Genomic DNA, 144,179 nt, shown 5'->3' with positions numbered 1-144,179 from the left:
CAGTTTATAAAGAATACATAAAGTCATCATGGCTGAACAACTAAGGAAACAGTTGCTATTGGTGATAGATAAATGTGTCACTTTGTTTGGAATTCTGGGTTTATTAAAGTCAAACTGAATTTATACAACAGGTAGTTCAGACCAAGCAATCTGATTTGGTCATATCAGCATGACAGCACACCTAGCCATGCTCAAATGAAAAAATCCTCATTATTATAAATATTACTCTGCTATTGATTAGAACTGAATCACTGTGATGTTGCATCAACAACAATAGTCACTTCTAGGTAGACAATTGGCAGTTGATTTGAATTGTGGAGATATTTGAAATCAGCAAACTTGTTTATTTCTGTTGTCATTTTCAGCCGTAACTGTAACATTAAAAGATATATAGTTAAACATGGCGGCATGACCTATCTGACGTTTCTGCTGTGCTTATTTTATGTACTGTGATACTTTTCTAGAGTCTTTGGTTTGTTCTGTTTCCTGGGGATCAGCAGTAAAACCTGGAACTGACTTTTGAGTTGTCTTTCTTCTGTGTTTGTGAAACTGAATTGAACTGAACTGATTTGGGGTTGTGGGGAAAACAAAACCTTTACTGAGTGGATTGAACTTTGAGACTATGGGACAAGTTACACACGCACACACTCACATACACTGAAAAACCAGAACCCTTCTCCACTCTCTCTAATTACCCGGCACCCCCATACACAACAAGATTTAACCATTTTCTCTTCAGTTGAGGGTATTTCTCAGTTGTTCCTTGCCCCTGTTTTCTCTGTGCCATTAAATTGTATGTACATGACACAGGGGTTTTCCACCTGGAAGTTATTGTAAACTGTGATTGGTTCTGTACATATTTCCATGGCAACATTGTAACTACCACTTTAGGAGAACAGCTGGAGCAAAAACCAGTAGCCTACAATATTGATACAAAATGGATCATTTTGTTGTTAAAGGGGACCTATTAAGCTTTTCCTTATTTTCAGTCATATATATAATGTTACAATGTTTGATGTCCATATTAAACATGGCCAAAGTGTCAAATAATGAGGTAAACATATGTAGAAGTAATCCCTATGAGCAAAAAGCACTGGCTTCATAATGCTCTGAATGCTTGATTTCCAATGGTTTTCTTTACTTTCAGCCCAAGCTAATGTCAGCTCGTGACAGATTTCTTTATATGGTCATCTGCTCCACTCCACTAACATTATGGCATTTTTCCATTTTTTGGGGAGTAATCACACCGAGCCATGACTCAAGTCAAGCTGGCATGCTGTGAATGTTTTTCCATTAATACAGGGTCTGGCAAGGCAAAAAGTCCTAAAGAGGCTAAAGCTATTTACCTCTATCCATAGAAAGGAGAAAAGTTGGGGAGGGTGTGGTACTCTTGTGGCTACTGCCACCATGCAAAGGCTACTGCCACCACCTTGTAGCCTTTTCCAGTCAGTGATGACTGAAAACACTCGGCTTTTGAAGGTATGGCGGGGCCCGCCAAAGTCATGGTGGATTTCTGAGTGGGGTGGAGGTGTAATGCCAGCAGTGGTTTGACCAGAAGCAGGTGGGAGAAAACTTTTTCCTCCATGCTCACCCAGTCCAGCACCAACCCTCCTTGGATGAGGTTTTTGGTGGAGAGCAGATTGCTCCATGAGTGGGTTGCTTCCTCCAGGCACTCAGGAAAAACTGGCAGAAGTTGTCTAGTAGAAAATTAGACTTTAGGTAGCCTTTTTCCCTCATAAGGGGATGTGGTGGTCTCGGTGAAGGCTTCCGGCCACACAATGCCAAGCTTTGCAGCCGCTCTCTTACAGACATCGTGCAGGTCCATGCTCATGGGTGGGTCTGTGCTGTACACAATCCCTCCAGACATGGGTTTTGCAGCCGGTTAGGGGATAAAAGGCTTGTCCATCGCCTTTGTCAAAACCAAGGCTAATTGACTTGTCCCCTGGATTGGAGTCATTTCCCGCGAAGTCACAGTGCTCCACCATCAGGCTGGCTTCGGGCTTGTTGGGGTCGGTTAGCGGGGCAACGGCATCAAGCTGTTCACTCCAGCTGGCTCCCGTGGGGGTGGTGTGCCTCTGGGTGCTCTCCGCTAACTCCTGTGGCGGGGGGTTGGCTTCCCCCATCATAGGATCTGCTGTCGACAGACTAGCTTGGCATGCTAGCCTGCGTCGGTGGGTCTCGACGGAAAGACATGCACAATGCTCATAGGTAGCTGGAGATGCTAGCGTTGCTCAGGTGTGTTGCAGCCATAGACATGCAGCACATGCAGAATGGGTGTCCACTCCAGCAATATTGTTACCGCATTCACACGCCCTCGCAGGTGGCTTGACCTTGTCCATGGTGAGGGAAGGTTCAGGTTCCATCATTTGGCTAGCTACTGTTTGGTAATAGTCTAGCTTTTAAGCTCAGATAGCTTTGCAGCTTCAGGTAACATAGCGTCCGGGGACCGAGTGGTTAGTTCACTCTGTGAACTGTATTGCTAGTCTGTTAGCTACACCTGCTATCTGAGAGTTTGCTTCTGTGAGCAAGAGGAGATTTTGGGCTGAAAGGACTTGACGTCAGGCTTTTATAGCAGGAGGAAGTTCCTCCTCTGGGGAGAAGACATCACGTCTGTCTGCCAGTCAGGACTGGCGTAGTGTAAAATAGCTTCTGGGGAAAGGCGCTGGGAGCGTGTCCCTTAGTGAGACAACAACAACAACAAATGTTGAAAGACAACCAGAGTTTCTGGTGAGTTCTGAGTTCAGTTAGAAGCTGAGCTGAACACAAACACACAGAGACTCACAGAAACTATCCCACAGACATGGTCAGTGCATCCGCTGCTACTGTAGCTAGCTTACAGCTAACATACTGTTAGTACCATATACAGCCTATGGGTGGTACATTGGCTGTTTGGGACAAATAAACACAAATGGTCCAGTGGTCAAACTTACGCATAACATTACCACCACTAATCTCAGGTGTTGCCAAATCAACCAAAACTGAAATTTTTATGATTATAATTTTAATAGTCACATAAAATAAACTAACAGAGACCATGTAGATTCACTAAATGACATGTTTGGGATGCCTTTCCTCTCCTCCCTGGAGGTGACTCAGAGGAGACAAAGGAGGGATGCAGAGGAGGAGAAAAGGAGTGAGAAGAAATAAAAGCCACTTAAAATTGTTTATTGTCCAGCTTAAATAATGGATGTCTGCTATTGAGAAAGTGGCAGTATCATTACCAATAGAACAAAACCCATTAAGTGCTTCATATACTTTCATTAAACCAAGGCTGCAAATGTTAAATAATGAGTAAAACATAGCATTAATGGATTTGACAAAATAAACTAAACTCAAGGTTTATGTACATGCTTTCTCTGCAGCTTTCAAACACATCTCCCCAGTACTCATGTGACTGAAGTTCCATACTTTGGTCATGTGATGACAACTAAGCCATTGCTGTGCCAACCAAGAAAAGTCTATCCACTGAGAGAGACTATGAGATGTAATTAAAAGTTCCAGACAAAAAGCAAACCTTGAATCAAGAATATTTTGTCAAACTACTATTCAAAGTCAAGTTTTCCCTGTCACTTTGGAGTGACCCATTTTGCTAAAATTGTGGAAGATAGTAGCAAAATATAAATCATCACCTTTAGATTGTTTAATATAAAAATTGGACATTTTCTTCTTCAGTTTAACTGTAGAGGTGAAAAAAAACAAACCAATGAATATTGCACCTTCTGCTTTTCACATGCAGTTTATCAGAGAGATCTATGTGAGATCTAAAGAGATCCTATGATGTAAACTGTATTTTACTATTCTACTTTCCAAAATGCTATCAAGATGTACAGGGTCCAGGTTTTGTGGATAGTGAACATAGTGTGAGTATGGTAAAACACTGCTTTAAAAGTTTAACAGTAGTGCATAGGATTATTCAGTGGTGGAAGAAGTACTCAGTTCCTTTGCTTCAGTACAGCAATGTAAAACACTCCATTACAAGTAAAAGTCCTGCATGAAAAATCCTACTTAAGTAAAAGTACACAAGTATTATCAATTTAATTCAATTCAGTTCAATTCAATTCAATTCAATTTAATTTATATTGTGCAAAATCATAACATAAAGTTATCTCAGGACACTTTTCACATAGAGCAGGTCTAGACTGCACTCTTTAATTTACAGAGACCCAACATTCCCCCTATGAGCAGCACTTGGTGACAGTGGCTAGGAAAAACTCCTGTTTAGAAAGGGGGGAAGAAACCTTGAGCAGAACCGGGCTCTAAATGGGCGGCCATCTGCCTTGACCGGTTGGGTTGAGAGAGAAAGAAGAAGGGAGACGGAGAGAGGAGAGAGACACAGAGAAGCATAATAACAACAATAATAACAATAATAACCATAATAATAATAGAGATATGACTAGTAATAATATTAGCAGGTGTGGGAGTCGAGGCAGGACACAAATAGGACCATGCAATCCATAACCTGGATTCTGGATTTTACAATGCAGGGGGTTGAAGTCCCTCATCTTGTGGGATGAGAAAGCACAAAAACTCTGGAGAAGAAGCATTATGCATTAATGATACATGAATGCATACAGATGGAGAGGAAGATTAGGAGAGAAGAGCTCAGTGCATCATGGGAAGTCCCCTGGCAGTCTAGGCCTATAGCAGCATAACTAGGGACTGGTCAAAGGCAAGCCAAGCCTGGCCGGCACTAACTATTATCAGCTTGATGGATGGAAGTATAAAAGTACAGTACTGGTTTGGTCCCTCTGACTGATATATTATTATATATGACATCATTAGATTATTAATACTGAAGCATCAGTGTTAGAGCAGCATGTTATTGTTGTAGCTGCTGGAGGTGGAGCTAATTTCAACTACTTTATATACAGTTAGCTAGTTTAGTCCAGTGGTTCCCAACCTAGGGGTCAGGCCCCTCCAAAGGGTCACCAGATAAATCTGAGGGGTCGTGAGATGATTAACGCTTAGATTAATGATTAGTTGTGATGCATAAATCTGTTTTCAGTTTTTAAACTTTTTCTCTAATCTTTGATTTTTGGTGAAATATTAGGTCATTTGAACATTTATTGAAATGAAAGCATGTGAGAAGTTTAGAGGGAAAAATCACAATTTGGTAGAGCTGTTAACAACTCATAGACATCTGAAATGTGACCCCGACTACACACTGCTTTTTGTAAGACACCAAAAGCCAAAAAGGTTGGAAACCACTGGTTTCATCTTTAACAATGTGTTGTATTTTAAAAGCTTGTTATATTATCCACTGTGTCAAATCTTCATCTGAAAAGTAACTAAAGCTGTCAAATAAATGTAGCGGAGTAGAAAGTACAATATTTCCCTCTGAAATGTAGTGGAGTGGAAGTATAAAGTAGCATCAAATGGAAATACTCAAGTCAAGTACAAGTATCTCAAAATTGTACTTAAAGACAATACTTGAGTAAATGTATTTTGTTACTTTCCACCACTTAAATTCTTACTGCAAAACAATATCACCTTGCTCTTGTTCACTGTCCAGAATGACAGTGGTTTATCTTGACACACTGATATGTGTCAACCCGTGATGGAATGTGTCAAGACACCACCAGTGCACAGGCTGACACAGATAACAAAATTAGGTCAAAATCTAGTATATGGCTGGACTGTGTATGGTCACTGTATGAAACTGGGGCCATTTTGTTACAGGGATAGTCAGTGGTAGTGTCTATAATGTGAATACCTGGATATTAAATGTTGATCTGCAACTTTCTGTAGAGATCCCAATAATATTTGCTGGTAAAGTGCACTGAAGTAGCATATCACATGACGAGGTGAAGCTATGTTTGAGTGAAAAAAAAGGGTATAAATGCAGTTGCAAAAACAATACTCTCCACTCCTATCTTGGGATGTTTGATTTGAAAGAGAACTAATTATCTGTTAACTCTTCCTGCTCTTTCATCTATTTCACTTGATTGTCTCTCGTTTTTCACTCTGTATTGAGTGTTTTGTCAGAGTGATTGTTATTTGGGGTGCTTTAACTGTGTGCTCTCCCTCATGCCTCTATGTGCCTTTTTTCTGCCTCTTTCCCAGTCGATGATCATGGAGGCTTCAGTGGAAATTATAAATGAAAGTTTTGACAGCATTTTAGGTGCAAATTCAGGAGGCTTATCTCCGCCCAGTTACCGCAGTGACAGTCAAATCAAGCGCACCTGCAGAGCAGTCGCCCCACACTAAACTGATATAACAGCTACATGAGTCGCATGTTTTACCTGCAAGACTCTCGTGTTTTAATGCTGTTGTTCATCATTTGTGATGTTAAAATACAAAGCTTGCGTCCTGGTATCAGTTCAGTTATGAAATCCAAACGCAACACGGAGCATCTCTCCTGCTGGCTTTTGACAGTGTTGTCAGCCAGAGAGTCGATCACACTGGACGGTAGAGGAGGAGACGGTAGAGATGCTGGTACGCATCTGTTTAAACAGTTTAGCCGACTATGATGCATTTAACACTGGAGCTGAGAGCGTCAGAGCTCGGAGCAGAAACACAGTCACTCTGGGTCATACTGCTGTCCTCCGCTTCCATCGTCTCGCGCCAATTCATTTTGAAAGAGGAACGGCCAATGGGGAAACTCCAACACTGAGCTGGCCAACCAATGGTGTAACTTCATCACTCACTCACTCAAAAGCCTGTGGCTCTGTGAGGCTGAACTTACGCTCAGTGGTGCTTTGAGCTAAATGAATGTTAGCATACTAACATGATTACAGTGACAATCCTATCATGTTCAAGGTCAAGTAAAATAATTGCCTTTTGCACTGGTACAGTATTGATGTTCATGTTTAGCATGTTCACCATCTTAGTAAAGCTGGGATTTATGTCATTAGTTTTGCAGTATGTGGCCAAAGTATTGGACTAATTAAAAATTTCATGTGATTATTGCACCAGATGAAAAGTTATTATAATTCATCTGTAATTGTCAAGACATTTCAGTCTGAACCAAAAATGACAACCTGCTGGTGGCACGAGGGGAAAAATCAGTGGACCACTAAAGTCATTAGAGATTATCATCTAGGAATCATGAATGACTGTTAGGGTATTTTGGTCTGGACCAATGTCCTGCAACTAGTGAGGTTAAAAATGAAAAGCTTTGATGTATTTTTCCCATGAGGAGGAGGGCAGTGTTATAAAATCCAGCATATGATAGCAGTGCCAGCAATATTCCACTCAAGAAAAAATGAAGACATCAATAAAACAATCACAGGGGAACACATAAGAAGAAGTTTAACAAAGAGAACATCAAACCATCAAAGCTGTCAAAACTCCTACTATTTTCAAATAAAAAAACTGACATTTCTCACTGTCTGAAGAGTCTCTATTGGATCATTTATGCAACTGTGCATTTTTAAGAGAAAAAAAGAGTTAGACTTGAGGTGAGGTGAGAATTAACAGCCAGTGTTATCTCTGAGAACAGGCATTAGACTGAAAAAGGTATTTTTAAAAGATTAAAAGGACACACAAAAGAAACTACCCTTTAATTAAATGTTCACATTGTGACATATTATCATCAGTGCCTGAAATAAACAGACTGGGTTGGCAAACCAGAGTGACTCACACCACTAATTACACCACAGTCTGTGTCAACCTGGTCACATAGTACCTCTGTGGTCAGTCTTAATAACTTTTATAAGATTAAAATCAAATGGTTCCTTTTAGATGTCAGAAGTCACTATCAGAATCTAGAGGTTCTTATTAAATCTTCCTTTTACACAGGTCCCTGTTGTGTTTGCAAAATCTAGATTGAGAAGTTGAGTTATATAACTAGTTGAATTTATCATTTTTCATTTGTTTATTTATCATAACTCAGATTCTGGATGAAGTCTTGATTATGGTTGCGCAGCTAGCTAATGTGTTGATAAAGAGCACACTGATTAGTAATTGGTTCCTGTGTGTGTACAAGGACTGACTTTGCTTGATTGGATGGTGTGAAGCAGGCGGAAGCCATCCCTTCCATTTTATACTGACAGAGGTTAGTTGGGAAATACATTAATGGATAAAAACCAAGAGGTGTGGCGTGGAAGAGTGCTAAATAATTAAGTGAAAAAAGAAATGAGTAATGCAAGAGTGGCGAAATAATAATAATAATAAAATTAATAATAATAACAACAACAACTTTTGTAACTGAGGCAAAGTAATGAGGCTAGTGGACCTCAACCACCTGGATTTAGAATCCCCAGGAAAACTGACTAAAGCTTGAGCTGGGTTCCCCACAGATAGTGGTAACAAAATAAAACAGAGATGTGGATTTTGACTCTGGATTGGCAATTTATTGAACACAAATTATATTAAAAAAATCAGGTTTAGGGCAATTTATTCATTACAACACGATAAAAGCACAAACAGTCCCTAAAAAAGAGACAAAATGTTAAAGCTAGGGGAAAAGATGAAATCAGTCAGTTGTAAAACACCTCAGAATCCATAGGAACCAGACATGTTGTTGGTTACCTAAGTGCTACCAGGATGCCCAGACACTATTACACACACACACTCGTGCGCCATCACCTAAACAAAACAAAACCACACAATAGTGATCGAGTTGACAATGCACACAGTTACCACATCACACCACTACATGTAGTGAAGGGGAGGAACACTAGGAGGAAGAAGGGGAAAAAGGTAAATAGGCTGAGGTCAGATCACACAATAGAAAAAAACCCCACAAAAACATTAGCAAACCCTAGCAGTTGGTACCAACATTTCCATAGCCCATTCACTTATTAGCTGTGTCTAGTGCGAATCCATGTAAGAAATCAAGGCACAGATAGCAGCACAGTACCATACAGGCAAAACGGCAGTGGAGATGGCTCCACTGATAACAGACTAATAACAGAGATGACATTTTCAGTCTCTGGATGCCACTGAGCATGTGTGGGAACCCAGTTCCATTTACAATGCTCTGCTAGCTTGTTGTACTACATATCACAACCTCTTGACTTTGTCTTACACCCTTAATTTTTCAAAGAACTCAAGTACAGAGTCTAAGACCAAGCTTCATTGCTAACTCCCTTGTTAACTATTTGCCTTTAAGAACATTGCGATCATCTGCTGCTGGTTTATTTGAGATTACTAGCAACAGCCAAAAGAATATCAGAGGCATCCGAAGCAGCCTCAATTACACTCCAAAACTATAGAACACACTACTGATAGATATCAGTGAAGCACAGATTCATTTATTAAAAATAATTAAATTAATATTCTCAAATTGCAGCCACTTTCATAAAAACATAAAAATAAAGATCAAATGAGTTTTATTTTCCATCTTATGTCACATAGATTATGGCACTCTATCCTTGTTCTTACTATTTTCTTGACTTTATTTTTTATTATTTTTATTTTTTATTATTACTATATACTATTATTACTCTTCTAGAATATCCTCTATACAAGATTGTACCATTCCATACACTGCATTTGGGCAGTCAGCTTTCTCTGTGAAAGCCACAACTCAGTGGAATGTCCTACCTGATGATATGATATGAAGATGATATGCACTTCCATCAGTACGTTTAAAACCAAATTAAAAAGGCTGCTAAAAGCTACTCAACTCTGTAACCACTGACTCTAAATTTTATCTCATGGTCTTCTCATGAATAACATTAGTTATTTCTAGTTGACATTGTGGGTGTATGTGATGTGCCACTGTGTGTAACTTTGTATTTGTATCATGCGTCTTGTGTGTTTTTTGGTTTGTGCTGTTTGTTATTGTTCTGTTATATGTTTTACTGTGACTTGCTGAAGGCACTGCAGATGAAAATTAGCTATAAGCTAACTCTAGTGCACTACATTAAATGGTAACATTTATTTATGGTCCCAGTAAATAAATAAGACACAAGACTATTATTATTATGCATTCTACTCTCTATTTACATTATATTTGTATTCTCTATTTTACTTTTATTTTATTTTATTATTATTATCAGGTGGGTTTTATTTTCCACCTTATGTCACATTAATTATGGCATTCTATCCCTGTCTTTATGTTCATTTTAAGTGTATTTTCATGAATGTAAATTCTTTATTGTAAAGCACTTTGAGCTATATCTGACGTATGAGAGGTGCTATATAAAAACGTTTATTATTATTATTATTATTAGTAGTAGTAGTAGTAGTAGTAGTAGCAGCAGTAGTAGTAGTAGTAGTAGTAGTAGTAGTAGTAGTAGTATATCAAAGAACAAATGACTACTGTACACTGAAGGCTTACTGGATTGTGTTTTACGGCTTTCAACTAACTCAGCTGTGGTATTGAAAAGCTAGCAGCCAGGGTGCAGAGCTCAGCATGCATTGCTGTCTCTCTGTTGAATGCCCTTGTGAGAGCAAGATCTGCAAATGTGCTACCGGTTTAAAAAAAGAAGTTAACATCAATTTATCAATTTATTTCAGTTTTGAGGAATATCTGGTGAAACACACAGTTTTTATCAAGGCAGTCTCATTGTAATCACTCCAAATAAAGTCATCATCACATAAATATTATTCTCATGTGCTAAACCCTAACTGTCTACCAGGCTCATAAATTTTGTGACATATGAGCCTAACATATGCATATATATTTACATATTGACACACACTACATGCTTTCACACAGAGTAAACCATTAAGCGATGAATAAGTCATGACACAATAAACGTCAGAGCAGCTCTGTGCCCCAATGAGCCGACAGACAGCCGCAGGCTTGCTAGCTGCAGCTATATCAAGTTACAGATGGTCACATGTCAAAATGGTATCTCTCATATGGATTAATCATTGCATTAAGATGTGTATAAACTGTATATCTCTCTATATATGTTCTCTTTGCACATTGTATTTACATTGTCAACCACTTGCTGATAATCTGTCTTAAGTAAATTGTGCATTTAAATTGTGCAAAGTTTCAGGGTTGGAATATTAAGTCATCTCAAATAGATTCACTAGATTTGATGTATATACTGTAAGTTAACCCTTTTTCCCTTCATTTATAGGCTTATGACATTGTCACTATGTGTCACCCAGGCATACCATATATTCAAAAGTGCCATCATTTTGCATTTGAGTAGTACTGTACATGCTCTAGGAGACTTTTCATTAAAACAGAAAATAAAATTGTAAATTTAAATGTAGATTTTTTTGTTTGTATGTCAAGAGGTTTTTCAGGAAAATAAGAACCATGTTGTCAAAAAATGTGCCAAATGAACAAAATACTGTACAGAAACCCCCATTTTCATTGATTTGGTCACCCTGATTGTTTTACTGCCAGCAAGGCATCAATACATTTTGTGACATTCTGACTGATATCAAGTTGGGATGTTTTTTGGTTTTTTTGGTTTATTTCTTGTTTACATTATGGTGAATCTGCTCTACGGCATTACATGCTGTGTTTACTTCTCAATCCTTCCAGTTTACACAAAGGCAGGGATGTAGCTGTAAAAAGATCGACAGCTTCTGCTGATTTTTGCAGTGTGTATGATGTCTGTTTGAGTTATGATGTTATGAGATTAATGGGTACAAACTGTTATGGAAACTGCATCCCCTGGACACAAAGGGTTAATAATCATTGCAGTACTTTGAAAAAAAGCTGGAAGTCAAAGTTTGAACTTTTGTTGGTTTCCCCTCCTCCCCCCTCAATTCTTCTTCATTTTCCTCTGCCACCTCATTTGGTTTCTGTTTATCTCATTTATTCCCACCCAGCTCAGAGAAGAAGTGTTTGTGGAAGCAGACTGTCCCTCTTTGGAAGAAGACACTTGGCTGTCAACAGGATTTAGTTAGTGTGAATTATTAATGACAGAGGAGCAGGAAGACGGATGTTTAATGTCCTGAGCACCTACATCCGCCGAAAGGCCACTGCACATAACGTTCTGTTTCTGTCAGCAGACACACTGACTGTGATAACACAATATGCTTTTAAAGAATACAAAACCTGTTTTATTTGTAAGGAGGATTCAAGAGAATGGAAAGAGCAATTATAGAAAATAGAAAACAAATCAGCCACAAAAATATAGAAATGATGGGAGATAAAACAACTCAGACAAAGCAAAGTAGTAACAGCCTGTGTTGAAGTCCCAAACTCATTTTTTCAGACCGCAAATTTGAGGTCTGTTGACAAGCATAATTTAGGAGTTTGAGTCAGAGATGAAAAATCTGTCAATAATAAATCTGTATAAAAGACTGTTTGACTGCTACATTTGCAAAAATTACGAATGTAAACAAACCTTTGAAGGGGATCTATTATGCTCATTTCCACCTCCATATTTTTATTCTGTGATTCCATTACAGTAGCTTTGCATGATTTACAGCTCAAAAAAATCCTTATTTATCATATACTGGCCCTTTATGCAGCCCCTCAGTTCAGCCTCTGTCTGAAACAGGCTGTTTTGGCTCCTGTCTCTTTACAGCCCACCCTCCCCCCGAAGAGCCCAATCTGTTCTGCACCCACATCACAGTTGATTTCTGGTCACTCAGGAGGCTACATAAACAAACCATGAAACAAACTATAGTAGTAGAATATCACTTCTTTTTCTTGTTCTTTACTTGAAATGTCAACTTCTCAAATACATCCGTACAGGTTTGAGCTGTAATCCGATCCAAAATTTGCAAGTGAACAATGTAAACAACACATGTACAAACCTTAGCAACCAAGGCTACAGAATGGATGGCTGTTTATGGGCATGCATGATGATGTGACATCAGCTCGTTGGCAAGGTAGAAAAAAATGACGAAGCACGTAAACGAAGCATTCAGAGCATATTGAGGCCCTGGCTTCTGACTTGTAGGTAACATTTCTACTAGGGATGTGCAGAGAGCCCAGTATTAGAATTTGTATCTGTATTTGTTGAGGCTACAGAGGTCTGGTAACCTCACTTCATTCAGATTTTTTTCTTTTTCAAACTTGCCACTAGCCACTACTAGCATAATACACCCAAATCTGTACAGTCAAGTGAATTGGGTTAATGGGTAATGTAGGAGCCAGGTTATGACAAGGAAGAAGAAGCCACTGGATTTCTGGTTATGCTTCACTGATTTGAATCCTTTTTTTTTTAAAAAAACAAAAAGCTAGTTCAGGCAGCTGCACAATCATGGCGGTGTACTTTAGTCGTCAGTGCTATGCTCACACTTTGCTGCATGCCTGCTGCCACACTGCTCACATGAGCTATGTTTGCTTGCTGCTATTGCTGCTGCTGCCTTATAGTGTTTCCAACGCCCCACCTCCACCCAGCATCCACCTGATGCTCTGAGTCTATCTTCTCCTAAGGGGGAAGTTAGTATTATTGCTCCACACTCCCTGCTGTGCTGAGCTCAATGTTTCCATGTGTGGAATGATGAGGTCTGAGCCTAGATGCCAAGCCTGCAGACTGACAGCTTGCCCGCCCTATCAGATTCATGAAAACTCAGTCACTCAGTCACATAAATGGAAGTTTTCATGAATCTGATAGGGTGGGCAAGCTCTCAGTCTGTCAGTCAGCAGATTGACAGCTTGCCCACCCTATCAGATTCGTGAAAACTTCCTCTCTTACTGTACGTGACTGAAGTTAGGCTACATCATGCACACGCTGTCACAACGTGGTTGCGTGTAGCTAGCAGCTAGATGAAAGTTGGAAACTCCGGCTAAACAGCTATCTTTGAGCCGCTTTTCAAAAAAACACATCCAGAGGATGAAGCATGTTTGGACCAGGCCATGCCTTAAAGTGAAGTCACAGCAGGATGGTTGTGAGACGTTTGTTGGCTTTATAGGATCCATTCAGTCACCAAATACGGTGTAACAACAGATCCAGATGCGCCTCAGATCATCCATGTTGACTGGACACCTGAGCAACTTAAGGTTTTTGTCTTTTGAAAGAGAACTAACTGACACTTTGGATTACAATGACATAATCAACCTTTAAAACTCAAAGCCCAGAAGACTCCGCCCTCTGTGGGAATAGTAGCCGCAGGTAAGCCAGTGTAATGTATTCTGGCCCGCCGTGGCATGTTAGGATTTCAGTTTCTGTGAGGAAGATCTGAACTGTAACATGTTCATTGTTCAATTTGTGTTTGTAGCTGCTCTCGTAACAAGGGTTATGCAGTGTTGGATTTGTTATTACAGTGGAAACCACATATAGTTATCAACCACTTATATGGATCAAAAAGCTCAGGGCAGAATCATTCCTATACAAATGCTGATTAAATAATTTACTTACAGTGATCATTTTGGGTCTTTTCATACATGAAAACGTATGAAAAAAATTTAAGACTACAGTAATTCTAATTTTTTTTTTTTTTACTTTACTCCCATAATAAACGTTTGATATGTACCTAGTGGCTGAGGAACCATTATAGCCTCGCAGTAACCTGTCTGCTTCAGACTGGTTACCTGCTGTGCACATTGAAATCATGACGGGAAAAAGAAAGTAATTTTCTCTCAATGAAAAATGTAGTATCCTTAAAGCTCATGACAAACTGCCAAAAAGGAGCCAACGAGATGCAGCACCGAAACAACAATCAGCCTTTAAACAGCTGTACTTTATTTTGAAAGTCAGTAAAATTAAGTAAATGGCAAAGCTGCCCGTTTCATTACTTTATATTCATGTAATAAATAAACAAATGTCAGTTAGATGGTAATTGCATGAGAAATTAAGAAAAAATAAAAAAATTCAGTTGTAATAATCATCTGCTTATAGTGATCAATTTTACCCAGACAGACGTGATCACTATAAGTGGTTTCCTCTTTATTGTGTTATTTCTTCTTTTATGTATAGATAGCCATTCATCTGGCTCATTTACATTGCATTACCAAAACAAAAAACAAAAAAAAAACTCCAATCTATGACCATGTTAAAAGAAGTGCCCACCCGTGACAGATGTCCAGATAACAGTCTTTGTTGACCTTTTGTTTTTTTGTTTTATTAAGACCTTTAAGATGTTAATAGGTCTTATTAGGCATTTGACCCCATGGCAAATGCTGTTATTTTTCTTGTGAGGACTGTCTTTTGTATTGGAACATCCCTAAAGGATTAGTGAAGTAAAACAGCTTGTAAGTAGAACCGTCTTTAACCATCGCTGCAGTAGCTGAGCTGCTTTTGCTTCATGTAACATGCAATAAATAACCATCGCTGCATTAGCTGAGCTGCTTTTGCTTCGTGTTTGAAGCAATGTTTTCGCATTCAGCTTATTGGGCCCTATCTTACGGTCTTGGTGAAAGTAAGGAGTTTATCTGGCTGTCAACATACCTCACTCATGTATGGAGGACAGCACACGCAGTAATGATGGATAAAATTGTCTAATTATTTGACCAAAAAGTGGCAATACATGTAGGTTTTTAAACAGACGGACAACCACAGATCGACTTTCCTGCTGCATCAACACATGATGACATGAGGAACACATGAGGAAATAAATGAGGTGAAAACAATGATCAAACTAATGAAGGAAATAAATCTGCACAGCTTCTAGCTGCTGCCAACAGCAGGATCAGAACCTTGGAGAGCTGATCAAGTCCTAATAACTGTGTTGATGATTCTTTACATGATTAAAATTCATGATTTAATTTTTGAACAATACTTAACAAATATTCTTTAACATTTTTGAGAGCACAGTGATCAGGTTTCCATACTTTCAGCAATTAAAACCCTGCTGATTTGACCTGTTACTCAATGACTGAACAAAACGATTTTAAAGAAACCAAAGCTGTAATTAAAAAAATAAACCTTTTCAAAAACCAAACGAAGATAAATTTGCAACAAATGAATGAACAGGAGGGTCCAGGAGCAGCAGGGGTCAGTGTGCTTGTTATCGATTGTGCACTTTCACTTTGCGCACTAGCAGATCCGTTTCCTCTGCAGAGAAGTGTCCCTTCTTAGTACTTGGCAAATGCTCCATCATAATAGCAATCCACCAAGGTGCAAGCACACCATGCTTTTAAAGGGAATGGGAGATGACACTTTGATTGGTTTATTGCATGTTACACGAAAACACACCCATGATTAATTAGGAGACTATGAACAACCTCTTTGAACCATGCGCCTGGCGCTCTGACCATTTTTTCCACTGTTAAAATAGCAAAAGTGGATTTGGACACACCCTAAATGCACTTGCGCCATGCACTTCAGACCGTGCACTTTAGATAGGGCCCAATGAGTCATATTTCTGTGACATTCAATTGGAACATTATCATGATGCATATCAAAAAAAAAAAAAACTCTGGAAATGGAACATGCAGAAATATAAAGTCCTTTTGAAACACTTCCTATGCCGCCTAGATATTTGCTGATGCAAAACTTTGCCCTCATCTTCCTTGATCTAAACCGGAAGGTTTTATTGATTTGTGCTGAAAATAAAACACTTATGTCCTTGGCAGTAAGACTTCCCCTCTCTCCCACTCATTGGTAAAATGCCTAGCACAAGTAAACCCATTTACCTGCCAAATCTATTTGCACCAGAAATCCATTTTGCCATCTGGCTTCAAAGAGACCTCTTACTCTGGAGAGACTTTCATGTCTTCCTAAATGTACAATCTCAAAAGGAAGCTTTGTTCGACCTGCTTAGATAATGTCAAAAATAAAAGCAGGGAACGGGTCTTGTGGGAGATTGGAAATAATATCTAATGCTATCAGGGATTAGTTGATATATGAAATAATAATTTTATGGAACAATGCTGGAGTCAATAAGTCATACTGGGCCCCTCATAGACCTGACTGAAAGTTTCCAGTGTGTTTAATAACACACACAAATCAAAGATTGAGGACAAAGGCAGTGGTTTTTGCCTTCCTCGTAAATCAGCCCCATGCTGACTAGCTACTCTCCAGCATGGACCACAGGGGTGGAGTAAATCAAATGAACTGGTCCCGCATCAATTCACCACCATCTGACAGCCCGAAACAATCAATTTTTCATTTCTCCACTTGCCATCACTTCCATCAGCTCTTATTAGGGTCACATGGGAATGTCAATTTGATGGAGTCTTGAGTATAGAAATGGGGGTACATAAAGAGTTTATATATGTATATATTACTGTATACTGCATATATACAGTATATATATATATATATATATATATATATATATATATATATATATACACTCACTTCTATTACAAAGAACATGATTTAGCAAAATGCATATTACTATAAAGAAAATAAATGGAAATAAGAGACACACAAAATGAACAGAAGACTTCAGTCACAGCTAACAATAAAAATATAAAAAAGAAAGAAAAGTTAGACATCAAGAATGAATTAGATATCACGAATAAAAGTAATGACAATTAATTAATGAATCAGTTTTATAATCGATAGCAAGCTCTTAAAAATGTGCTAGTTTGCCTTCAACATATGTGCACCTCGATTTCTGAGGTAATACTGTCCGGTTTTATAAAAAAGAAGGTGAAGATGGTCAACCTGTGTAGCAGAGTAGAATCTGCACACGTCTTGGTTGTGCTTTGTAGTAAGTTAATTATGCGCTATAACACATCCTTTGAAGACTGAATTCAAATCAAGAGGTCTTTATTGTATTCTCCTCATGGCTAATAACAATATTAGTTGCAAGTTTACAGAGGCAGTGATAGTGGGAACAATAGTGTATTATGTTCAGGATTAATGGATCATAGTGTTACACTAACATTATCTGATTGAAAACACCTGTTTCATTCATGATCCACCATCACTGGCTGATCAATCAGCTGACTGGAAGTGTCTGATCACATCCATGCAGGTGTACAGCACAGCTCTCCAGTCCAATCTTTTCCTTCTGTTTTTTTGTGTTTGGTAAATCAGATCTTATGCTCATGTGTGTGTCTGTTGGTTTTCAAGGCAGACTTCTTGTTGTTGCTTGGATTCTTTGAGATCTCCCATAAAGAGCAGAGGCTCATTCCATCAAGACTCTTACACAGTTATATAGTTAAATCTAACTGTATAACCATGTGTAAGAGTCTCTGACCAAACTGTAACTGATGATGTACTTTAAACTCATTGCAGCCATAGCCTGTATATAAAGATGGACATAGTGAGGTGTGATGTCACCTGCTGGTTTGCATTGGAGCCAGTTTGAAGCCCAGAGTTGCAGCTTATGGTCGGCACCATCTTTTCTTTTTGGAGCCAGGATCTTCCAAATAAGGTGTGCGGGGTGTTGGATTTCATACCCTGGAATCACGGCCCACCACCTTGGACCCAAGCTAATGCTAGCTTACTGTTAGTTACTTTAGCCAAACTGTGCTAACAGGGCAGGTAATCATAATCAAGTAACATTAAACTTAGTGAAATATTGTGACAATGGTTCTGACTCAGTGTGAGTCCCGGAGTCTGGGAGAGCAGCAGGTGAGACACTTTAAAGTACTTCCAGATTGGCTTCAGCCTCAAGCTGTGGTAGTTGCCAGGTGATTGCAGCACATACTGTCCCTTAAATCCTACCCTGGCATCATTTCCTGACCTTCAAATAGTTGATAATGTCTGTGTGTGTGTATGTGTGTGTGTGTGTGTGTGTCTCATTTTCTCGTTACATGCCCACATTGCCTAGATATTTAAGAGGTGCATTCACCCAAGGAAATCACTCAGCACCAACAGACTGTACCAGACCTTTGTTGCATTGTGTTGTAATGCTAAAGAGGTCAAAACTCCAGTAACACTTGTAATATACAGAACAACGTTATTGTTAGACCAACACGGTTCAGCTTGTGGCCTTCATCACAGAACACAACTTTAAAAAGCTGTAATTAAAAATCATAATAATAATAATAGCATAAATAAATAACTTTATTAAGTGCTATGTATAAAAAGAGTAGGAAGAGCAAAAAGATACATCATAAATCAATATAAAATAATATGTCATAAAAACCACTACAAAACTACATACATGAGAGACATTTAAGAACCACTATAGAAACTCATTCATAGAGAAATCCTCATTCATGCCCCCTGGAGATAAACTTTTGAAATAGAAAATCCAAAATTCTCTCTTTTTCCTGAGAAAACTGACATTACTACCTCTTGGGTTGGACTTAATCATTTCTATGCCTATAAAAAATAGAGATGAAATGTGATGTTGCTTTTCAATGTCTTGCAACAGGACTGGTTACATTGTGTTGTGATGCTGACAGTAAGCCAAGCTAAGACCTGTAACAAGGAAAAAGACAATGCTGGTTAATGTGTCGTTGTTAGCGGCGCTGTGAAATCCATGACGTTCACTTTTTCGGAAACCCTGTTGCTTAGCAGCAGTCGCCCACTGGTTACAATAGTTACAGCAGGACATTCAATTTACATGCTTTGGCTGAAATCAAACTAGAAAATGCAATTTCTGAAGAAATTGTGTGTGATTGCTGAAAGCTGATTTAGATTACATTGCTGGAAGCTGAATAGTATTGAAAATCTTCCGAGGCTAATGTAAGCAAAGCTATGCACTGAGCCAACATGTGACAGAGCAAACAGTAAGCAAGATAGATTTTTATATTTAGACTTTTAATTGCATAAAGAAATAAGATTTGCACCTCTGACATTTTTATAATATAAAAGGAAGCTGGAATAGACAAGTTGAGAAGGAGGCATGTTTGTGTTTGTGCAAGTGCATGCCTGTATGTTATGTTGTATTTGTATGTTTTGTTTGTTTGTGTTTGTGACATGAAGGCAGTTTTGAATTATGAATGAAACCTGAAGGTTTGAGGTAACTAACAGTTAACAAGACTAGGTCACAACCTAGTATATAGCTGGACTGTGTATGAAACGCTAGGGGCTTTTAATTTGAAAGACCATAAAGAGTGTGGTCTTGGCCTGCACTGTGTGAAAAGTGCCCTGAGATAACTTCTGTTGTGATTTGGTGCTATATAAATAAAATTGAATTGGATATTGGATTTAACAATGGATACACTCCTTCAATTCTGATGAAGTTACGCTGAAAAGTGGTGTAACTTCATCACTCAGTCAATCAGTCGGTCACAGTCTTTGGGCCCCGCTGTTCTGGTCCAGCCAAAAACAGAGAAGGAGAGAGGGAGAGGGGTCTTATCAGAAGGACTGTGTTTTGCAGTCTCAATCAGTAGATGGGAGCACCTGTGTGCTTTTTTTTTTTACCTTCAACTCTACTGAGTGCTGCCCTGAGCAGGATTTAAACTTTTTGATCTAAAAGGGACACACACAAAAGTGGCAAGATCTTAAAACCTTGGACTGATCATATATACTGTTACTTGAAGAAAAAATCACTGTTTTTTTAACTTGCATATCAACCTAAATATTAAATAATAATATTAAAGAGTGCAGGAGTCACATTGAATGATGGTACATGATAAATATATAAAGCAACTTTGTTCATAATAGCAATGTTATGAGGGGCACTGTCATGAGCCAGTATCAAATCCAGAACCATGTAATCTAACAGGGAAAGCTGACCCTTACCAGGGATTAACCACAGAACCATCAGAGGATTCCTAAAACACACTGCACAAATTCACATTTTGTTGAGGAAACATTGATTTGCCTAAAACAAAACTTCTAGGTCAGAAATTTGTACATCATTAGTGGCAGGAGAACTAGCAGAGCATGAGGATGTATAACATGTATACAAAGTGTTTGAAGAAAGAGAGAATCTGTAAATTTATGAAACGGGAGTGAGAAGAGATTGACAGCCCGCAGACAGAAATACCTGGAATACACTAGAAAACAGAAAAATAATCTGCTGAATGAGCTGCACAGTTTGACATTTGAATGGTTTTGTTCAGCACAACCTATGCAGCAGTGGAAAAGGTCCAGAAAATGTCTGGAATGTAGAATAAGACATAGCATAATAATAAAGAGTGAGAAAAACAAAGTGTGATTGCTTTCAGCAATCATAATCATTCAACATGTAGCAGCCATCTGGCTGATGGAGGTAATTGACTATCGACGAGTTTTAGGTAGCAGCAAGTACACAGATTCATGAAACCATGATTTGATATGCCATTTGTTCTCTATCAAATGTGAGTCTTCTGTCTGATGAGATACACATTCTGTGTCTATGTGTATATGTGTACTACAGTGTGTTGAGAGCCATAATCTCAGCATAAACAGATTCCACTTCACTGTCGGTCAGGAAGGCAGAGGAGACCTTGAGCATCTTTTTGTTCCTCTGACTCATTGTTTATTATTATTACCACGGCCAACAGCTTTATCTTTCTAACCATGTCCTCTTCACTGAATGCAGGGGGGAGTAGCAGTGGCTTCTCTGCAATTTCCATGTCAATACACACGCTGGGGATGTCAAATAAGTGTTGAGATGAGATGAAAACAGGAGAGGCTCAAGTACGCCAGAGAGCTTTGGGGTGCATTGTGCTTCGCCCCCTGGCTCCACTTTGGCAGTCATCATCCTCAACAGGGTCTTTTCATCCACATTATGAGCCCTTGTCTGTACCAAGTCCACGTTACAGGCTTCAAGGGAAACTTCGATATTTTTCAACCTGGACCCTATTTTCTGATCTTTTTGTGTCCAAGTGACTAATGGGGACAACAATTTTTGAAATTGGTCCAGTATTGAGTGAAAGTGCCTCAGCCGGAAGCTGCGAAATGCAATGTCATCCAACGGAGAATAGTGCAGTGTCGATGTATGTCCTATAAAAGTGCTTGTTTTTGCCACTGACAGGCTCAGATTGTTATTATAAGTGTCTGACAACTTTATGGAGGGAAACATACAGAGAAATAAAACATTTTTCTTTACCATTTGCTTGATCTGGACTGTTTGTTATTTTGTTTGAAAAAGTCTCACTCAAGGAAAAGTCTTGTTCTGAAATCACGTGCGTTGAGTTGTTGTTGAAATCAGTAAAATATTCAGCCATGACTTTGAAAATCTTTTAGATAACACAAAGCTACGCTCTTTCCATACTCCAACACAACAAACTCCTCTCATCACTCCTCTCTCCAACTCTGTCATGGCTGAATATTTAGTTGATTTCGACAAAAACTCAACTCTTGCAAGATTTCAGAACGAGACTTCTCCTTGAGCAAGACTTAGTTAGACACAATAACAAACAGATTGAACCAAGCGAAAAGTAAAGAAAAACGTTTTATTTCTCTGTATGGTTCTTTCCATAATGTTGTAAGACACTTAAAAGATTTCAGTTTTTGGTCACCCCTGTAGTTACTAATAGTGACAGCAAGCGCATTTTATCGGTAAAGGTCCCAGCTCAGTTGAAAATGACCTACCCACTGGGGGCAGCAAACATACCCTGAGCAGCTGCTCAGTCAGAAATGCAACAGAAAAGGACCTCATATATAGTGTATCTCTTCTCATTTCAGACACATAAATCATAGTATACAGTAGTAGTATACCTTTCCCATCATCCCTGAGCAATGACAGTAAAACAAGGTGTCTACCTTGATGACATGTAAGAGCCCATCATCTCCAGCTCTTCATCTAGAAGCTGCCAAATATAGAAACACGCTGCATTTACAGAAAATGCAACCAAATGCAGACAATACAAACCAAAACAGAAATGCGCTGCAAAAGCAGAAAACACAAGACAATACAGAAATGCTGCAAATAGCACAGAACACAATTGAAATGAATTACAAAACAACAAGTTTAATTTGAATGGAGCACCCTGTGGCTTAGGTGTTAAGACTATTTAGGTCAATGTACCTAGTTTGAATCTGGTAGGGAACTTTTGTTGCATCTCTCTCTCTCTTGTTTACTGTCATCCATCCATTATTGCTGTCTAATAAAGGCATAAAATGCCCCCCATAATAATAATAATAATAATAATAAAAAGAAGAAGAAGAAGAAAAACGTTTTAAAAAAAAGTATTTGTTTTTGCAGTGTGTTCTGTATTTGGTCAGGTTTTCTCAATTCACAGCCTTTTTGTTTGTTTTTTTGATTTTTAAGGATTTCTTAGATTTCTCAAAGGAGGTCTTCACCTGAATTTGCATCACCTACAAATTGGAGCCTGTTTATTGCACACACTGTAAAGGTTTTTTTCAATTCAACATTAATCAATATTGAACCAAAGTGGTGAACTGACCGACCAACTGACATCCTCTAAGACCTCGGGTGATTGGTTATTCTAAAGGTGGATGCTGCACTGCTGTTAGAACAAAAGATTATGACTGCCTTTGTTTTTCCTACTTTCCTACTTTTCATGCCAAGGATGACAAAACTTGGGCTCCACTTTTTAAAAATGGTCAGCGTATGTCACAAGCTGTGAACTATTGGAGCTATCAGAAAATTTCTGGATTCAAAAACAGGATATACAGGGCTGCTTGAAAGTTTGTGAACCCTTTAGAATTTGCTCTGTTTCTGCATAAATATGATGGAAAATGTGATCAGATTTTTACAAAAGTCCTAAAATTAGGTAAAGGGAACCTAATTAAACAAATGAGACAAAAATATTAAACTGTTTCATTCATTTATGTGGAAATGTATCCAATCTTACATATTTGTGGGAGGCTAAAGTATGTGAACCCTTGCTTTCAGTAACTGGTGCGATCCCCTTTTGCAGCAATAATTTCAACACATTTATGCTTAGAACATAGTGTGTATTAATCATCCCTGAAAGGTAGGTGCTATTGCAGCATGAAATTGCATTTTTATTGTGGGGAAGACAAATTTTCAGGGTGTGCATCAGACACATTTTACTGTCAGGTGTAAGTGTAATCCAGCTAAATCATATCTAGACACAAATGAGAAACAAGCTGTGTATTAATGTCATGTGGAGAGATTTACAAAAGAGTTACAGTGTAATATTATCAAGAAAGACTCACAAACACGCGTTCACATTGACACAGACAAACTCCCTCGGCCTGTAACTGCGATTAGTCTGGATTCATGACAGAAGTAAGTAGCTGTGTCACTTAAGCCCTGTGGAGACTGTAAATACCAAACTAAGCATGGCATTTAGATCACTGTCAGTCATTCTCTCCGTGTCTTTCCCAGCCACTCTCCAGCTCTGTGTCTAACTGCTGTTCAGACATTCTCCCACACACTTTGTCCACCTTGCTGCAATTTTCTATCACATTTCCCTTCAATTACCTATTTTGTTTGCCTCACAGTCATACACACACACACACACACACACACACACACACACACACACACACACACACACATATATACAAGCATGCCAGTGATCGCAGACCAGAAGAGCCTATGTTTATATTACATGTAGCATTGTAACATGAGGGAGTATAAAGATGTCTCATGGATGGAGGAAAGACATCAAATTTTACATGCCAAGTTTCGTTCACAGTACACAGTTCAGTGGTAGAGTTTGAGTCTCTTAAACTTTTTGAAGTCATTAAAACTGTGGATGTAATTCCACCTCTGACCACAATATGGGTTGCAATGGTACAGAAGCGCTGTCCGTATTTCCGCTCGTTGACTCCATGGGCAAAAGAAGAAGCAAATCAACGTTGTAGAAGCAACGATGTTTATGAGGTATTTTTATACAGTGCTGCTTGAAAGTTTGTGAACCCTTTAGAATTTTCTGTATTTTTGCATAAATATGACCTAAAACGTCATCAGATATTTACACAAGTCCTAAAACTAAATAAAGGGAACCCAAGTAAACAAATATATACATATGGCTTGTGAGTGTTGTATTAAAGATCTCCTTCAGACATGTATTAAGACCTATAAAAATACTCTACATGGAACAGTAATGTGTGTCTGATATAGTTTTTTCACACAAAAAAAAGTATAATTACCTTATTAAAATCTTTAAAACAGCCCCTCCTTCAAGAATCTATGAATATACAAATATTTTTAATTTGAGAAGTGTAACTGCTGGACACAAGATGTCTCCTACTTCACTGTGAAGTCCATTCTCAGTGTATATACACTGGAGGCTTCACATCCACATCACACTTGAATAAGATGAATACTGAATCATGATTGGCTATCCAAAAATAGTTGTGATGTCACAAATCATGATCATAGGCCCGCCCCTTAAAATCAGATTTTCGATGAACACAGAGAAACTTTCCTCCCTCAGCAGATGAATGTGAAAACAGCCTTTTAGTGTCAAATTCTGCATATACATCATTCTGTACAGTGAAGCTCAAACATCCAACTGTAGGAACAAGAAGAAAAACATATTTTTGATTAGCGGAGGACTTTAAGATATATTTTATAGCTCATTGTTTTTGTTTTTTGCCGTTTTTCACAAAAAAAACCTCAACTTTCGAAGAAGAAGACTGGTTTAAACTGATCTTGACACAGAATAAGTATATATGAAGTTTTCATGCTGCAAACACAGCTCAGAAAATGCCTCCACTAATGGAAAGTGATGAGAAGACTGTAAAGAAACCTTAACAATCTTCTGATTATGCCTCGGTGTCCCTTAAAATAAAATAAAAAGGTTCCTGCGGTTTAACTTGTGTTTAACTCTTAAAGTATTGGCCTGGTATTACACCCTGAAGGTCTACAGTGCCATGGTCAACACATTTGTATTTGCACTGCACCCTCTTAACTGAAGATATGCTATGCTAATCCATAGTATTAACTAAAGGGTGTAACACAAAGCTACTATCTGTATCTGACAGCTGCTAGAAATAGCCTAGTCTGCTTAATTTGCTGGATTAAATTGTTTCCTACTGCCATTTATACTCCTCATACACATATCCATTAGTTTGTCTGCCAACAAAATTATATAATATTCTAGCCATGTACCTGACTTAATCAAATAATAAAACTTGATTTGTATTTGAAACTCACATTCAAAAAAGAAAAAAGGTAAAGTCAAATTAAAAAGTGTTAGTCAGTGGAAAAATACAGGTCAGAAAACTGGAGTTTGTATACAGAATATAATGGGGGGAAACCTAGATGGAAGTAAATTTGGTATGAAATGTCGGGAAAATAATAGCTCATCAGGCCATATTGCATATATTCATTGCATTTCAAAGGAAGGTTGTGCAAGCAGTGGGAGGAGTTCCAAATGAAAGAAAAGTTAGTTTGAAGTGTCTTTGGAAAAATATTAGACAGATACTGACAAAAATCAAAGTTCAGTGTCTAATGTCACCTCATCAGTTTTCTGTCCGCTGTCATTTTGCTGAAAGTGCCAGGCTTCAGTATCTGATCATTAAGTTGAAATAACACCAATGGAAAATCTTTCAAGCTTCTGAAAAGTTGTTGAGATTGAACCTCAATTAATGTCTGAGTATTAAATTTGAACCTACCTACCTACACCTCTGTGTTTTTTACACCCATAGCCTATTTGTTCATTCTGGAACATCTGGATCATGCTGCTTTTGCTTCTAGCAGTTCATGTTTGAATTGTGTAACCACCTGGATTACTTTAATTCTGAAGTCTGCATCTGATGATTATGAGCTACAAGGAGTACCTATTTTTATGATTTATAAACACATTTATGGACATCTAACCTTGATGGATCCTGATGCCACTGTTCAGGCTTGGTGCAGAAATTCTGATATTTTGCTTATCTGTTCAGAGCGCATTATCTGTGCATATCTGAATAATGTATTCATGTTTGTTTACACTTGTAATATTAACTGTATGATTTACTATCTTTTACCTTGCTGTAGGAGTCAAGTCACGTCAAATCAAGTCAATTTATTTATAGAGCACATTCAAAAACAACAGATGTTGACCAAAGAGCTTTACTGAGAGAATTTGATTGATGGTTACAATCAAACAAAAACACAAGATCAAAAAAGGAGCTGTGATGGCATCTGCTGTAATAAAACGCTGTTAGAAATTCATGTTGTTGTTTTGGATTGAAAGTCTCCCCACTGTTCATCATTTGGATTCTTTTATTGTGAAACAGCTGCAGAACATGTGCCCTGACCATCTGGATTTGTACATTTCTCTGTCATTTTTAGCTGTTTATTTTTAGTTTTCCATTTTAGAGATAAAATCCTCCTAAAGACATTTACTCCTCCTCAATTATGTGACCACAGTATGATTCATATGTAGATAAGGTCCTCTGAAAATCATTCACTGAGCTTTTATTGTGAAATATCATAATGATGACTTGCTGGTCCATTACTGTAACCAAAATAACCATCTTTTCTCCTATGTGAGCAGCAGAAAGGCCATCTAACTTCAGTGCTACAATAGCATCAATATTTATCTCTGCTGCTCTATGGCTTTATCCCCTAAACCCTGTCTGCAAGCCAGTGATAGCACAGGGAGAGCAGAAATCAGGGACACTTCTCATTCTCCCCCCTTTTTTCTCTGCTTCCCCTGTTACTGCTCCTGATGTTAAGATTGCTACTCTCCTGATGTTAAGATTGCTACTCTCCTGATGTTAAGATTGGACGCCTCTCATCTGCTCAGTAGTTGGCTGGCTGCTTGCTTGGTAATCTACAGGAGGGGATTGCTGGGCTGGCTTTGTCTGAAGATTTGTGTAAGCCCAGGAAGTGAGGACTTTACTGAGAATGACCTCTGACTATCACCACTATCACTGTTTTCTGATGGGAACAGAGAAAGAGGGTGAGAGAGCAATGATTTGTCTTTTCTTTGGGTTTGATCCTGGTGAAAGGGTATTTTAAGACCAATGAAAAATGCCCCCACTGTGATCAGTTGCTCCACCTTAATAGCACCCAGCATTCATAAAGGACTAGACCCTGCTGAGAATTCAACTATTGTAAGTGTGTTTCAAAGAATTACTGCATTTAGGTTGAGGTTAGGCATTGTGCCTGGCACGGTGATGAATGGCTTTATGACTTTGAAAATACTAAGCATCCATCAAAACATTAAGAATTTTATCTGTGGACCAAGATGTTGAAATGTTTACATTAAAAGTGCTACATGTAGCATTTTTGTTGTTCTACTTTTGTTATTGATGTGAGTGGAATAGCTAAGGTTGTGTTTGTGCAGAGCAGACAGCAGTGCAGTTTCTGACGCTCATTATGAAACTGGGCCTCTTGTTCCTGCCTGCTTAGACCATCTCTTGCTGAAAGTGCAAGTGCAAAGAGTAATTTATGTGGCTATAGTAGGAGAGGCACAGACACAGGTAAAATCACAAAAACAATTTGATGTTCTGAGCTTTCCTTTTGATAAACAGTTTTCATCTAGAAGACATTTAAATGCACATCACAGTAAGAGTTGCCAAGTTATTTTGGTCTTCCAGGATTCTGGACACATACACAATATTGTACAATATGAGGTGACTGACAGTTGTATCATGTCGAAGGATAGTCTTGCCAAGGTGTTCCCAGGCCAGAAGAGATATGTAATCCCTCCAGTATGTTCTGGGTTTGCCCCAGGGTCTCCTACCAGTTGGATGTGCCTGGAACACCTTCAGAGGGAGGTGTCCAGGAGGCATCCTAACCAGAGGTCTAAACTACCTCGGCTGGTTCCTTTTGATGCGAAGAAGCAGCAACTCTACTCCGAGCTCCCCCCAGATCTCCAAGCTCCTCACTATCGCTAAGGCTGAGCACAGGCACCATCCAGAGAAAACTCATTTCGACCACTTGTATCTGAGACCTCATTCTTTCATTCACTACCCAAAGCTTGTGACCATAGGTGAGGGTTGGAACGTAGACCAACTGGTAAACTGGGTGTGGTCTAGTACTATGCCAGCATTACTGATGCTGCACTGATGTGACAATACTATAGTTAAAGGTTGGTTAGGTTTAATAAAAGGTGTAGGCTAAAATAAGTACTATGTTAAGGTTAGGACATGTCATCGTCATGGTTACAATAATAACCATGTGGTTAAGGTTAAAGGGCAATCATGGTCATGGCTTTTAAAAAGCAATGTTGACACGAGGATGGAAACAGGAAATGAACAGCAGTCGCCCTTGTTAAAGTCCGATTTTTGGTTGAGCCATGCATCCAACTTGAACTCCTCCCTGTAGACTTTGTTGTTCTATAACAACGTCACCTAGGCACTGTCACTGTTAAATGTAGATATGTGTCATTTTGGGGCACTTGCATAAATGACTGGTCATGTTGTTTTTCTAGGGAGGACAGTTTTGATTTGAGACTACACTGTCTTTCACACATAGTTCAAGGTAAATTACTGGGATAACCTTTCAGGCACCACTAGTGATTTTGACTATTCACACATGCAGCTACATTCAGGAACATTTCCATCTTGCACCTTTTCACAAATACCATGGCAATGCTGGAATAGATGGGGCAAGGGACAGTCCAGCAGATGATGGTAATGCAACACTTAGGGATGCCAACTGCCATAAAACTCAACAGAAGAAGAACATGGGGCAAGGCAAGATGTATGTCAAAGATAAGGCTGCTGCAGTGGCTCACTGCAAGCTAGCTAACTCGTACAAGCCACGTAAATGCATGTTCAGAACAAGAGTTCATAATTATTGTACTGATGGCAAAAGGCCATAACAAACGCATATTTACTTCAGTTTTGTGCATAAGCACAAGTCACTTTACACACCTTCACACCTCATTACTTTCCAAAGGCATTAGCATCCTTTGATTTTCCATTCTTGAATACTTCCACAACACAAGAATGCTTTCCTTAACTGAATGCACTGATAAATCATATATGCTTCCTTGAACAACATGTATTCTACATATAATTTGGGGAATAGTGTTAAGTGTGTTTGTACTGTAGTTGTTGTAGTTGTTCTATTCTTAGCTATGTTCATTTTTTTTTCTTGGCTCTGTCCATTGTTTGTTCCAGCAGCCGTCCAGTTTTCCCTGGAGGATCAACAAAGTTTCACCTAATCTTATCAAACCAAGGACTGTGGCCATCACTTTCAATTCACTGACAGTACCGAATCACAAATAGAGAAGGACACAACAAGGGATTTTTCTTCTTTACTTATTCGTTTTGTTCGGTTCATGGAGCACTTCCAGTTCCTTAGCCCTCCAGGTTTGTGACAGGTTTTATTTGCCAGCCGTACTCCAGTTATATCACTGTCAGAGAAACACTGTCAGAGAAACAGCTCATTACCATCAGGGTCTTGATGTTGCCACCTGCGGCTCAGGAAGGGAGCAGTGTATGGGCTCAGTAGGACAGGAAATCCTAATCTAAAGTAATCAAGTCCTAATCCTAAATGAACTATCCATTTAACCTATATCAAAATATATAACTTCAACCCTGAACCCAAGTGAAAATCCAGAATCAAAGACATCAGTGGCTTGTGTAACTGAGAATAGGGATAAAAATGTCAAATTACAGAAAAAAAAATCACAAGGTGCACCATTTCCTGAAATAAAAAACAAAAGTTTTCACCTTGTTCCGATTTGCAAATGTACATTAACAGCTGTTCATTGTATAAAAACCCAGCTGTAAGGGTCATATGTGCAGCTGATGTGCAAGGTGATAATTTGCAAAGTCTGTGTAGAAGTGATCTTTGTAGTTAGTGAGTATAGCAAGTCTTAGGCTCTTTCCTCTTCTCAGGCCATGGCCCCTTTCATCTCAGATTTGTGTAGGCAACAGCAGAGTGAAAATATGCTCAGAGAAGCGAGATGAAACCTTCCTCCTGCTTTGACTCCGGAGACTTTCACAGTGGGGGTGAGTGACAGGTGGCTGACACAGTGAGAAATGCTCCTTAATGGAGAATCCTAATGGAACTGACACACTGTGGAGCAGCAGGTTTGTCAGGTAATTGCACTGCACAGAGAAGCCTGGTGTGCCTCCACACAGAGATGGAGCCATCAGTGCAGAGCAGCGGTGGATCTAGAAAACTTTACATGGGGTGTCAACAGGACGGCAACCGATTTTGGCAGGGTGGCATAGGAAGACGGGGGTTCCACTGAAAATATATACTACTTCTGCAGGTAAATGGCAACAGGAAATAGCCAATAACTATTTTACTGTGTGTGTTATTGTACTGGATTTTTTTTAAACAGCGAGAAAAAATACCACAGTTGAGTTGAATACCACAGTCACACCAGCTGAGACTGTCATAGAAACAGGGTCATGTGTCTCTCAGTCTTTATCTCTCTACATCAGTTTCTGTTTCTGTCCCTCTCTCATTCTTCTTTTGTCTCATCTGTCTCACTCGGTTCTCCATCCCCCACAGTCAGTTGTTCTCCAAATTACTTCTTCTTTTTCTCTCATTTCCTGATCTCTTCCCTCTATGAGTTTGTCAACCTCTGTCTCCCCCTCCACTCTCTCCTGCCTCTCACTCTGCTCTCCTTTTCCATCTCACCATCTCTTCCTCCTGACCATCTGGCTGCACAGACCTACAGTAGTCAAGAGTATGTGGTTCATACAGTGAGCTACAAACAAACAAAACAAAATAATCATAAACACTAAGTGATATTTGGATCGTGGCTAAAATATATCTTCAGTCTGACAGTGAAGGATGCAGTCTGTTTATGTGCTCACATTAACAGATGGGTGTTAGAGGAAGGGCAGTTTTAAATATATTTATATATTTAATATGTAATCAAATAATACTTGATCCACAGGCACTGCAGTTTGAAGGCCTTTTGAGGCCTCACCAGATACATTAAATCCCATGAATGAACTGAAAGCACCACATTCCCTAAACCTTGGAATATAACTAACACCTGTCCACTCGGGAAAGCAGAGACGTGATTGGCACACTGTCTGGGAGGCGTGGGTTCTTTTCCGGGGATAGTTTCTTTAAGATAGGTGTGTAGGGCTGGGCACGGTGAGAGAAGTCGGCAAGCAGCCAGTCGGGACGTGAGGAGCATTGAGACAGAGACGGGCGTAACTGAGTCAAATAGCACACTGTGGCCATGAACAGCAGCAGAGCGCTTCAGGGGCACACACAACCAAGAGAGACAGCGTGACTGAGCGACGCCAACCGGGAGCGGAGGCTGGGCAGCAGATAGTCATGGGCACGTCAAATGGAGAGGGAGACGGGAGATGAGGCGTTGTGGGATCTGTGGAGGGGTGAAGCACGTTTCACCTCTCCTCTCAGCTAAGTACCTCTCCTGAATTTTGCATGATTCCAGTAGCAGTTGTGCTAGTCTTCTTTAATACAGGCCCAAGGGGATACACACAGCCGCTCAATTTCAACCAATGCTAGGGCCAATTGTTTATTTCCTTTTTTTCTTTATCAGTTTGGCTTGCTGTGGCCACATGATTTATTTGATTCACACGTTTGGAGTATTTGTTTTTGTTGGATTTAGATTATAATTACTGCATCTTTCTACTCTGGCTGTGCCCTTAGACTGTTTATTCAAAGCACATATAAGAAGTATCAGGAGCCACCTTTTCAGACTGTGACCTGTCACTCAAAGCGGCCATGTCCTTAATTATGCATAACTTTACAGCTTCATAAAATTGAAACAAGTGAGAAAATTCACCCCCCCCCCGTACAGTTGTCATGAAAGGGGAAATTAGCTATAGAGACCAAAAACATTTTTTGTACCAGGCTGTAAACATGTTTATTCCTGCTGTAAAGTTGGGCATTTTAACATGGAGGTCTATGGTGATTGACTCGCTTTTGGAGACAGCCTCAAATTGCCATTCGAGGAACTGCAGTTTTTGGCACCTCTGCATTGGCTTAATTTTTCAGTCCCAGAGGTTGCTGCTTGGGTTAAGGTTAGGTTTCACCCCATTACACCTGCAGGTCTGTGTTATTACTTTAGATCAGAACTCAGTTAACTGCATATGCTGTTTCAATTCAAACAACAAGTGATGAACAGAATTGCTCAGGGGAAAAAAGTGGGGAAATTGCACACCATTTCCCTTGTAGCAGGCGACTTAGCTTTTGGCTAACATAAGAACATGATCTAATTACTGAATCTAGTTTTTTATACAGGAGTTACATTCATTACTGACTTTGTATGAGCAAAGAGAGAGAAGATCTAAATTCACCTCCAGATGCAGCAGCAGCAGCCTCAAGTCACTCTGTGTATTGTATGCAGGGGTCAAAGTGGGCATTATGGATTTTCTTTCTATTTCTTGCTTATTTCACTGCTTTGGACAGCTTAGGAACATAGTGGTGGCCAAAAATGATAAATTATTTTACAATTACTGTTGTAGGAGCTTAAGAACTTGGGGAAACCCTACAGTAGAAGGGGCAGCTGCCTGTATTTGCCACCCTGTAGATTCACCCCGATGCAGAGGTGAGTGGGATAGCAAGTGCAGATTTATGGAATTCTCTTCTCACATTAGATTTTGTATTATCATTATTGATGTAAATAAACAAGATCATTCATGTAGTCATCACAACATAGTGTAGACTAAATGGACTGTACTTGTATAGTGCCTTTCTTGTCTTCCGACCACTCAAAGTGCTTTTATACTACAAATCACATTCACAGACTGAATGGGTACAGGGACTACCAGCCCATCAGAGGAAATCTAATCACTCACACACTGATGGCACAACCATCAGGAGCAATTTAGGGTTAAGTATATTTTTTTGACACATTTTTGACATACATTTACTTTGACACATCGACATGCGGACTGGAGGAGCTGGGAATCGACCTGCCGATCTTCTGATTAGTGGACAACCTGCTCTACCGCCTGAGCCACAGCCACCCACTACTGTCCACCCTGATTCCTGGTTTACCCAAATGAACAACAGGAGGGTTCTGGCTCATGTCTTCAGGTGGGTGGGTGTTTTTACATGCATTTTAATACAAAGCACATTTGGCTTCATTCACAAACAGTGCGTAAGCACAAATCTGTGCTTAAACCATGCGTACAGATGTTTTAAGCACAAATCTGGGATTCATCCATATGTTCTTACCTGAATATTATGTGAAACAAATTTAGAACTGTAAGCATATGCACAAATCATAAACGTCCTATGGTCTTAAAAAATGATGTGGTCAATATTTATTCAATGAAAACAATATATTAGAACCACAATTATTTAAAAAATGATTGGGCCTAAATATGCAACATTTAAAAGTGTGAAATTGCTAATAATGCACAATTTATTTACTAATTATAAAATTAATAGCTAAGATGTTATAATCCATAAATCATTATAAATGTAATGAAATTAATAATATATTAAAATTGTCCTGTTCCCATTTTTAGATGACAATAGCTTATATATCATAATTTCCATATTGGAATGTGACAGCGATTAATTTCCCCCATCAGATTTAGCTGTGATATATGCAGCTGGTTAACCAGCAGCCTGTTGTAGACAGAGATGAAACACGATGTGCACCTGGTGCAGCAGTAGAGATTTACTTATATCAGTTCCACAGATATACACATTTATCAACTATACATTCTGCAAGCTATACATTCTGTGTGGTAGTGGGGCAACAGGTATGCATGCCATATACAGGATTCACAATCGGGCTCCAAATCTCCAAATGGTTGTGCCAATGACATGTTTATCAGCTAAATCTTCCTTTTAGTAGAGCAGCTTCAGTCGTTAAATAGACTTGAAGCGTAAAAATGTGCTTTGGGTCGCAGTTATGCACATGAAGTGAAATGTGTGCTGAAACAGATAAACTCTTTTTTCAATACAGCAATCTACAGAGGTTGGTATAGGTGATTGGAATGCATTAGGGTGCACCTACTAGTTCCCTGCAAAGTGGACTGAACAGGGTATTCAATTGTCAAACTGTAGGGAGCAAAAAATGCCCAGTTTAAGGGAACTGTGAACTGTGTAGGGAAGAACCATAGACTGTATAAAAAACATGGACATGACATAGCCACTGTGACATCACCCATTGGTTTGTGGACTCCCATTCTGAATCCTCAGGTTTGACGTTTTGACTATCGCCTTCTTGGATTGTTGGAGCCAGAAGTGATGAGAAGTGGTCATATTTGGACGAGAGGGTAGAGTTGACCCTAACACTAGCTGCTGGCTACTACTTTGGTTAGCACAGTGCATTTACAGTCTATGGGTAACTGTGATAAGGCTAATGCTAATGTTAATTTTTTCTAGCGAAAAACAGGCTTAAACCACTAAAACAAAATGTATGTATGGAAAAACTCAACATCCAACTCCTTAGAGGGTCTTTTAGTACAACCAAATGCTGAATAAGACTTTTTAGGCCACTAAAATGCCACAATTAACTTTCAGGAACTGAAAACACACTGAAATAGTGATGGCTAAGCTATGCCTGTACTCTGTGAATCTGGGGTTACACCATGGTTACGTTACCTAACCAAAGTTCTCACATTGGTGGTGACTTGTCAATCACAACGTAGCCACACCCTAAAGCATACCGTGCTATATCATCATATTTAAATTAAATGGGACTATAACTTACAAAATGAACATCATGCTGTATTGAAGAAGACTTGAAACTAACGTTTGAGACCATAAACTCATTAGGGAATGTTTGCAGTTGAACCTTTTGCAATAGCAGTACGATTACACCCACAAATTTATGGACTAACAGCTGGATAGATTGAACACAGGTTAGCGTTGTATGCTGATGATATAATCTTATTTATTACAAAATTAAGGAAAGCAATTCCAGTTTTCGTATAGTTAATAAAAACATTTGGCGACATTTCAGGATATACAGTGAATAAAACAAAGTCAGCAATATTACTTCTTAGTGAAAATGAAAGAATGAAACCAAATTCTGAAGTGATCCAATTTAAAGTGGTAGAACAATCCCCCTACTTGGGGATACAGATTGTGCCAAAGATAGAAAATTTTGTTAGTGCTAATTATGGACCTTTGATGGGAGGAATTAACAACTCAATTTAAACCTGGATATCCCTACCTGTTTCAGTAATTGGTAGAATTAATATTTTAAAAATGAATGTTTTACCAAAATGACTATCTTTTTCAAAATATTCCTCTGCCACCACCAACAGATTTGTTTTCAAAAATCAAAACATTATTTGTGGGATTTATTTGGAAGAATAGAAGGGCAAGGCTTTGTTTGTCTCCGTTATATTTACCATTTGATCAAAATGGCCTAAAATGTCCAAACATATTGTTGTATGAATGGGCTGCATAGCTGAGGTCCATTATGTTCTATTTCTCAACAAATGACACTCCCCATTGGACAGAAATGGAATCATATGATCTAAAACTGCCTCTCTCCATGTATATATACTCTGACACAGAGAAAAAACTAAAAAGGCAAACTGGCAATCCAATCGTTAAACATATGATTAAAATCTGGTATGACATAGGAAGGTAAAAAAAAACCAAACTCTTTGTCAAAATATAGTCCAATATGGGGTAGTCAGTTTTTTATACCAGGAAGAGCAGATACTATAAAAAAAAAAAAAGATTCAAGATCTGTATCTACCAAAGTGTAAATTTAATCCGAATAGAAAACACTTCTTTAAACTCCTATAGCTGAGAAGCTTTGTAAAAGTGAAACAAAATGATACATTTACTAGACCTCCGCAGTCACTTATTGAAACAATGATGACAAAGCACTGTTTAAGAAAGGGCATCATATCAGAGTTTTATAATCTGCTCACATCCTGCTCATCAGAGAGTTCACTTTATAAGTTAAATGTTTGGTGCAAGGATTTAGAAACTGAAATCTCAGTAGAGGATTAGAAATCGGCCTGTGCTGCAATTCACATTCGGACAGTAAACACACATTAATACACTATAACTGGTTAATGAGAATTTACATAACTCCTGAGATATTAAATTGTTATAATAAAAATATACCACACATATGTACTAAGTGCACAGAGGCCAAAGGAACACTGTTTCACTGCGTTTGGACCCTAAATTATTTTTACTTGGTTTATATCCAGAAGGACATAATTATAATAAAAAATGAATGAATATTGATGGACCTTACCATCCTTAATGCCAAAAACCTAATAGCATTGTTTTGGAGAAAAACTCACAGACCAAATGTTACCAACTGGATAACACAAATTATGTGAAACCTCCCAATAGAAAGAATAACTTCTATACTAAAAGATAAACAAAATTTTTTTGACAAAATTTGGGGACTCTAAACTATGTTAAAGATTCGGATCTGGCGGAGTAAACAGAGGAATGATGCTTGTTGTAAACCATGCAGAATTTGTTTTTCTTTATTGTATCAGCAGTGTTTCTTCTTCTCTTTCTTTTTGTGGAGTGGTTTACCAGTGCTAAATAAGTGGTGCTTTTGTTGTTGGGTTTGTTGTTTGTTGTTGCTTAAAAAATAAAATAAAAAAATATTGATAAAAAAAAAGTTTACTGAGGTAATAAATCATATGAGAAGTAGGGTCAATTTCTCATAGACTTCCATACAATCTGAATTCTTTTTAGAGCCAGTGGAGTTGCCCCCGATAGCCATTGGAGAGAATGAAGGTTTAAGTCACTTTCGCATTGGCTTCACTTTTCAGACCCAGAACTACCCACTTGGGAAGAACTGCACAATGGTTCATCACTCGCTGGAAGTTGACAAGCAAGATTACCCATGCGCCTTGTTGGAGCGCCAAAAACAAATAATGGAGCTTACAAATGAGTTTACATATGTCTGATGTGGCTATTTAAGTGGTTGAATTACCTAAAAACAACAATGTTCAAATAATCTAGAAATCAAATACTCTAGGGAAACAAGCTGTTGTTGACCTTATAACTGCTATCAAGCTAAACTAACTGGTTTGGCCAGCATAGCCGTGTAACTTGACAACATAATGATAGTATTACATAATAATAGTCTGTAAATAATTGACATATATTACATAGTAATCTATAAATAATCTGCATAAAACTAACAACTTTAGGAATCAAATCACATTCATTCACGAGTTACATACATTTCAAAAGAATAAGTTTTGTATTTGAAAGACAAGAGTAGACTTTATACATTACACACACACACACACACACACACAATTATATATACAGTATATATAATTAAGAAAAAAAATAAGTGAAAACAAAATGGATTTTCTTTGTAAATTTTGAATTGGTGCAGCAGTGTTAATGTTCTTCCTGGAGAGAGGAATCTGGATTGCCACACACATCAGCATGCAATATTCATATACTTGTACTATATATAATGCATATAAATTATGCATGAGTAATGCTACCACCTGTAATGTTGGAGAGCCATCTAAGAACATACTAAGTGTTAATCATTCCTCCTCACAGTGCATGTCTTATCTCAAATACAAAGCTTTGAGCTCTGGTGTTCCACATGACTTGTGTCTCCTTGACTTTTATGTGTATGTTTCCTCTGCATATTACTTACTCACACTGATGCACAAATGCACATCAAAATGGGCTATAGTGGGGGGATATGTAACGACAGTCGTGTTGTTGGTCAGAAGATATGTGTAGCTCAGTTATTATGGAAATGGATGAACATGGAAGTGAGCAGGCTGGCTAAAAGGGTAAGTTGGGTATAAAGAAGTCAATGACTAGAGGTCAAAAGAAGTGAGCGGTTTTCTTTACACATAGGGATTTGGCAACATGTTTTCTAAGAATTAAAAGAGCAACGTTTGTGAGTTAAAAGACGCCATGGAGTAAACCAAACTGCAAATTCAGGATCATAAAAGTCCTTAAGCCCAAACCTGCAAATGTGCAGTTTATTGACAGTTAGCTAGATCACAATGTTTTAGGGTGAACCCCATACATGAACTCATTTTCAGATACAAATGTCTCACTTTCTCAGATTTATAATGGAAAATTGTTGATGTAATAATTATTTTAGATGTGAACACGCTGTTATTCACATATCATTATGATCAGCTGGTGTAATTATCACAATAAATTAATTTTTATGATGAAGAGCTACCTATACTCATACAACTAAATGAAAGTTGTACACTAAAAGTAATGAACCCAAATTTAGTTTGGCATACTCTGAGCAAAAAGACAAACTCAACTAGAGATTCTGACTGTTAAAAGACCAATGGAGCCAGAACATAATTTTAATTTGATGTTTGAAACACTAAAACTTATAAAATGGTTAGCTCACTTTACTGAAAATTGTTTATGTAATTAAAGGTGCTTTTAGAGATGTTTTAATAAGGTTTCATTTTCATGGCAAGCTTATAATTATCATTTTCTCATTTTTTAACATGCAGGGTAATCCGAGTCCTGATCTCCCACAATGTCTGAAATAGACACTATGAGACAGATGACGTCTAAATAAGGTGACAAATTTCAGCCTAGTCGCCAGAGTAAAACGTTTGCATTGTATGTTTCTGCAAACCACAGTTATGAATATGTACATTTCAACACCTGTTATACGGAGCATATTAACATTTCAACAGTACGTATCATATCGACATTTCTGAAGTGACGTACTTCATATGACATCTGTATAAGCTGACTGATTTTCTTATTAGGAGGTGGAGGGGCCGATGGATGGCTTGTAATGTTACTGGCTGCCTAAACCTAACCAGACCTTAACCACCGTTGTCACACCATAAAATATATTTTTTAACAGTAACTACCGTGATACTGCGCGTTAAAAAATGACACTAAAGGGGTACACCGTGCATTAAAAAGTGACTCCAGGGGGTCCTGACCAAGCTTCAATATGTGACAAGTTGGGAGTGAGAACGTGTTGAAATGTCAATCAAGAAGAAGAAAAGCTGTTTTGTCCAGTGTGCTATTTCAGTGATATAGGAAATTTGCTATTACTATTTATTTGGAGCAACAGTGACAATATGTCATTTTATTATTTCATTAAAAGGACACTTTTGCTTCATTTATTTGATAGTGGTTAGAGATTGAGTGTTATCTCAGTCCCAGTTCCAGAAATACTCGTTTTTCAAGGTTAGTGTATCAATAATAGAGAAATGTACAGTACGGCACAAATCTATGTTGTTACTGTTTTTTGATTTTGACTTATGGAAGGAACAAAGTTTTGTGGTCGCTCGCATTCATTCTTTGCATTCCCTCTGACCCATAGAGGAAGGCTGAGCTCCAACCACAGCAAATAGCGTGGGATGCATTATGGATAAAATATGATGTCTTTGTTACAGCTGCTGGCTATGACCACAGCATGAGTGGGTGCACCCTTTGCTCAGCCAGGAGTCTGTACTATTAACCTACATCTAATGTCAAAATATTGTAAGTAGCAGAGGCTTTTTAACCTGTGACAAGCTCATTTTGATTGCTTTGGCTGTGGCACATCATTTTTATTGGATGTAACACTAACTAAATGCAGATGTTGTGTGCAGTTAAATGTGTGTGTATATGTTTAAATATGTGTGGTGTATATTAGCAACACCTCTGCCATATCTGATATCTGAATGTCTGACTGTACCATGCTTTCAGCTAATGTCAACACACACACACACACACACACAAATATTAACTATCAAATGCATCAAATGCATGAATGTGCACATGAACCTGAAATCATTTCAATTTCCCGGGGGGTGATTAAGTCAATACAAATATCCAATAGTCAAACTCCTTGTGTGTGTGTGTTTGTGTGTGTGTGAGAGAGAGAGAGAGAGAGAGAGAGAGAGAGAGAGAGAGAAAGTGTGTGTTTCTCTCTCTCTCAGTCACAGTGTTGATTGCAGTCTGAGAGGCGAGATTTTTGGCCATGACAAGGAGATGGGCAGATAGTGACAGATGAGTTCTTTAGAGTGGGGCTAACAATCAAAAACACACACACACGACACACAAACGCAGAATTCATCTATTCCTTATCACAATCTAGCCCGTCACCCTGCAGCATTTTATTTATATCTTTGTCTCTCTGTGCTTTTCTGCAGTGATGAAATACTGCTTTGGATGGCCTATCTCTGTCCAGGGGAGTAAAACTCCTGAGAGAAACAGCCATCACTACCAAGCCAGATGAGGTCACTGAGTGAGAGGGAGAGAGATATTTGTCAAAGGAAATGAAATCAAGAAAGTCATTTTTAACACTGAGTTCTTCATGGGGTGATGATGGAGCTCAAGTGGAATGTTTGATGCATCAGAGCCAAACCAGGGTCCTGTTAGAGGCAATGATGTGTTTTTTTGTTTGTTTGTTTGTTTTTGTACCATCACCAAAGGATGCTCGCTAATGATTTTTGTTACACCCTGATCTTTCATTTACGAAAAATTATAACAAAAAATAATTTTTAGATTTTTTTTTAGATTCACGGTACCCAGATGATGAATCTTGGTGACTTTGATGACCCTATCATCTCTTTCACACACCAGATAACAAGACCTGTCATGACTTTCATCTGTTCCAAATAGTTTGCTCTGTCTTAGCTTGTTTACCTGTTTGGACTGATCTCCCCGTAACAGATTCTGTTTTGTACTCTGAACATAATAAACTTTGTTTTAAAGGACAGGCTCACAGTTTTTCAAGTCTTTCTTAAAACAACAGTCAGGTGCCCAAATGAACATTGAAACAGGTTTTTCTTGCTGTAATCATTCCTCCTGTTCATACTGACCATTAGAAGATCCCTTCATAATGCACTTACAGTGTAAGTGATGGGCGACAAAATCTACAAGGCAAGGCAAATTTATTTGTATTAAAGTTACAGTGCAGTGTAAATATTAACCCTCAAATTTGATTCAATAAAGGCAGCGGCAAACAGAAAAGTCTTCAGCTGTGATTGAAAAGACCTGAGAGTTGCAGCAGACCTGCAGTTTTCTGGAAGTTTGACTTTTTTGGATCCAAACAAAGTCAGTCAAATAGACCATTTAGTATCAGTGAATTTTCTACACATACAAATTTGTCTTAGTAATATGGTTTTCCATGAAAATCATGACGTATATCAGCACACAGATTAAAACCTTAAATGAGACCAAGCTTGAAACATGCCTTGCCTATAGGTTTACATGTAATCTTCACTCCATGTCCTCATCAAAATATCATGCTGACATATATCTGCACTCTGAACAGGCTAGGATGCAATCAAGTCCTTGACTACAGTATTCGCAGCGTATAGTGCCACAACCTGACTTGCTATTGCAGTGTTCAAGCTCCAACAAGGATGAGGAGAGGGGTTCTGGTCAGAATGGATGGGAATGAGGCATGAGTCTTGGATCCTCCAGCCCCTTTCCTCCAGCAGTAGCAAGTTTCCCATCCATTCCTGAACCTAATGGTACACTCTGAAGCTGTGAAACATGGCAGACAAAGATGTTGATGGCAAGTTGCAAGGGTAGTCGTTTTGCTGTTAGTCATTTTAGCATGGAAATGTTTCAGCTTAAGGTCATTGAGAGAACCCATTTCTCTGCCTTTGTAGATTAGTATTATTGTATTAGTTGATTAGTATTATCGTTTTTGTACTCTGAATGAGTCGCTCTACTCTTAAAGCCTAAAGGACTAACAAAAGGGTGTGAAGCAGATTTTCAACTGTGGAGGCTGGAGACTCAAGTTTGTAGTGCAGTTTAATGGATTGCCTGGACATGACATCATTTGTGCCAGCATGCGTTATCACAGTGTGGACAGATGGATGTCAAAAAGAGCTTGGATTAGCTCAATAAAATCAACTGTCTTGTCTCCAGAGAGATGGTATGTAATAACACCAAGAGGCTTTACGAATCTGATGATAGAGTCTCCAATAATTAAAATTTCAGGTCGCTCAGTTTCAGGGTTGCCTTTGCAAATTGAAAGCTTTGATCTGAGATTATGGCTGATCATTAACAAACTGGCTGAGTGCAGGTGAGCTGAGTGATTGGTTACCTGATCTGATGCTTGCGTGGGGGGAGGCACTGGGATAGTAACAGGTGGCTATGATGAAGGACAGGAGGTCACTGGAGCTGACACTGGGTGGAGCTCACAAACCAATGGGTGATGTCACGGTGACTATGTCCATATTTTTTTACAGTCTATGCCAACTTTGGGTACCTGGCTGGAGTCAGATTTTGATGCCATGGGCTTAATCACGTGCACATATTTGGACTCAATTGACCATCAGGGTTTAAAACAGTATGCAGTTTACACATGTGGTGGGAGCGGTAGTATAGGTCTGAGATTTAAGGATATAGCCTGACTACACCACAATAGTAGACATACACTAATCCAATAAAGGGCACACTGGTTCGTTCACTAATGAAAGTCAAAGATGTGTTGTTTCCAATATCAAACTACAATGTTTATTTGAATGTTCACAAGTTAAAAGGCAATAACAAGGGTTTCATACACACACACACACACGCACACTCTTCACTACTTTTTTCATGGGTGCCACACTGGCAGGACAGACAACCGCACTAACCACAAGTAAATCTGTCAACTAATTTGTCATATCACGATAGTAGATTGTTGGTCACTCCTTGTTAATAGTAACAGCTGTCTCCGTGTTTCATTGGAGGATATCATGTTCAAACGGAAAACAAAATGAGCGCTCCTACAGGATACAACAGAAGCTGCAGCAGAAAGCCAGTCTGAGCCTTTGACAGCTGCAAGGGGATGTCTGCGTAAACACTATTTCAGAAATTTAGAAGTGGCTCAACGGAGTTCATGTGCATTTAGTCTCCATTACAGCCCTGTGTATAACTGTAAAAAAAAAATTTGCGTAGTATAACCATCACTCTATACTAAAAAGACTCTGACTGTTCATCTCTGTTGCTGTCGCAATGTTTTGGCGTGAGAATTGTTTGGGCAGTGTGAGAGCGTGAGACTGAAGGTGAAAGCGCGTATCACACACCAGAAGCGTGAGAGTTGGCAACCCTGTGTTAAAGCAAGATAGTAGCTGTTGTGGAGAATGTTGTCAAACTGTAAGTGTTGGGACTTTTCTACACCCCTTTACACCTGGTTAGGTGACTGACAAAGTGGCCATGCTGTTAACAGTGTATTGGTAGCTAGCCGGTGACAAGTACTGTTTGCTGTTTACGTAGAATGTTGCACTAAAAGGTGCAAAGGAATCAGGATGTTTGTGGAGTGTTTTCTGCATTATTTCATGTGTGTTCAGTGTTTTCAGACAATTTCCATCACGGTTGCGTTGGCAAAGGCTTGCAGTATGGGGATAAAAGTTGGTGGCCACAGGGAGCCACCTACATGGAATATTTGGTGGCCACAGGGGAACAGTGGCCATCAGGCCACAGTTAATGTTGAACCCTGTCTAAACTCCAAAGGGTATCTGTAAGCAGTTTAACCGAAGATATAATGGAGTTATTATTATAACAAAGGTTCAGCAACAAGACCAATTCCCTCTCTCTCACTAAATTCAATCACCTGCACCTCACTAATTCAATCATCCGTGCATACCATGTCTAACCACTTTCTCTCCCGTTTGTCTCAGTTCTCACGCGACCTCGACACGCAAATGCTTACCTCCCACCAGTGCTCTGTGATCCACGTTCCTCAGCAACATACCGCCCACAAGTAGAACCAGCAGTACCAACGAGATATCTCCTTCACTACCACATCCAAATCGAACCCTTCTCCTCCAGAAGCCGCGCTTCTGATCAGCTGGGATCCAGACGCTCGACAGGCATCCACGCAATGGCCCACTCAGACGTGGCTCTTTTCCAAACGATTAACATCTTCAAGCGGATGTTTGCTCACCTCCGGTGAGCTCTCAAGGAGACGGTCGTCCCACTCCAATGAAACGATGATAAAGACAAACATTCCAACTCTATGCAGACTCTACATCCATCAACCCTCTCGCCGGCAGCTCAAATCCTCCCGCTCTTCCAGGTTCATTGTCCGCCACCGGGTCGCCGCACGCCGCACACTGATGACATCACAATGCCACCTACTACAACAGAGCCCAGAGTCAGCCTGGCCTTCAGCCCCGGCTGGGGAATGTTGTCAAACTGTAAGTGTTGGGACAGTGCTCCCTCTGATGGACCCACTCAATTTCCTACTGTTCTATCCCTGTTCCCCTCCCTTCCCCCTCCCTTTCCCAACACCCAAATGTTTTTTCTGTGTCTTCAGCATCCCCCGTCGCCGATCCCCTCGCTCCGAACCACATCTAAGTCCGAACCACATCTTATGTCAAACATTCGCCCCTCACTTCAGACGTCCTGGCCCACTACCAAACTCTCCGCACAGGCAACCTGTCTCCCCACATCAACAAAGTCAGTCCACATTCCTAACCGTACTCTGGCCAATTCTTCTGGAGTGGAGCTGCTTCAACCGCTTCCAAATAAGAAATCCCAGACCACCTGTTAAAATTAAATAAATAAAATTCTCGACTGCTAGTCTTTCCAAGATTCCATACCCACCTCAGCGACATTCAAAGAGCCCGTTCTCACTTAGTCCAATGAAGTTAACTTTGGGAGATGACAAAGCAGAAAGCTCATTAAGACATGTCCCCCATCCTGAGTCTCGACCCCCGGGTTCCTAGACACTCCAGCCTCTTTGTGATTCCATTTGGTCCCCGGTCATCCCCATGCCATCGACCCCCTTCATCCCTCTCCTCGACCCCCATCCAGCCCACCATACACTATCCTCATCCAATCCTGAAGCCTCTCGACAATCCAAATAAATCTACTCGTATTACCGTTCAGATGGCATGGTCTTTGTTAGTGAAAAGCTAAAAGTTATGATATGATGGGATGCAAGCAGAGCTACTTTGAGTTTTAAAAAGTTCTGTTATGCTACTTCATTAACCATGCATAGTGGCTTTTAGCGATATAATCACAAATCAATTAAAAGAGGGGGTACCATCCAGTTTATACAGCATGCTGTATAAACTGATGAGATTCAACATCTGTTTTCTGTGTTACAGTTGGCCTATATCAGTCTCTGGTCCTCTTGACCTATAGTGGCCTTTAAATGAGATATTCAGTAAGGTCACATTTCCACAAAAAAGAGGAATAAGCTGGCTAATTAGAGCAGAAGTGGGTTTACACTTTACTTTATCCCTAATGAGGTCAAGACTCACTACTGCTCTACCAGGCTTCTGCTGCAAACCACTTCAACTACACATGTGAATGTCAGCTCCATTCATGTAGCATAGGAGACCACATCTGCCCATCACAAGTACAAAGCGTACATTGAAATAATAGCACAAGCACTGGAGAGCCCTCTTCACCTGGCTACATTTTCTCACGCTAATTTGTCCTAGAGGCTAATTCAAATAGCCAAATCTAAATTGTAAATACTACCACTTCCCCTGTAAATGTTAGACAAGACAAAACAAAAAGTTTGCTCAGAATTTGCATGAATGCTTAATACATACTCTGATGAGCCAGTGTGGCTTTAATAATTAACATTCAGAATAATTTTACATGTATCACGCACTTGTTTCTTTTCCTTTCTCCTCCTTGTAACGCAACCATTATCCTGTTATTCAGTCCAGAGCCATTATGAGGTTTTGTACTTACAGCAGAGCAATGACAGAAGACAGTGTTTGCTCTTAAAGTGTGGTCATATTAAATCAATGCAGTGTGTTCAGAGATGCATCCAGGTCATCTGTGCTGAGTGATATCAGGACTTAAGTAAACCAGACAACTGCAACCATGGATTGGACGGTCCTCATCTGGTGACAAATATGTAGATCATGCAGGAAAGTGGACCTTCTGAGAAGCACATATGATGGTAACAAGGGGTAGGGAGCAAATTGTGGGTGCAGTAGTAAAAATTATTATTATTTATGGGGAAAATGATGACAAGCATTGTGGCAAAGATACAAACTGCAATGACAAAGAAGGGCAGCAGTCACAGCAGGAAGAGGATGGACATACAGTATAAGGTGTACAGTGGTTTGACAGAGGTAATGAAAAAAAACCTTTGAAATTAAATGGCAACTTTCTTTTTGCACCTGTCATGGAAACTGTAGCAACCTGTTCTTTCTCTTCTATTTTCCACTAACTGTACATATACAGTACCTATAAAAAGTATTAGAAAGGATTAGAAGAAAAAGTTTCTGAAGCCATTGTTGTTTTGAAGCCATTCCTGTGCAGCTTTTGGCTTTATGCTTGGACTCATTGTCTCGCTGCACAACAAATCTTGTCCAAGTTGCACATTTCTTGCAGACTGCATCAAGTTTTCCTCTAGGATGTGATTTGCTGCATTAATTTTATCTTCTTCCAGTCATTATGGGAGGGCCTGAGTGCTGTGCCCAGCTTCATGAAACTAACAAGGCTTACTTTGTTTTATTGCAGGATATAAGCTTTTATCTATGTCATTAATATTGACTAATATAACTCTAGTGGGTTGCAATATTTGCAAGTGTGTTTTTGCAAAACTTCATGAATTTCATTAAGTTGCAGATATTTAGGATCAGGGAGTTGGTTAGTGTTTCTGATGCTGTTTTCTTCAGCAACACTTGTTGGAACTATGGACATTAGAATTGTTTTAGCAAGAAAATCATGTCCAAAGGAAGAGGGAAAACACAGTGAGTCTTGCATAAGGATGAAGCAAAAGGTGCATCATCCCCTGACAACATTCAAATTAACTAATCAATTCATCTGAATTATTGTTGAAATAAAATGGAAATATAATTTTGAATGATAAAGACTGTTTTTAAGCCCTAATTTGAAAAAACAAACAAACAAACACGTGACAGCCTGGGATAATTAAGTTGCTCATCCAATTAGTTTCATCTGTCAATGGGTCTGACCCTCACAACCCTCCAGGGCTGCCTTCTTCCCCACAGCATGATGCTGACACCATGCTTCATGCTTGGGATGCTGTGGTTGTGGTTTCATAGAATCTTCCAGCTGACTTCAGAATCCCCTACATGCCTTCTGGCAAACTGTAGCTGAGATGTCATTTGAGATTTTTTGTTTTGTTTCTTTTTTTCGGAGTGGCTTTCTCCTCGCCATTCTCTCATAATGCTGCTGAGCTGTTGTTGTATGGACAGTCTCTCCAGTCTCAGCTTCTGAAGCTTGCAGCTCCTTGTTGTCACATTTCTCTTGCTGTCTTCCCTTACTTGTTTGCCTCCTCAGACGCTCACTCAGTTTTTAAGGACGGCTCTTGACAGATTTACAGCTGTGCCATAGTATTTCCATTTCTTAATGATTGATTCAACTTCCAAGAAATGTTCAGTGACTTGGAAACATTCTTGTATCCATCTCCTGATTTGGACTTTCCAATCATCTTTTTGTAGAATTGCTTGTTCCCTGCCATTTATTTGAAGGGGAAATTAGAGTTGGCTGTTACAATCAATGGGATGACAATCATGTGTGAGTCTGGGAGGCCCTGCCTTATTTAAAGAGGAGAAATCTGGGTCTTCACTATCAAAGTCTGAGCTTCACAACACAGGTTTGTGGAAGTGTGTCATAGCTCAAACAAAGGATATTTCTGAGTACCTTAGAAGAAGAGTTGTTGATGCGCACCAAGCTGGAAAGGGTTACAAAACCATTTCTAAAGAGTTTGGACTCCACCAGGCAACTGTCAGGGAGATCATGTACAAATGGAAGACATCCAACACCATTGTTACTCTCCCCAGGAATGGTCGAACAACAAAAATCACACCAAGGGTAGGTGTGTAATACTCCGAGAGGCCACAAGGGACCTCAGGGTAACGTCAAGGAAACTAAAGGTCTCTCTTGCAGTGGCTACAGTTGATGTTAATGAGTCCACAATCAGGAGAACATTGAACATCAATGGTGTGCATGGCAGGGTTGCAAGGAAAAAAGCCCCTTCTCTCCAAAAAGAACATTGCTGCTGTCTATGGTTTGCTCAAGACCATGTGAATAAGCCAGAAGGTGATTGGAACAATGTTCTGAAGATGAATGAGGCTGGAATTGATGGAATTGAACTTTTCAGCTTGAATGAGAAGCGTTATGTTCAGCAATGAGCAAACACTGCATTCCAGCATAAAAACCTTAACCCATCTGTGAAACATGGTATTGGCAGTATCATGCCTCTTTGCTGCCTCTGAACCAAGACAGCTTGCAGTCATTGAAAGAGCCACGAGTTCCGAGTTGTACCAGCACATTCTACAAGAAAATGTCAAAGTATCTGTCTGTGAACTGAAGCTCAACAGAGAGAAGGTCATGCAGTAAAACAACGACCCAAAACACAAGTTGCTCTACCAAAGAACGGTTAGAGCAGAAGAAAGATAATGTTTTGGAATGGTTGAGTCAAAGTTCTGACCTTAATCCTAAAGAAATGCTGTGAAAGGATCTGAAGCAGGCAGTTCATGCAAAGAAGCCCACCAACATCCCTGAGTTGAGAATGTTCTGTAAGGAGGAATGGGCTAAAATTCCTCCAAGCTGATGTGCAGAGCTGATAAACAGTTACCAGAAAATTTTGGTTGAAGTTATTGCTGCAAAAGGGGGTCACACCAGTTACTGAAAGCAAGGGTTCACATACTTTTGCCTCTCACAAATATGTAACTTTGAACCATGCGCCAGGCGCAGAAATATAATGACAGGAATGTAAATACATTGAATGGCTATTGCAGAAAAAATGCCGACCATAAATAATGTCAAGAACAGGCTTTGATTTACTTTGAGTGCACTTGATTTAGTAATTTATTCAGAGTGAATTTATTACATACCCACAGAATAAGTGCAATGCTGTTGTTTTTTACACCAGTTCAAACTGACATAACCATCTTCAAATAATCTTGTGGTTTATACTGGGATTTAAAGTGTGTTTCAGGACACCACTTTTAAAAATCTGGTAGGAAACAATGATGTTGGAAGATTCTTTTTACTGTGAACGAGGCTACAGATATCTGCCAAAGGGAGTTTGTACTGAAAACAGAGTACCTGTATAGGCAACCCAGCAAACATTGTTCGGACGGTGACGTCATGTCCCCAGCCAAAGTGGTTCCAGTCGGATGACAAAAACAGCAACATGCACATGAAATGCAAATCATGACACTTGAGTCAAATCGCTTTGTAGCCGATGTGTGCACATTTTTGGAATACAGATATGCATGTGTAAGTGTCAGTTTCTCCTTCTAATGAATATTAGGTCTGTTTCAATTTTGGTTTAAAAACTGTTAGCAGACATCACAGGGTGTTCTTCTTTCCACGTTCAATAAAGGTCCACTTGGACCTGACCTCAAAAACACTTCAAATAATAATAATGATAATAATTATTCTCAAAGGTTTGCTGTGCAACACATCTATGGGTGTTTTGTGTTTTATTTTTATTCATTAATTGGTTAAGAGTAGATTGTCCTAGAGGGATGTCCTCTCCACATAGAATCAACATCATTGGGCTTTATAAGTTTTTAACAGTTTAGCAACGATGTGAGCTTTATCTGGGTTAATAAAAGTTACTATATAAATAAAAGTTGACACATATCTTCATACTTTTGGTCATTCATGTTTGATATAAGCGGAGCATCAGCCAATCTCGCGAGAATACATGTAGTTCACCACGAGAGATGAGAGATGAGAGCTGAGAGTGAGCTGAGTTTGAAAAGCAACAGTAACAAAAGGACAGAAACGACGGTGCTGAAATAACGCTGTTCAGGATGTTTGCTTTTAAAGTTTTCTAATGCTCCTGCTCATGTTGATGAAGATTTAGATCCTCTGTTTTCCTCGTAGAGTTCAGACGAGGACAAGGGCCCCCCTACTTTACCCTCCTCCCACATTCTTTTTAAGTTATGAATCACTGCGTCCTTGCAAATGCCACTATTTTGCAACACTTACGGTAAAAAGACGTTTCAATCATTCATGTCCACTCTAAGACATTATGTAAAATAAAGCAGGCAAATATAAAACAGGAAGAATATTTACACTTTAATCCAATCAAAAAGGACAATAGGCTATAGACCAATTTGACTATTTCTTAATTGGATGCTTACGCCCATATGCGAAACCTATTCGGCATGCGCAGGCAACCAGCCAATCAACACATCTTTTGAAAGTTCACATGAATTTGTACTTGTTCATGTGAAGGTTCATGTGAATTGGTTAATCCATGATACCACATTGAAATGACAGGCCCAAAGCATTTCCTTTTTGAGTAAAGGCAATCGAGGTGCTCCCAAAAATTGTTTAAGCTGTTATAGGCTATGAATGACATTTTCATAACAGCATGATGATGTCGATTATTTGTCTTGTCTTGTATTAACTGATTATATATAGTTTATTATCAGCATTGTCTGTATAACAGACATGTCAGACAGGACGTTGGTTGGACCATTTTAGAAAGTAGAGCATACTAAGTTGTGATGTGGACATAGTGGATCTATAAAGCTGCAGAATGCACACTGTGTACATAAACCATAGCAGAATAGCTAAATACTGATGCTATGACATATTTCGATGTTTCTGGGATGCCCAGGAAGGACATCCAGCTGGTGGCCAGGTAACATCTTGGACATTGGCACAGTTTTCATTTTGGAACTATTTTTGAATCATAATGGGACATCCAGATAACGGTCATTCAATGTCTCAGTGTTTGCTGGGAACAGTCTATCCTTAGAAAAGAGTCGTGACTGAGAGATGTTTTGCAAATGTTTTTTTATTGACTTTTCTTAAAATATTTAAAGAAAGCCACTGTACTGAGCATGCACACTGTGTAACCACAGACCAGAACAACAATCAAACATTTTACAGCAGTATTACAGCTAAAGCCACTTTAAAAATCAATACACTTGGAAATCTGTGATTATAACACATTTAGAATACAACAAACCAGCAGCTCTCCAGGGCTAAATAATGACAGAATTACACACATACACACACTCGCACACACACACACTAGCATGTCCAAGGGAGTTCATCTATGCTATCAGCCAATCCCCACAGTGTAATCATCCAAAAGCAAAACTTGTCATATGCAAGGTTAGTTGTTTTCAAGTTTATTTTCAATAAGTGGGTGAGTCACTGCATTCTGTGGTAAGATTCTAGAAAGAATTCAATTTTTTAATTCCACTGTTGTCCCACTGGTAGCCGTCAGGGACTTTTTAAACTATAACTCCCCGCAAGCAAGCAGTTCTTGCACATGCCCACACATAGACACACACATATCAACATAGTGAAATAAGGATTTTAAAATTACATCAATTAAACTGTCAGCCAATATACACATTCGGCTTACAAAGAAAAGGTTTTTTAACTTGGAACATTTATTTCATCACCAAATGACTTGCTCCACCATCACAAAGCAAATAACTGAAAAAGCACCCACCAGAAAATGAAAAACTGTGATGTGACTGCTGTGTTTAGAGCTGGTTTCTCTGTCCCAAAGTAGCCCAAAAATCATTCAATGCAGCTTTAAATTTTAATATGGCTGCAAATGTTTTAGGCTATTTTCATTAAACATCAGCACTGCTGCATGCATGTACATATCTATATAGCACATATTGGAAAACCTAAAAAAAAATCTATAAATAAACAGGAAGAAATTAGGCTTTCTAGACGGTAATAAAGCAAACTTTTGCAAGCATAAAAACACAAATGAATTTAGTACACTAACTATGTTAAAAAGCCAATAAGGTCCAGCAGGACCAGTGCTTGCTTGCATTGCATTTCAGAAATCCCAGAAAAATAAGCGAGTAAAAACAATTTAATGATAACTCAAATGTCACTCACATTACTGCACATCATAGTTTACAGTAACTATAATGAAAGACAAAGGAACAGGTACAAGACAATATGGGCCATATTTACATGCAGCATGTTCTTCAAGAGTTTCATTTGTAAAGTTTGACTCTTTAAATGCTTCTTAGTTGTCTTTGTGTTTCATAGCTTCAGAGTGCATGTTAGCTGTAATGCTGCCGAGAAAGAAATTCATTTTACACTGACTGAGCCTCATGGGAAAAGTTATTCACACTCACATTCTCACAGTAAAGATAATGTCAGGAAGCTAATATCAGTCAACACAGTGTACAGTATACAACGTACATGTTACATGTGTATGTTAAGTTGCTAGCATGGTAGAGCGAGGAATCGGCTGGGACACATGATGATTAGTGTCAATGTTCTCATCAATTAAAGGGTAAGCTGACTTATGGGACAAGTTTATGGAAGTAAATAATGGCCACAAATACCTCAACTTAATACAACTTAAAATCACTGTGAATTTAATCACCTCTGAATAATAAATTGAATTTGTAATGGAATTTCAATACCACACCACTGAAATACAATTATACTATGGAGATAAAGTTTTTGAAATTGCGCAACTTGAATTTCTAAGAGGGGAATTCGGACCATATATATGGTTTTTAAAATAAAAAATTTCAATGATATTATTTCAGTGTTCAGAAGTGATTCAATATCACCATTAAGTGTTCAATTGCTTATAAGATTCAAATTTTTATGGACATTATTTGCTCCCATACAAGATCCCCAAAACCTGGTGTATTCCTCTATAAAATACTGATAAAAAAGAACGATAATTGTGTTTTTTGAATTGATGAATTTTACAGTTGTTCTATTACAAAGGCAAACTGCTTCTGTGTATAAAACAAGGGCATTACAATGAACAATAATTATGCAGACACACACAAAAACTATTCAAGAAACAGTAAACATTTTAGAAAATATGCCCGATAGCCATCATAAGTCAGTGGGAAGATTGATATAAATTTCATGTGTCCAGTGCATAGATGGGTTCATGACATGTTTAGCCTGGCTTTGCACAAGAAGAAAAGAAGCAGCTCATAATAATTCAAAAACTGTCTCTTTTATGTGCTTTATCTTTTTTATTCAGTGTGTAGAAATATAAATGTAATAAGGCAGCTAGCTTAGCATGAAGAACATGTTAAGCTAGGAGAGACATGCTAATCTTGAGAGGCTTTCTTTCTCAGTCTGACTCAGAAACTTATGCATGCATTTGTCATGAGCAGGCTGGATTACTGCAACTCTCTGTTTATGGGTCTTCAAAACAAAACAATCCATAGATTGCTATTTATCCAAAACTAAGCTGCATGAGTTCTAATCAGGACAAAAAGATCAGACCATATAACTCTAGTCCTCTGGAACCTTCACTGGCTACCCGTTGTTTTCAGAATACAATTCAAAATCCTCCTTTTGGTTTACAAAGCACTTGCTGGTCTGGCTCCACAGTACATCTCAGACATGCTGTCAGTTTATAATCCCAGCAGATCTCTCTGGTCACAAGGTGGAAATTCCTCCATGTGCCTCGAGCACGTTCAGAATCTGGTGAGATGGCTATCAGTACTTACGTACCTAAAGAATGTGTGATGTTTCTGTTTCTTTGCACATTTCTGCTGTTTCTTTTATTCTTTTCTTTTATCTTTTATGTAAAGCATTTTGAACTGCTTTATATGAGATGGTGCTGTACAAATAAATTTGAATTTAAGCTAAGCTAGACACCCGCTGGATTTCTGCACTTGACACACAGAGATGAAATTAATATCAATCTTCTCCTCTGACTCTGGGTAAGACACAAACATGCAACATATTCAAGGTTTGTTCCCTTAAATGATGGCTAACAAGTGTTTGCCGGACTGAGCCAACAAACATTTGTTAAATGGATTATTCTTGATGGTTCGCCTCAACATCATAAATCAATGGACTGGTTTATACATTTGGGATATCTCTGATACACTTCCCTCTGAGTCTTGAATTTAGAAACCTTATTTGGAGCCTTTCACCTCTCAGTGAAAATAAACAGGCAGTAAAATAGTATCTTTAACATCTTTACCAAAAAGCTGAGCACTCCAGCAGCTTGCCAAGGTCAGTAGCTGAGGAGTGTGTATCACTCTTACTTGTGCTATACAGTATTTTCTGAACACTCCTCATATTGTCTCTGTCAGTGAGGATGAGCAGGGTGATGAGGGATTATATGGAACAAAGTAATGGACAAAATAACCAAACAGTTTTTAATTGCACATATATGTCTTTGGTTTGTTTGTAAGCTGATAGATCACTCATAGTATAGTAACATATCTAGTTAATGTTGGCCTTGCATTAAAATGTTTCAAAAACAGAATATAAGTATAATATGTTCTAAATATATAATATGTTCTAAATACTGCCATATAACACTGACAACAATCAAATTCAGGGAGCAACAATTTTCATGTAGAGACATTTGTCATTTTCAAATCCTTTTGTTGTCTAAAAATATGAATCTCTAAATTACAGATCACAAATGTATCCTTATAAAGGAGCAAACAATCAGCAAGACACTAATAATCAGTGTCAGCATCTTTTTTGGCTAGCTGTGAGTTAACATCTAACACCCTCTTTGTGTCTTTCAGCCAGCAGGAGGTTGTCAAGTTAAATCATCAGACAACACTGGACTGTTTATGTGACTATGTACAAGAATACAGAAAAATGATCAGTGTGTAGTATTGAATGATGACTCTCATTACTGCTGTTTTTGTATTAAAAATGGTAATGATAACACTGATAATAGTTATGGTGATAATGATGATGATCATCCTCGTCATTATTTCAATGTTGATACTTTATAAATCTGATATACTTTTATCAACGCATTTTATTCAACTGATCTGTATTTTACATTTTAAAGTCCCATATTTAGCCACTCCAGTTAATGCTTGTGTTACTGGCTTATTTGTTACCACTGTCTACATTAAAAAACAAAAACAAATCTTAGCTTTAGATTTCTCTTACTAACTCAGTAAGTAACTTGTAATAACAAGGTACTTGGCTCAGCCAAAAAGCAAGTTTTATAATCAAAGGATAATGTGCAACTTTGACAGTAAAAACTACTGACAGGATTACAAGAATGAGCAGTCTCAGGTTAGCAGCAAAAGTACTTCTGTCCAGTGTTGTCATATTTAAAGACAGAATGTGTAGGATTCTGCTCTCTGTGCCTGTATGCACAGGGGTGGGGCTGAGCTCCAAACACACACACACACACACATACACACACACAGAGTGGACAGCAGAGCACAGAGTCACAGCAGACAGAACGAAACCAAATTTAGGTTATACTTTACTCGATTCGACTATGACAGCGACTACAACCGCTCACTGCTGAAAGTGCAACAAATCCGACAGTAAGGGAGACAGTATGAGCAATTTATCAAACGACTGCTGAACAAGCAGAACATTGGCACTATGTCCACCATTTTCATGGCTTCCTCTTGGATGCTTACTTACGATCTGGCACCTGGTTGCTATGTTTTTATAGTGAGGTGAAGTCCCTCCCCTTTCGCCAGATCACCATGGGACCTTATTTCAGAAAAAATATGTACGGTAGTTAATGGTGAGAGACAAATAATTTTTTGATCCTGTTTGAATTGTGCCATGAATTACACATTTCCCAATTTAAAAAGATGATTTTGTAATTCAAAAAAATCACTGTTTGTCGTAAAACTGCTGAAGTATGAAACTGTGAAAATATGTCATTAGAAAGACTACACACCTAAAAGTTGCGTAAATGACATAACTTTCTCTCTCCACAAGCTGCCCAGAGCCGCTGAAGCTAAGGCAATGCCTGTGTGTTTCGTACCGGGATGTAGTTCTTTCGTTCTTTGCTCGTTCTTTCGCTTCTTGGTTGATGAAAGGACCAGGAGTCACTGGTTAAAGCACATCAGGTAAGATACATTTGGTAACGTATATTGTGCAAGGTGAAAATTGTAGTTCACTGAGCAGTTTCACACAAAACTAAATGATACTTTACTACTTTTATGTTTATGTTTTTTAAACTGGCAAACAACATATCACTTATTCATGGCATAATTCAAATGGGATTGTTGACTACCGTACATATTTTTTCCAAAATAAGTTCCCATGGGGGACTATGAAAGGGGAGGGACTTTGCCTCTCTATAGAGTCCTGACCTCACACCCTGCGCACTATTATTGGCTGAGGGCTACACACCCACTGCCCAAAGATTTACACCCAGAAATGTCCCAAACACATAAAAATAAGAAAATACAGGCAGAGGGCAGGGTCGCTGCAGACACCTACACTGCCACACGCTTCTAGTGGGCCGTAAGTGATGATTGAGAGGTATTATTTTGTATGAGTCTATACATTGTTTTTTAGGAAAATCCTACACATTCTTCTTTCACATATTTATTTTAAGTGCTGTATCATCTTTATTATGAATCATTCCTTTATTCTATTAGATCACACTAACTTTCAAATAAACCAGAAACAACAAAATATACAATGTATACAGTGGATCAATTATTTACATTCTGCCTGATCTTTAAAACAGTTTGGTGACCTTCAAAATCTTCTAAAACTGAATTGTACTGATCTTTTGCTCAAGTTTGAGTCTGTGCTTTCCTTTGAATTAGAGAAGAATAAAGTATGTTGAGGAAAAATGTATACAGTCTCACAGCTGTAAGTAGCTTATGAGCTAATGTTTTGACAAGCTATTTTGACAAGATTTTGTAGCCGAAGGAGTAATGTTTCCATACCACTTTATGAATTCTGCCATTTTCTTATCATCTTCCTTACATGTAACCTCATTGGTCAAGGAGGAATCTACTCTATCTACCACTTTTAATCTTGAAATAAATAGATGTCACAGGTTTCTTGTCTCTTTTGTCATTACCTAAAGCAGATCCTGTGCATGAGTAATCCACAGCTGTCTTGTCACTGAATGGTAACAACTCAACTGAACTGACTTTTTTCCCCTCATTGGATGGAGATTTCAGTGAGAATTACGAGTTCATAGATATCCTACAGTGTGGTAATATGGAAATATTTACATGATTTCCTTCTGATCATTTGCTGTATGTGTGTCTGCAACATTAACTGTGTTTTCATTTGATGAAGGCCAATCCACCTTTGCATCACCAGGTGGCAACGTCTGAACTGGACCAACACCAAAACTGTAATTGGCACCATGTCTGGTGTCAGTGGAATGGTCTGCTTTCTTGCCATTGACTGCTGTTGTGTCCTGATGACTGCTTCCATTCTGCTTTGTGGTCATATCAGTGGCAGGTCTCAGGATGGATCTCCTGGCCTTTTCATCAGTTCCATTGCTATTCGCCTGGGAGGTTCGTGGGTCTCGGAGGGTGCTGAAGCCGGCCTGAATCACTGACAGTGTCCTCTGATTTCCCTCTAGCCGCTGGCAACGATACAGCCCGCGAAATGCCGAGCGGAACTTCTGAGACATGGCATTGTATATCACAGGGTTGATAGCGCTGTTGGCATAGATGCATGTCCGACAAAACAACAGGAACCAAGCATCCAGATAGGGCGTGGACACAAAAGAGTTGATCAAAACTAAAGTTCGGTAGGGCATCCACAGCAGAGCGAAGAGGATCACCACTACTGCCAGCATCTTGGTCACCTGTATGGAAGAAGCAGATACAGTACATTAAAACTCCATTGAAACTGCTATGTGTAAATAATGTGATTTAGTGAAGCCACAACCTTCCACAATGAGTGACACAGTGGTTTATGCAACATTAATTGGTGAAAACAAATTTATGAGACCCTGGGGTTCTGAAAAAGTTTTGAAAATCACATTGCTATTCACCCACAACAATCACATAAGCAGCTAAACATTTGTGCCAAAGCTCCAAGGCCCAGTGCAATATGAGCTGATGCATCGCTGTAATTTCTCTGATTAGCTCTGATTGCTTCATGATTATATAAGTCATCATCAACATGTCGGATGACGCATAAGCAGTTACCAAGAAGATTGTATGTGTGTGTGTTAGAGAGAATTTGTTCATATGTATGTGTGTACAGTAGTTTGACACCTATAATTAATATGTTGTGTACATGTTAAGGGGGGTTAACTGGCTAAATGAGTCATTTGCACAGTGAAAGACAAAAGAGAGGCAAGGCCAAGCAGGGAAAGGCAAAGGAAGGGAAAATTAAATCATGATAAAAAAAAATATAGCAAATTAGAGCACAAAACACCAAAAAGTTAAAGAACAGGAGCAAAATTAAATCAAACAAAATCATGATATAAATCAATATAAGAAAATGTGGTTGTAAATGTCTGTTTGCTAAGCCACCCATTGTTTCTGTTGAGCCTATCAAGCTTTCCATTCCAATGCACATAAACATTTTTTTTTTTTTTTTTTGTAATGGCAGCAGATTTACCACACGAAATCTGTAGTAATTTTTCAAAAAATAAATTCTTGAATTCAGATGGAGGAAGACAAAAACAAGTTATCATTTCCAGCCGGTGATTGTCGCTGATAGATTTGATCAGCTCTAGCTAGCTATCTAGTGAAACTAACGTTGGCTGAAAGCACTTTCTGTAGTTGACTTTTTAATTTTTCCAGCTGACACTCATTAAAAACAGATATTTAAGAACAGACTGTACTTTTCCAACATAACAATAAAAAAGTTTTATGATGAGGACTATCCAATAAGTTTGGCAGGTAATGTTGGCTGGGTTCGCTAGAGGTGTAAACTTCCCTAAAGAGCAGGACAGAGTTGCTAACATTGACCTAAACTTTTACAGCATCCATATATTTGATGGATCGCCATCAAATTTTGTATAGACATTTATGGTCCCCAGAGGATGAAGGCTAATGACTTGGGTGATGCCTTGACTTTTCCTCCAGCACCACCAGCAGGTCAGTTATTCAGTGAAATATCTCTTCTACTATCTCTACATCTACTCAATGGATTCACAGCAAAATTTGTAAAGATATTCATAGTTCCCAGACAATGAAGACCAGTGACTCTGGTAATCCTCTGACTTTTTTTAGCACTCCCAGGATGTTGACATCAGCGAGTGTCTTAACAACTAGTGTTAACGACCATTAGATAGATTGGCAGGAAATTTGGAACAGACATTCATGTCCCTCTCTGGATGAATTCTAATAACTTTAGAAACTGTAAACCTTTCTTCCAGTGCCATCACCAGGTCAATTTTTTTAAATTTTCCAGTACTTTTCTTTATGACCACATACCTGCAAAACTAATCCCATAATTCCCAACAGCTTCAGCTGTACTTTGTGTTGATTGCTCATTAGCAACATGCTTAACTAAGATGGTGAACATAGTAAACATTATACCCACTCAATCATGAGCATGAGCAACCAGTAAATTGGAATCCAGTACAGGCAGCAAAGTCACAGAACTAAATGGACAGCAAGGACATTCAACCTATGTGTGTGTGTGTGTGTGTGTGTCTGTGTGTGTGTGTGTGTGTGTGTGTGTGTGTGTATGTGTTCCTTTGTGTGCACAACATCCCTCAGCATGCCTTGACCCTCTTCCCCACCCTGCCCTACCAGTAGCTGGTGACCATGGTAACAGCTCAGACATTTCTGAACCCCTGAGAGACAGAGTTTGGGAATAGAGCCAGCCAGCCTGTAAGACTTCAGTGATTATTCTTATCAGTCGACAATAATGCTGCACACCTTCACCCCCATCCTTATCCCCTCCTAGCCTCACCCCTCCATCTGTGTCCATTTTAAAGCTCTCACCCTGCCTTCACTGGGCCGTTATAATTCTGGTGAAGCGTAGCTGCATTTCGTTCAGCTGCCCATGTTTTCCAAACCACAACAGAAAAAAAATGGCACAAAGTGTGGCAGGTTGATAGCAGGTATCATGCACATGCCTCGTCTCAGCAAAATGCTTTTTGAGATAAGGGTCTGTGTCCATGCCTTAAGCGCCAGTGGCAGCCACCTCAGCAGGTAGATAAAGAGCAAAAATCTCTGCACAACACTACGTTTAATTGAACATGAAGGAGGTGGGGAGGAGAGCTTTCTAATTATCTCTGTGCTGCGATAATGAGACAGAAAGCATCGGGTGACATTATGAAAACGCATATTATGACTGTAATTGTGTGACGGCAGGATACTTGACTGTGGCATTACAAACATTTTTTTTTTGTTGCTAACAACAACATTCTCCCAGACTGAGTCCAGCCTTGCGTGCGCAGTTCTGCCCACTGAGCCAAAGAATTCACATTTAGCTTCTGATGCTATCAACTCGCCCTGGGCAACAATGACCAAGCTTCCTCATCTCTCATCCTCAACTTGCACTTGAGGAGATCACAGACATGAAGAAACTCTCAGAGATTAAAACTACACAGTAATCTCACACCACACTGTATTAATCTCCAAGCATAAAAGTGCCATTCTTTGGCATGCACAAGTTTATCAAACTCCTATCAGATTGAGTTGGTCTATCAAATGATGAATGAAAGAGCATGAAGTGCCTATTGAAGAACTGAGTGGGTAAAATCATCTGCGGTATTAAGTACACTTCAATGTAAATCCCAAATCAAATTATGCAAATCTTCTACTCTTATATGGAGCCCCTTGAACACATCAGATTAGGATCGTCTCTCTGGTCTCACATGAGAGTTCAGTCTCACCGAGGCCTCTGTTCATGGAGAGATACACAATGATGGAGAATCAACCTATGATAAAGTTTGGAGGTCTGCATGTAAGGTAAAGCACTCAAGATCCATGAAACTAAAGAGTTATTGAGGAATCTATAACTTTGATCAACCTCTGTTGGCGAACTCTAGAAACTGCAGTGGTTACTGAAAAGTCTTTCTTTAGAGTTGCAACATGGGAGGAGCTCTTTCAGACATCCAGCAGTCCAGTTCAGCATAGACAATGTTAGTGGACTGGCAGTTAGAGCACTTCATAATGGAAATTAAACCCTCCCAGTTAATTCATCAGTGCAAAATATGGACAACTGAATTATATGGTTCTTTGAAAAAGAAAAAGAAAGTCTAAAGCTGCACAAAGCAATATTTTTATATTAAAAATGATAAATTTACCATGTTTCCCTCAACTCTACGGAGAGCTTTAGTGTCTTTCCGCTCACTGATATGGTTTTCTGGCCCACATCTTTACTGTTTGGTTCCAGCTCACTGTTAACAAAACCTCATTAACAGCAGCAGCTGTTTTTGGTAAACAAGCTCTTATAAACCCACTAAACACTACCTGTCCAGTACCAAACGGCAGAAAGACAGAATTAGTGACTAACTGGTGAATACAGTGGAGCATGTGGAGCTAAACACATCAAAGGAGCCAGATATTTTTCTCAGTCAGTAAGAAAAATTGTTTGGTGTTGAGTCAATGGTGACCAAACCAGAGCTAAAAGGAAAGTAAATATTAGTCTTACATTTGTCAAGTGGCACACACCACAAGACTCCCAATGAATGCTAATGTTGCTCTATGTCTGCCAATGTGTTTATAGGCAACTGTTTGCTTTTCAGTTTGCCAAAGGTCCTCCAAACAGACTGAGGTATTAATTTTATGTCCAAAGTGTTTGTTCTAGTGATGACTGTGAAGCATCAGGTCTCTAGTGCCTATCATTCTAGAAAGCCAGGGGGCACTAGAGCGCTCCCACCAAACCTTTAAGACTATCTTGCGTATCTATTGTGTTGAAACTGGTAAAGAATGGGATGAGGGCATACCTCTCCTGCTTTTTGTTATCAAAGTGTTCAGGAGGCACAGGGTTTCAGTCCTGCAAAACTGGTGTTTGGCCACACAGTTCAAGGCCCACTGAAATTGTTGCATGAGGAGGTCATCTGCGATTCTTCTCCTAGACAAAACGTGCCTGACTACGTCAGTTCTTTCAGAGAGCATCTTCACCATGCCTGTGAGGTAACCAAAGAGGCATTGAAGTTTTCAATCCAGAGACTCTGTGCTGGCTTTTCTTCCTATCTCTGGTTCAGTACTGCAAGCCACGTTTGCAGGTCCTTACATGGTTGAGAAAAATCTGAGTGAAACAGATTATCTTATTTGCACTCCAGATAGGAGACGTAAGACTCGAGTGTGTCATGTGAGCATGCTGAAGTCTTATATTGCCAGGTCTAGTGAAAAACATACATCCACTTCACCTAAGGTGTTGCATGTAGCTTTAGCCTCAGTGTTGCCTTCTTACTCTCCCCAGGAAGATGATTTAGTGATGCAAGATGCTTCTGTTCTGTGTGCTCGATTACAGAATTCCCAAGTGCTAAGTGATTTGGAGACTAATCTGTCTCACCTCTCTGGGTCCCATAAGAGTGACATTGTCGGGTTGATTGAAAATCATTGTGCACTATTCTCAGATGTACCTACCCAAACCACTGTCTTGCAACATGATATTGATATTGGTGATTGTCCTTCTGTTAAGTAGGATGTTTACCATGTGAACACCACAAAAAGAGCTAAAATGCAAAAAGAGGTTGAGTATTAACTGAAGCATGGCCTTGCTGTTCCTAGTTCCAGCTCCTAGAGCTCTTCATGTTTGTTAATGCCAAAGTCTGATGGGACCCCATGCTTTTGTACTTTGGTAAGTAAACAGTGCTACCGAGCCAGATTAGTACTCAGGTAAGTAAACAGTGTTACCGAGCCAGATTAATTTCCTCTTCCTCATGTGGAAGATTGCATAGATAGGGTTTGAACTGCTTGCTATGTCTCAAAGTTAGACTTGCTTAAGGCTACTACTGGAAAGTGCCCTTGAAAGCCTGTGCTTCTGAGATCTCTACATTTGTTCTACCAGACAATTTCCTGCAGTACACATTCATGGCATTTGGTATGTGCGATACCCGAGCCACTTTTTAACTCAGTTTATTTTTGATAACAGTATACAGATCTATAAAAGGCAATTTAGGCAAGGACAAGCATTACAGCTGGATCGATTACAAAGTAACAACCCACAACAATTTTGGAAAGAAATAAATAAACTGGGCCCTAAGAAATTAAAGAAAATCTCAATGGAAATTATACTAGATAATTATGATATATAAAAATAAAAAAGAGGTAGTACTTGGAAAATGGGAGAACAATTTTGCTGATATATTTTCAGGAAACCATATTCCACCTGGTTTTGATGACATGTTCCTAAATGATATTTGTGCTATAAAATGTAAGATGGAGATGGCTATGAATACACCAGGATATAGACCAAATACATTTTTAAACCACAATATTACAATAGAAGAAGTTAAAAGGGCTGTAGATAAAGCACAATTGAAAAGGGTATCCGGAATTGAAGGTATCCCAAATGAAGTCTTAAAATCTCCATATCTCTTAGATAAAAGAGGACCTTTATCTTTTCAAGACATGCTTTGAACATGGTATAATCCCGACAGTATGGGACAAGTCCATTATTAAGCCTGTTCCAAAGTAATCGAAAAATGACCCTACAATAATTATAGGGGCATCAGCCTCCTTAGTACAGTTTACAAATTGTATTCTAATATACTGAACAACAGGCTCACACAACATTTAGAATTGGGACAGTATCTTGTCGATGAGCAGAATGGATTTAGAAAGAAACAAGCCTGTATTGATCATATAAACATAGCACAAAAAGTAAGGAAATTTGCGTTTGGTAGATTATTTCTTTGTTGTAACAATGCTTCTTGGCAATAAAGCTTATACTGTTGGAAAGCCTGTTTATTTCCCTTTTAAATGGTGCCACATTTGTAAGGAACGTGCATTTGTGGGATGAGCAGCAGAGCTGAGTATGTGGGTTGCGCCCATGAAAAATATGCCAACTCTTCTCTGCCAATGCCAAACAGCTTATTTTGCTGTAGCTATTGACTCTTGTTTTGAGCTTCTGGTACCCCCAGGTGCTGCCAATCAGGTGCCTGATTGGCATTGGATTGGCAGCACCTGTGAGCATGGGCCCTGCTACAGTGGTCAGTAGGTGTCTGCTCCAAGAATCGGCATGCCACACATGACTGATCTGGATAGGGCCCATGCGATAGGGCAACTTCAAGCCGGTGTTCTGTAAAACCAAGTCGCGGCATTATTTGGAGTGAGCCCTAGTACCATCTCCAAAGTGAAGGCCAAGTTCCATATAAGGGAGGATGTCAGAGACAGGCCGTGAAGTGGGCGTCCCAAGAAGACGACACCCCAAGAAGACGTTTCCTCACCCTGTCAGCACTTAGGTACCGTAGGCTGTTTCTACAGATTTGCAGTCAAGGTTTGCAGGACAATATGGCCGACGGCTCTCTGCCCAGACAATCCGGAACAGACTACACACAGCCAATCTCCGGTCTCATAGGGCTGCCAGGAGGCCTGCCATGACTGCCCTTCACCATCAGGCTCGTTTGCACTGGTGTCAGCAACACATGCACTGGAACCTGAACATGTGGAGGAACGTTATGTTCAGCGATAAGTCCAGATTCTGCCTACAGCAGTTGGATCGAAGGGTCAAAGTGTGGAGAAGATGCACAGAACGCTATGCTGATTGCTGCACTGATAGAGTGACATCTTTTGGTGGAGGCAATGTGATGGTGTGGGGCGGCATCTCCCTCACTGGAAAAACAAGGCTTGTCATCATTGGAGGCAATCTCAATGCAGAGAGATATTGAGATGAGATTCTGCAACCGGTGGCAATCCCATATCTCCACAGTCTGGGACTGAACTCTATCCTCCAAGATGACAACGCTCGCCCCCACAGAGCAGGGTTTATCAGAGACTACCTCCAGAATTTGGGAGTGGAGAGGATGAAATGGCCTGCCTGCAGTCCTGACCTCAACCCCATTGAACACTTGTGGGATCAGTTTGGGCGTGTTGTTTGTGCCAGAGTGACCAACACAACCACGTTGGCTGACTTGCGACAAATGCTGGTTGAAGAATGGGATGCCATCCCACAGCAGTGTGTGACCAGGCTGGTGACCACCATGAGGAGGAGGTGCCAGGCTGTTGTGGCTGTGTATGGTTCTTCCACACGCTACTGAGGCTCCTGTTTGTTAAATGAATAAATTGTTAAATTGCCAATATGTCTTGTTTCTTCAGTCTTCAATCATCCAATCCACCAGACACAAGAATCAATGGCAGAATAAGCTGTTTGGCATTGGCAGAGAAGATTTGGCATATTTTTCATGGGCGCAACCCACATACTCAGCTCTGCTGCTCATCCCACAAATGCATGCTCCTTACAAATGTGGCACCATTTAAAAGGGAAATAAACAGGTTTTCCAACGGTATAAGATTTATTGCCAAGAAGCATTGTTACAACAAAGAAATAATCTACCAAACACAAATTTCTATACTTTTTGTGTTATGTTTACATTCAATATCGACTATTATTAGAACTAGAATTGCCAAAGGCAAACCCACTTTTGCATGTTTTGTTGATTTTCAAAAGGCGTTTGACTGGATTCACAGAGATCTGCTTGCCTTTAAACTTATGGAAGCAGATGTGGATGGTAGATTTTATAGAGCAATCCATTCTTATATCCATCCATCCAGTTGCCTGTGTTGAAATCAATGATATGTTTACTGACTGGTTTGATACACACACCTTTTAGAGTAAAACAAGATGACACACTTTCTCCAACTCTTTTAGCATTATTTGTGAATGACTTTGCCCTACAGATTAAGGAAGCTAATTTAGGCGTATGTATAGGTGACATTAAATTGGACATTTTATTATACACAGATGATATAATTTTATTGGCTGAGTCTTAGTCTGATCAACAGAATATGTTAAAAATGGTTTAGTTTGTAATAAATCAGAGCAAAACACAAATAATGCATTTCAAAAAGAAAGGTATGGAAAGTAGTTTTGGTTCAGTCGCTTTAGTGTATGTTAGTGTCTATAAATACTTGGGTTTCTTTCTTGATGAATTTATGACTCATGAGGTTGGAATTGGGTCCCTCGCTGATTCAGCTGGGAGAGCTTTGGGATCAGTTATTAACAAATTCAATGTAATGATCTTAGTTATTGTACATAAACCAAACTCTACGATGCATGTGTCTCCCCCATACTGAATTATGCTGTAGGGGTAGGGGGTTTAAAAGAATCTAAAATTATAGAGTCCATACAGAACAGAACATTAAGATATTTTCTGGGGGTTCATAGATTTGCTCCAATTCTGGCAGTTCAGGGAGACATGGGCTGGGTACCAGGATCTGTACAATGAAAATGTGAAATGATCCAACCGTGGAACCATCTAATCACAATGGCAGAGGATAGAATAATTAAGAGAGTATTTATGTTGAGTAAATTATACAGTTCTCCATGGGCAAAAGAGCTTCATTCAATTTTAGAGGTGGACAAGCTGTATATCTATAGGAATAATCTTTGGTGTAATGTTAACTCCATTAAAAATAAGATTTTACTGAAATTTGCAGAAAGATGGTTTGAAAACGTTGTGTCAAAGCCAAAATTAAGGACATATATGCATATCAAACAGAATTTTGGCCCTGAATTATATGTTATATCTTGTTTATCTGGAAGCCAAAGATTTTTGGTGGCACATTTGAGAGCTCGTATTCTTCCTCTGGCCATTGAGGTTGGTCGATTCAAAAATACTCCGGAGGAAAATAGACTGTGTGAGAACTGTGATTTGGGTGAAGTGGAAAGTGAGTCCCATTTTCTTTTGTACTGTACAAATTATGATCACTTACATGAGTTACTGTTTCTTGAAATTGCTCGACAAAACCCTGAAATATTCTGGTGTTCAGATGAGCAAAAACTGGAATGGCTGTTTAATTTTGATGTATTTCAGTTTGCTAACTTTATCTCAATAGCCTGGAAAAGAAGGCAAGATAGATTGTTTAATTAGTATATACTTAGAATTTTCAGTGATATATGGTAAGCTTCTGACAGTAAATTAGAATGTCTGTACTATTTAATGATGGTCTCTAGATTTGAAGGAGAAAGATTTTCTTTTTACAATATATACGTTGTATTCTAGTCCTGGCTTATTGGAATTTATGGTGTCTTGTATGCATGCATACAGTTGTATGCATCACACAGAAATAAAAATTTTATTTATTCATTCATTTTAAAGCCTGATCTGGAGAGTGTTTACTGGAGTGGCAAACTGTGAGGCATATCTTGAAGATGTGGTAGTCAACTCCACTGATTAGTAATCTCATGTGGAAGCCCTGTCCACTGTGTTTCAGGGTTTGCAAGAGGCCTCTCTCACCTTGAAACTAGCAAAATGTGAGTTTGCTAAGGCTAACATTACCTATCTAGGCAAACAGGTTGGTCAGTGCTAAGTGCGTCCAGTAGATGCTTACAGCCATCTCTAAGTTCCCTGTTCCCACCTCTAAGTGGGAACTGCATAGTTTTCTTGGCTTAGCTGGTTACTACTGAGGGTTTAGCCATTACCTTGTTTCAATTGTGTCCCTTCTGACAGACCTCCTTAGCCCGTCGAAGCCCCAACAATGCTCTGGGCCCTCCAGCATTTCGAGGCTTACGTTGGCTCGACCCCTCAGCCAGTGATAGTTTTTACAGACCACAACCCTCTTGTGTTTCTAAATCAGATGTAACAGTAACCAGCAGCTCATGTGTTTGGCTCTTATGGCCCAGAACTTCAACATAGAAATCCATCACAAAAAAATCACAAAAAATGGGCGTGGCAATGTTGTGGCCAATGACCTCTCATGTGTACCTTAGTATGGTTGTCATCTCAAGGGAGGGGGTGTTACATGTCACGCTGTGTCTTGTTATTGTTTTTCTTGTGTGTGTGTGTGTGTGTGTGTGTGTGTGTGTGTGTGTGTGTGTGTCTTTTCTATGTCTTTGTGTTCTAGGTGCAGCTCACTGATGACTCACTGAGGATACCTGTGTGAAGATGTGGGCTGGGTCTATATAGGTTGTTCCTTCCTCTGCCCACACTCTCTCTCAAGTCCCTTATTTTATACTTTTTGTTTTTTTGTAAATAAATGTAATCTTTTCGCATCTTATGTTGCACCTTTCGAGCCAGTCATAGAATGATAATATACTAAAAATAAAAGCTCTTTCAACATGAAAAGGATTGTGAGGCCAGAGCTAATTTACAAAGTTTATTGCCCACACTTTCTGCTGCTCAGCTACACATAATTTTCCTCTCTAAAGGTCAGACGTGCTTTATGGGTTGGTGGTCACATAGCTAAAATTGGTTGAGTGGAGGATGTGGTTGGATATCAAAAAGTTGATGCCAAGGAACACGTTGCTGTGCAATGTCGAAGCAGAGGAACCATCAGTGGGGTCAGAATGCACTCCCCTCACTGTCTGGCCTCTATAATTGGAAACTGTGTTGTCAGTGGTGCGGTTCCACGAGGAAAATTATCTCTTGTAATGGATAGAGACACTGTGTAAATGTAGCTAGTCTTGTGTGCAAAGGACACACCACATTATACATTTTATCAGCCTCTTCCAGGTTCATCACAGAAAAAAACTTTTTTACCATGAAGATTTAAAAGATTTACCATGTGCTGCCATCTTGTCAACAAGAAGTAACAAGTTGGCTTAAAGGTTGTGGTGGTTGCCACGTGAAGTTCATAAATGGAAAAAAAGCAGGGGCTTCAAGGTTCTTCTTCCTGCCTCTCATCAATTTAGCTGCCACATCAGTTTGGGTTGATGTGATGGTTCAGCTCTGAAACATCATTAGACCAGCGTCCATGTGGACACCTCAGTCACCCAGCAGGCAGGGAGGCTGGTGCAAGACTTTGTATCACAGAAATCATTGCTACAGATGAAGTGTGCAACTAGTACATTTGTTTTTGCCCCTCAAAGTGTAATTTGGCCTTTTCTGTCTGTTGATGTGACCTTTCTAATGTCCCTTATAAATATCACATATTTCTGCAGGACAGGAACATGGTGATATTTCTGTTCTGATAGTTGCACAGGGCAGAAATATCACTATCTGATGAAGTAATTGTTGGCTTTTGTCAACAAATCAACTGGTCCAAGTCCAGAAATCAGCAAATCATTGCTATCAATGCTATTCTAAGTTAGCAGTGGTCATTTTGTACTTTGAAGTAATGAAAATCATACTTATGAGACATGCAAATGGTTCAGAAAGTAAAGAAAAATTATGGATTTTCAAGTGGAAATACTATAAAAATAATATCTCATCCATCATGAATCTGGACACAAATTAATTTAATTGTATCTAATGAGTTCCTGATGGGCCTTTATAACTGTTCTCTAGAACACCAAGCTATTTTTATCAGTGACAGACTGACATCTCCATTTATATAATCACACTTATTATAAAAGTTAGGGATAAAAACTCCTTTATGTACAATGTGAACAAGACTAAGAGTCTACAACTAGCAGTTCTGTGAGGCTGTAGGCACAGTGGTGGTTTGAGTAAAATGCTAACATTAGCATGTTAACCTGCTCCCAGTTACAATGTTAACATGCTAATGATATTAGCAGGTAATAGCAGGTAAAGTTTACCAAGTTCACTATCTTAGCTTTGCATGTTAGTGTTCTAATGGCTGCTAATTTGCACTAAATGCAAAGTACTGCTGAGGATGATGGTGCTCTGGCTGAAAAAATAAGGGATCACCAAACTTATTACAATTCATCCTGTAGGAAACATCGATCAGATTACTACTAATCACAGTCCATCTGACATTTCACTCTAAACTTCACTCTCAAAAATGACACCAGATGACAAGTCAGGAGGTCAGCAAATTAGTTCCTGTGGAGCTGCATCCGACTGTTTCTGAAACCAACCATTCAACATTCATTCTTACTTCACATTGTAACAGAGGTGTTTCCCAAAAGCATTGTAACTGAAGATGTTCTTAGAAATGATTGTAGATAAATGAGTACTTCCTACACACTTGTAGGAGGCTTAGATCATCTTAAGAACCTCCACAACTTGTAGAAGGATGCTAAAAGACAGCTTTCTAAACAAGTCACAGTGATTTTAGAGGAGAGAATATTGTAGTCTACAATCAGACTGTCTACACAGCTGGAATGATGAAAAAAGCAAGTTTCACTGTAGTTACTTAGGGTGTGCCTGAATACAAATACGTTATTCAACAAAGCACAAATAGTTGTTTTTTACGAATATTTGTTTCGTACAAATATTTTTAAATTAATTTCTTTTCCGGATGAAAAAAAAAATCATGTCAAATACCAGCGTGCAGGTCGGTTACATTGCTATCTCAGTCTCTGTCCTCTGCTCCGCTGTTATGTCTATCAGCGTGTCTCAACAAGGGGAGTCACATCCACCTGCTACATGATGCACATTTCCTTATTTGGACATCACTCCCAGAGTTAGGGGTGTTCCCCAGAGATAAAGCTGATCTACTTACACATGCGAAGTGCTTTCAAGGGACTCTCCATAACCTGTTGTTCCCCTTCTCCTTTCCACAAAGTTAGGTTGTAAAAAATAGGCAATAAATTAAAAGTGCAAAGCAAGAATTGCCTTTGAAGTTCTTCCCTACATTTTACATGCTGTGCTGTGTTATGGGTGTCTGTCTGCACATTGGCAACACATTTGGTTTTAGCTCAGTGGTCAGTGCAGTCATCTATGATCTGAGAGACTAGAGTTTTAGACCCAGTGTGGGGACCTCCTTCATAAGATAGTTTATTCATAAACACTTTTAACACTTTAATATCCTACAATTAATAGTGTAATAAAAACAAAAACTGGATTTTTACACCTATTTCCATTTTTTTTTAATACAAATATAAATAGTTTTCCTGCCTCAACAAATATGGATACAAATACAAATACTGGGCCCTCTGCACATCCGTAGTAGTTACACAAGATGACGTGAGCTGTTACGCGGCCTGTGTAGACTTCTGTATTGATTAAAATAGAAGTGTATCTGCTCCATCAGATGCGTGTGAGGCAGAGGACTGAAAAACAAAGCAAGAAACAAGTAACTCCTCCTGTGTGGACAAACTGTTCGACAATTGAATAAGCACTTCATCTGAAGCATACTGAGGGAACCTTTGGGAAAACACTATGAAGGCTTCAGACCTGCTTTTGGTTTTAAAATTCCATACTTTTAAGAGGAACAACACTTTACAATGATTCAGTCATAACCTACCTGGTCAGGTGAAAAGAAATTCAGTAAAATGACAGGCTGATCTTTTTCTTTCTTCAGTTATATGTACTTAAATGCACACATGTTCAGAAACCTCTGAGACTATTACTTTTGTAGAGAGCAAAAATATCTCTACAATAGCTTTTCAGGTTTTTTGTAAGGACTTAATGTGAACACAAAACTACTTAACCCTGGAATAAAACAGGCTTTGTTGTCTTCTTGTCAAGTCTGAAAAGACTGAGAGAATGTGCATGAAATAGCAAAGAGACAGACCTTTACTGCAGAGCAATACCATGCAATCTGGCTTTCTCAGTAGGAAGGCTCTTTGACTACTCAGCCAGAGGAAAAGTAGCCATTACCACCCGATTGCCTTCAGGGCCTCATAACAGCCGGGACAGAGAGCTGACATGAGGGCACTTTTCTGAGGCAATGTATAGCAGAGACATCGTCACCTTGCTGTTAAGAGGGAATCATGGCCTCTATATTCCCAGCAGATCACACACACAGCCAACGCTGAGACCGGGGTCAAATGTGACTAAAGCTATCGCACAGCAATTACTTGACAGATAAGACACAATGTAACAACAAGAAAGGAGAGAGCAGAAGTGGTTAATGGGAAGAGGGTAAATGCGGGATGAGCCACAGACCTGTTTCCTTGAGGAGAGCGCGCTCTTTGGACGGCTCTGGCGACCCCCCTTCCCCGCTTCAGAGGCTTCCCGGCAGCTTCGACGCAGCGTCGTGGCACTGGCGTCAGGATGGTTGGGCAGAGGGCTGGAGGGACACAAGCAGCATGTTAGAGCACTCATCCCAGTGGTTGGTTTAATTGTTTGGTTAACATGTTGAGGAAGAGGTTGGATTTAACATGTGGTAAGGGCCCTTTACTGGGAGGAAAATCCTGCAAAAACATCCAGTTTTTGGATTAAAACCACCAGAATTTTCTCCTGAAATGCAGTCATTCATTGTTTTCCTCTAATTAAATTCTTGACAGGGCAAAAACAGCATGTTACAATCACTTCTTCAGTCAAACAGCATAAATCTATTACTTGGACTTCTGCCCAAGAGCAAATTTTTAACGAGGCCAATAATGCTGGCCATAAATAGAGATGTAAGCCAATCAGAAATTTCTTTCCTTGCTTTTGTTTTGCTTCAAAACTGAGAGTTGCTGCCAATCAGCATTTTTATATTGCAAGAAATATCAAAATCCCTTGAATGGCATCCTTTTTTTCCTCTTTATTTGATATGTTGGAGGATACACTACAGAGGTATCCTTACTCACAACTGCATTATAGCTTTAACTCCCAAAACAATCATAATGATATCAGTTGTTTAAGTGAGAATTCTCTGCAAGATGACCTTCACTGCGATTCAGTGAGTCCACACAATGATGCAATCACTTGTCGCATAAGGCAAACATTTCGAAGTTTCTGTAAAAGCAAAACTGAAAGTAATGCATAAAAACAGATTCTCATCAGCACTATATGATTAAAAGGTCAATCTTTTGACTTTGGATATTTTCTTATATAATGTTTGTTTATCATATAAGATCATTCATAATTTTTCTCTACCACCAGTTAAACAATTTGTAAAGACCTTTAGTGCTGGTACAAGATCAGCAAGAGCCTCCACTAGAGAGAATAACATTTTTGTGTTGTATTCTGGTCCACAAAGTTGCTCTAACTAGTACAGCCTGGATGTTCTACACTTATACTATACCACTAGTGTCAAAGAAATACGTAATACATTTTAAAGCTGGATTGAACAATGGCTCAAGGATATTCTCTCACTGAGCTTCATTAAAAAGTGTTAAACATAGCTGATTTGACTAAGTCAGACTGTTCATACAAGCTTCAGATAAACTTTGGAATACATCTTTGCACAAAACAAGACCTGTGGATTTTGTCTGGATTTTTCTCTTCCATCACTTACATTAACAGCAAATATGAACAGGAGGAATGCTTACAGCATGCAAAAATGTTTCAATGTTCATATGGGCACTTGACTGTTGTTTTAAGACAGAATTGAAAAATTGTGAACCTGTCCTTTTAATTTGACTCTTCCTGCCAAGTTAAAGCCCATGTCTTTGAAACTATTCTCCCTCTGCAAGACAGACTTTGCGTTATAAATTTCAGGATGATCTCGACTGGGGTTTATTTTCTTGGACTTGACAAAGCTCCTTCAGAGTTACATAGGACACAATATAACTGTTTTCACAGGCTGAGTGGCACTCCTCATGACAAGTGAACTGATCTTCTCAAGTAAAATCACTGGAGTGCACTTTGGTTTAAGATATTTCATGCAAACCCACTGGTACTGTCCTTGTTCACCATTTTACCTGAGGTAGAGGATCCGTGCTATCAGTCCATACAGCACAATGGCCAGGAGCAAAGGGATGACGTAGAAGATGGCAAAGTCGATGAGGTAGATGGGCAGGTAGAGCTCCCGCTTCACCTTGTAACCACACTGCACATGTCCATCCTGGCTCACCTACATGTCACACAGTTGTCATATAGGCACTGCAAGAAAGCAGGCTGGTGGCTCACAGACTCTCGCTGTGATATGCATGTAATAATGTCATGAGTACAATCTTTTACATCTGCACACATGTAATAATACTGCTTTCAGAAATGGCAGAGCTCATAAAAAGCTTTTTACATTTCCCTGCTGTTGAACCAGCATTTATCTTGCAAATCGCAGCTGTTTTATTTCTCTTTTCATGACTCATATACTTACTGAAACACTGCAAAGGGTACTATTGTCTGTATTTTCAAGTACTGCCTGCAAGCGTTTCCACATAGTAATTCAGCCTGTAAAACTATATGTTTAAAAATGTTATGTGCTCTTCACTCTCATTCAGTTGTGTGTGTTTTTAGTGTTTTCTAGTTGATCATTGTGGCCACAGATGCTAACTTCTGTCTGAAAAAACTGGAAGCATTCAAAAAGGCAGTCAGTAATTACTCTGCCGTTGCTCTCACACACTTAATAGGTAACATGCAAAATGTAATGTGCAATGTATTTCTCTAACCTGAATGTCCACCAGGAAAAACCACAGCATGCAGTAGACGCAGGTGAAGATCCAAACCCCGGCAATGATCCGCTTCGCCCGGGTAACTGTACAAACAGTCTGAGCTTTCATTGGATGGCAGATAGCTATGTACCTGCACATGGTGAGAAAACACAATGTCAAGTTAACTGTGACTGTTGAGGTTTTTTTTTTGTTTTTCTTTTAGTCCCACCAATCTGTTGGCAAGTAGATGCCACTGAGCTCTTTATGCAATGTTTTTCCCATGTAGAGCAGTGACCATGGGTAATGGCAGCTCAGGTGTCAGATTTTCACACTCTAGTCCTCCTCTATAGCCGAATGTGTATACTCTTCCATCTTGGATCATAAACAGAAAGGCCACAGACCTACCTATGATTCTATGAAACATTTTTGAACAGTCAGTTTAGATTTTTAGATCATAGAAGTTTACAAAATAAAGTTGATTATGTTCTTGAATGTTAAGGACCATACAAGTGTTTTTGCACACTTTACATAACTGTCAACCAAGGTCCATTGGTTTCCTCTTATTTTCATACAACATGGAAGGTTATAAAGTCTTCAAACTTGCAGAGATTGTTTGTTTTGTTATAATCTAGTATAGACTCCTCTCGTCAATCTTCAATTTCAGCCGTATTACCACACAACACTGTAACTGTTACACTAGTACAGTAAAAGCAGTCAAGAAAATATTTTTTGTTTGTAATTTGAGTGGGTCCTAACAGATCCTAACTACATGTTGAAATAGAGAAACTGAAATACTTTTAAAACAAAGATTGTTATAACCCATCCCCATTTTGATTTGGTCACACAATGTTTCCTACACAAACCTTACAAGATAGTCCAAATGATATTATTTTGTGGGTTGCAGGTTTCATCTACCAGAGTACTGTCTATTCTAAATCTCACAGGTGTCTGCTTTCTCCCCTGAATAATAAAATGTTTGCTTGGGTTTCTCAATTGCTCCTCTTCTTCTTCACCGGAACATACATCTGCTGAGCTGTGGCACAGTCTGTGGAAATACTGGATTTAATAATGTGTGCTCTTGATTTAATAATTCAGGCTTTTGATTTGACAGAGTTCACCCTCATGCCATTCTCTCATCCTGCATACACACTCACTATGGATCGCTTGGATTTAGATATGCGAGAATACTTCAGGTTTTGGCATGTAGGCTCAATACTGTGTTATTTCTGAGATCCCTTAAACGTACGCAAACCTGCAGCAAATCTGGTTGTTTTACCTGTTCATCTTTCACCACGCATCAGCACATCAAGAAGTAACTGATATTACAGGGGAAATGTCTTTTTTACTATCTTCAAACTCCTGGCTGACTGAATGTGTTTAGTGCCCTCTACAAAAGGGGAACAGGCAAAGTAGATAAATAAAGAGCACTAATTAAGTAATCTGTGTGCACAAATTATTAAATCAAGGGCACAAATTAGTTCTTTTTTTTCCTTGGCCCCTCCTGGGATCCATGAGATTAAAACATGATTGAAACATCATATTTTCTAGGACTTAATGTGTAAGACAGTTGAGCAAGAATATCTGAAGACCTGCAACACTTGCAAGACTGTCATTGTTATGTACATTTAAAAATAAAGGTTATCTCACACAGCTATGGACTGTCAGTATCTAGACCCTTTATCTAAGCAGAGAATGGACATGTAGTTTAATAATCAGCAGAAAGTCCACTTACTGACTGATCTGCTCCTGCTGTTTGTTTTTCTTGACATCAGCCTGATATCCACAGACTGCTACTAGCTAGCATTAGCTACCTGACAGATAAAGACAGATTGAACAAAGTAGAATCTACATACTTTTCGACTCTCAGCATTTCAACTGTCTTAACAAGATAATACTTATAAACGATAAACTAACACAAACCAAGAGCACAGATCAGTATACAGAGTAATTTTCAATCTGTTCCTCTGGTAGATGCGACTGTTAAATTCACAAGATCGCCAGAGACAACCAGCCACCTGGAGTCATGACTGACTGCAGCAGGCGAACGTGTAGAGTAACTAACGACTTCAGTTTACAAGACGGTCATGACTCAAGACAGCTAATGTAGCGAAATTCATCTACTTTACTTTTTGTCTAAAAGTAATCTTTTTTTGCACGTTGTAATACAGTTTACAGGACGGTAATGACTCAAGACAGCTAATGTAGCGAAATTCATCTACGTTACTTTTTGACTAAAAGTAATCTTTTTGTGCACGTTGTAATACAGTTTACAGGACAGTAATGACTCAAGACAGCTAATGTAGCGAAATTAATCTACGTTACTTTTTGACTGAAGGTAAACTTTTCGTGCACATTGTAATACGGTTACCAGACGTTGTGGTTTGTCCGGGATTTCCCGGTTTCAAGCTGTGTGTCCTGAATCTTGACAAATATCTGAAAAACACTTAAGAAGTCCCAGTTTTCACCATTAAAATAATAATTGTTATATGTACTTGTTTTCAGCACTTACACAGACATTTAGCATGTTCTATCTCACTCATTATTACCCAACCAAATATAAAAATGTAAGCAATGCACCACATGTCTGAATTCAACACTGAATTCTGTCTGTACGTGTGTCAATCAATAAATGTGTCGTTGTCACGGCTGCTGCTAACCTATGACACTTGCGGCTCTTTCTGACAGAACCTGTCAGTATGCTAACGGTTAGCTATCAAGCCAAAGAGAGCTCCAGGAGGGTCATTATCAGTCAGGCATGGTGGAAATGCCGATATAAAAGATCATATTAAGACGGCCAAACATAAGCAGTGGTTTCCCTGAGAGCTCCAGAAAAGAAACTCTAACTAAGAAGAAAGACTGCAAAGCATGAAGTACCTGGCAATCTTCTTAAAGGTAACTTTCTTTACAGGCTCTTGGTTTTTGTTATTAACGAGGTGCAGTTGTGATTTAATGGTTTGCTGTTTTAATCTTTGTTAACTTGCGACCAGTTCGTGTCATAGTGTTGTGAAGATGTAAGTTAAAGTAATTTTTATGTTGTAGCCTATAAAGTTATTTACAGGCCACAAAGAGAATTGTACCTTGTTTTGTTTGTTTTGGTTTTTTTTTAAAAAAGCTGGCAGAGAATGTGTCACCATTGGTCATTTAGCCGGCAGCCTGCACTTGTGCACATTGACAAATACCTTGGTGGATTTTGGGAGACAAAACTGTCTCCCAAAATCAAAGGTGCCCTCAGTAGGTGTTCAAAGGTGCCCTCAGTAGGTGTGTTAAGTGCTGAAATAATTGTCCATCATCCTGATGAAAACGCCTAGGGTGCGTGCATACATGTGTGCGTGTATGAACATGTGGTACAGGGTCCCGGTTTTGGGGTTTGAAAATCTGGAGACCCTACATTGTGATAATTCAGTTTAACTCACAATCTAGACATTTCACACACTGTGCAAAAGCAAAAGTCTGAATAAATCCAATTAACACTAACAGAATTTTCCAAATCAAAACAAGCCAAGGCCATCACTCACTCCTTTTCCTGGTTCATATGTAGAGCATACACTTGTCTTCTTACACACTAGAGTCAAAGCCCTCTCCAGTTAAAGTAAAATTCCTGCTAGTAACAACTCAGAACAACACAAGCCAGCAAAAGCTGCAGTGAGATTAGTGGTAGTTGGTTACTTGTCCACCCTCACCTCTCCACAGTGAAGGCGGTGATGGAGCAGGACGACACGTTGATGCCCAGGTACTGCAGGTAGGTGATTCCCAGACAGCCAGCATGCCCAAACACCCAGGTGCCGGTCAGACTATCCGAGACATTGGGCAGCCCCGCCGCCACCAGCACAGTCAGGTCGGCTATGGCCAGGCTCACCAGGTAACAGTTGGTGGGTGTCCTCATGTGGCGTGTGGTGAGGACCACAAAGACCACCATGATGTTACCCACAATGCCCACACCGCACACAAGCAGGACCAGGAAGACAGACACTGTCTTGTACTCCAGGGACTCAGAGACAGTGACGGTGGGACTCAAGGAGATGTTGGTCGGAGTGTCAATTCTGGAGCTCACGTTGTCGGTCATGTCTGCTAACAGCTGGTCTTTTTTGCTTTTTTGTTAATCAAAGGCTCCGTTCATTTGATTAAAGCTAAGATATGAGGGGCATGACTCATAAATGTCGCCATGTTTCTTCTTCTTCATTTAGAGCATTGACTCTCATTTAAAGCCAATCAAGTTGAAAGTAGCGTATGATATTGACTGGCTATCCACTGTGTGTAGCTAGTGTGTTTGAAGTTGTGAATCTTTAACATAACATGGGTTTGATCGTGTTATTACTAAAGAGGATATGAATTTGTGTTTAGAAACTTTGGGTATTGAGAAAAGGAAAGAAACACTGGTCTTGTTTTCTTGTCTTTGATATTTCCTTCTGTCCTTCACCTTCTCTGTCCACCTCACCGTCTTCCTTTTAAACTAATGTGGTGGAAGGACAAAGAATAAGATGTTGAAGGTAATTCTCCCAGGACTTCCAAACACCACTCAGGCTCCTAGTGAGTCACCTAGAAATAGAAAATGAATTCAGTTGATCGGACAAATGGGGAATAGACTTGAGAATAACCTTTGCATTGGCTTTGGACTGTAACATGTCAATGACACCCACACATATTAACACATACACAGAATTTCTCTGTGTTGCCCTCAAGTAAATACTGTTTGGAAGCAAAAGTGCTCATGCAATCAGATAAAGCATGAGGTGGTTAAAACAAAGGGGTGGAGGTGGGGGTGAGGGGAATAAAAGAACAATGCAAGCTGTTGGTTTCAAATGGCACTTATATGCTGTTTGAAAATGTAGTGCTGGAACTGCAGAAATCTTGAAGGGAAAAGATCAGCAGTAGTTTGATTGTTCTCTGGATAGAGTCATTTTTTTAGATGATGAGACATCTTTTGCGCAATGTTGACATTTTGTCCTGAGGGTGGTGCTAGAGTGAAGCACATCGAGTGTCTGAATTGGAAAGGTTTCATCCTCTAGTGAGCATGAATTTGCTCATTAAATTTCATGCCAATCTGACCATTATGTTTCTTGTGTATAAGTTTAAGGTTTGGCCAGATGGTGGTGTTAAAGAAAAGGTCTGGAGGTCACCAAAATCTTCAGGATTCCTCCTCTTGAAACTATGAAAAATTGTCAGCGAATATCATGGAAATCTTGTCATGAGATCTGGGTATACCTTGTGTACATCTAGTTTGATTGTTCTTCACCTCTCAGTCCTTCCAGAAATCGATCTGATCTGCCATCATGAGTGGCGTTCCAATGCTCTCATTTCTATCCATCCAGGAGCTAGAACTGGTTCCTGAGGAGGCTTGAGCAAGGATACACAAGCCCAACCCAATCCATCGGTGACTTGTGTGTACAGCTGTTTGGGAACTTTTAAGTGCATCAACACAATACTGCAATTTGTAGATTTGATTTGTTTTCTGTTCACCATCTGATTAAAACTAGTGGATGTGTATTATGTTCCGATTAAATAAGGACACATAAAACAATTTTCATCATTCATCTGAAAGATTTTTCACTTTTAACCTGTATTATGGATAATATTAGTCATGGTCAGGAAGAGGAGGAGAGTTTTTGGCAACATTCCATTTTGTCATTGCTTTTGGTTGTCTTAAACTGTCTATCAGCATTACTCAGTCACATGTGATGCTGCAAACCATTAACAGTGCATCTACTAATCAATTTTGATGTGAGCTACAATTAGCAGTGCATCATGTCCACCCCTGAAACAACCAGGCAACTAATTTACTTTCTACTATTTTCTCTTATTTGTTGTGTACCACAACATCAAAGCAAATCTCTTGCATGTGTAAACCTACTTGGCAATAAACCTGTTTCTGATTTCTGAATCTGGTATATCCTACACAGTATGAGGCATTCTAATCACAAATACTGATGAAAACAAAATTAAGACTGCACAGCCATGCTAGCTGCTCTAAGAGGTTATAATAACAACAATAATAATGCTAATCTTTATTTATAGAGCACTTTTCAAAACCCACGTTACAAAGTGCGTCACAAGGGCAGCAAAATAAAAAAGACAAATCATAAAATCATTTGATTTTAGAAACACAGATAAAACCAATTTGGTGTAAGATAAAACATAAGAAATTTTGGAAGACAGAAAGAAATAAAAGACAAAATACAAACTGAAGTAAAATCAGGAAAGGCTCTCGGATAGGTACGTTTTAAGAAGAAATTTAAAAGAAGTAACTGACTCAGCAACCTCATTTCCTCAGGCATATTGTTTCAGTGCCTCAGGGCCCTGACTGCAAACACTCTAGTTTTCAGTCTGGCATCTGGAACAGATAAAAGACCTCAGCCCAAGGATCTTAAACTGTGTACTGGCTCATACGGTACTAAGAGGTCAGAGATGTAGCAGGGAGAGAGGCCATGAAGAGCCTCAAAAGTAATCAGTAAGATCTTAAAATCAATTCTAAAACATACTGGGAGCCAGTGTAAAGAGGGTAAAGGTGTAATGTTGTGTGATCTTGGTTCTGGTTAAAAGCCTGGCAACTGAGTTCTTTACAGTCTGAAGTCAGTCAATAGATTTTTGAGTAAGCCAAGTAAAAAGGCTGTTGCAACAATCCAGGTGTGATGAGATAAAGGCATTTTAAATAATCTCTGTGTCTTTAAAAATGAAAATAGATCATATTTTTGACATATTTCTAACAATGCCAAGATTCCTGGCAACAGGCTATTTGTTTTTACCTCACTCAGACGGTCACCACAGTCTAAATAGAACGATAGCCTTCATTCCAGAAAGGCACAAAGGACAAGCTTGAAGTTGACCCTGCTTTTATATTGTGGGAAGTTCCTTTTTCAGGGATCATGGGCATGACTTTGTTCACATAAGGTCTCAAGAGTAAGCCGAACAAAGGCTATCATTCTATTTAGACCGTAGTGACAGTCATCCTTCAGTCTCTCAGATCCAGTTACATTCCTAACTTATACAGTACTGTGCAAAAGTTTTAAGCACCCTAGATGTTTAGATTCTTATCCATTATGCAATACCATCAGGGAGGTGTCTGATCGGTCCCAAATTTGTTCATGACATGACAGTTACCCCAAGCATACAGCTTGCGTCATAAAGAACTATTTTCAGCAACAAGAAGAATGATGAGGCCTACAACAGATGGTATGGTATGGCCCCCACAGAGCCCTGATCTCAACATCATGGAGTCAATCTGGGATTACATGAAGAAGCACCACTAGAGACAGGAGCTAAAACAGTGCTGCATAAAGGGCCAGTATAAGATAAATATATAAAGGAGTTTTTAACTGTAGAAGCCCTGGATTAAAAAATATAGACCTGGAAAAGTGCAGAATATGTCCCCTTTAAGCACAGTGGTGCTTTGAGCTACATGTAAACATCAACATGCTAACATGCTCAAAAATGACAATGCTAGCATGCTGATGTTAAGCAGGTGTAATGTTTATCATGTTCATTATCTTAGTTTAGCTTGGTAACATTTGCTAATGAGCACTAAACACACAGTACAGCTGAGGCTGATGGGAATATCATTAGATTTGCAGATATTTGGTTTCAAACCAAAGTATTAGACAATAGTATTTTTAACCCATTAATGGCTCTAGATGAAAAGTCAGGGGATCACCCAAGTTGTTACTCATCCTCTGAGCACCAAAGTGGTGAACTGACCAACTTTGCCATCCCTTAAGTCCTGTTGCTAGCGTGATAGTTATCTTTAAATTAAACCTGTCAAAATGCCAAAGGGAGTCAAGTGTACGGTTTGCCTGACTCCACTGATATGTATGTATGTGTTAGACTTAATGTCAGTGTTTTGTGGTTTATATTTTCTTTGTTTTGTTCGTTTTCTTCTAACAATTAATAACGTTTATTTTCAGATTGTTTACAACGGTTATAGAACGTAGAGTTAGAGCCAGAGCCCGAACAGCTGATTAGCAGCGCTGTTGTTTACCGTCGCCAAGGCAACCAGGCAGCTCACGAGTTGTAATACGTCACGCGTAAACAGAGAGAATGAATGAGAGAGATTATATTGTAATGTAAATGTTGCGTGGCTGAAGTTATGAGAGAATTAGATAATTGTTTTATACCTGAAATGATAGGAATTCTAAATAGTTGTAGATAATAGACTGATATAGCACGTTCAAAGCTCTTTTTTTTGGTTGTTGTTTTTTTTGGGGGGGGTGGGGGGTTGCTTTTCATTGTTTGTTGTTGTGCTGTTGTATGTTTTTTGTCCGGGACTACTGATGCAAATTAGCTTCAGGCTAACTCAGGTGCAGTACATCTTTAATGGTGCAAACTGCACACTGTCCCATTCAATGAATAAATCAATAAATCAATATAGAATTGATCATTTTCAATAGCCTATTTTATGTATATATATTTTGTGATTCTGTCAGCCTATTGATTTTAAATGGAAATAGCTAGTTTATACATGATTGCTGTATTTTGAAATATTGAATTTTTATATTATATTGTTATTTTTTTTGTATTGTTGTTGTATTGTTCCAACTAATTTAAGTTGGCAGTTAACATACTAAGAGCAAAGCCACGGAAGATCAGCTGACTCACACTGTTTTAATTTGTTCTTTCAGAATAAATTATTTTTCTAAAATATGTCACCCCTCGAGTGAGCTTCCACACTACGGGCCTAACATACACACAATCTGAATACAGCTTTGTTGGGTATGTGTGGTTTATAATCCTCTGAAACTGTTTATTTTAAGGGACAACATGACTTACATGACTTGTATTTCAGTTTAGTCATGTCATATCACTGCACAACTTTTTGTTTTTATTTGGACATGTCATTATATGTGCAAAGCATAGCAGTTAAAGCTGACATCTCATTTCATTATAAACATGTTTCCTTGATTCTTCTTTTCTCACATCTTTTCCTTCAATCTTCAGTAAGAGGGAGCAAGACACAAGAGAGGAAAATTAGGATGCAATTAATCGAACTGAGATGTACCCTTTGTTGTAGACTAAAGTCATGGTCAAGAAATGTGAGTGAGGTCACAAAAAACTCTAAGACTCATCGTTTGGCAACCATAAATGTCCACAACAAAATTTGATGGAAACGTGGACAGTGGTAAAAAAAAAATATAATGTAATTTTTCTGGGGAGCTCAAAAAGCCTTCTAATGTTCCTCTGGAGGTGCACAGACCTCAGATTGACAGCCAGAGCTAAAATCGTGCGCGATGAAGCTTTAATGGGACCCAGAGTGGATAGGCATAAATAGGCAATATTCAAATGAGCCATTTTGGTGCTGCAGAGCATGCAGTGTAACAAATAACCGCTAATGCTACGCTCAAGGCGTAAACACACTCTGTGGGTGAATTAAGTTAATTTTAACATAATATTCTGTGATAGACAAAACACTCAAACTTCAATTTTTCTTACTCTCATAATGCACCTGCAGTATGATGCCTCCCAGTTCACTTCTGGTAAAGTTATAGTCATATTCCTAAAATCCTGTACAGCAGAAGGATTCCTGATTAAAGTAATTTCTTAAACTATTTCTGCTGAAAAGGTTTAGAAGTTGTCAAAAGTCCTCACCAAGGAGTCACCTGACCACTTCCCAGGCAAAGAAGAAATCATACGCACCTAACTGAAAGGAACACCCCCTCTCAGATCAATTAATCCACTCAAAAGCCTTCCTCCCTTTGTTTGTCCTTTTTGACTCCAGCCATGTGTTGTGTGCATCACAGCTTAAACCACACACACACACTGAAAATGAAGTCTACAAAGAAATGAAAATAAAATAAAACAGCTCTGCATTTTTGAAATTTGGATTCCTGCCTCATCTCTCTCTCACATACACTCAGCCTACCCCACTATCCATTTGATTTTGAATCTAACAGAGGTTATTAGAAGACAAAGTGTGAACCAGTTTTTTAATCAAAAGAATCCTGAGGATTGTTTTGAGGTTTCACATCTTGCTGAAAGCTAATTAACCATTGTGCAACACTGTGAAATTCTACATGGCATCTGTTGCTCCTTTCACTTATCTCCCAGCCCGGGCACACGCACATATTGGACCTCCCCTCCTGAGGGCTGCCTCTAATAAATTGAGGTGGACATGAAATGAAAAGTAATTTAGTTCGACCATTCTGCCATCAATCAGACTGCATCCACTCTCCATTCCATTACACACACATCCACAACTCAGTCGAGCTGATCCTTTGCACATTTCTAACTGTCCATCATACTAGACTGAATGAGGCGCTTCAGTAACACTGTTCATTTGGATGGCTTCATGTTTTACAGCGGATTACAAACACAGTTGCCTTTAAATTTTGTCATGTACATGTCCATTAAATGTGAAACTACAGCCAGGGGACAATTAGCTTAATTTAGGATAAAGACAGGAAACAAGGGGAAAGTTGCTTGCCTTGTCCTGTCCAAAGTTAATAGAATCCTCCTGTTGCACCTCTAATGCTCACTAATGAACATATATCTTGTTTGTTTCACACATACAAAAACCAATGTTTAAAACTGCAATTGGTGGAGCACCCTGGTAGCCGAATGATTACTAATGGTTGCATGCTACATAACTGTAACGTCTCTGGCTTGATTCCAACCAGGGACCTTTGCTGCATGTCATACCCATCTCTTTTTCCCCTTGTCTCCTGTCTGCCTCTTTGCTGCCCACTGTCCAATGAAGGCAAAAATGCCAAATGCAATTTGTGGTTTGACATGAGGTTATGTGTCGGACTAGCGCAGTGACTCTCTTGAGTCTTGTCCTCACTGCGAGATTTCCACAACTATCACTGTCACCACAACTTGTCGTCTTCATATTTCAGTTTTATGGACTACACAAACAAGATTTTTGATTTTTTTTTTTTTGGATTTTTTGATTCTTTGGACAGAGCTAGGCTATCTGTTTAACCTTTTGTTCCCGTCTTCATGCTAAGCTAGGCTAACCATCTTCTGGCTGTAGCTTCATATTTAGCGTACAAACACATCTCATCTTACTCTCCACTAGAAAGCTAATGAGATTATTTCCTAAAAAACTATTGCTTTACAAATTACAGGTTGTTCCACTTTGATATGCTGCCATTGAACTGTGGACAGAGCTGGTTCTAGTGTTACAAGGGTATCAAAGCTTGAACACAGGTTATGTGAATGGATTTTTGGTGGAAATAAACTAGTAAGTCTGCCCAGCTTTCATAAAATAGAGTATATTTTTATGTACAGAATGGAGTAATGACAACTCAGCATGGAGGGAACCCTTGTAAGAAGTGGCCTCTTAGTGCATTTTTGTAAATCGTATGGTACTTAAAGCCCACAGAATTAAATTTGGGTTCATTTTGGCTGAGTGATGAACCACTAAACCCAACTGACACCCAGTCCATGAACCCTCTCCTTTGCTGTCTAAGTTTAGGGTGATTATGCAGCTGATGGTCTCGCTTCCTCCCTCACCTTGCATTCATTCAGTTCCCTCCCCATTAACATTAAAAATAAGCACAATTGTCATTTACAGGCTGCACGTTTTCCTCCGGGGATATGGTGATAACAGATATCTGGCATCTGATTAACCTGGGTAAAGGCAGCAGGCTTGAGGTCACCAGACAAGCATGGAAAATCTATGTCTCAGCAGTTGGCGTCAAGCTGCCCTTGAGCAAGGCATCAAACCCCAAACTGCTCTACTGCTGTGGCTGTGACAACATCAGTGTGACTATAAAAATTTTAGAATGAAACTGCATGGACCTAAGTGTATTTTCCTACTGCTAAATAAAAATGAAATAAAAAAAATATTGAAGGTGAGTGTGTGTGTGTGTGTGTTTGTGTGTGTGTGTACAGAAAATTAATGAGACCACTCACACATGCACACATGGATAGCCTACAGCCTTTCATTTCTTTCTTTCATTTTTCTTTCTTTCTTTCTGTCTTACCTTTCTTTCACAGTAAATGATAGATAGCATGAGTTTGACATGGCAGAGTGATGGCAGCAACAGGTATACGAGACAGACATAACTGATTCTAAACTTCTAATTATTTTTTAATTATTTGCAGTAAAAAGAAAATGATTTACCTTGTGTGTTTTTGCATCATCTCCACCATCTTCCTCCAGAATCTTCTTCACAAGTCTGTCTCTCTGCACAAAATAAAATGCTTGATTTGTTTCCTCTGTGTGTATGTGTGTATCGCAGATCAGAGCCAGGTCTGCAGCATAGCCATGCTTTAACAGTTGTCTACCTACTGTACAACACAGTGCCCTGCTACTTCTTACTGAGCTCTGTCACACTAACACAGATTTAACGTGGGAAGCAGCGCTTGTGCCTTCAACATAAAAGCACAATACGTTCAGAATAATGTCTTATTATTTAATTGTGTGGTTGGCTGTGATTTGTGATCATATAAAACCTCAATCAGAATCATAGAATGAATAATTCTTCATAATATTATATTATCCACAGTAGATGTATATATATATTTTTTATAGGTGGCTGTTTACTCATCACTGAATGGAATTTACAATTTTTCCATCGTTTTAACATAATAAGTCAGTTGCATTTTATTGATACTAACCTGTGTTCTTTGGCAAAATAGTAAATGAATTAATTTACCACAGTTATATTATTTACAGTATTTGTGTGTGTGTCTGTGTGACTGCGTGTCTGTTGGCCAAGGTGGATGTTGCGACATTAATATAACTATAATGAATGTGTACAATTTGTGATATTAAATATATAGAGACGTACATATTTTATTTAGTTGCCCTTCTAAATGAATTTCACTTTGCTTAGCCTACCATAGGTCAACAGCTGAACAGCCGATTTTCTTCATTTTACTTTATTTATTTGATGTTATGTAACAAAAAGCTTTTCAAATTGCATCATCTCCCGTTAAATACATCGAGATCCAATTTAGATCTTGATAAATCAATTTTACATGATGGTGTGGGAGTATGAGGGCCAGGCAATTTTGACCTGGAATGAGTGCCAGGTCACGGTGACCTGTACCGATGCCAAACATGTCAGTCCACCAAACCAAAACAGGAGACACCTGGAGATATTGGGAAAGAGGCGGAATACCACACACACACATAGTGCAGAGACGCCCATTCAAATTTGGTCAAAGTCCAAGGTAAGTGAAATTGAGGAATATCTCATTCTTCTTTAGTATTTGAGGGTGCCAAAGAGTCTGGCAAAACAGGATGAGACTTGTCACGCAACACGAACACATACACACACATAGCCTGTCTTCAGTATAAAAAGTCATGCCACGTTCTGTAATGTTGGAATTTACTCTGTCTACGTTGTTGGTGAGCTGTTGTGAATAAAGAGATTCCCCATCTGACACCTGTGTCTCGACCAGCTGATTCCTCTTTCATACACCTCTTTCTGCCACAACAATGGCTTTATTTTGAAACTTGCCACAGGAAATTGCTAATCCTCAAAAGTCCAGCCTGACGATTCATTCTGACAGTTGCAGCCCCCAGTGCGCTCCAGTTCCTCGCTCCCATCAGGACTCATGTGTTCTAGAGAATCAACTCCCACTGCAAATGCACACAATCACACACACACACACACACACACACACACACACACAGATTTAGCAAACTGCACTTCAATCAGAGGAATCTTAGGTCCAAGTGACAAGACAAAGTTTCATGTACTATTACAGATGTTATGTTAATAATAGATTACATCCCTAATTGAAATCTTGTACAGTGTCACTCCACACACTAGTAATGAATTCAACCAGCACTATCCAAACTGGGTAGTAAACATCAGTAATGCTGGACACGAACATTATTCTTGATGTCCACCAGTATCACAGACTTCAGTTTACATCCTCTGAACAACTTAAAATTCTTCAGTTACCTCTTTTAGTCATTTGCATGCCAGTCACACAGGGTTACCTGCAGTTTGCATTTTCTCCAAAAATAAAACAGTCTGATGAACTGGAGAATTTTCCAAAGATATGAATGTGAGTAAATGATTGTGGCACATGAATCTGTGAAGGCTTCACATGCTAGAGGTAGTACTGATGCTCCTTGCAAGTTTGTTCAGATTGCAAACTGTATGAAAATGATCAAACTTCAATATGGAATTTCCATATTCATTCACTGCCATCTTAATAATCCCACTATGTGATAATTTATCGGAGTAAATTTTTAAAACCTAGTTAAAGGTCTTTTCACATGACAATTTAACACTACATGTAAATTAGATATATTTTTGTATGTATCTTTATATGTATAACTTAATATATACAGTGAAACCAATGTCTAGTTGCCCTGATGCATCTGCAGCAGTAACTACACATCATTTGGTATATTGCTGCCATCTAGTGGCTAAAAGCTGGCACAGTGCCATGTTGAAGCAGAGTGAAGAAACTTTGCAGTATAATCATATAACTTTTGTGCCAAATGCATATTACCGAGTTAGTAATGCAATTGATTACTTTTTTCTATGTATATTAATTTCTCCTTAAGTTGGTAAATCTGTTTTTGAAACAACTGAACTTCAATTGAAGAGAGTAGAGGTAGTTTTATTTAGTTTTTGCCAAAATTTCACATATATAATACCACTTTCTGATAGGGCATACTGTAAAGCCTAAAGGTATAATAGGCTTAGCTTCAATACCAGTAGTTAGGACTTCTTCAATCAATAGAGACATGAAATTGGTTATCATACGTTCCTTATACTTGTAGTTTAGTTTAATCAACAAAAATAATTAGAAATGCTATATTAACTGTTCAGTTCTCCATACTTAAATTCACCTTTACTTATAGAGACCTGAGAGTAATTGATAGATAATGTTGTATTTGCATCTTAACCATCAAAGGAACTGGTCTTTATTGCCTTATTGTTGATTGATATTCAATTAGCGTCTTTTTAAGGGTAATTTTATGTAACTACATATTGTCACTAGAGCATACTCTGTGTAATGTCATCCTTAAATAAATGAATTATCAAGGCATTATCACTATTAATAAGACAGAGGAGCCAATATTATATTATATTATGTTATATTGTATTATATTATATTATATATTAACAGAAGATTTCTGTTTTTCTATGTAGAGGGCCACCTGGACCATTAAAAGAACATTTTCTAATGGGGTTAGCCATAGGTCTTTTCAGTCTCAAGTTCATGAAGTCAAAAGGGCAATTGAATATGGGCAGGCAACAGATATTTTTGAATTGATAAATTGCGTTTAAAGCACTATTGATATAAAAGAAGTGTAAGTACAGTCCCACTGCTATATGTCCAGGAGACTTTGAGTTCACCTGACTAAGCTATGATTAAAAAAAGGTCAACATTTGATAAATCTACACTTGTTTTTTTTTTTTAATTAGTTGGTTGTTTTAAAATTTCCATATATAAATAATAATAACAATAATAATAATGATAGTAAATTATTAACACTAGTCACCCAACTCAGTCACTACTCTGCCGTGTTCTGGGAAACATTATGGGAGCATCAGCACAAACACCACTTGAGAAATGATCCCACATGCTCACTCACTGACAAGCTCTGTGTATGCAACATTGTTCTTTGTGCTCATTTGTTTTACTTAAGTGTGCACTATTCATACTGTACACTATGTATAGTGTTTTACACCTATTGCAAATGTTAGAGACATTTTGGTTTGTATAAATGAAAATATATAATGTGAACTTTTCATTTTGATTTTGTAGTGTTTAAATTGTGAGTGTCTTAGGGTTGAGAGACAAAAGCTTTGACTAAATCTCTGTTTATCATGATTTAAAAAACATGGATTCCAATAGAATTTGAAAATAAAATGTTTGACAAAATCTGTATTTTTGTAGTTTTAAAAAAAAAATCATGTTAATCCATGACTTCTCCTCCTGTGTGCCTGTAACATCTTTAGCCTAAGGCCTTAAGGGCTCAACTAAGTAAATATGACGAGAAAATACATGAATACATTCCTATATGAGTTTAATATCAATGAAATAATAATCAAAATATGTTTTACGTCTGGACTTGAATTCTTAATCATACAACCATTAAGTAAGTATGTTTATTTTGAGTGACACAATATACTTCACAAAAGAAAGACAATTTCAGAAAAAAAGTATGACTGTTGTGTCATGGTGTTGCCAGTTTTCAGTTAAAATCAGTGCATTCTGACCTTGAAGCTGTTCAATAAAGTTTGATAAAAGTTCTTATACTTAGTCTTGACTAAAACTAGACCACAATGTCAAGAGTTGTTGTTAACTAAAGCAAACAACAACAGTAAAAGACCAAAATGTTAATGGTTTTCTTTGTAAAAGAGCCTCTGTGACATAAACAAGAAAATTCACTGATTGAAATGTTATTCATTTAAACGCTTATTTGCTTTGTCCTCTTAGGCAGGCAGACAAATGATAGGAAATGCTGGATTTTAGGGAAATGAACATAGGAAATATTGACTATTGGAGAAAAGGGATGTGTAACAGCAGAGAAATTATGGAATTGATCATTACAGCAGTAATTTTCCAAAACATTTGTATTGAGCCATAGGATCAGCCTGTTCCATGCTGGAACAATAGTAGCAACAGGTATGTGCTGAGACAAGAAATTAATCTAAAAATTAAGGTTATTTGTTGCAAGTTCTAATGGCCTGATGAAAATGACCAACAAACCATTTAAGATTGTTTAGGAGGGCTTCATATTTTTTTCTATTTAAAATTTTTACAAAGTAACAGTAGTAAATCTATTTAGATTTTTGCTATTTTTGCCTTTTGCTTTAAAAGGCATTTTTGCAGAGATTGGCTTTCTGGTTTTTATAATTTAAAAACATCATAACATAACAGGATTGTGTGAGATAACAGGTTACACAGTTCATTGATCATATCTATAGAAAAACTGATAATGACATTGACAATTTGCCTAAAGGGTGAAAAAACGGATATCTAGAGATAAGGTATGTTTTATCCCTTCCAAAACGGTTGTAAGGGCCTTTAAACTGTATTTAAAATATGCAGAACAGACACTGAAGAAAAAGTTTAGGTACATTAAAGGTTAATATAATATAATATAATATAATATAATATAATATAATATAATATAATATAATATAATATAACATAATATAATATAATATAATATAATATAATATAATATAATATAATATAATATAATATAATATAATATAATATAATATAATATAATATAATATTATATTTTATGATGTTCCTGAAGTGTTCTTCATTGAGGGTGCTTTGCTTCAGCTGGCCTGCACTTACTGAGCGTAAATCAGATTTGGCTCTTGTGACTACATGACAGTATTCAACAACGTGAATCACGTACAGATCTCAGATCTGTTCTCATTCACTTTCAGCGCGGCTTTTCCCACTGGCTGTCCTATGTTGATGACGTAAAGGTAATGGCCGCTCTCGCTGTGCCGTGCGGTTTTTTTTATTTTCTCCACCATAGCGGTTAAATTAAACCTTATAATATTTATTGCAGACCAAAAATAACAATATCAGCGGGGGAGGACAATTCTTAACGCAGCAGTGCCGTCTTTAAAGAGCTCCGGGTCGGCAAGGTGAATTAAAATGTGTGACTGTTAGCAGCTAGCAGAGAGTGGCAGTGCTGTTAGCTTAGCTTCAGGAGAGGCTGCATTGTTAATTGAAAGACGGGCGAGAGTACCGGAGGGTCCGCCCGGTGTTACAGCGGTGTTCGCCGTTAGGATAGCCGGTTTATTAGTTTCTGTTCGAGATGGAGCTTAGTTGCGTGCTCGCGGGTTAACCAGCTCTTCGCATTGTCAAGTTACGGCCTTGTTGCCAACTAGCGCGTCCCAGCTATTAACGTTAGCTGTTAGCAGTCATGTTACACCGCAGGGGAACTATGTAGTATTTACAAACTTGGAATTGTTGTCTAACTATGTGCACAAGTAGGTAACTTGGAACCCTTGCGAGACATTTTAAGTATATGAAGCTTTTATTCCCAACTATAGGTAGACAGTTTTTAGCCAGGTTGCTAATGCAAAGTTTTTCATTGAATTAGCGTCGGAGAGAACTTAAATTAAGAAAAACCTGTGTATTATAATCACACTGCCGCATCAAAATAACTATTAGTGCTTCTTCAGTTAATTGTATTCTGCTCTTCTTTTTTCAGGTAGGCAGTTTGTAAGCAAGTTAGCCAGTTTTTCTTTGCACAGACAAAGTCCAAATCACCCGGAAAAAAAAACATGAAGTTTGCCGTCATTTAGTTTTATTTAGTTCTGTGTATGCTGTACCGCGTATTATAGAGAGTCCAACATGCCATACTCAATTTGAAGTTCTGGCAATGCAGTGCTTCCTTGTTCATTTGGTTAAGTACAGTAGTTTGTTAGTTGTATTTACTGGTACTTTTCCAATAAAGCAAACTGGGTTGAGATAGTTTGCTGTGGGAAACTTATAAAGCAGTTCATTAGAATATTTTTCCTCTGGACACTAGTTATGTTTTGTCATTAGACAAAAGATAACTTTGATGGTTAGTTAATTGTCAAATTCTATTCTACCTGGTATTGTAACCTGGCTGACATGACAGCAGTGAAGATGTTAAATTGATGGTTTTTTAATGAAAGCTTGGCATGCATGTTCTTTTAAATGTACTATTAAAGTGCGGGCTCTGTTTGCACTTACTTGCTTGCTGTATATTACTTGATAGATTATTGTTGTTCTGTTTCTGCAGAAAATTTCTCTAATGGATCTCTGAAAGCCCTACCCAGTCCCTCATTTCGGAGTGGAGGAGGAAAGGGCCTTTCTGACAGTGAGCTGCTGGATTCTGCTGATGAAGAGGAGGACAGGGTCAACTCAGACAGTGAGATATTCCATGAGAGGAGACGGGGGGCTGGCAGAGGAGTATGAAGAGGAAGAGGCAGTGGAAAGCCGAGGAAGAGGTTTGGGATTAGAAGAGGAGGGGGAAGAAGAGGATGAGTGATCCCTGACTTCGTGTCTGACCCAGAGATGAGGAGCCTGTAGGAGAAAGAGGAGGGATGGGACAGGAGGATGAGAACCATTCTGCTGATGGAGGGGGATGATGATGGTCCACAGCGGGGTCAGTTGGATGGAGAGGAGGAGGGAGGAGGAGGAAGGAGAGGATAAAGTCATTGAACACCCCACAGTCTCCAGACTCAGAGCAGGGCAGGAGCTTCAATGTTGAGGAGGATGGAGAAGATCGGGAGGACGAATATGGAGACTACAGAAGGGAGCCCTCAGCAGAGCCTGGTGCCGAGACAGCTGAGGTGGATGATGAGGAGGAGGAGGAAGACAGAAGCAAGGCCGAGGAGGAAGAAGAGGACGAGAGGAAGAGAGCTGAGGAGAGGAGAAGAGCCGCCGCGGTGAGGGAGATGAAGGACGACTCAGCGTCTGTTTCTCGGGAGCTGGACGAGCATGAGCTGGATTATGATGAGGAGGTCCCAGAGGAGCCCAGCATCCCCACACACGAGGAGGAGGAAGATGAGGAAGACGCAAAAGCTGAGGGAGAGGAAGAGGAGGATAGTGAGGACAAGACTAGTAAGAGGAAGGAGAAGAAACCAATCCTCCCGCCATCTCCCAAAGACGGTGAACCTAGGAGGACGGACGACTCCAAAGGTCCTGAGAGGGTGCGCAGAGATTCCTTCAGAGACAAGAAGAAGGAAGAGGATGACGGCGAGATCGATGAAGGAGAGATTGATGTAAGTGATCATTGTTTGATTGGTAGTTACATGTCAGTATGTATGAGCTTGGCTGGTTGCAGGTTTTCAGTATACAAGATGTCCTATAGTCTTAAATAATATATTGAATGCATCAGCTTTTGCAAATGTGTATTGAAGTTATAACTGGACATTATTTACAAAATCATTTGACAATTGTTTTGGCCAGTTGTTAGATATACAGGACATACAGTATGACACTATAATAGCATGATAATTAGGCAATGATTTGATGGTTCGAGATGATGTTTACACCAAATACATTTTTAGGAAATAGCCCCATCAATTGGAGTTTATTGTTTCATTAGCCTACTCACTGTGCTAACACAGGCTAATAAGCTCAGAAAATTGTATTTAACTACTGTGTAATGCAGCTTTTAAGAACAGAGAAACACCAGTGTAAGGCTTAAGCAGTCAAGCATCAGACATTGAAGGATACCTATTTACAGACGGCTTTCTCTCTTAGATCAGGAGTTCTGTAATTAAAGGTAGAGTCAGCAATTCTAAACCGATCCGCTTTTTTCAAATTCAGCGAATATCTACTCACGGTCCGCTAGCTGTGTGTGTCTGTGTGTGTGTGTCTGTGTGTCTGTGCGCACTGTGTTCATACACAGCCCTGGCTCTGTAAATGGGCATGTAAACACAGTGGCTCGGAGTGAACCACACAACACAACTCTGGCCAGTCAGCAGCAGGGGTCGTTCATGCTTGTGCACAGGACAGGGGGCAGTCATTAGAGCAGCTGTCTGTGTAAGGACATGACAGTGTCCCGTCTCCAGCACCCGTTTAGTTACGCTGCAATCATAAACTGACAGGGTCTCCTCCGGGGTGTCTGTGGCAGCAGCAGAGTTGCAGCAAAAAGTAGCAGAGTGAGACATCTGTTCTTTGTCCTGCTGCTGTAAACAAACGAAATGCTAGCTGTTAGCAAGCAGCTGCTCTCGTGTCTCCCTGGGTCTCAGTGCTTGTTTTCGGCAGCAACTCTCCCGCTCTCTGCCTGCTCAGCCTGCTCTCTGGATGGCAGGCGAGTTGCACCGGTGCTGGTTCTAAGCGGCAGTCGTCCTCTGGCTCGTCCCCGTCTGTGTGTGCCACAGCCCGGCTGTACACGGAGGACAACCCAGTGGCAGCAGCCTGAAGCCCGCCGTTACTAACTCTTAAATAAGGGGAAGATCTAAACTAAAAATATAGTGTTAAAGATCAAAGTAAGCGCTCTTATATGTAATATCTTGTTTTGTAAAATATCCGGTGTAAACAGTAACACCGGTGTTGTCACAAGATTATTAGTTGGTGGGAAAATTTCCTCAATGTGGCATCCCTACAATCTACCAAGCAAACACTCATTACAGTCGTTTTCTCTGGAGCGGACTTTCCTTGTATGATGCAGATCACCTCCCTGTGGCAGTTGGAGGCTTTGTGGTCCTTGATAGCCTCCAATTTTAAATTTTTTTGTGCCCACAATAAAGCTGCTGTTTGTAGTTATGCACGGACTGATCAGCCACCGATCGAAATCTGCCAGTTTTCAGCTGTTTGGCCATGACCGGTGACCAGCTTCAATCAGTCTCATAATGGATGTTTCTTCCGGATGGTTCACATCATGCACACAGTGGTACAGACAGTAATGCTACAGTCACACACAATAAAACTACATGATATGAACTACAGCAGAGAATCGCCATCAACTGGTAACATCACAGCACGTCAGCCAGCATGGCTGGTAGGTTGAGCAAATTTACCAGCCACTTCACAAATTCACCAGCATTTGGCCAGGGGCCAGTGCTAATTTCCGTCCTTGAATGCAGTTCTGTATGATGTGAAGGTAGATGAAAGAATATTCTGTAATGATGTCCCATGTGAATGTGTGCCCAGGATGATGACCTGGAGGAGGGGGAGGTCAAAGATCCCTCAGACAGGAAGATCAGACCACGTCCTATCTGCAGGTTCTTCATCAAAGGTAGGTAACAGCAGATCCTAGAATAGAGCTCAACTGACAGCTGCTTATGGCATATTAGTTTGTGACAACTAACTACTAAGTAACAGAAAACTGCAGGACAGAAAAGGCAAAAATATCTTTGGTGTAATTTTAGGAAAAGGTGTCTCCATAATCTAACTTTTTCAACAGCAAAATGTCCTATTCAGTACATATTAGTCCCAATTATTTAAGAACCACATTGAATGGATTCTTATAGGAAATGTTAATGTTAAAACCATTGTTGCCCTCTCTTAGTGTAAAGGCTTTTGAAACTGATGCTGCACCAAAGACTGACTGTTCCATCAGTGTAACTAAGTACATTTTAATGTGACTTGCACTTTGGTCCTCATATCATATATTGTATCATATCATTTAATTTAATTTAATTTTATTATTTTTCTTTCTTATCATTATAAACTGAAATCCTTTGGATTTCTCAAACAGAAAAACAAACAAACAAACAAAAAAAACAATTGCAAGACAACATCTTGTGCTCTGATTCATCATTTAATCAAAAAATAGATATAAACATTTTGAGCTGCAATATTAACATATATTATGGTTCAGTTCTTGAAATTCAGTATAGGACAGTTTTTAGATAAAGAAACCAGACGTGGATATTTATTCTGGCTGATCCAGTGACATAAATGCCTGACAAATACTTGATACTAGTTACATCTGTGTAATCTACCCCTGCAAAATTTCTAATCTTAAAGTAATGAATTGTTTGCTGCTTTTTACTCATTCTGGTTTATAGACTGCTACAGATGCGACACCACTGGCACTCTTTTTCAAAACTGGGGCCTCCCAGACTTGCAGAGTGTGATGGTGCTGCTACTTAACACACATTTTGTGTATAGCTATTTAAATTGCATGCACATTTGAATTGAAAGACAACATGTGTCCAGCAGCACCAAGCTAGCCAGCTAAACAGAACAGCACCACTTGGTAACATACATGAACAACACAGGAGTAAAAATCCTTTGGGTGACTGCATTTCACTGCTCTTTAAATAGCTGAGATGGTGATAACATTCACCAGCATGAAGCGTGTTCACCAGACAAACAGTTACGTCTGGGAAACACAGCCTGCATGAACCTCAGCTATTTAAATTGCATGCACACTTGAACTGAAAGACATATTTTGGAAGCAGGAGTTGTATTTTACTAAAGAATATAATGGTTCAGAACAGTTTTTCCATTCTAGATAAGCTTGACAATGGTGAAAGTAAATATAACAGGCATGACTTGTGTTGTGTTTTGATACACATGAGCACAGAGGGACCAAACCACTATTTTTACTTTCATACTTAAACTACATTATGCTGATAATACTTATGTACTTTTACTTGAATGCAGGACCTTTACTAGATTAATCTTGCAGTTTAATTTCAACCATTAAACCCTTTTCCCCTTCGCCTTGCAGCTATAGCCCCAAACATGTGTCCAGCAGCATGAAGCTAGCCAGCTAAACAGAACAGCACCACTTGGTTACATACAGGAACAACACAGGAGTAAAAATCCTCTGGTTGCTTGCATTTCACTGCTCTTTAAATAGCTGAGATGGTGATAACATTCACCAGCTTGAAGTATGTTCACCATACAAACAGTTACGTCTGGGAAACGCAGCCTGCATGAACCTCAGCTATTTAAATTGCATGCACATTTGAACTGAAAGACATATTTTGGAAGCATGAGTTGTATTTCACTAAAGAATATAATGGTTCAGAACAGTTTTTCCATTCTAGATAAGCTTAACAATGGTAAAAGTAAATATAACAGACATGACTTGTGTTGTGTTTTGATACACATGAGCACAAAGTATGCTGTTGGGTAGGATATAGTTTATTATTATCTGTATATTGTCAAATGTATCAGTTGTTCTACAGCAGGGGGAGCTGTTGTACTTATTATATGTTTCAGGGTTTTTTTTCAAGTGCCCCAAGTAAAGCACTAAGTAGTTTAATTGTCATTCAGGGATAAATACACCTTTTAATTAAATATTATACACTAGAGATACACCTACAACTATAATTATTGTACTGGTATTATGATGGCCCACTGGCAGATGCAGACATAAAATACAGTGCTTTCCAAAATGTACACATTTACTGGGTAAAATAAGAAAACTACTTCAACTTAGGTTGCATGTAAAACATGCCATGTTCATTTTTATGTAGTATGTTCAAACGAAACTGTAAGATTAATCCTACTTTAACAGGCTTGGATGATGCTCTCCCTGAGACAATCCTGACAGTAGCAACAACCAGGGCAAATTTGACCTATTTCACAAGTTTCAAAACAAGTAAATCAACGTAATCTCTGTCCAAAGGGATCATGTGCAAGTAAGTGCATTGTACAACTATACAGCAATTAAAGCCAACTGTAAGAACAAATAGTGGTTTAGTGTACTCTAATGATGTCATATATATATATATATATATATCAGTCAGAGGGACCAAACCACTACTTTTACTTTCATACTTAAACTACATTATGCTGATAATACTTATGTACTTTTACTTGAATGCAGGACCTTTACTTGTAATGGAGTAATTTGACATTGCTGTGTTGGTATTTTTACTTCAGTAAAGGATCTGGATACTTCTCCCACCTCTACAATAAAGCTGGATAAGATCCAGACTCCGAGACAGTCAGTAATGTAGCTCCTCCAAACTGCACCAGGTAGTTCTGCTGTTGCCTTTGTCTAGCATGGAGGATAACTAAAGCTGCTCCTGTTGACAACTGACAATCAAATAAATTCATTTAGCAGCTGTTATGGCGGTTAAAACAAAGCTGAGAGTTAATATTTCCTCGCAAGCTGCAACACTGAAAGATATCAAGGCTATCACTACAACAAAAACACTGAGCATGGAATTAGCACCCAAACTAACATAGAAACATCTTTTTCAGGACATTATGCAGGACCAGCAGGGAGAAAAAAAGCATAGATTAATCTTGCAGTTTAATTTCAACCATTAAACCCTTTTCCCCTTCGCCTTGCAGCTATAGCCCCAAACATGTGTCCAGCAGCATGAAGCTAGCCAGCTAAACAGAACAGCACCACTTTGTTACATACAGGAACGACACAGGAGTAAAAATCCTTTGGGTGACTGCATTTCACTGCTCTTAAAATAGCTGAGATGGTGATAACATTCACCAGCTTGAAGTATGTTCACCATACAAACAGTCATGTCTGGGAAACGCAGCCTGCATGATCCTCAGCAGTGCGTGTCCATCACTGAACTGCTGTGTCTCGCACGCTTGCAGCATCCACACAGACAGCATTGCTGCTGCGGCGCCTCTGCTGCCAGCTCTACCTTTCTACATAGAGTTTGGCTTTGATAATAGCCATCAATAATACTATGTTTCATATCATTTCATTATAAATTTCATTTATATTTAGTTTAGTCAGAAAAAGATTAAGAAGCATGTGCTCAATTGTTAAAAATAAATAAATAATATGTGAGGTGAAGGCGGCTTTCTTTCTGATGGGCATGGTGAGGTCTGGTTGGGGATACTTCTGTGTCAGTCACATATACTCCTCACAAAGGACAGGGTTTTTTATTTGTTTTTAGGTAAAGAAACCAGACGTGGATATTTATTCTGGCTGATCCAGTGACATAAATGCCTGACAAATACTCGATACTAGTTACGTCTGTGTAATCTACCCCTGCAAAATTTCTAATCTTAAAGTAATGAATTGTTTGCTGGTTTATAGACTGCTACAAGTGTGGCTGGCACTCTTTCAAAACTGGGGCCTCCCAGACTTGTAGAGTGTGACTTCTGTCAGCCACATATACCACTAACAAAGGACAGGGTTTTTTTATTCGTCATATTAATCATTCTGCTAGTTAAAATGGAAACCGGAAAAAATAGGTGAGACCAGAATCTCTAGATGACGCTCCACATCAACGTGTGAGTCGCACATCTCACATAGGCTGCGGCTGCTCTGATCTGTTAACAGGGGCGCCGTAATGAAAAGCAAGAGGTTCCACAGCGCATGTGCACTGCTCACGCAAGCTGTGTGTCCGAGGCGTTAAACAGGTCGTTGAATGTTTAGTCAACGGTTTGCGTCCTGTGTGCATAATTAAATTGTGATCCTATCGGCCTGTCATGTCGGCAAAATGTTCATTTTGGGCTCATACTGATATTTCATTTGAAAGCCATTTAGAAAATCAATTTTTGACATTTGTGAATCAATTCAGAATCGTCCATGTCCGCATAGCGCATGTGTCTTTAGAATTGAGAAATTTCCACACCTCTAAATGTCCTCTCAGCTGCTGATGTTTTGTCACTTCTTGTATTTGCATCTTAAAAATCTAAAAATGTGTTTATTTTATAACTGCATTAATACTGAGAATCTTACAAAAATGCGTATGGATACTGTATAGTACATCTCATGTTGGCATTCGTAAAAGACCATATTGATGCATCCATGATAGAAAGCATAATACATGTCTAATTGGGCTTTTGTGTTATACTTAAGCAGTATGAAAAAGGCTGCCCATTTGATTATCCATTAATAGCTCCGCCTGTCCACATGTCAGGGTGTCCTTGAGCAAGACACTGAACCCCAGTTGCTCTGTGTGTGTGTGTTTGTGTGTGTGTGTGTGAGAATGAGAGGAAAATTGTAAAGTGATTATATAAAGGCAGTCTAGTCCATTTCCACATGTCTAAATCTAAGAAATCCTTTGTTTCCTGTAGGAAATTGTACTTGGGGTATGAACTGTAGGTTCATCCATCCTGGAGTCAATGACAAAGGTAACTACTCCCTCATCAGTAAGCCAGACCTCTTCTCACCTAATGGAGCACCTCCTGGAGGACCACACCCGCTCATACCCAACAACCCCTGGGTACGTCTCTCTCACAATACTGTGTATTTTTTAGCACTGATGAAAACACTAACAACCATCATTAGTGGTGCAACGGATCGTTGTTGCTCCGTGATCTGTACGGATTGCCCTCCACGCTTTGGTACGCATGTGTAAAATGTAATGTCTCATTTAAGACAAAGTAAACACAATGCTGTAAGTACAAGTCATGTACAGACAGCGTGTCACTAACAGGGATTTTGAAGAGCAACGACCAAACCAGCATCTAACGGGTCCGTAATGACATCTGCAGGTATATTTACACACTGTTGTGCTGCAGTTGAGCAGCTAATTAGCTACGTAGCTGCTAACTGACGTTAGTGCTGCTCTTTTCCTCACTGAATGTTTGTTTGGTGGCTCGTTCAACAAGCTAAGCTGCAGGACAAGATGTGTGTTTATGTTATCATCAAGTTTTGATGATGTGGACACGGACTGTTTCATTCACTACCATGTTTAAAAGAGGAAAGTATCAGGCCTCATATTGCAATTTAATTTAACAACTGAATATTGAATATTTTATATATTTTAAGATTTTATTTAAACATTGGACATCTTGAACGTTGTTTTCATTTAAGACTATGGACAAAAGTTCATATCCAGAATAAATGGAAAACAAAGTTTTGTTTGTCTCCCCCTTTTTTTTCTTTTTTTTTGCTGATCCGAAAAACGATCCAATCCATGACTCAAATCTGTGATGCAATCCGTACCGTGAGTTTTGTGATCCGTTGCACCCCTAACCATTATTTATGCCTATAAACACTGACACATCATAAAAGTTAAAATTGTTCAGAATATAGGACGGAGGATTTAAGATTTTTCTATTACACTAGACAAATGGGTAATTGATTGGCTCATATAAAACTGCATTTTATTGCTTTATTAGCTGATCTGAGTGCAGTGCTCAGGAAGTCTAAGGGTTCTACATGTAGTAACACTTACGCTCTACATCTTACTGTGAGCAGGTGCATTTATGGGGAAACAGGTATATGAATTTGTTCTCTGTCCCTGTTTTAGGCTGGGCCTGCAGTGGAGGAGCTCCCGCCACCACCTCCTCCAGTGGAACCTCCTGTTGAGAGCGCCTGGGAGAGAGGCCTGAGGCATGCCAAAGAGGTAAATACTGCCACTGCCTCTTGTGGAAACAAAATTGAGCTTTTGCCAAATGCTGCTGAGAGTGTGTAAACTGACTGCCACCGTCTGTTTAATGACACTCCACAGCAGATGGAAGAGCTTGAAAATTTCAGAGTTAAATGTGATTGCAGTTTTATGCACCACTGTGTTTTCCTGTCACCAGTTTGGAACATTTTGGAAGGAAGAAAATGTTGCTCTTTTAGCTGAAATGTCTTCTTAAAGCCCTAATTGTAAGCCAAATGTGTTACAATGTTTATCTTACGGTAGAAGATTCAGTTTGTCCTTTGGTTTATTTTGTTTGTTCATGTGGGTGAACCGTGATGAAGCATTATTTTAATGTGCAAACAAGTTTGATGTGATGGTGAAGGTTAGGGTTACAGGCTTTTTCTCTGCCTACCTAACTCAAAGATGGGCCGCTGCCTTTGTTGAAAACTCCCACATATGATGTTGACTGAGTGAAAAAGGTGGAACTCAACTGTGTGCTGTGCAGCACCCGGACAGTCTATAGTGCGCACACGCTAGAGTTATCTTGTAGTTCATCTTCAAAAAATGCAACAGTTGCAAGCATTTCTTGATTTGATGACTAATAATTACCTTTGCGAGATGAACTTGAAGGATATGGTGAACTTTCTTGATGTTACTCAGAGACTAACGTTGCGGAACAGTGAACTCCAGCAGTAACAAATGAGACCTGCTGACACACACTGCAGCATGTTATTTAGGGAGCTCAACCACAGAAGGAACAAACATCTGTGTCCGCACTGAGGCAGAGAGATACTAATGTGTTAATGTGATACCAACATACGGTTAAATGTTCAGTCTGCCAAAAGCTGCTGCTGTAACAGTAAAATAAGTGCTGTTTGACTTTGTGCTACATTATGAATTTCTCAAAGAACATCAGTACAAAGTCAAAAGGTTGTGATATGTAGCAAAACAAGTCATAAACAGAACCGTGTTCCTGTGCATGCACAGTAGTGTCTGTCATACACTGAACTACACCAACCAAAGACTGAAAACGTGATTGTTGTTATCAGTTTTAGGAACCGTTTCTAAACAAACTAACGTGACCATAGTCTTCATAATATAAGAACATGTCACCTGCAGTGTGGCTCATTGAAGTCTTTTTTTTTAACATTTTTGGACAAACACAGAAGTTTACAGCACAGTGGAATAAGATATATCAGGCTTTGGATACACACAGACATGTAGGTTGGGTTCATAGTTGGTCTGGCTCTGCAAATGAGAATTGTTGACAATAAGAAAAAATAACTGCCAGCCTTATCCTTTAACTTCTATGTGTAGGAAATAAAAATGTCTGACTTTGACAACTCCTAGTTGTAATAAATAAACACAATGTAACTGACAGAAAGGAATGCCTGGATGGGAATACACCGAAACCTTGGCTCTGTGTGGGGAAACGCATAATAGGAAATGAGCAACGCAGTCTCATAAAAAGGAGTAGTGAGTGCAACATGCAGAGCTGGTTGGACACATTTTACCTCTCTTCATGTCATTGTAAAAACCTGCAGATTTCTGTGTGGTATAGTTCTCTTCTGCTACTGTTTGGAGCCACCAATGTGAAGTACTGTAGATTGTTATATCAGTGTTTTAAACATACAAGTCTGTATCCGGCTCTAGGTGCTGAAAAAAGCCACCATCCGTAAGGAGCAGGAACCAGACTTCGAGGAGAAGCGTTTCAATGTGACCATCGGAGAGGACGAGAGAGAATTTGACAAGGAGAATGATTTCTTCAGAGAACGCAGCTACCGCATCATCAGAGAGTATGACCTGCTCACATCCAGCACACTGTTTCAACATTTGAAAATGAGGACACGCAAGACACACAGCATTAGTGACACAAAGCACCATTCTCACATGGATCTCACACTGATGCTGAATCGGGGGTCAACCCCACAGTCCAGCAGGAGTACGTAGGTTTGGGTGGAATATTAGCCTGATATAAAACGAAAGGTTCCAAGATAAGCTAATGTCACCTTTTCCCTGTTTAAACATGGACGCTCTCTAATCCAGCAGTCACGTCAGACTCACCAGATTAAAGATTGGTGAGATGACACACTACACAGTGATTCAAACAGAAAATAGTAATTCAATTGAACACACATAGTAAAGCTTTAATCATAGTAAATAACTAATGGAATTAAAGAAATTTTAACACTTCTCACTGCCACACCACAATGTTTCTATCAAAAGGAGAGATGCTTTCCTCTTGTTAACAAAAAGATGAAAATAGAAAACATGAACATTATGCCAGTGGTTTGTGTAATGACTAATCTGTTTTGCTCTTTCAGTGAAATGGACTTCAGAGATCCTATCTATGGGTAAGTGTAGATGAACTTAAACAGCCTTGGTAACATTTTTGTTTTGATTGGATAAACCATTGATGATTTATGGACATGTTTATCCATGTCTTTTGTTAAGTAATGAAAGAGATCACAATCGAAAAGGAAAAGCAATGTTTTTTGTTTTTAAAAATATGTGAGTGGGACTGACTCACTGATCATTGCTTGACATTTTATATTAAAAGTCAACAACTGAAATATGTTCTTAACATAGACACCCAGTTATGTATCATTCTGCATGATGTCATGCTTTATGGCGGTCTGAAAAGTGAAATTGACCAGCAAAAACTTTTTTTTTTTTTACCCTTTATGCTCAATAAACCTCTGTCTGAAGTCAGTGAAGTATTACCTTTTTCAGGTATAGTACAATTTCTCAAATGTGTCTCCCCCTGCAGTGATCCATATGCTGACCCATATTATGACTATGAAATGGAGGCCCTATGGCGAGGAGGCCAGTATGAAAACTTCAGAGTGCAGTACACAGAAGCCCCTCTTCCTTACCACTACAGTGTGAGTATTCTGCTCAAAATTTTCCCTGCAATCTTAGGGGTTTTTTTTATCAACAAACCCAAAATTTAGCAAAATTATTCAAGTATTAAGTGCAAGCAGAGGACAACAGTTGAGACCAGTACTTACAAAGTGTATTTTTCCAGGAAAATTCAGTACAAGAAGTTGATTTATGAACTTAATGTTCTGTACTTCCCATGAACCAAATAATTACTGTCAAATTAGCCTTACACAGACTAACTATGTCTACATCTTGGCATATGTGGGACTTAAATTATAGTGCAAATTTTACCCACAGACACTAATATTTTGGTTACCGGTCCATGTCAGCAGGAGCGCGAACGTGACCGTGACCCTCGAGAGCGGCACCGGGATCGAGAGAGGGAGAGGGATCACCGCGAGAGGGAGCGGCGGCAGAGAGAGAGGGAGCGAGAGCGGGAGCGTGAGCGTGAGAAGGAGAGGATGCGGCGGAAAGAAGAGTGGGAGAGGGACAGGATGAAGCGGGACGAGAAGGAGAGGCCGAGGATGCGTCCTCCTCGAGACGCCAGGGAAAAGAAAGATGAGGACAAACTCAAACCACGCTCACCCATGAGCCTGCCACCCAAGTAAGTGAAGCTTCAGTTGGCTTTAGCTTGGTTGATTGATCATGCTGATGTTTTCTATGTCACATCTTAATTCACTGGAAAGGAGCCGGGACAGCTAAATGCAGTCATTGTGATATGTGGTTTTTGTTTGAAACAGTTATCTCTTCCTAACTGGCTTTGGTTGACATACAGGCATCAGGACCAAATTTGCCTTTTCTTTCATTTGTCTTTCTCAAAATGAAAACCTTAAGACAAGCAAGATAAATCAGAATTGTCAGCATGTTGTTTATTTTTTTTAGCTTTTGAATAATTTGTTTCATTGTCAGTAAAAACAAAAAGAGCCTTCCTGGCAAACAATGACCTAAAGTAGTGACTTGTGTATTGTAGTACCTGGGTTGACAAACAGTTTTCTGTGAACTCAAACTTTCATGTCACACTCCATCATTTACACCCTGATTGCTTTCCATATATTTGAACAGCACACAAATGAGAATATGAGTTGCACGTTTTTTATTTATATTAATTCATAGATTAATTCATTTAATTAGTAAATCTTGCTAAAGTAAAGCTTAACATTATGTAATGTTAAGCTAGGACTATGGTATACAAGAGAGGGGAAACTGCAGAAGAGCAAAGTTTGATTTACAGGGAAATATGTACCACAGTTCCACTTTCCCCCTCTTCACTCCGATTTCTATTGGCTTATGTTTGCCTGCTTCTTTGTAAAATGTTGCAATTGATCTGACAAGTTTGTGGCACTTCAAAAGACAAAAATCATTTGATCTGTAGAATGGTTCTGACAATTACTCTGCACAAATGGTTAACCTTCATCGTGCAGGCATTTCTCAAACTATGCTTCACTACAGTAAGTACATCTGAGTATATCTTAGCAACTACGCTACCAAGAGTTTCCCAGGCAACGATGGAGAGGTTAACTCAGGTTTCGGAACAGTGCTGCACAGAGGTTCCCAAATGCTATTGATTTCCGAATGAATGGATATTCGGTGTTATTTTGGCAATTTTTTTTTTTTTTTTGGCTTGGCGGGGGTTCTCATTGGCCTGTATAATTATAGGGGAAAACTGATGTAACTTCTGTTTTTATAAGGTTTAGTTTGAGATATAAGTTGTGTAAAGCCAGTAAACTGTAGATCAGATGAACATACAGCACACTACTACTACTCTTACCTGAGGGAGAAAGAGGCCAGCTAATGATTTAAAGGAAATTTTTGATATTTTTCAACCTGGACCCTATTTTCTCATAATTTTGTGTCTAAGTGATTAATGTGGACAACAATTTTTGAAATTGGTCCAGTATTGAACAAGAGTGCTGCAGCCGGCAGCTGCGAAATGGGCTGCTGTGTAATCCGATGGGGCAATAGCACACTAATAGCATCAGTGTATGTCCACTGTATCTATCGGTTTCACTACAGGCAGATTCCCCTCACTCGCTAGGGTTGGCAGGGAAATAAAATCTAGGGCTGTAGTCAACCAAAGAAAATCTTGGTCGACTAAAATCGTACGTAATCTTCAACTAATCGATGGGGGGGTAGTGGAGAAAAAATCACAGTATTTCCGATTGAAATGTAGAGCGGTAAAAGTATTACGTAGCATAAAATAGAAGTATACACATTATACTTGAGCATAGTATTTATTTTCAACCACTGGCAGGTGACAACATTACCCACGTTGTTGGATATTAGTCGAGTTAGTTTCACATAACCGAAGCAGTCACAATTACAGTAAAGGACATAGTACATTGCAGCCCATATGCACACACAGTATTAGGTTAGTATTGGAAATACTTACAGTTGTTAGCTACTGTGATGGGAAATTGCTGATCACTCATTAAAAACACACAAAGAGAGCATTGTCAGGTTATGAAATAGTGTAATCAAATAATACAATCAGAAGTATAATGCATCATAGTTCTGGAGACAAAGATACATACCACCTAGCTATCTTTTCTTTGTCTGAAAGGTTGGCACTTAACCAGTCCCTTAAATACTACTCGTACAGAATTTAAGACATCTGTTTACTAACCTTACAGGTTAGCAACCAACCCTCAGATAGAAACATAAGTCAAAAGTTCAGCTAACCTAGGAACAGACTTTCTTCACGACCATATATGACAGTACATAAGCATGCACCAAGTAGTATCACAAAATAACATTACTACTATATTAAATTAAGGACAAACCACACTATCTTTTAAAGCTTATCAGTTTTACACATAAACATCTACATAACTACAGTTTATCTTATCACTGGCTCAGGTAAGGGTACAACAGAATAAACGTAACTGTTAGACACACAACTGCGTCATCTTACACAGCAAAGAACTAAGTTTAGAATAGACATGGCACAGAAGAATTTAGAACATGTGTGAAACACAAACTAACACTAAACTGAACTTAAACACTGTCTGAAACATGTATGATATATTGAAGAAATACATCAAATGATAACCTGTTATTCAGTTTTCTTTTACACTACCCTCATGATTACACCCCTTGTTGGCATTTGTTTCTTTTGATTAATATTCAAAAGAAAATTCCCCATCCACATCAACAACACCCACACTGTCAATGCCTACAGCAACCGTCCATGATGAAACCGATTGCAGCATTGCAGCTGTCTGGTGGACGTTTGTTTCCTGGTGGCGTAACAATTATTCAGACCAGGTTTGATGCTTTCCACTAACAGCAGCAACAGCATGAAATGAATGAAACAAAACCTGCTGCAGCCAGAATCTCCCCCAGGACTTTCAGGTATCATATGACTTCAGGATATACCAGGGAGTGGTGGAAGTAATACACATCACCACGGCAATGCACTTTCCACATGCCACTCTTATGACTAATAACATGAAACGAATTTTATTGGCAGTGTTTTACATTTTTGTGAGGGTCAAGTTTCACCCTCCTGTTAATACAGAACAACATGCATGGCACTTCAAGGATACACAGTTTTTCAAGTCTGTCTTAAAACAATAGTCATGAGCCCAAAAGAACACTGAAACATGTTTTTCTTGCTGTAATCATTCCTCCTGTTCATACTGACCACTAGAGGATCTCTTCATAATGCACTTAAAATGTAAGTGATGGGGGACAAAATCCACAGTCCTCCTTCTGTGCAAAAATGTATTTAAAAGTTAATCTGAAGCTAATATGAAGCTTCAGACGTCCACATGAGTCAAATCAAGTAGATATCTTTCAACGTTACAGTCTTTTTAGTGCCAAAGTTCCTCTTTTTGTTACTATACTTCCACCACAGCTCAACAGGGAAACTCTGTCTGAGGAAACACAAAGAGGGAATTTGATGCTAAAAAGACTGTAAATATGGCAGATACACACTTGATATGACTAACTCAGACTGCTGAAGCCTCATATAAGCTTCAGATCAACTTTTAAATACATTTTTGCACTAAATGACTGTGGACACACTGTGGATTTTGGCCCACATCACTTGCATTTTTGCCTCTTGAGGTCAGACAGGATGTTAACACTTTACTTTTCCCGGCATTTAGATATTTTGAAGGAGTTGTAAGAATTTGTTTCTGACGTCCACCAAACTGAAACAGATTTTTTTAGTATTCTTGCTGGGAATGTTTATTTTTTGTGTTTCCCAAATGCTTGTACACTCACCCATACCACCTGCATGGTGTTAATTATAGGCCATAGTATGTCCCAGCAGTAAACTTTGTGCTACAGAGACTCATTGAAGATTGGTGCTTTTTTCATGTTGGTCACTATCATATGTGTGCCACTAAGTCATCAAGTGTGAAATAATTTGTGGTATGTACTTTTGTCCTATTTGCGTATAGCTGTTTAAACAACCAATACTACAAAGGTTGTCTATCATTCATGTTTCCATTTCAGTTATTCTCTTTTTCCAATTCACTGTTTTTACAACATGATAATAGCTTGGAAAAAATTTGTAAAATGCACTGTCAAGTCACGTTTACATATATAGCACATTTAAAAACATCCAGAGTTAAAATTTGTAATTAGAAATTCCATTTACTGCTAAAAAGTTTGCCTCTGGCGTGGCATGCAGTGTAACAAAATACTCCACTCATTGCACCACACAATACTACAACAATGCAAACATTGTTTGCATTCTATCAAGTCAGATAGCTAATGGTAACCGTTGTCAGTCACGCATATAATGATGGAATGGAAAAGCAGTAGTCCATATTTTGGAAACCTTCCTACGGTGCGATTGAGAAGGGACAGATCTGATCACAGTCTATTAGTCTATCCCACAAGCCAGTGGTGTCACATATTTTCATTGTTTCACCCGCATTTGTGGAACTCAACAAGTTTTCTTTATCAGCTTTTGAAGTACCAACAATGAGGATATCGAACGTGTTATCTTTACTGTCAACAAATGGGAACCACTGCCAATGTTTTGCTAATGTGTTCAGTGATGAGTGACGTCAGTCCCTTAGGCAGTATTATGTGCCAGAAGCAACGTGGAAATCCTTCCAGCTGAGCAAATCATTTCTTCGGATGTGGAAGAACTCAGGTCAAAGTTTCTCATGGAAGATTTTCGGAAAAAATAGATTTCAACAAAAACAATTTAGACAGATAATATTAATATATAATAATACAGATTAGCTGACCTCTCTCTAACCTATGATCACTTATTCACTTTTCAATCAGCAGTAATACAAATTTTCACTTTCATGACAACTGCAGAAGTTACATCACTGCTGCATAATAGTTGTAAATTACTAGAAATATTTGGTATAGACATGTTCTGTAATTGAACTGTATTTGTGGGAAAACCTGTATGTATTTAATTTGTATGTACTGTATGTATGTAATTTTATTCACACATTAATTTTATTACTTCACATTTGGATTGTCACAATACTGGATTCACCAAAACTGGTTCATTTGAAGAGAGGATATCCCACAAGTTTACCATGAATTCTTTAATTCTTTTATCCAACTTTTTTTACTCCAACTGCAGAGAGAACCAGGCCTTTATTTGGAGACTTAAATACAGACACATACATATTTCTTATTTCCCATTTTCCGGTTAATGGAAACACTTCATCCATGTTCATCTGTTGCGTTTACATATTAAGTGCAATGCACACTTCCACAGCTGTAATTCCATCAGTACAATCATATAATTCATATAGTATAATTCACTTCTCTGTGTCAGACTCTGTCTGAGTCTGTTTTCATGCACAAATTACTTATTGATTACTATTAATCTACCATGAATGAAATTCAACACTTTCTGCAAATATATTAAACAATTAAAGTCGTCCGGGGACTTAATCAACACAAGCCTTCTCTTTTTTGATGTTTGTTCATCCTGAAACATTTGCAGGAATTGTTGATTTTAATTGATTGTATCTTAAAATTGATTTGAAAAAACATCAAAGGGGAAGTGGTTGGAAATGAAACAGCATTTCTCTTATAAACAGGAGCTTGAAGCAGCAGAGTGGTGTGACATGACTCTGTCAGTGCCTGTATTATTATATAACCAGTATTATACAGATAATTTAACCCCCCTCAATGCTTTTTTGGCACTGAGGATGATACCTAGTTCTTGAGGTGATTGCTGTGAAACTACCAATAATTGAACAACAAAAGATACGTCTTGAACTTGAATCAGGTTAGTCAAAAAAATTTGCAGTCAGCTGCTCCTTAAGGAGTTTTAACATGTAATTAAATGAAATTTAAGTCTGTAAATTGTAATTGAATATGGTCAAATTCTGTGTTTCACACTTCAGTACAGGTGAATGCAAATCTTTCGCTTCAATTGATTTTAAAAGTCGTGTCCTTTTTTTGTCTCAACTTACTGAAGTATCTACTCTGTGTTGATTTGTTTCTATATTAACACACCTGCTCCATATTAAAGTAGTGACAACAGTGACATTGCGTTCATGCAATGGTCAGCTTTAGTTTGTATAATCAACTGAACGTCCTCCTACCAGATTGGTTTATGCTTTTCCAGAAACTTCCTCAGGCTGATTCAGTAAACCTCCAAAGGTGTGCAAACATCCTATTATCTTTTGTTGTACCATGTGGGCTTTAGGGTTTTATTTTCCTCACTTCCTTTTTTCATTCCTTCCTCAAAGGAAACATTTATAAGTACTTAAGAGCTAAAAATAGCTCCTGTGTTGTGATTCTATTCTTAGCTTTATGAGTTGTGTCAGGGTTAGTTGCTTGCTCTTGCATCACGCCTGTGGAATTTCTCATTCACCAGGGGATGTGTACCTTGTATCTACTGGTAGTGTGTGTATGTACGCACAAAAGGCTACCCACTCATTCATTGTTGACAATTACGCTATTCCAATTATGTGTCACAGTCCCCGATTGACGTTAGATTAATTCTTCCATGTTACATGTGATATTAAGCTTCAAATGGTTTGTGCAGCACATTGTCCAAAGGTAGTTTCTATTGTAATAGTAAACCAAAACATGCTCCCTGCACTGAAAAAAATACCAAGCCCTCAGCCCTCACCAGACAGCAGCTGATATACACGCGGGACTCTCTCAAGCATCCATTCAAAGTTTCTGTATCACAGGACCTTTTTTTTTTTTCTCACAGTGGGAATATCCACTCGCACCTTGTTAATTTCCTCCAACAAATATTTACTCACCTCAAGCTAAACACTGGAATCTTGCTTAATTTCCACAAAAATAACCATTAATCCCTCTACTTGGGAAACTCCAGTTAATCACAAATCAGCTCCCACATACAGTATGCTACAGGGATGTTAAGTATGTACTTATATGGAAATGACTGACTCTGACTGGTGCACATTTTCACAAGCTATTAATCCAAATACTTGAGGTCCTGCTTCAAAACAGTCAAATTGATCATCTTAAATTATTGATATGATATAAATGACCGTTTGACTAGAGAATGCAACTCCTGAAATAGATATGACGCCTTCCACCAGAGACAAGATGCCTCACTCTGTTGGAGTTCTTGGAAGTACAGAAACACTCAGTCCACTCACAGTTGAACAGTGATGTCACAGAGCGGTGGTTTCTTACACACAAATGATCTTTGGCTGAATACAGACCCTGGCTTGTGGAGAGCACTCAAAACTGACTACAGCAACGTTTACTTTTGGCTTGATATCAAATCATTCAAAGAATTGATGTTAATTGTTGACAGCTAATATGACCTGTCAGCGCTTGTGTGGAACTGGCGAAAGCGACCGTCAGCACTAGCTAAAAATTAGAAGCTGTGCACTGTTACTTTTTGGTCAGCGAATCTGAGTTTAGTGAATCTGTGTCTTTTGCCAACTGGGATATCAGAATTCAGAGTCAGTCGCCGCGGCGTGCCCAGATAATCTTTGACAATCACACACACTCATTTCATTGGCATATACAAGCAAAATGTTGCATTGTAGGCTGCTGTAAAGAGCAGCACTGCAACACCAGCAGGCTGAGGTGGAAGAAACAATAATGAAAGGACTGGCGTTTAATCTGGTTTTGGACTATCTGTCAGAAAAATGAAGACATTTGAGCTTTGGGAAATTGTGATGGACATTTTTCACTATTTACTGACATTTATAGACCAAACAATGAATTGGTTAGTTGAGAATTGGCAGATTAAACATGAATGAAAATGATCATCAGTCGCAACCCTAAAAATGATGTAAATTTGTCCGCCCTACCATTAACACCACACCTTTAATGTCTCTGGGTGTATTAAGCAATTGTGGGCAATGCGATGAATCAAATCTTTTACCACAAGATATATCAATATCATAATATGAAATAACCTATACCATGATATCACCTACTCCTACCTTGCACTCCTTTGGTAGCTGATAGCTTGGGGAAGGGAGTTCCAGAGCCTGGGAGCTGCTCTAGAGAAGGCTCTGTCCCCAAAACTGCAAAGGTTGGACTTGGGGGTGGAAAGAAGGTCAGCAGAGGTGTATCTGAGGTAGTAAGAGGGTTGGTGGGGGGAGAGGAGGTCCCTGAGATATGGGGGAGGGGGCCAGTTGGTGAAGGGCTTTGTAGGTGATGACCAGGATTTTGTAGTTGATCAGGTAGGAGATAGGAAGCCAATGGAGCTCTTTTAGGACTGTGGCGATGTAGTGCCAGGATTTGGTTTGAGTAAGAAGTTGGGCGGCTGCGTTCTGGACCAGTTGGAGTCTGTTGGTGGAGCTTGCGCTGACACCATAGAGGAGTGAGTCACAATAGTCAAGATAAGAGGAAAAGAGTGGATTCAGCAGCAGGGCGTGGGAGAGAGGGCCTGATCTTTGCAATATTGTGAAGGTGCTGGAAATAGGATTTGACAATTTGGCGGCTGTGGAGGAGGACACAGTACAGTGAGCATGCACATTTACGTCACTCACCTACAAAATGAGCTATTGATGCAAAACCAAAAATGGCGGCACACAATTGTCAATTATATGACAACCTGTTTGACATCTGTTGTGTTAAGAAATGATTATGGGATGACTTCTTCAGGATGAATGTTAAAGATTATTTGTGTGAATGTGGTCAAACAGTATGAATATGTGAAATTGTGGGGTACCAAGAAGTTCTCAGCCCTAATGTTCATCATCATTTACATTCTTGAATATGTCTAGGAAGGGAAATGACTTAGTTTCATGTGAGACATTAGTGTGAAATTTCATCTAAAAATACCTACACAAGTTGCCCTCGGTCAGCAGCCGTATTCTTATAGTTTCTGTGGTTTTTATTTGTGCAGCCTTGACTCATCAGCTCTGACCTTCTGTATGTTGTCAACCTGTTATTAGCCTTTTATTTTCATGTCAGCCCCTTTCTGTATAGAATACATTACACGGGTCATCAGTGATGGGGAAATTGGGTCATTGTGACAGAATGTCTATATATATCCACCAGGAACCCATTGATGAGTCAAACAGCACACTCAGCCATTTCTGAGTGATATTCGCTCACGACAGCCTGCTCTGTAACTGCAATGACTCAAGTGTGTCCATCTGCTGAGTTGTCAAGCTGTTGTATGTAAACGCTTGTATGGCAGGTAGAAAGCTATAGCTGAAAAGAAAAAGATGGATGCACACAAGCAGCAATAAGACTACAAGGATTCAGTCCCACAGTTTAGTCCAGAAGGAAAAGAATATTAGTTTTAGCCTACCGTGAAAATGTTCAGAGATATTAATCTGAAATGATTCATCCCTAATATTCCTAATTTTTTCAAAAAGTCAACGTTTGATTGCTCCACCATCAAGAAACATATCAAATATATGAATAAGAAAATCACTGTTAAATACTGTTGAAATATTTCAGTGGTGTTTGTTCATAAATTTCTGTGTAAAAAATGTCTCATGCATAATCAACTGATAATTTATTACCCAAGAATTTTAATTTTAAGAAATGGTTAAATTTCACCACAGGTCTTGCATATGTCTTCTGCCAAATTAATTTCACAAAGATTAAGAAAATGTTTAGTAGCTGAGACTGAAAGTTCATTCTTGACCTTGGAAAAAATAGTCTGACCAAAAAAATTCTTAACTCAGGGTCCACTTACATTCCATTATTACTGAGCAAACGAGCTTGTTTCTTGAATTTTAATTTCCAGTAGGTTGCAAATTTGAAAAATTCTCTGCCCCAAATTTGAATATGCCCCAATGTTGAATGTTTGTTTGAAACAGGGCTGTTTTTAGTTCAATGAAAACAAAAGAAAGAAATAAGGAAGGAAAATAATATTTGCGTTAACCTTCCCACATACCTTTTACCTGGCACTCTCTAACCAGCCATTGTTCATTTCTTCAATCCTCTCAGCAGGCCGATGGAGCCTCCCTCAAAGAAAGAGGTTGTTCCAGTCATGAGGCGGCCCGATGAGTGGAAGGACCCATGGCGCCGGTCCAAATCCCCCAGGAGACGGCCCGGGTTGGGCTCCCCTCCACGAGGCCGTCGGCGTCATCGGCCCTCTGGTTCCTCCGTCTCTCTGTCCAACTCCTCCAGGTAGGAATTCCTCCTTCAAGTCACGATATCTTGTGTCATCATGATGGGGAAAGAAGTTTGTATGAATTGAAAGCTTACGAAAAACTCAAGACACTCATCAGTCAGACATTTCTCCGTTCTCTGTTAAAGAGCGGCTGAGATTGACACTAAAATGAGAATAGCTCGTCCACCTTAAAGGTCAGTCCACCTCCACCTGGTCAGGTTAGGCTAACGCATTGTTGCTAACTTCAGGACTAACCCCCTTTGATAGACAAGTATTTTCTTTGTCTTGAGGAGCTGCAGCATTTATTAACTGACACACTGCAGCCTGTACTGTACATTTACTGCCAGACTGACAACTTACTGCTAACCTTCCTCTTCTCTGCTCACATCACCATCACTTTTCTGCTGCTCGCTACGTTACGTTCACGCACTGCCCTATTCCTTAACGGAGCTACGCTACTCTTGTACCTTTCACGTAGATGTCCTTTGAAGAATGAGGAGAGGGAGGATGACTCAAAACAATTCCACAATAACGTAGAGAGTTATTGTGCTCGCACAGTATGTGAGTGAAAATCATTAGTTGCCCATTGATATTAATGATAGCATTAAATTTTAGCAGCAGCGCTCATAATTTTGCAGCGCTGGTGTGCCGCTGCTGAATGAATATAGGGGAAACACTGATCAGTGTTCCGATGCTCTGTGAAAAACTTTGTCACTATTGTTTTGAAAAGTGCTGTACAAAAAAAGTTGTTGTTGTTGTTATTATTATTATTATTATTATTATTATTATTATTATTATTATTATTATACGCCCAAGGAGGGGTCATTACTTTATAGGCAATGTACTATATGAAATAAAATATATAAAATAAAATGTAATGAGGAAGTAGATGAACAGAAATCATTATAACCATGATGTCTATGAAATTAATAATTACCATAGCTGTAACCTCATAATCATGTGCATCTGGATTTAAGTGAAGTTACATAATGGTAGCTGTCTGGTTAACTCTCCATCTTTTGTTTTGGCAGACACATTTTTTAGCGTAAGCTTGCAATTCAAGTCTGCAAGTGTGGAAACATTAGGACATTCTGTTGATTTTGTGACTAGAATAATATAATGCAGAGTTGTTTTTTTCTCCTCGGAGTATGTCATATGATATGTGTTTGAACATTGGAAGAGAAAACATGTCGATTCAGCATCTGGTGCTCATGTTTGTGCTCTACGCACTTTGACTCATACATGTTTTTGCCATTCTGGATTCTTCTTAAAAATCTCATTTAAAAACAACTGATGGATACACCAATCTCTGCTGATCAGAACTTTACACTTACAGGAGTAGGCACTCTCATCACTGGTGCTGTAAGCTGTGTAGTCTTTTGTGAAAGGTACATAATGTCTTCAGTGCTGCCATTAATTTGTCTAATTGTAATCACACTAGGAAGCAACAAAAGTGTTTATATAATTGAAAAGAAAACCACCTCCTCTTATCATTTTCCTACCATATTCAATGAGGAAGTAGATGATAACAGCTGTTATTCTTGTTGTGCCACTACAGGTCTGATCATTTATGGGAAGTTACATGCTAATTTCTCACTCTGTGACCTTGCTCGCTGTATCTGATGTAAATGTTATGTAATTTTATTTGCAAATGTGTCTTGGAATCCCATCCATCAGAAACAGTCATGTACGCAAAGACTCAATGAAGGGAGACATTTCTTAAAGCTCGGATCGGATCATTTTTTCGGATCAGCCAAAAAAAGGGGGGGGGGGGCAAATAAAACTTTGCTTTCCATATATTCTATAAAACACTTAAAACAAGGACCTTTTGCCCATGGTCTTAAACGAAAACAACATTCAAGATGTCCAATGTTTGAATAAAATCTTAAAATATATAAAATATTCAAAGCTCAATTGTTAAATTAAATTGCAATATGAAGCCTGATACCTTCCTCTTTTAAACATGGTAGTGAATGAAACATCAAAACTTGATAACTTACAAACATGAACACACATCTTGTCCTGCAGCTTGGCTTGTTGAACGAGCCACCAAACAAACATTCAGCGCTAACATCTGTTAGCAGCTAGAGGGCTAATTAGCTGGTCATCCACAGCACATTAAACAGCATGTAAATAATGTTATACCTGCAGATGTCATTTCAGACCCATTAGATGCTGGTTTGGTCGTTGCTCTTCAAAATCCCTGTTAGCGATGTGCTATCTGTCCATGACTTGTTTGAGCAGTTTGATTATTTTGTTTTAAATGAGACATTACATTTTGCAATTAATCCACGGTTCACATGCGTGCCGAACCGTGGGGGGGCGTTCCGTACGGATCAACTACGATCCGTCACACTCCTAATATATATATTTAAATATATATAACCCATAATGCAACTAGCAACATCTTCTCTTTAGACCCTCTCTGCTTGGTAAACCCCCATATCTTTCAAGCTCCCTACCCCTAGTTTGAAACACAGGCTTCCTGTTGTATGTGATGACATCATTAAGGTTGTTTTCTCAGACATCAGAAACCTCATCAAAAATCCAGACACAAAGACGACATTATCAAACTGTTTCCACAGGCTGGGTAGTACTCCACATGACAAGTAAACAGAGTTGTGCCCTATTAACATATTCCTCTACACTGTGTATAGAGGATTCTCAACCATATAAATGTTGAACAATGCTGATAAAACTCAATATGCAATTTTAGGGGTTTAAAACTGGTCTGGAAATGTAACCGCTGTTGCAAGGCTGACTCCAATTGTGATGTCGCCTGATGTAATTGGACAAAAAAACGGGTGTGTCCCCAACTGGAAGAATGCATTCAGAGTCAAGTCCCCAGAGATCACACACCCCACTTTGTTTGGTTTTTATTTGTGTGTATAAAGATGTTTGGTTACTCATTAGTCTTACATGTGTTTGTCTGTGTGTTGCAGGTCTTCGTCTCGCTCTTCATCCTACACAGGCTCTGGGTCATCTCGTTCCCGCAGCCGCTCCTCCTCGTTCAGCTCCTACTCCAGCCACTCCTCCCAGCGCAGTTCTTTCAGTGGCAGCCGCTCGAGGTACACAAGAATGTGTGTGTGTCTGTGTATGTAGGTCACTTCACCTTGCTGTTGGATGTGCTCCAACACTAACACACAGTCTCTCCTCTACTTCCTTTCATCCTGCAGACATGTTTATGCAGTGTTTTCAATACTTCCATGAATACCACTCCTGTGGGAATCTACACTTTTATGAAATGTGAATGAGTTTTCAGCCTTTACAACAATGTTTCCATCTCTTGTGGGAAACCTATACCTTCAAATGGAGAACAATTTACAGTATAACTTACATAATAAATTATACTGTAATGTTTTGTGTAATGTAATGTGTTAACAGCCAATATCCATAGAGATAAATGACTTAAGTCATTAAAATGTCTACCTCTTAATGACAATAATAGTGGAATAGTGATGTGCATACGATGGTCCATCCTAGTTATTAAAAATATGATTAGCATCAAGCTTTTGTTGCATGTTATGTTGTTAATGGCAGCAGGCGAGTGAGCCCTTAGAGGAATAATTGGAAACTTAGCTTAGCATAAAGACTAGAAGCAGGGGGAAACAGCTAGCCTAGCTCTGTCCAAAGGTTAAAAAACCTGCCTACCTGCACATCTAAATTTTAGTAATTAATATATTATATATTGTTTGTTTAATCCATCCACAAATGATAATAAAGACGACAGCGAAGTTTTTCGAGAGGCTAAATGTGTAATGTAATAACAGGCTTATATGAGAGACATTATTTAAGTATATTCAATCATATTTTAGTAAGAAACCTCCCTTTTTTCCTGATCTGTCTGATCTGCTGTGTTAATTTGTCTTGACAAATTCCAGATAATGTACATTTTCATAGATCTAGTACAACATCAATACAACATAATCATGTCATACTCAACATTCTGCTGCTCTGACTCTCTTTTACAATAGAATTTAATAATTTTGACATTTTGGGAAATAAGCTTCACTTTCTTGCCCCACGTTAATGAGATGATTGATACCATTCTCATGCCTGTACACTAAATTCTAATCTACAGCCTGTAGGCACTTAGCTTAGCATAAAGAAGGTTTTTTGACCAGGCCTTTTTTTAGAAACTGGCTTTTATTTGTTCATGTCGTGCGTGCTAATAATAGTGTCAAATAATACTGTGCCTATTTATGCATGGATATTTCAGCTACAATATTTAACGTGTAAACGTTAGGACCTGTAAATAACATTCACGTCAGCTGTCATCAGCTAAATCCTCAGAGAAAAAAACAGCCACTGTAGATGTCAGTGTGTAAATGCTACCTGGGAAATTTGCTGTTTGATAGCGAAGCCCAGAAAAAAAATCTGTTGAAGCACTTAAGATTTAATATTATTCTTAATGATGATCAGCATCTCAAAACACTTTTGAAATCTGTATTGCTAGATTATTTGAAATACAAGCTGTAGATAATCAATCAATCAATCAATATTTATATAGCACCAAATCACAACAAAAGTCATCTCAGAACAGTGTGGTAGTTATTTTTCCTCGATTGCTCAGTTGCTCACAGTATGAACAATCATGTGTGGACAGCCTAAAATCACTTCAAAAATGTAAACACCTACAAGTTTTTGTAACTGTTGATTTGTTATGTTTGTTTCTGCAGCATCATAAAATCATTGTGTATTTGTTCTGCGTGATCTAGTTTTGATTGATTTCAGATCATTGATAATTGATTTACAGGTCTCGGTCATTCTCCACGTCTCCCTCACCCAGCCCAGCAGCACCAAGGAATGCAAAGAACAAACCAGACCTTCCTCCTGTGCTTGCTAAAGGGTAAATCTAAGCACATACATTCATTTAATCCACAGGCAGCCGTGCTCATATTAGCTTCAATTAGGGGTGTAACAGTACACAAAATTCACAGTTTGATATGTACCTTGGTTTTGGGGTCATGGTTCAGTAGGTTTTCATTACAACAGAAAAAAAAAAAGTCTTTTACTTTGAAAAATGTAAACATTCAACAATGGTTCATTGGCCAAAACTATTACTGAAACTGTTTAGTTGTGCTGCAGTGGAAAAGGAAAACAACCTTTCTGTTTCCTGCAAGACTTCTGGCAGCAACACTACATAAGCCAGCCTACAGGCTAATTTGGCTAAACCAGCTAGCATGCATCCATGAGCATGCTACAGCTAAGTGGTGCACTGCCAAAATGTTCTGGCTGAAACTCTCTAGAATTATTGTTCCACACGTCGCTGTAAGTGGATTATAAAACTATTTTGACAGTAACTGATTGGGAGCATACTGAACTGAAGAAAGTCGCTTAACGAAGATCCTGTACCGAATGGTTCAGGACAAATACACTTACTGTTAGACCCCTAGTTTAATCCATCTTTCTCTTTGGATACATATTCTCATTACTGTGCAACATGGGGAAGGGGGAGGAGAATAGTTAATAACAGTCATAATTCATAAATTGTCATAAGAGGTCACTTTGAAGTCTGTGGCTTGGTTTGCCGCACCATTGCATTGCATCATGTCTGTTCAATGATTATTATTTATTGATCATTAGTTAGAACATTGCATGTGCTCTGTTGGCATGCTAGTTGTTAGCACATGCCTGTCTGTCACTGTCTGCATGTTTGAAAAAACCAAGAAGTGCCTTTTCCCTCCCGAAGCATGCCGCTGAAGCCAGGTGCCATGCCCCCTCCTCGCAGGGACAAGCCTCCCCTGAAGAAAGCTCCCAGCCCTCCTCCACCTGGCGGACCACAGGGCAGGCCTTCCAAACCCCTGCCAGAGGGAGGGAAGCCTCTCACTAATCCCCGGGAGGCTGTAGGTGCAGGTGGCGGGGGAGGTGGCGGCGGAGTGGGGAGACCCCTCGCACCACGGGAACCTGGAAAACCTCCCAACCCAAGGGAAGGCAGACGGAAAGAACGGCAGCAGCATCCGCCCCGGAGGTAGGCAACTACTCCTCAAACTCTGTTCTTTTTGAGGCAATAGTACAAGTGCTGTAAAAAGGATAATACACTGATACATTACGTTGTCCGCTACAGGGTCATCTTTCACTGAAAATCTTTTGGATCACAGTCCAGTGCAAAAAGAATTTTATTTATGGTAGGAATCAGGAAAAGGAAAAGTTGTGTTCCTCTTGGTCTATTCAAACTCAGTAGTCTGAAGTTGGTTTTGGCTTACTTAGACAAAATGCAAGTATCCGATCCTTGTGACATTTACTTAAGCAATATTACATGAGAGGGTGTGCTTTACCGTCATTGTTGGCTAGACAGTGATGCTTATGGAACTCTGTGTAAAGCACACCTTCTCTTGTAATATTGCAATTATACAACAGTTGCCAACAAAATAAAAGATACAAACAAAAGGTATCCATATTGTGGGGAAATTTGCTCTAAAAAAAAAAATTTTTCATTTCTGTGGAAATACATGGGGTACAGTGTTTCCCCTATAATAGGGAGGGGGGCGCCAGGCCAACAAAAACCCCTGCCAGGCCAAAAAAGATTTTTCAATACCAAAAATAACGCCAAATATTAATTCATTCAGAAATCAATAGGTTTGGGAGCCCCTATGCAGTGCTTTTCCAAGACGTGAGTCACCCTCTGTGTGTGCCTGGGAAACTCTTGGTATCGTAGCTCCTAAGGAATAGGGCAGTGCGTAAAATGTGGCATAGCAGGTGAGTGATTGGTTAAGTAAGAGCCAGCGGCAGAAAAATGACGGTGAATGCTAGCGGAGCAGAGGAAAGGGTTAGTAGTAAGTTGTCAATCTGGCAGTAAATGTACAGTACAGACTACAGTGTGTCAGTTAATAAATGCTCTAGCTTCTCAAGATCAAGAAAAGTCTGTTATTTCCCCAACTCCTGGAAAAGTGAAGGGGGTTAGCCTAACCTGCAGATGCTAAATAGCAGTCAACCTAGGGGAAACACTGGGGTATGACTAATACCTTGAAAACAATCAGTCACATCAGTAGACTTCTATGAAAGGAAACCTAGTTTAATAGTCCAACAAATAGGCTGACCCTCAGTAACAACATATCAACAGAGATGATTTCTCATCCCCTCAAATCAACCAGCCAACTTGAGGTAATGCTTTCTAGAGAACATATGATTTCCCAAACTGAATAAATACCGCATTTATAAACACAAAACTGCTTTGCCAGCTTAATCATGTTGTTACTAAGATATCTGCTGATTTTTTTTTTTCCAAGGACAGATTTAGCTTCTACATCCACAAACTTCACATACATTTTTCTTTCATTTTCACATTATTAATGCGGTGTCACCGACTCACCGACACAGCTGATGGGGGATGCCAGAGTGGAAGCTGAGATATACTCTCAACTGAAGGGAAGATGGTTAAGTCTTGTTGTGTATGGGGGTGCCGGGTAACAATAAAGAGTGGAGAAGGGTTTGGATTTTTCTGTGTGTGTGTGTGTGTGTAACTCGTCCCACAGTCTCAGAGTTCAATCCACTCAGTAAAGGATCCGTTTTGTTTTCCCCACAACCCCATATCAGTTTAGTTCAATCCAGTTTCACAAACATAGAAGAAACACAACTCAAAAATCTGCTCCGGGGTTTACTGCTGATCCCCACAAAACAGAACAGTACATAAAATAAGCACAGCAGAAACGTCAGATAGGTCGGACCACTGTGTTTAACTGTATATCTTCAAACGTTACAGTTATGGCTGAAAATTACAACAGAAATAAACAAGTTTGCCAAGTTTACATATCTCCTCAACTCAAATCAACAGCCAGTTTTCTACCTGGAAGTGACTGTTGTTGTTAGCGTGACATCACGGCCTATATTTCTAATCAATGGCAGAGTAATATGTATATGATCATAGTAATGAGGCATGACTCCTCACCCCAACTCAGTGGTGGAGCCAATCTCTTTGATTATTTCAGGAAAAGTAATCAACCCTTAGGCCCTTGGATTTTCCACATTTTCACGTTATATAGCTTTCATTGTGTCTGACCACAGCATGGGCATAAAGGAAAACTGGCTTCCATGCTTTAAGTTTTACGTGTGGGGAAGGGGGTGTGAGAATGTTGGCCCGCCGGCATGTTTGTTAATCAGGCTTGCATTTGCAAGGAAGTATGTTGACAGTGGATTGACAGTGATCAGATAAACTGGTAAGCAGAACTGTGTTTCCTAACACTGTAAATATTGTTTGCATATTTGTCTGTGCGTTTGTGTGTGGTGCCGAGTAATAGTGCAGGTGTATTCCACAGTTGTGCGTTTTGGGGAAAGACCATAAAGCTTATGTTTGTTTGTGTGTGTGTGTGAGTGACCGAGTGCAATCAGCCAGAGAGGAAGAACAGTAAAAGGTCACAAAAGAACAATATGGGTGTGTGTGTGTTGTCATCTCTGCGTGTTAAGTGTGGGCAGGATGGGTTGCACCGTGGAAACTATTCAGGAATACCTGTTCCAACACATGTTTGTTATTCTGTCTATAAACTACTTCCTTTCAGCTGAATAGGTCATGATAGGTCAGTGATACTTGCTGGGGCAGTAGGATGAGGTCACATTCTAAACATGTTTGAAGAGACAACTTTAGTGTGTTACATCTTTAAAGGGCGGGTACATTATTTTTTTAGTTTTTGAGGTTTTTATATTGTTCTGTTTCTTCACATTAGTGTTCCATATGTATTCATATCCAAAAATTTGGCGTTTTGGCGTCAAAATACTATTTTCCCAGGCCTTTTTAAAAACTTTTTCCCACATAACCTGACATAGGTTTCTGCATGATGATGTTGCTACATACAGTATAAACCAATATAAACCCCCTAGCCAGTAGCTACAGAGAGAGACTGAGCACTCACTGTTGCTACTGCTCTTCTAAACATGCTGACGCACTCATTGTCACTCCTGCTCAAAGTTTAAAAAATAAACTCTGAGCTCTCCTTCTGCCAGCAAACCGTTCCGGATCAGAGCAGAATGCATTTTGACTCACGGGTGGTTTCCTTCACAGCTCCTCAGCAGCTGTCTATCCCGCCGCTGGGTTTTTGTTAATGGCTGAGTGGGCGTTTCCATTTGAAAAATCCGGAAAGGACCGCAGGTGGAGTCATCCTTTTAAGGACAGGTTCACCATAAAATGTCAGCTTTAGAGACAAAACATACATTGTTGGCAGGATGCACACAACTGGTTCTGTGGAGTTTCAAAAAGAGGAAGAATGACAGTGGCCCTGCACACCCTTACTAGTACAAGTACAATAAAACTAAAATGCCAATCAAGCAAAGTTTGTGCATTCACTAATAAAACAAGTAAAAATACCTATGCTATGGAGACACATTACTATTCACACCAGTTTGTATAGCTTGGGCTTTGTCTTCTATGATAAGGCATATCTAGTGTAGCTTCATGCGGCTTTACAATAAGCCACATGATGAGTCTATGCAGTAATGTTCCAATAAGCTATTTGAGGTCAGTCTCTTCTCTTCAGTGCTTTCTAAGGTCACAAAAATGTAACATGATGTTTTATGAACATGTTTTTAAGTCAGGAGGATGCTCTGGATCCCCCTACATTGAATGGGACCATGTCATACCATCATCTCCATGGATGCATTGGACTGATTTTATTCTGTTAAATTGTAACATGCTGAGCATGTTTGCATGAACAATTAGTATGCTGGTTATGATCATCTTTTTGGAGTACCTCAGTTATGTGTTTGCACACATTAATACATAATACACATAATATTCTGGTTTCGTAAGCCAGGGCAAGTTCTCGGTTTTGAGAAACCTCGTTATGCTAGCTGAAGTACTCAAAGAAAAGGTGGCATACTGTGTGTCATTTTAACACCTTGTATAGGTTTCTGGTCATTCTGTAGCATGTATGCAGGTGCAGCCACAACTCCAGATATGTAGAAGTTCGTGAATAAAACCAAAAATGTGATGATAAAACAATGTAATGCTTAAATAAAAGTAAAAATCTGCCAGTGAAAATGAAGAGGATAGATTTTATTTTCAACAGAGATGCTCAGAAACCTGGTTACCGTTAAGAGTCCTGTAAACCGGGATATGAATAACCAGGATTCTTAGGTTTCTTGTAAAACTCCTATACCAAATACAGTATGATCAAACACAGGTAAGTTTCAAAACTGTGGCACCAGTATACTGACATGGTAGGGAGGCCTGCAGTTACAACACAGTAGGAATATGAAATAACTACTTACTTGCAATAATTACTTACTCTATAACGGTAGAGAGCTGAGGCTAACGTTAGCTGAGAGGCTAGCGGAGCGTTAGCCACAGCATGGCTGGAGGGAAGCACAGCCAGCTAGCCTCCCAGGTAACGTTAGCCCTGGGTCTCCATGTGGATCCAACCAGAGCACCAAGCCCCGGTTTGTTATTCAGGTTAAAGTTGAAAGAAGCCGCGGGTCTGACAGGCAGCTTGAGTGAAGTGGAACCTGCGGAGGAAGCACCGGGACTGTCACGGTGACACAGTCCGTGGAGGGAAGCACAGTTAGGGGGCGGAGGAGAAGGCAACGAATTGGCCTCTCATAATCAGCAGAAATGGCCGATGCCGATATTTCATTTTAAAGCTTTTATCGGCAGATACCGATGACGTGCTGATAATATCGTGCACCCCTAATTCAAAGCAGAGTATTTTTATTTGTCATAAAACATGTCTGAAGGGATCTTTGAAGAGATAATAGAGCCTGTAATGCTCTATGAACATTTTACTACTTCTATTTCTTTTTTACGAAGCTTGGGTATTACACTCATTTGATTTAATTAAAAAAAAATAAAAATGACATGCTGTGTTCTCAGTTCTCTCTCTCTTTGTGTCTCATGTCTCTTCCAGGCGGACTGTGAGTGGGAGTGTTAGTGGAAGTGGTAGCAGTTATACTGGTTCTAGCTCTAGATCCAGATCCTCATCCAACTCTCTGTCACGCTCACGCTCTGGATCCAGAAAATCCAGGTGCTTGTTCATGTGAACACCTTCGTTGTGTCGTTAAAGCCTTTTGTTTAGTTTTATGAATCTTGCAGAGATATTAGCTCTGAGCTTATTTATCTCTTGCATTAATCTTTAGTTGCTGTGTAATTGCGTAAGCTATCCTAATATAAATGTATAATAGGTCACAGTGTAATATGAGTTAATTCTGTGCTCTTCTCTCACTTCCATATGCTGTCTCTGTTGGGAAACCCCCCAGGAAATCCAGGTATGAAAGTTATTATTCAGGGTGTAATTGTGTGTGTGTGTGAGTTTTGTTTATAGACAGCTGTGATGGCAGTGATTTTCAATGTGATTCTAAGAATCTACAGCTCATAGTCGACCTGTCGTCTTTTGCCACAGATCTCTGAGTGTCAGCAGCGTGTCGTCGGTGTCATCAGCATCATCCAGCAGCAGCTCAGTGCGTAGCGCAGACTCAGATGACATGTATGCTGACCTCGCCAGCCCTGTGTCCTCAGCCAGCTCCCGCTCACCCACACCAAGTCACCCCCGCAAGGAGCGAGTGGGGCCTGCACGGGACCGACCTCCACACAGCAGAGATAAGAACAGGGGTCAGTGTGGGGCAGAACATTGTGTCAAACATAACATGCAGCAGTCACACAGGACTTATGAGAATTTATGAGAAAAATGTAGAAAGGATTAGCATTGCATGGTTCATTAGCACTCATGTTGTCCTTTCTTTATCACAGAGAGGCCATCAAAGAAAGATGAACCCTTCAGGGAGGATCGCAGGAAGATGGACCCATCTGGTCCCCCACCTAGAGGAGGCAACCCCATGCCCAGATCAGGACCTGGTAGCAGGGGTGGCCACCCTGTACATCCCCCACCTGGCACCATGGGCCCCCCAGGAAGCTACGGAGGTTCAGGATCCCATAAAGACATCAAACTTACCCTCCTCAACAAGGTTACTATTGCTTCTTATTCCACTTTTTTCTTCCCAAATCACAAAAAACATGTTTTCTCACCTACCTCTAGTGTTAACTAGCCTTGCAGTGGGTTTTGGTTGTATGTGCAATATCCTCTTGTTGCCACCTTATCTGAATAACGTAATATTAGCTTAAGTGAGAAATGAAAGTGTGCAGAAATTAAGACATTGGATAAGTTGTTTTTTTTTGTTTGTTTTTTTTTAAAAATTAATTAATCATTTGACAACTCTATCACACACCATATTCACCGCACAGACAGACGTATTTTTTTCAATGTATTGGTGTGGTGAGTGAATGTAATAAAATTTGTGGGGTTTTCTGGAGAACAGAACTGTGTCTTGACCCAAAAAACATGTCATCATTGGCACAGTGTTGGCTCATGTTGAAAACAGGTGCACCTCATATGCTGCCCGTGTGGGTCATCCTTGAGTATGTTTTCCAGAAGCCTTTCAAGTGTCACTCAGAGCTCACTGTCTAGTGACGCAGCACAGATTAATCCCTCTATAAAAATCAAGGAATCTCTGTCTGTCTGTATGTATGTACGTATGTATGTTTGTCCTTCGCATATCTCAAGAACCGTTCATCCGATCTATTTCATACCTGCTGGATGTATTGCTGGGGACTCAAGGAATTGCAGTGTCAAGTGTGAAGTTCTTCGCATGAGCGGTTCTCGAGAAATATATAAAAATACTTAATAAACAACGTTTCAACAAGCAGAAATTCAGACAGCGCCACTCTGCCATTGCAACCCACATTGTGGTCGAAGGTGGGATTACATCCATAGTGTTAATGACTTGAAAAGGTTTAAGAGACTTAAGCTCTACTATTGAACTATGTACTGTGAATTTATAGTAAAGACTTGCTGCAGGATGTCTCAAACACGTATTGAACAGGCACAGCAGTTCATCTAACAAAAAAGCAAGGAATCTCTGTCTGTTTGTATGCATGTCTGTCTGTCTGTCTGTCTGTCCTTCACATATCTCAAGAACAGTTAATCTGATCAACTTCACAGTCAGCAGGTGTATTGCTGGGGACTCAACGATGTGCAGTGTCAAATTTGGTGCAATTTGGACATGCGACACGTTTAATATTAATAAGCTTTGAATAAACAAGTGAACAGCAAGCCATTCAGCTCCGTGTCTGAGTGAAGCAGGGGCTATTTGATAATAAACATCATCACATCACAACACGGCAGGGCTTCTGGGCTCTGACTCAACTTCACACTTGGTGCTGTGTTTGCAAGTTGTTTGGACATGCGACATGTTTAATTAACTTTGAATAAACAAGCAAGCTGTTCAGCTCATGTGCAGTGAGGGCTGTTTGATATAAACACCATCACATCACAGCAGGGTGGCGCGTCTGGGCTTTGACTTTAGTGGGACAAAGGCATGCGCCCTGCTCAGTTAAACTGCCCAAGAGAGAAGAACAAGCATACACAGGAGGCCAATAGGAGCACAGACACGTTTGATTGGCAGCAGAATCAACCTATGGAAAGTCCTAAACTGCTTCTGTGGTTCAACTTCTGTTTAGTCTCACTGGTGAAGTTTCTGTCTGGATTTAAACCATTTAACTTATTAATTCATCATTGTTTTAATTGATACATTTATTAATTGATACATACATATGTGGTACTCTAAAAATAATAAGCAGTCTCTCGTTCTGAACAGGCACATTTTGAACAGGCACTGCACTAGTTGTTGATTAAAGAGTTCAGGGAGTAGCTCAGATAGATACAGTTGTATCCATTGAGACCCACCTAAGAAGGCTGGGACTGCAGTAAGAGCCCATAGGTAGAAAAATGAAAACAGTAAAAAGTGACTCTGTACATTCTCTGTTTGTTGTTTGGTTGCAAACCACAGAAACGTTGAATGTCTACATTTCAACACGTGAAATATGTAGCATATTAACATTTCAACAAAACGTATCATATCAACATTTCAACAGAATGTAGCATATTAACATTTCTACAAAAGGTATCATCTCAACATTTCAACAAAACGTATTTTGTCAACATTTCAACAAAATGTATAATTTCAACATTTCCAAAATACGCATCATCTCAACATTTCTAAAGTGACATAGTTCACACGAGATCTATATGAGTTGATCTTTCCTATTAGGAGGAGGGGTCAGTGGATGGTTAGTAAGTTTCTCGGCAGCAAGTTGGAAATCAGCAGAGAACACGATTCGAGATCACCTCAAAACCAATGTCCGCTTCCCGTTTCAACCAACAAAAGCAGGTGTTTTTAGCAAGATGTCAGGACATTTGCAGCTGTTTTTCTGGCAAGAAATTCAGGTGTTTTTAGTGAGACATCGGCCGTTTTTATTTTATTTTTTATTTGAACCCAAACCATGATCTTTCCCTAACCCTAACCAAGTGGTCTTTGTGCCTCAACCGAACCAGACCTTAACCACAGTGTTGTCACACCATAAAACATCAATCTTAGCAATAAATGCACGAATGAATGAGAGAAAGTGGCATCGTCGGACAAGACAAACTCCGGGAGAGAAAGCGGGTGAACAACGCCAAACAAGAGAAAGCATGGCAGGGGAGAATCCCCAGGCCTGGGCACAAGAGCTTCTAAAGCAGTTTGCTGATGTTAAGGAATCATTTGAACAAAAGTTCTATGATCTGAATAAAAGTATGAAGGGGCTGAAAAAAGACACACAAGCCATGATTAACAGAGTGGCGAACGCAGAACAACAACTTGGCAACTTAGAGGATTTCAAAAACACTCACACTAGAGCGACCCGGGAGCTCTCCAAAGAAGTGCAACAGCTTAAAACTGAAGTTACTTACATGGAATCCCAAAGCAGAAGGAATAAACTGGTGTTTGTGGGCCTGAAGGAGGGACTGTTTGAGTCTTCCGACCCTGTTAAGGAAATGTCAACGATCCTCCCATATATATTGGACCTAGACAAGTCAGACCAGGTACCAGAGGTGGAGCGGCAACATAGAGCCTTGCGCCCGCGACCGGGTCCATCGGAACCACCGAGACCGTATATTGTCCGCATGGTGAAATGGAGTGACCGACAACATATCCTCAAAGCAGCAAGGTCCAAGGAAGGATTAAAGTGGCACGGGAAACCATTTCACATCTTCCAGGACCTTCCAGTGGAGATACAACAACGTGCCGCCTATTCAGACTTGAAAAAGATGCTCCAGGACGCAAATATACGCTTTGGCCTGCTTTACCCATCCAGACTACTGGTGACACTGAAAGGAGAAAATTATATCTATAAAACACCTGATGAGGCGCAGCAAGACCTGGTAAAACTTGTACCATCAGCTTTTGGTTAATTACTTTATGGACCACAGGTCAGTAATTTGATTTGATCTATGATGTAAAAATTTATAATTTGGTGACGCTGGATAAATATAAACTGTCTTGGTTTTAGGTTATAATTTATTAAAATTCCAGCAAAAATAACAGGTAAATATTGGAATTTAAAATTGATGTAAGGTCTGTCAATGCTTAGAATGACATGTAAACTCTTGGATCATGGACAAGGGACAGAGAAGGTGTCCCTATATTATGTGTTGTTTATTCCCTTATGGTGATATTTTATTTAGTTTGTTTGTGTTTTTTCTGTGTTGTATTATGATAAAGTCAGAGGAACAGTGTAAATTGATTGATATGAGTTTGGGAATCATTTGTAAAATTAATTATGTGAAAGATGGGGCTGCCTGTTATTAAGATTATATCATGAAATATCAAACAAAGTTAAACGTTCCAAAATACTTTCACATTGGAAATCCCTAGTATGTGACATAGCTATGACACAAGAAACTCATTTGAATGCAGATGAATCATTAAAATTAAAACAGAGGTGGGTGGACCAAAAACTTGGAAATAGTGCCTCAAGAGGTGTCAGTTTTGATTGCTAAAACTACCTCTTTCAAACCACTGAAAGTAATTCCTGACAAGGAAGGTAGATACATAATAGTATCAGGACTTCTTTGTGATTAAAAAAAAAAATGGTGCTTGTTAACATCTATAGTCCTAATACTGGGCAAGCTAAATTTATGACAAATTTGAGTGTCCTATTATCAAGGTTCTCGGACATCCCAATACTAATTGGTGGTGATTTTAAAGTAGCAGCTCAGCCTAGTGTTGACCATTCCAAGCAGCCTTTGCCAACTGACGGTACGCTTGCAGTAGCTTTTGAAGAATTTCAGACAACAACATGTACAATAGCTATTTGGAGATGTATCAATAATGATGCACGAGAATACACATTTTATTCAAAGCTCCATAATTCATATTCTAGGATTGACTATTTGTTATTATCTAGCCAGATGATTAAAAATGAAGTTAATTCTGAAATTAATAATATAGCTATATCAGATCATGCTCCTATCTCCGTTAGCTTTTACCTCTCCTTTGAAGTAAATAAAACAAAACAATGGAGATTTAATAATTCACTCTTGGGAGAAGAAAAATTGATCTCCTTAATAAGGGCTAAAATAAAGGAATATTTTACTTTAAACATTAATTCAGTATCATCATTACATACCGTATGGGAAGCATTTAAGGCTACATGTAGGGGATGGTTGATTAGTCACTCAACTGCTAAGAAGAGGAAGAAGAATGAAAGGAAAAACTCTAAAAGAAGAACTGAACAAGCTTGAAAAGAGACATATGAGGGAACCAGACAATCATATATTAAGGAACTCTGTGTGATAATGCATGAAGAAACTGCATTTGCACTGGAAATATTTTGAGTCAGGTGAGAAGGCTGGTAAAATGCTGTCAATGAGACTAAAACAAATAGAATCCAAACATTTAATATCAAATATATATGATGGTAGTGGAAGAATTATACCCCAAGCAAATTAATCATTGTTTTAAATCTTATTATGAGAAATTATATGAATCTAAGGGTCATTTTAATTTAAAGGAAGCTCACAATTTTTTTAGTAATATATGCTTACCATCAGTTGAAGAGACTGACAAAAAAGAACTTGAGGAATATATTACAGGTGCAGAGGTAAAATTGGCTATAAAGTGTCTGTCTAACGGTAAGACACCTGGAGAAGATGGTTTTAGTATTGAGTTCTATAAATGCTTTCAGGATATCTTGACTCCCTTTTCTTACAATGTTATATAATGATATTATAATGTCTAAATCAATGCCTGTCAGCATGCAAACAGCTGTAATTTCAACAATACCCAAACCTGGCAAAGATCATATGCAAATGAGTAACTACAGACCTCTTAGTTTGCTTGACAATGACTACAAGTTATTTGCTAAAATACTTACAATATGTCTTGAAAGAGTGGTTCCCTCATTGGTCTATTTTGATCAAGTAGGGTTTGTTATAGACCGTCATGCCACAACTAACCTGAGAAGGCTCTTTCAGATAACGCATAGAGCCACTTCACTTCAACATCCAGCAGTAATGTTATCGCTGGATGCTGAAAAAGCATTTGACAGGATCGAATGGCCATATTTATTTTATACTTTAGGAAGATATGGCTCTGGACCTATATGTATGCAGTGGATTAGAGCACTGTATCACAAACCACTTGCCTGTGTGAAAACAAATGGAATTGTAACTAGATCAACAAGGCAAAGATGTCCAGTCTCACCAATAATTTTTATATTGGCATTGGAACCCTTAGCATGTGCTATTAGAGCTAACTAACAAATAAGTGGTATTAATATATATGGTTATGATTTTAAGATAACTTTATATGCAGATGATATATTATTAACACTCTCAAATCCAGCAACCTCAACCCCACACTTATTTAAGCTCATAAATGAGTTTGGCAGTCTTTCAGGATATAAAGTAAATTGGAAGAAGAGTGAAGCAATTCTGCTCAACTGCATGACTTTTCCAGCCCATCTTACCCAAACTTAGGTAGTCTGGAAGAAAGAGGGACTGAAATATCATGGTATTAATATCATCTCCCTCATTGAGAAGATATTCGAGATAAATGGCCCTAAATTGATTAAAACAATCAGAGAAGATCTTGCCAGATGGGGAACACTTCCGCTGTCCTTGTGGGGTAGAGCAGAGATAATTAAAATGAATGTTTTCCCCAGACTGTCTTTTATGTTATCTTCGATTCCACTTAAATTACCTGATTATTGGTTTAAAGAAATTAAAAAGGGTTTTATAAAGTTCCTTTGGGGGTATAAAAAACCAAGAATTGCTTTTAATAAACTGACAAAACATAGGAATAAAGGAGGATTAAGAATACCAGAAATATATACATATTATTTGGCTTTTAATGGCAAATACCCTATGCTCTGGGCCTATCACGAACAGTGTGAGGCCGGCAGTTGGAAATGGCTGGAACAAAAAATTGTTGGTGAGAGCAAAAAACAAAAAGTAGTAAGAAAGTATCCCTTTCTTCTTTGTGGTATTGTACAATATAAATATTAAGAACCCAATTATCAGTTTTTCATGTGAAATAGCAAAAATAATTCAAAAGAAATGTGCAATTAATGGAATACTTTTGCCTTCATGTCCATTATGGGAAAACCCCTTATTCACTGCTGGAGGGAAGACTCTTATTAATAAGGAATGGGAAAGCCATAATGTTAAGAACCTAGGCCAAATCATAAAGCAGGAGAGAATAATAAGATTTAATGAGCTTAAAGCTAACTTTGACCTCAGTGCTCTGGGTTTTCTGCAGTATCTACAGTTGAAATCTATAATGCAGACACTTATCTCTCAAGGTATCATACTGGCCTCAGATAAAAATGCAGATAATAAATTGAAAGAGATAGAGGCACAGTTTCTCTGCTTAGTCAAATCACAAAGGGAACGTGATCTAAGAAAACACCTACCACTAGAACAATGGGACTCTATAATGCGACATACAAATTATTTATCGAAATGTGTCAGATATAAACTTAAACAGATGAAAATTTTGTAACGAATATATATAACTCCACACAAGCTGAATAAAACTGATATGACAGATCTATGTTGGCATGGATGTGGAGAGAGAGGATCTCTAATACATATGTTATGGAATTGTCCAGAAATAAGACAGTTTTGGGTAGGAGTACATAAAATGCTATGTTCAATATTAAATGTAGATGTGTCACTATGTCCAGAAGTGTGTTTACTGGGAGTTAAAGTGGATGGATTGAAATCTGTAGTAATACAACGTTTGATAACATTGGCTTTTCTTTCTGTGAAAAGGATCATTCTTATGAACTGGAAAGTAAGGAAATTAAATAGTTTTTGTTTGTATCACTGGCTAAAGGACTTCATAGAACTGATAACGTTGGAACGTGCAGCCTCAGCCCCGCAGGGGCTTTATAGAGACAATGGCTTAGATAGACCATGGACACTTATAAAAGACTATATAAATAAGAGACTTTTAAGTTAAGTGTTTTTGACTGTTAAGAATAAAACCAGCACAATTAAATAGAAACCTGATCCTTGTATGTAGAATGGAGTAGTCCTGTTTAAGAAGGATTGGCAATGTAATGATTTCTTAAACAAGTATATTATATTTCATTTGCTTATTGTCTGTAACATCTGGTGTACTGTTTTTGTATTGTGTATGTGTGCTGTGTTGGGTCTGTTTTTGTTTGTTTTGTTTTTGTCCTTTTCTTTTATAATTAAAAATGTAAATAAAATAAAAAACATAAAACATCATTATTCAACGGGTAGAAATGTTAGTATGGTACATTTGTAGAAATGTTGATATGATACGTATTACACGTGTCGAAACGTATATATTCAACGTTTCTGTGGTTTGCAGAAACGTTCAATGCCAACGTTTTCTTCAGGCAATTGGGTTGTGCGGAGACTGGGGAGCTTTCGGCTGGGTGGATGTCTCTTAATGGGAAAATTGTATGGTTTCCCATCGCTGTTTATAACAGAGGAGATGGTTCAGCCACTGTGCACCCACACAAACCTGCCTGGGAGGCGGAGGTGTGAGGAGTGGATGGATGTGGAATTGGTATTTAAAGGGTTAAAATTCTGGCATTGATAAAAATTTGGACTCCATTATCAGGACTGATGCCAATAAAAAAATAAAAAAACTTGTGAAAGTAGAAAATAATATTAATATATAGTGTTTCTATAGCATTTTTGGAATGTAAACAAGAAGTGGCCATTTTTGGCCATTTTTTACCATAATTGATGCAACTGGATATTTTTTTAATCATCAGAGCAGGTCAATACCTTTCAATAAGTAGCAGTAACAATAATTTTTTGCATAATTACTTGAGCAGTGACAAAAAAAGGTTAGAGAAAGGTTAAAGACGCTGAGTAGGAGCTTAAACCTTTTTTTGTCACTGCTCAAAATAAGTAATTATGCAAAAAAAGTCATTGTTACTGCTACTTATTGATAGGTATTGACCTGCTCTGATGATTTAAAAAAAAAATCCAGTTGCATCAATTATAAAGACTTAATAATTGTAAACAAGCCACGAACAAGCTGAGTGGGAATTTTGTCTATTTTGCTTTCCCTGCACGAAAATAACAATGCATAATAATCAGTGTTGTTAATTAGTTACATATCCCAGACTGTGTCATTCATTATACAAGAGAAAACACTAGCACTGAGAATATGGATAATAGTTGATAGTGATTTTGAACAAGACCAGAGGGTTAAAGGAATAGTTTGACATTTTGAGATTTTGCTTTCTTACCAATAGTTAGTCCGCTCCAGGAAGTAACTGCTCTCAGCCAAGAAATAGTCTGGCACATAACCTCCCAGTAAATCGACAATGTGTTGTTTTTACACTTCAGATTTACAGATCAAACAAGAAAGCATAACGTGAAGCTTAGTGAGCTTAAGAGGTGTTGGTAGGTGTCTTTTTTTTGTTGCCATTGGTCAGAGCCAGGCTAGCAGTATCCCTGTGTTTCCTCTTTCTATGCTAAGCTAAGCTAATCGCTTTTTCTTTAACTTGTTGTAAATCGGGTTTTCCATCGCTAATAAAATTCCCTCCACTCACCCAGTTAGTTCCATACTTTTGTTAAACAGTGTACAGTTGTACCGACATGTTTCCTCTGAAAATCACAGGGCAACTCTAACTGAAAAAATCATTTACTAATTGTCCAGGTGATTTTTTTTTTTTTTTTTTTTTTTCCTTTTGGCATTCAGAAGTGGAACTTGGTTTCTTGTAGTACACGTCTTCAATTTCCGTCTTTATTTGAATTGCTATCCTCAGTATGTCCTGTCATTTTCCAACAGCAAGGAGATAAGGGCAACAGGAAGAGGTACCTGCCTTCAGACAAAGACAGGCCAGGTTCCCCGCTCAGCAAGAGAATGGCCATGTCTCCAGACAGAGGTGAGAATCAGCATAAACACCGCTCACTCTCACACTTCTTTTCATTGTTTCACACAAATACACCCCAGAGCTGGACCAACACTTGGAAACAATCGCAGCTTTTTACAAAGAATTAGGAATTTGCTGTTGACCCTCGCTGACATGATACTATGGGGGACCCTTCACCTGAGATATCTTACATGTTTTATCACTACTGTCAGCAGTATTGAGCCTTTTTCACACATGCATTGCAAACCTGAAGTTATCGAGACATTAACCAGAGGAGCTGTATGTGTGAACGCAAATGTCCGAATCAGTCGGACTGGATATTAGTGTACTTTACCCTGCCAGCTCCTTAGTCCATGTAATGTCCGATCAAGCACATATGTGGATACAGCTGGTCAAATTCACAGCGAGCAAGTTTAAACGAATGCCAAAATGTGTGCTGAAAGGATTATTTGATGAATCATTTAGATGATTGACAGAAAATTGGCCAGGTTTAATAATTGCTAAATCATTTTTTTTATTTTATAGGTTAAATATGCCAAATTTTAGCTGGTTTCAGATTCTGAGATGTAAGGACTTGGTTCTTTATTTTATTTCACTATAAATTTAATACTTCATTTTATTTTCATTTATTTCTTTTACTTTTGCCAGTTCCTAAAACAAACATTACAGAGGCCGATTGTGATAATTATCTTGAATCCAATACCTTCTTCCTTTATCCATGACAATCTTTACTGAAGGTGTTGTCCTTGATGGTCTAATGTAAATTAGTTAAATGAACGTGCCTTTGCCAACAGGTATTTCTTCCAAATTCTCTTATAATAATATTTAGCTGTTTCTCATTTTCTTAAAACTGTGTTATGGAGTAGGGGTGGAGCAGAATCCAAATACGGTATTCGGAAAAGCACAAATAGTGGATTTTCACGAATATTTATTTTGTAAGAATATTTTTAAAATTATTTGTTTTCTGGACAAAAAAAAACATGTCAAATAACAGTGCGCAGGTCGGTTACATCTCAGTCTCTCTCCTCTGCTCAGCTGTGTTAGGTCTATTAGCAGCTCTCAACGAGTGGAGTCACATCCACCTGCTGCATGATGCACATTTCCTTATTTGGACATCACTTCCGGAGTTGGGGGTGTTCCCCAGACATAAAGCTGAGCTACGGACACGTGCAAAGTGCCCTCAAGGGACTCCATAACCTGTTGTTCCCCATCCCCTTTCCCCAAAGTTAGGATGTAAAAAATAGGCAATAAATGAAAAGTGCAAAGCAATAATCGCCTGAAATTCTTCCCTACACCTTACACGCTGTGCTGTCTCTGTGTTATGGGTGTAGCTATAGATCTGTCTATACAGCGGCACAAAGCTGAGCTTTAGCTCAGTAGTCAGTGCAGTTGTTTATGATCTGAGAGACTTGAGTTTGAGACCTGGTGTGGAGACCTCTTTTGCAAGATAGTTTATTGATGAACACTTATTTTAACACTTTAATATTCTAAAATTAAAAGTGTAATTAAAAACAAAAACATGATTTTTTACACCTATTTCCATTTTTATTCAAATGCTAATACAAATAATTTTGCTGCCTCAACAAATACAGATACAAATACACTGGGCTCTCTTATAGGTCATACCTCAGCCCTCATTGGTAGAAAACGTAATATAAATTTTAAAATACCTGTACATAACATAATATAGTCCATGATGGTATTCTGATTTACATGCTTATCAGAATGATGTAACATCTCATAGAGTAGTAAATGATTTTAGAATGAACACTTACCAACAACGCCATGTCCATTGTATGACTGTTTTACAATCCATCAACTGGTCTAGTTCTAAATAAGTTTTTCCTCCCACTGGAAAGGTAAACATTTCTGCTTCCTATGACAGTTTTTGCTCTGGTAAAGTCGATGTAATGTGTTCCTCCCACAAGACTCAGTTCTTCGTCTGTTATTTCATCTTAACATTCCCTAGTTCTGATTATTCAAGAACACAATGTGTGTTATCAAAGCTATGTTGATGATATATAACTATTTGTCAGTGTCCCCTGGAAGCCTGGGCTATGTCAGGAAGACACAAATCACTAGATGGCATTAGTCCTGTCACAATAACTACTTTTGTTGGACAATATATTGTCCCTGAAATAATTGTGATAAATGATATTGTCATTTTAAGACCATTTTATGCCACTGTTATAATGATAATATAATAGCATAATAATACAAGTGCACCCTTTTAAAGAGCAATGAACTTTCAATTCTTAAGAATATTCAGACATTGGAATTGGAATGTGAAAAAAATCTTTCCCCTGAGCCGCAAGGTTTGTTGGGATTGCCTGCACATGGCTCCCACCTCTGACATCACATGTAAACATTGAAGTGGCCAGGCAGTAATGGCAGTGGCTTTCAGTGGTGTGGGGGGGGGGGTAGTGGCTCAACCTTGAGCTGCTTACTCACCGGGACGACAGGGGTGGAGGGGGTTGAAGAGTGGGCGCTTTAAAAACGCCGACCCATCATCATTAGATTAACCAGGACAGAGTTATTTACAAATAACTCACTTACTCACTCACTTGTGCATTCTCCACTCCAGATGTGCACAGCAAGGAGTGGTGGCAACTACTTAGTGTGACATGAATAGCCTATTAGCCACTAATGCAGAGTGTAGGAGATCTGCTGGTGATGTGGAGGAGGAAGGGCTTGCCTCACACGCTGCCTTTTCCTTTTTTAATTTAACAGCAGGAGCGAAAACTAGATTTATTAAAATGTTGAAACCTTCTGGAAACAACCTACTGAAACAGGTAGACAGATTATTTGCCTCAAATAGATAGACCACACACAATAAGTTATGCTGTTTATTCTTGGTGACATTCTCATGTAAACAAACACATGTAAACACAATGGGCAATATTGAAGTCAGCAAAAATGATCAAGGTCATGTCCATATATATATTACAATAAGTCGATATATGGACATGATAATGTTGATAATTCCGTTATTATACAATAAGTTGATAACGTAATTATCCTGACAGGCCTAGACGGCACAAACATTGTTTTCAGCTAAACAAGGACAAGATGAGAAAAACATAACATAACATAATTAATTGCGAACTTTGATTGAATCAAATGATGGTGTTAAATGAAAGGATATCTTACTGCTGAAATCGTGCAGAATTTAAACCCAAATCTGTAGCCCTGTTGACCTTTTTAGCATCTTTTAGCTCATTGTTTTAGGCTCCACACATTCACTGGCCCCATTTACACCTGGCATTAACACGTGTCTCGGGTGATCTGATCACACCCAAGACGCATTGAGGATGCATTGAGATCCGATCACTCAGACCACATTCTGAGGTGGTCTGGGCCACATTATTTAGTAGTGTAAACGCAATGTGTCCATTTTCCTGCAGACTAGGCAAGGGAAGGGCATTGCTGCCACACAGTACTGTGTTTAAGTGAAATGGTAATGTCCATTCTTTCCATTTTAATTTCTATTTTTCTATTATAAAGACACAAGCCCACATCATAATTTATCTAACCCAATGTGGAAGTAAAATATTTTATGAAAACTTAAACAGCTGTTAAAAGAGGCAACACAGCTGTTGGATTTCAACAGCTATGTTGTGTCCAGAGCCACAATAACTTGGTTTTTAAAGAACTAACACTTAGCCAAAGGCCACTCAGTCCTAATGGCTTCATTAACCCCAACACTGGTGTTTTTCAGGCCGTGATAAGAGGGTACCTGGCCGACCCCCGCTCTCCCCTCGGATGGATCGGCCCAGAGGCCAAGGGCCCCGGCCCATGCCCCCCCAGGGAGACAGGTTGGTGCCACTTTCAGTATGTTATTGCTGTAGGATTGTTATATTTATTCTTTAACACTACATCATACAACAACAGATGTCAAAAGTGGTTTAAAAAAAGAAAAGAAAAGCTGGAACTGTGGAAATTTTATAGTCAGGTTTATTATCTGACACGTCAAGCCAAACACATCTGGGTTTTCAGATAATGAAGTTTGCCTGATCAGTGTTTGGCCCAAATGAGGAACATGCCACAGAAGTGGAAGCACAAAGATATTACACCATCGCTGCACGTGTCATAAGATTCACCCAAATACCAAAATACCCGGGTGTTCAACTTCTGCTTTGTAAATGGACTCCAGATCGATGCCATTGTTAAGGTCTCGACTACAGAAGATAGACAAAGTAATATGAACACTTGAAATGTCAGGTCAGATGTGTCAACCACATTACCTATTTACATTGTTTACACTTCATCCTAATCTGGTCGAAAATAAGCAAGCTAACATCAGTTTAGTCAGGTAAGCTAGCTAGTTCAGTTAGCAATGCAACACTTAAACCTGGCAGTAAACATTTAGTGACTTATCTTTACATAATAACTAGTTCAAACATAACAAATTTTAGTTAATGTACAAATCTCCACATAGTTCACTTCAGAACGCTACTCAATCAGGAGAAAATAGTGCATTTATTGGGGACTATTTTCAGTGGTAGATGAATTTGGGCTCTAGTGAGCAGCAGCAGCACTGTGTGTGTGGGACTGAGTCAAAATAAACTACAGTGTGTGTGTTCATGGTAGTAAAGGCACATGTCACCCAGTAAAATAGGGTGGCTCATTGGTGTGTTTTTTAATAGTGTTTGGACAACAATTGAGCTCTGTGACACAGAGGAATAAGATATATCAGGCTGTGATACACACACAATACTTTTTAGCAGGATACATTAATTGTAGGTTTGGGTGTTTTTGTGGGATTTGCTGATAATAAGAAAAATATCTTGTATCCTTTAAATGATGTTCATACAGAATCCAGTTGATACAGTACTTGGTGTGAGAGGACAATGAGAAAATAGCCCTCTCACATATTTGTTCCCGCATTCAAAGATCATGGCAGCTTATTTCTCATTGCTGTTGTGTTCATAATTGGCTATTTCCTCTTTTTTGTTCTTAGTCATGTCACACTGTGTGCTCTTATGAAATGACATGAGTAAATATGTGACCCCCTCTTGCTCCCTTTTCTTAGAAAACGTCCTCTGTCACCACCCCCCAAATCATCGGGGAAAGGCCCAGCAGCACCGTCGGGCAAGCCCCCCGCCCCAGGCTCCACTTCGGCCACTGGCTCAGGCTCCAGCTCGGGCTCGGGCTCCAACAAACCCAGCAACACACTGTCCCGCCGCGAGGAGCTGCTGAAACAGCTGAAGGCCGTGGAAGACGCCATCGCCCGGAAGAGGGCAAAGATCCCCGCCAAATAAATGGAAGCCCGCTCCTCACCTGTTCGCCTGCCTGCCAGTCTGCCTGCCTGCACGGCCTCGCGAGCCGGGGCAACAGTGAGGGTCGTGGGACAGAGCGGTTCCCAGCGAATCCTACCTTTCTTCCCCTGCCTCCAATGGACGTGTAAAAATGTTGTATGGTTCTTGTATAAAGGCTATTGTGTAAGTGACAGGTGGCCGCCACGAAAACCATCCTCTGCTTGTTGTCCTCAGAGAGGTTGATTTTTAGAGCGTCTTTCACTCCCATATACCCTACTTCTGCTCCCGTTAGAAGTCTCTGAATGTCTCAACTGCAGTTTACCTCGTCTTTGAGAAACAGGAGGGAACAAAGGCATGCGGTGAGGGAAGGACGTCTCAGGAAGGGAGTGTACTTTGTGTAGACTTTACAGTACAGAAACAGAAGGGTAGTAAGGTGCACTTGATCACATCCTGCTCACTATGATCCTTCAGTGAAAAGGAAGAATCTTCCTTATGTTGAGTGTGTGACGAATAACAGATTTCTACACATTGAATCTACCACTTCTGTCTTTCTCTGCCCCCTTTTATCGTCTTGTTCTCGCATCTTTTCTTTAGTTTCCTCTGTGTGAAGTGATGTGTGACTGTGGTGTGACTGTCAGTTCGACAGAGTACAGACAGCCTACAACTCTTCTTTGTATAAATCTGCAACTTCTTGAGCATCCATATTCGGCCCCTGAAAGCAATCACGAGCCCATGCTTTGTTCACAGCGGGCCCACCTTTAACCAATGACTCGTCTGCGTTCTGTGTTTTTGGGCAGTGTTCACTGTCCCACCTTGTACAATAATAGCAAGTCATCAGATTCTCTCAAGCGAATATTATAGACAACAGTGATGTGAAGTATTGCTTTTTTTTTAATCTACAGCATTTTCTTTTCTTCTTAGCTCTTCTCAAGTGATAAACCAATGTTTTATTTGTGTCACATTTTTAGTTGGAGGAGTATGAGAGGTGGAACGGGGACATTTAGAGACAAGATATGTCTTGCTTTTGTGACAAAAGCCTTCTAAATAAACTATTTTGATAAAGAGAAGGTCAGTTGTATGTTTTTTCTCTCTGCTGTTGTGCAAGATAAAAGGAGGTGATTAAATAAAAATGCACAGTCACATGTTTACAGAAGCATTCAGACACAGTATTGTTCAGCATAAAGAGTGGAAGATATAGGCTACATACTAAAAATAATCATTGTTGCTCAGGGCTTGTGCACAAGTGATCCATGGTGTTTGTCCACAATGGACTACGTCAATATTGAACTAAGAGCATTGCATCAACATGGAACAGTGCTATGAATCATCTGTTCCATTTCTTCACCGTCTGTTTATTCTGCTTAAGGCCACCATGTCATTCTCTTTTAATTGAATTCAGCAAGAAGTTGTCCTTCAGTCTTGGCTACAGCAAGTACAAATTTAATCTTGTAAAATTTCAGCCGTACTAGCAGGGATGGCATTGTCAGTAGTTCGGTCCAGACTGAAACATCTTGACACTATTTGATAGATTGCTATGAAATTTACAACAAGATAGATTCTAACCATTTTGGTGACTACTCTACTCACGGTGTACGCAAGATACCTGCTAAACATCAATATGCTAGCACTATCATTGTGAGCATGTTGCTGTGCTAAGGCTCACCAAGACCTCTCTCTGGCCTTATGAACCAACATAAAGAGATCATGAGATTTTTTTCTTTTTACTACTTTGTGTTTATTGGGTAGCATTTTTGACATACACTCCAGATATTACACGTTTTTCTTCAAAACACTGAATAATAAGGTTACGGTCTATGTATGATGGTTGGCATTAGACAGCCCTGCACTATGCTAATGTTAGCTTTTAGCTCACGATCAGTCTCTCAAAGCTGCTAGCAAGACTGGTCTTGTTACTATACTAATAACATGATGCCAGAAATCCAACCAGTTGGTAATACTGCAGTGCTTCCAGTGCCCTTAAAGAGATAGTTTAAGTCCGTGTAAAGCAATAATAAATGTGTTCTAAGTTTGTCACACCACAGAAAAATGTGTAATTTACCACCCAGCCAAATTTAAATGATTAAAAAAATCGCCAAGTAGGCTACATAAAATTAGGTTTCGAAATCTTTGAAAAATAGACATCTCTGCTCTGAAACGCTGGGGGTATGTCTGCTGAAGATACTGAAAGCACAGCCTAACTGAACAGCCTCTGAGTTGATGCCAAACTGCATAAAAATACACATTTTAAAATAGGCTTTGTTTGTAGGTATAAGGCAAGAAACATAGAAGATATTTTAAAAATAAAATAATTCCTTGAGTGCTAACATTGACTGAAAATGGCCTCATTCATCAGTAACAGCAGGTTATCTGAAGTGAATCCCAGTTGTATCCAATGAAAGTTTGTAAAACTACCTGAGGGGTGTTCCGTCAACGCAGCTGGAGAAAGCTGAGCTGACTTGAAAAAGCCTGGCTAGAATAAACGTCAACTTTCACTTGAGGCTCAAGCTGTTCCACTAATCATCGTATAATTCGTAATTCATTTGTAATTCAAAAACCAAAAAACGATAAATCTGTTATTTGTTTCAAAACAAAAAGACGTTTTTGGTGTTAGAATCAAATAACGAAAAACTAATCAATCCCGGCCCGTTTTTGTTTTTTGCAGATTCGTAGGTCTGCGG

The 144,179-nt window shown here is 39.0% G+C and overlaps 2 protein-coding genes and 2 long non-coding RNA genes across 5 annotated transcripts; 3 read left to right on the top strand and 1 right to left on the bottom strand.

Annotated features, from left to right (window-relative positions):
- The first annotated feature begins 31,370 nt into the window (after window positions 1-31,370).
- LOC137182493 (uncharacterized) lies at window positions 31,371-40,991 on the top strand. 2 transcript variants are annotated; one of them, XR_010928342.1, is made up of 3 exons: window positions 31,371-32,911; window positions 38,778-38,846; window positions 40,425-40,991. It is a non-coding gene; the product is annotated as an uncharacterized lncRNA (long non-coding RNA). The 2 variants fall into 2 exon arrangements; XR_010928341.1 differs by lacking the exon at window positions 31,371-32,911 and having other exon boundaries at window positions 36,473-38,846.
- A 10,023-nt stretch (window positions 40,992-51,014) lies between these two features.
- trhr2 (thyrotropin releasing hormone receptor 2) lies at window positions 51,015-79,332 on the bottom strand. The gene is made up of 5 exons (XM_067588726.1): window positions 77,760-79,332; window positions 74,098-74,230; window positions 73,408-73,559; window positions 71,723-71,846; window positions 51,015-57,712 (listed from the first exon to the last, which is right to left on the bottom strand). Exons 1-5 carry the CDS (start codon window positions 78,140-78,142, stop codon window positions 57,122-57,124), a joined length of 1,383 nt encoding a protein of 460 aa, XP_067444827.1. The 5' UTR covers window positions 78,143-79,332; the 3' UTR covers window positions 51,015-57,121.
- Window positions 75,832-79,610, top strand: LOC137182492 (uncharacterized). The gene is made up of 3 exons (XR_010928340.1): window positions 75,832-76,971; window positions 77,770-77,818; window positions 79,329-79,610. It is a non-coding gene; the product is annotated as an uncharacterized lncRNA (long non-coding RNA).
- A 5,992-nt stretch (window positions 79,611-85,602) lies between these two features.
- zc3h18 (zinc finger CCCH-type containing 18) lies at window positions 85,603-142,568 on the top strand. Its single transcript, XM_067591062.1, is given in 23 exon segments — window positions 85,603-85,768; window positions 92,735-92,882; window positions 92,884-92,977; window positions 92,980-93,147; window positions 93,150-93,719; window positions 95,599-95,683; window positions 100,408-100,556; window positions 101,589-101,684; window positions 103,341-103,483; window positions 104,012-104,041; window positions 104,458-104,572; window positions 104,903-105,174; window positions 114,912-115,094; window positions 118,020-118,145; window positions 119,834-119,926; window positions 120,770-121,048; window positions 125,910-126,026; window positions 126,259-126,267; window positions 126,402-126,610; window positions 126,749-126,963; window positions 136,159-136,255; window positions 139,962-140,058; window positions 141,276-142,568. Coding segments are annotated over 23 exon segments (3,690 nt in total). The 3' UTR covers window positions 141,505-142,568.
- Window positions 142,569-144,179: the final 1,611 nt, after the last annotated feature.

The sequence above is a fragment of the Thunnus thynnus genome, chromosome 5 (genome assembly GCF_963924715.1).
Source record: "Thunnus thynnus chromosome 5, fThuThy2.1, whole genome shotgun sequence".
Classification (NCBI taxonomy): Eukaryota; Metazoa; Chordata; class Actinopteri; order Scombriformes; family Scombridae; genus Thunnus; species Thunnus thynnus.
Note: the sequence above shows the minus strand (reverse complement) of the source record. Positions and strands in the feature narration are given on the sequence as shown.

Excerpts from the sequence above, each read along its gene's own strand:
- trhr2 (XM_067588726.1), bottom strand. The coding sequence starts at position 78,142 with ATGACCGACAACGTGAGCTCCAGAATTGACACTCCGACCAACATCTCC. Across the intron at positions 73,560-74,097 it reads TTTTCCTGGTGGACATTCAG|GTGAGCCAGGATGGACATGT; the intron begins GTTAGAGAAATA and ends TGTGACATGTAG. Across the intron at positions 71,847-73,407 it reads GCACGGATCCTCTACCTCAG|CCCTCTGCCCAACCATCCTG; the intron begins GTAAAATGGTGA and ends GTGTCCCTCCAG.